At 38.9% G+C, this 108,810-nt stretch overlaps 7 protein-coding genes across 11 annotated transcripts; 4 read left to right on the forward strand and 3 right to left on the reverse strand.

Moving 5' to 3' along the window:
- Positions 1–2,494: 2,494 nt before the first annotated feature.
- On the forward strand, positions 2,495–20,219 carry acox3 (acyl-CoA oxidase 3, pristanoyl). 2 transcript variants are annotated; one of them, XM_058395760.1, is made up of 18 exons: positions 2,495–2,592; positions 6,206–6,342; positions 6,549–6,782; positions 6,982–7,056; positions 8,450–8,539; positions 9,283–9,426; positions 9,584–9,672; positions 9,882–9,978; positions 10,523–10,705; positions 12,221–12,343; positions 12,494–12,614; positions 12,848–12,970; positions 13,136–13,252; positions 14,683–14,798; positions 16,969–17,143; positions 17,227–17,294; positions 17,389–17,475; positions 19,693–20,219. In XM_058395760.1, exons 2-18 carry the CDS (start codon positions 6,217–6,219, stop codon positions 19,810–19,812), a joined length of 2,088 nt encoding a protein of 695 aa, XP_058251743.1. In that variant the 5' UTR covers positions 2,495–2,592; positions 6,206–6,216; the 3' UTR covers positions 19,813–20,219. The 2 variants fall into 2 exon arrangements, with proteins under 2 accessions (XP_058251743.1, XP_058251744.1); XM_058395761.1 differs by lacking the exon at positions 2,495–2,592 and adding an exon at positions 2,602–2,641.
- Positions 20,220–23,708: 3,489 nt separating this feature from the next.
- On the reverse strand, positions 23,709–33,576 carry htra3b (HtrA serine peptidase 3b). Its single transcript, XM_058394780.1, has 9 exons — positions 32,840–33,576; positions 28,545–28,644; positions 27,693–27,915; positions 26,248–26,442; positions 26,128–26,160; positions 25,885–25,999; positions 25,715–25,772; positions 24,996–25,091; positions 23,709–24,450 (listed from the first exon to the last, which is right to left on the reverse strand). The coding sequence occupies exons 1-9, from the start codon at positions 33,246–33,248 to the stop codon at positions 24,282–24,284; spliced, it is 1,398 nt and encodes a 465-aa protein (XP_058250763.1). The 5' UTR covers positions 33,249–33,576; the 3' UTR covers positions 23,709–24,281.
- A 249-nt stretch (positions 33,577–33,825) lies between these two features.
- Positions 33,826–49,874, reverse strand: LOC131356038 (SH3 domain and tetratricopeptide repeat-containing protein 1). The gene is made up of 18 exons (XM_058394779.1): positions 49,259–49,874; positions 48,987–49,058; positions 48,076–48,206; positions 47,048–47,153; positions 46,788–46,931; positions 46,458–46,656; positions 46,303–46,379; positions 46,002–46,197; positions 44,796–44,926; positions 41,258–41,284; positions 40,235–41,148; positions 39,395–40,154; positions 37,929–38,109; positions 37,657–37,807; positions 37,242–37,364; positions 36,853–37,003; positions 36,147–36,343; positions 33,826–35,530 (listed from the first exon to the last, which is right to left on the reverse strand). The coding sequence occupies exons 1-18, from the start codon at positions 49,407–49,409 to the stop codon at positions 35,264–35,266; spliced, it is 3,978 nt and encodes a 1,325-aa protein (XP_058250762.1). The 5' UTR covers positions 49,410–49,874; the 3' UTR covers positions 33,826–35,263.
- LOC131356040 (gametocyte-specific factor 1) lies at positions 41,980–44,798 on the forward strand. 2 transcript variants are annotated; one of them, XM_058394783.1, is made up of 7 exons: positions 41,980–42,070; positions 42,288–42,413; positions 42,551–42,654; positions 43,071–43,197; positions 43,273–43,356; positions 43,536–43,608; positions 44,273–44,798. In XM_058394783.1, the coding sequence occupies exons 2-7, from the start codon at positions 42,323–42,325 to the stop codon at positions 44,349–44,351; spliced, it is 558 nt and encodes a 185-aa protein (XP_058250766.1). In that variant the 5' UTR covers positions 41,980–42,070; positions 42,288–42,322; the 3' UTR covers positions 44,352–44,798. The 2 variants fall into 2 exon arrangements, with proteins under 2 accessions (XP_058250766.1, XP_058250765.1); XM_058394782.1 differs by having other exon boundaries at positions 43,071–43,356.
- Positions 49,875–52,717: 2,843 nt separating the features above from the next.
- On the forward strand, positions 52,718–67,499 carry tdrd7b (tudor domain containing 7 b). Of its 3 annotated transcripts, XM_058394482.1 has the most exons (17): positions 52,718–52,873; positions 55,526–55,729; positions 56,593–56,737; positions 58,093–58,258; positions 59,149–59,231; positions 59,774–59,994; positions 60,244–60,818; positions 60,924–61,113; positions 61,922–62,033; positions 62,149–62,351; positions 62,437–62,571; positions 63,217–63,300; positions 63,661–63,795; positions 63,945–64,055; positions 64,303–64,850; positions 65,487–65,647; positions 66,188–67,499. In XM_058394482.1, the coding sequence occupies exons 2-17, from the start codon at positions 55,526–55,528 to the stop codon at positions 66,406–66,408; spliced, it is 3,294 nt and encodes a 1,097-aa protein (XP_058250465.1). In that variant the 5' UTR covers positions 52,718–52,873; the 3' UTR covers positions 66,409–67,499. The 3 variants fall into 3 exon arrangements, with proteins under 3 accessions (XP_058250465.1, XP_058250466.1, XP_058250467.1); XM_058394483.1 differs by lacking the exons at positions 52,718–52,873; positions 55,526–55,729; positions 56,593–56,737 and adding an exon at positions 57,070–57,867; XM_058394484.1 differs by lacking the exons at positions 52,718–52,873; positions 55,526–55,729; positions 56,593–56,737 and adding an exon at positions 57,070–57,783.
- Positions 67,500–77,449, reverse strand: plaa (phospholipase A2-activating protein). Its single transcript, XM_058394485.1, has 14 exons — positions 77,202–77,449; positions 76,338–76,531; positions 74,121–74,221; positions 73,390–73,510; positions 71,928–72,095; positions 71,568–71,703; positions 71,241–71,410; positions 70,893–71,044; positions 70,247–70,466; positions 70,036–70,101; positions 69,637–69,708; positions 69,452–69,559; positions 69,186–69,353; positions 67,500–68,636 (listed from the first exon to the last, which is right to left on the reverse strand). Exons 1-14 carry the CDS (start codon positions 77,348–77,350, stop codon positions 68,065–68,067), a joined length of 2,397 nt encoding a protein of 798 aa, XP_058250468.1. The 5' UTR covers positions 77,351–77,449; the 3' UTR covers positions 67,500–68,064.
- A 594-nt stretch (positions 77,450–78,043) lies between these two features.
- On the forward strand, positions 78,044–78,923 carry smim20 (small integral membrane protein 20). The gene is made up of 3 exons (XM_058394486.1): positions 78,044–78,183; positions 78,422–78,478; positions 78,610–78,923. The coding sequence occupies exons 1-3, from the start codon at positions 78,075–78,077 to the stop codon at positions 78,648–78,650; spliced, it is 207 nt and encodes a 68-aa protein (XP_058250469.1). The 5' UTR covers positions 78,044–78,074; the 3' UTR covers positions 78,651–78,923.
- Positions 78,924–108,810: the final 29,887 nt, after the last annotated feature.

Genomic DNA, 108,810 nt, shown 5'->3' on the forward strand with positions numbered 1-108,810 from the left:
TTGAATGATCAAACTAGAAACAAAAAATAGTTTTGACTTACATTTTACTGCAATGCATAATGGTATGCTTGCATTTTATATTCTATAAAAAACACAGCAGCAAGAAAAATCAGGTACATACTCCTTGCTGTGAATACAATGTATATCCTGTATATTTTATTGTTAAAATGAAAATTGTTTTTTTTTGTTAAATTTAATTTATTAATCTTTTCCTGAAACCTTCTCCCTAAGAGGCTCCTGAAAGATTATTAACTGCTTAAAGACCCAAAAACTAAACTGAAGTCATAGATACTGATAGAATTTTACTTTTGGGTTCACTTTTTGTGAAGAAGTCTGGTTTGCGCTTTCTGCCACTCCAAGCTGAGATCACGGGGGGAAAAAATGCCAAAAGGAGCACAGAAAGTCAGAGTTCGAGTAGCAATGCTTATTTAGAGTTTATTGAGACAGACAGGGAGTATTTATACAACCCAAAGATGTGGTCTTTGTCATTATCTACTGTATGTGCAATGAAAGGCATTGTCCATGGGTAACAAAGGGAGTTCAACAACTGGCATGAAAGGTGTCAACAGAAATGGTTGTAGAGGTCACTCCAGGTGGCATAACAACAAAAGGCATTAACAATGGACATCGCAGGTGGCGGAGGACGGAGTGTCTGTGCTCGACACATTCTTTATTTAGTTGAAACAAAGAATTCCTTTGTCTTAAACAAAGGATATTGTGGTCATAAGAAAAGGTCCTATACAAAAGACATCACAAAATCAGCACAGAGGATGCCAAGCTATGTTCATAATATATCAGATACACTTTCTATTCTTTAATATATTATGTACATACAATATACAGTATAAACACATTAATAATGTACAGTTATATTAAAATAAATAAAAATTCAGATTTTTTTTCCTATATGCTGCTTAACCAAACATGATCTAAAAGTCATGAAAAAATCAGCCAGCAATAAATTTTCATATAATAATGTACTATATTATTTTCTTGTCATACAGCTGTTTATGGTACAGTGCACAAGGTTGCCAAATGTCAGTGAAGAATCTGGTATTGTAAAAGTAATAGTGTTATTCATAACAAATATTATTATTATATTATATATTAATATTACATATATTATTTGTAGGGTTTTGTATGCTGTAGAATTCGTGACTGATTGAAAAAGTCATACACTTTTTTCTGAAATATTTCATGTTAGACAGTAATACTGAGCATTACAGTGATTCTTAGCAAATAGTACATGCATCTGACTTTTATACTGTACTGTTGCCAACAAATACTTTAAATGAACTGTAAAATGCTTCTAATACGTATTTTGAAGTTACAATGTACACATATATAGCATATACCTTACTAATATCTTAATTTGTCTTGACATTTGTCATGCTTATTGTTAAGGTTACCATACATCAGTGCTCATGAAAAAAGGGATATTGAATACTAATGTTTCTAATCAACATCTGAAGGCTACATACTGCACATTGTACAGTGGTTTTAAAGCATAATGTGTTGAATTGTAAAACATTTAACACTAAATAATAATACAGTAAGTACTCTTACGTTTTGTAATGTTTTGTAAGGTTTTGTGATTCCTACTTAATTCTGACCAGACAGAAGAACTTGCAGGACAACATGCAGCCACAAGTAAACCTTCAGATTACATTACATTGAATGGTCTCCTGGCACCGTACCTGAGGGAACTTTTTAATGATCCAACCTGCCTACTTTGATCAAAAGGTGCAGGCTATTTGTTGGTACCTTAAGTAGTAAGGGCTACAACAGGGGGCAGATCTTTTTCTTACAATGCCCTATAGTTATGGAACAGCCTTCCAATTAGTGTTTGGGACTCGGATTAAGACTCACTGGTTAAATCTAATCCACAGAGACAGACTGAAGATACATGGGACAACTTAGAAAGCATAAAGATGGCTTTGGCCATTGCCATAATCAGTTCAGTCAAATCAGCCATAACATCAAAACCCCCCTAACTAATATTGTGTAGAGCCCCTTGTGACGCCAAAAAAAGCTGAGGCACGGACTCCACAAGACCTCTGAAGATAGTGTTTTTTAGGTTTCTGGCACCAAGACTTTAGCAACAGATCATTTAAGATTTGTAAGTTGAGGTAGAGCCTCATTGGATCATCATTAACTTTTTCAGCAATTTGTTTTACAGTAGCTTTTCTGTGCAATTAGTCCAGACAAGCTAGCCTTGGTTCTCTATGCATGTCTGTGAGACTTGGACAATCATTTGCCATTTTGGAGATGCTCTGACCCCCTGGTTTAGTCTTCACAATTTGGCCGCTGTTAAAGTCACTCCAATCCTTACACTTGCCCATTTTGAGAAATGACCGATCACTTTGCTCCCTGATATATCTCACCTCTTAACAGGTGCCATTATAACAAAGATATTCAATCTTATTCACTTCACCTGTAAATTATTCCTAACCCAGTGGACATTGAGTCTGTGTAACAGTCTGAGGTTTCAGTGATTTTTCCCATATACTGCCAGAAGGTGGCGGCCTGAAACATTTCTGTGAACACAATTGATATCTCTAAAGAAGAAGAAGCAGCTTTTCAACAACCCAGGTAAGTGGTCAGCTTGTTTCAGTCGTGCAACCAGGAAGATATTAATATGGTAATATACGTTTAATTGTTATTTTCATTTAAAGTACTTAAGCCTTTAGCTGAGCTATAAAGGATCATGTTGAAATGTTTTTGGTAAAGACATGCAAATAACCTACAAGAATAGGGCAAGGGCAATTGTGCATTATTATTTCAGTGTAGATTCAGATATAAATAAATGCAGTGGAGTTACTGGGTGTTTGTGTCTTCAGCATGGTGTAAATGAAGCAGTGTAAAGTGAACAGATCAGCTGAATGAAGCGGCTGTAATGTAGCTACGTGACAAGGGAAAGATGGTGAACTTTGTGTTACTGACTCTTGTTCCACTTCGCAGTCATCTATAGTTAAAGCAGGTTTTATACTATGTTTATTCAGGCTTTATAACTTTATTATAACTTATAGAATCTTATAAACTATGTAAATGTAATATTAACACAATATTTTATGTTACTACCGAAAAACGGTCCACTTTTACCATTTTGTGTTACATTTTACGTTTAGCATGTTACATTTTAACTGTTAATTAATATATAATTAATTAGGGTCCATAATTTTCTGTTACACGCAGTTAAGAACACACACACACACACACGTACTGAATATATATATATATATATATATATATATATATATATATATATATATATATATATATATATATTATAATTTTGTAATCTTACTTTCTTTTACTATTTGTTGTTTTGCTATTAGTTTATTATTATTTGTATTATGCAATTTTTTTTTAAAATTTATTTTCTTTTATAATTTTTACATAATTTCTTTATTATTATTTAATTTAGCATGTTACATTTTAACTGTTAATTAATATATAATTAATTAGGGTCCATAATTTTCTGTTACACGCAGTTAAGAACACACACACACACACGTACTGAATATATATATATATATATATATATATATATATATATATATTATAATTTTGTAATCTTACTTTCTTTTACTATTTGTTGTTTTGCTATTAGTTTATTATTATTTGTATTATACAATATTTTTTTTTTTTTTATTTTCTTTTATAATTTTTACATAATTTCTTTCCTTTTACTATTTGTCTTTTTAAATTTCTTTCTTTCTATCTTTAGGTTAAAAACCTGCACGTTAACTCTTTGTTGAACTGCTATGACAATTGAATTTCCCCACTGTGGGATCAATAAAGTTTTATCTTGTCTTATATGTGTGTATATATATATATATATATATATATATATATATATATATATATATATATTATAATTTTGTAATCTTACTTTCTTTTACTATTTGTTGTTTTGCTATTAGTTTATTATTATTTGTATTATGCAATTTTTTAAAAAAATTTATTTTCTTTTATAATTTTTACATAATTTCTTTATTATTATTTAATTTAGCATGTTACATTTTAACTGTTAATTAATATATAATTAATTAGGGTCCATAATTTTCTGTTACACGCAGTTAAGAACACACACACACACACACACGTACTGAATATATATATATATATATATATATATATATATATATATATATATATATATATATATATATATATATATAATAATTTTGTAATCTTACTTTCTTTTACTATTTGTTGTTTTGCTATTAGTTTATTATTATTTGTATTATACAATATTTTTTTTTAATTTATTTTCTTTTATAATTTTTACATAATTTCTTTCCTTTTACTATTTGTCTTTTTAAATTTCTTTCTTTCTATCTTTAGGTTAAAAACCTGCACGTTAACTCTTTGTTGAACTGCTATGACAATTGAATTTCCCCACTGTGGGATCAATAAAGTTATTGGATCAATAAAGTTTTATCTTGTCTTATATATATATATATATATATATATATATATATATATATATATATATATAGATATATAGATATATAGATATATATATATATATAAGACAAGATAAAACTTTATTGATCCCACAGTGGGATCTTGAGCTCTTAACTTGAGCTCTGAGTGTACATTTACATGTTTATTCTCATAGCGCTCAGCTACATGTAAATGTATAATTTGCTCTAAGGAACTCTCCATTTATTTGAATGTGGCATTTGATTTTGAGCTTTTGGTATTTCTGTAAACTATATTTCCATATTGAGTTTAATAACTCATACCTAAAAATCAGTTTTTCATACCTATGCTATTTATTGGATCATATTTTTTCACCATCACTGAATTAGTGAATATAAACCCCAATCAATAAAGACATCTATTTAATTGCATTTAATAGTTTTCAGTACATATTGTAATCCAGGTGAATGCTAGGTAAAGGAAGGTAATAATAAACCTCAGGTCCATCAGGTCCCACACTTTGGTTCCTCAGTTCTATGTGTGACCTTTCATTGTCCCTCAAAGTGATAAAATTTACAGCAACATTTATATGGAGAATTAACCAAATCTCAAACGATAGAATAATTCTTAAATACTTTGAGCTATGCACTGATCAGGCATAACTTTATGACCACCTGCCTAATATTGTGTTGGTCCCCCTTTTGCTGCCAAAACAGCCCTGACCCGACGAGGCATGGACTCCACTAGATCCCTGAAGGTGTGCTGTGGTATCTGCCACCAAGATGTTAGTAGCAGATCCTTGTAAGTCCTGTAAGTTACGAGGTGGGGCTTTCATGGATCAGACTTGTTTGTTCAGCACATCCCACAGATGCTCGATTAAATTGAGATCTGGGGAATTTGGAGGCCATGTCAACACCTCAAACTCATGTTTGCTTTTTGGCACAGAAAATTATCCTGCTAAAAGTGGCCACAGCCATCAGGGAATACTGTTTCCATGAAAGGGTGTACATGGCCTGCAACTATGCTGAAGTAGGTGGAACGTGTCAAAGTAACATCCACGTGGATGGCAGAACCCACCTTCTTCCATTGTTCCTTGGTCCAGTTCTGATGCTCATGTTGCCCGTTGTTGGCGACTTTGGTGGAGCACAGAGGTCAGCATGGGCACGCTGACTGGTCTGCAGCTATGCAGCCCCATACGCAACAAACTGCAATGCACTGTGTATTCTGGCACCTTTCTATCAAAACCATTAACTTCTTCAGTAATTTGAGCAACAGTAGCTTGTCTGTTGGATCAGATCACCCGGGCCAGCCTTCGCTCCCCATGTACATCAATGAGCCTTGGTCGCCCATGACCCTGTCGCTGGTTCACCACTGTTCCTTCCTTGTCCACTTTTGATAGACACTGACCACTGCAGACCAGGAACACTCCACAAGAGCTGCAGTTTTGGAGATGCTCTGATCCAGTCGTCTAGCCATCACAATCTGGTCCTTGTCAAACTCGCTCAAATCCTTACACTTGTCCATTTTTCCTGCTTCTAACACATCAACTTTGAGCAAAAAATGTTCACTTGCTGCCTAATATATCCCACCCACTAACAGGTGCCATGATGAAGTGAATAACACTGATGATCTCCTCACATCTCACTGCTCATAATGTTATGCCGGTGTATGTCAATTTAATATTCAATATCATGCTAGAACCGCTTTTGTCAAAGGGCTAATGAAGTGAAGAATATCACTTATATTGGTATTAATTCTTCATTTTATCCTTAAGGGCCCAAGAAAATGGATTTGTCTGCAAAATTCCCAGAACTTTCCAGTGGTCCTTTAGATGAATACAGAAAAAGGGCATCCTTCAACTGTAAGGAAATGCTGAGGCACATGGAGGGTGAGGAAATAATTGCTTTCAAGGTAACAGGATAGAATTTTTTTTATTGAATGAAGTTTGTGTGTGTTTGTGTGTGTGTGCATGCTATGTTTGAATAAGTGTAATAATGTGTAACACATACTGTATGTGACCTGTGATTTGTCTAATACAGTAATGTTATATTTAGTTAATTACTATGCATTCTTCCTCCTGAACCTTCATCTCCTCATGTCTCCAACTGCCTGAGCAGCAGCACATTTTCCAGACCCTAGAGAACGACCCGCTCTTTGCCAGGCAGCCAGGCGAGGATATGTCGCTGGAACGGAGGAGAGAGCTCACTTTTCGTCGCTGCAAACAGCTGTTTAGGTACAACTTCCTGGACCAGGATGAAATGATGCAGAATCCATGGAAGGTCACAGTCCTTAACGACTGCCTGGGCATGTACGACTGGTCCTTAGGGGCCAAGTTCTTCCTCAACAAAGGGGTGAGCTATTTAAAAAAGTTTCTTCTGATACATTATTTTTAGTCAGAGGTTTAAGGGGGCCATTTTTAATGACACTTTAAACTGTATTCAGTCTGCTTGGACATGATCTTACCCATATGTTATAATTATATTATTATAAATGTATATTGTAATAATATAATTGTTTATACTATATTATAATAAATTCTTGTTTCTTCAGATGTTTGCACGCACTGTGGGTAGCTCTGGATCTCAGAGGCACTTGAAATTTGTGCAGGATACTGATGATATGAAGGTAAAAGTTCTTTTCTCTCACTTGCTTTCTCACACTTGAATCTAAATCTGCACTAGTTTGGATTTTAAAGTTCAGAGTGCAGAGTTTATCTGCTGCCATAAATGTAGTCATGGCATGTAGTGTTATTATGTCTGAAAATTATTCTTGGCATTTTGGTGTACTCAATTTGTCCTCCCTGGAATACAGATGGGTGATAAATAAAAATGGCGGACTAAAAAGGTGACTAAAAAAGGTGACTAGTGACTCTAGCATGATTTCACCAATAGTTCCTCAATTGATGTGCTCAGAGCTCTGTCTATCACATTACTCAGAAATTTAGCATAGGTATTCGATAAGTGTGAGACCTGGTTTGTTGAATGTGAAGGCTGTAATATATTATTAGATCAAAACTTTCAGTGAGCCGTTCAGTGCATGGGGTGGAGTCATCTGGGAAGAACCCACTCCTATCAGGATAGAGAGGATAGACATGTTTCTTCATAGGGTAAAGGTCAGCAGGAAGAATAAAGTAATGATTTGCAGAGGTTCTTCACTTTAAGGGAACAAGGTTTATTCAAACCGTGTCGACAAAGTCCCTCCCACAAAGCCACCAGCATTTCAGTGGCAGTCATGGACGGCAAACATGAACTAACAATAGAGAATAGGCATTTGAAGAATGAAGGCATTTCCTGCAGAAAAATTGCCCAGAAATACCAGTGAGTACTGTAGCATACACCATTAAAGAGGTATGCAGAAATAGGGAAGAGTGCTGACCAAAAAAGAACTATATTATTGTTGGTATAAATCCATATCCAGTGATTGTAATGGTATTATGTTGTTTCTTGGAAATAAAACTGAAAAATGAAAATTTCAGTGTCCAAAAACCTTTGGCTGGTAGTGTGTGTACATTATCTTTTTAATGAAAAACTTTTGCATTAAAGAAAATACCTTTATATCTTTTTTTTTTATCAGATTAAAAAATATATTAAAATTATTAAAAAGTTTTATAAAAAAAAGTATATTAAAAATACTCTATGATGCTGAATAGGGGGTCTTTTGGGGATTTTGCCAAACACTGAAAAACAGTTCTGATTCTTTCAGCAAATCAAATGGAAGGAGTAAATTTTGAAAACAGTGCTAAACACTGGGACTAGTGCAAACATTGCTAAACATGCCTTTGCCAAACTGGATTTCTTATTTATTTTCGATACTTCGGTCCACTGATGAGTTTTGTTGTTGTTGTTGTTGTTGTTGTGTTTTTTAACCAATAACTGGTTCTTGAATTACGATTACGCTATCATAATTCAGGAAGGAAAAATGGAGGAATGAAAAAGTTGTTTAAAAAGTTGTTCTTTTAAGAAAAAAGAGGCAATCATCCATAACCCTGACCCTGCTGCATTTTTTACTCTATGTGTAGATCTATGGCTGTTTTGCACTGACAGAACTAAGCCATGGCAGCAACACAAGGCTCATAAGGACAACAGCTACATATGACCCTAGCAGCCAGGTACACTTTCATAATATGCCATGCAGTGACAACAAGACTGTGCAGAATATACATATACATATATACATGTATGAGTATAGATCAAATATATGCAATATTGAGGTAGTGGCTTTTAACACTTGTATGTTGTTTGTTAAAAATACATGTTTTTGTACAGTGAAAGTACATATTGAAGATTTTCTCCCCTCTTCCTCCCTCTATATTTGAGCCCAAACAAATACACTGTGTATTAAATTGTTTTTAAACTATATGACATTTCGAATTACTTTTTAAAACGAACCAGGTGCCATATTTAAGGCTTACTTGTTAAGAAATAAAGAGACAGAATTGCAATGTAGTATTGCTATTCTTTTTTTATATAGTGTGCTGGCTATTTAAAGAACTGTTTAGTGGCATTATTTCCATTTTCAATTGTTTGTTAAAGAAGGTTTTAGTTGCAGAGAATAAAGATTAAGTAAGTCAGTTCCCCTAGTCTTGATGTCATTCTGGTACCTGTGGCCTAGACTGTTTACATAACTGCAAACAAATGGCGGTACTGTCATTCTGACTGTGGTGTTGGAACTCTTTCTTTGTGTAACATGGCTATTAAAAATGACAGTACCAGTTTTTGACTGCGACAGTCATGAATGAAGACTGATTTGTAAGACGAACACCCCCCCCCCCAACCGCCCCCCCACCACACACACACACACACAGTCACTCTTTTTCTTTCTCTCTCACTTTGTCTGTATTTCCTCAAACAGGAGTTTGTGATAAACTCCCCAGACTTCGAGGCAGCAAAATTCTGGGTTGGAAACCTAGGGAAAACTGCCACCCATGCCGTTGTGTTTGCCCAGTTGTACACACCTGATGGAGTCTGTCACGGCCTGCACTCTTTTGTGGTTCAGGTACATTTTTTTCTGACGCAAACTAATTTGGTCTGTATTACCTAATACCATTTATTTAATGGAATTAATAAATGAGTGCTTTCAACAGTATGTGACTAAACTGTGGTCTGGATGTTGGCATGTTTTGATGTGCAATTATGTGGTATTAATATTTCAGGTTAGAGATCCCAAAACATTACTGGCAATGCCAGGGGTAATGGTTGGAGACATGGGAAAGAAATTGGGCCAAAATGGGCTGGACAACGGGTGAGTTTTGTTCTCAATGTGAGCATCCACATAACATTTAATATGAATTCTGTTGGGCTTGCTCGATTGACCTGTCACTAGATGGCAGTATGTATAAGGTGAAATGATCTGACATGCGCTTGAACGTTTGTACTCGTGTATGTTTTCAAGACGTATCAAAATATCTGTGTTTGTCTCTGCGTAATGTTTTGATTGGACGTGTATTACAGTTTTGCCGTTTTCCACAATGTGAGGATCCCTCGGGAAAATCTGCTCAACAAAACTGGAGATGTGACGCCAGACGGACAATATGTGACCCCTTTTAAGGTCAGCACAATGCTGTGTTCTATAAAAACTACCAGTATCACTGCGCCTGTTCAAACAAGACCACAATCAGAACAATTTCAATAGGTTCTCAGTGGGTTTTTTTTGCATGAAGTTATAACATATGTAAAATATACTAAGCATTAGTTCTGGTTTAACTTTCCTTCAAACCAAATCACTTACTACCTTGATAGTTTTATATGGAGTGTGTAACTTCCACACAGTATTGTGCTAGTAGTGGTGCGAGCTATTGGGAAGAATCCTTATGAGCCGGCAAAGGAAAATAACAGTCTGTGTTTCTAGTCGCCATGCTAGATGTGCATGAAAGAATCCCCATGTTTTCAATTTAAATAAACAGCGCTGGTGCTGCAAAGCTATTAGCCTTTTAGAATGCTGAAAATATATGAAGAGGAGTTTAGAAAAAACAAGCAGGATGTTTTAGCCCTGTTGCTGTAAAAGGATTGCTGCATGACTAGTTATTAAATGTGCTTGTTTGAAGAGTTACACAAGGCTCAAAAAGCTCCTTCCTTGCTTTTTTCTCTCTCAGGACCCTAATAAACGCTTTGGGGCATCACTAGGTGCATTGTCTGGTGGAAGAGTATCCATAACGAGAATGGCATTGGTCAATCTGAAGTTGGCCTTGACGATCGCTGTGCGGTTCTCAGCCACACGACGCCAGTTTGGGCCTAAAGATGATGAGGAGATCCCAGTATTGGAATATCAGCTACAGGTGCATTTCTGTAAAGCTATACATCCCACTGACCAACGCTTTACAAAAAACAAGACATAACAGACCATTACAGAAATTGCATTCACTATCACTGGTATTTCCAGCACTACCAGTGTACAGTCATTACACTGTTGGGATGTTTACTTATTCTTCACCATGGCATTATATTACAGAATTACTTTTGAAATAAAAAAGGACCCATATTGGTATATTTTATGCATAGTAGCTGTTAACAAAAAAAATGTTTTGCTGTGTAGCCAAGAAATTATTTTCATCATAATAGAATAGAATTCAGCACAAATTATGGAATTTTAAGTAAGTAATGTAAAAGAAAGAGCTTTTGCTTATATTAGGAAGCAGATTATGATAAAAAAAATCATTTTTTTTATCTATTTATTCTATTTATATATTGTAATCTACACCCACTCTCCACTTTAATAGGAACACATGTACACCTGATTATTCATGCGGTTATCTTATCAGCCAGTCATGTGGCAGCAGCACAATACATAAAAACATGCAAATCAGGTCATCAAACATCAGACTGGGGAAAATGTGATTTCTGTGACTATTGCATAATTGTTAGTGCCAGGTTGGCTGGTTTGAATTTATCAGGCCATTGCTGATCTTCTAGTATTTTTATATGCAGCAGTCTGTAGAGTTTATACAGAATGGTGTGAAAAACAGTTGATATTGTGTGAGTGACAGTTTAAAGAGTTATAACACTGATAAGAGAGCTCAGAGGTAATTTTTACAATTATGGTGAGCAAATACTTCAAAATGCACAGCACATCAAACATTGAGGTGTATTGGCTACAACAGCAAACCACATTGGTCTCCACTCCTGTCAGTCAAGAACAGGAATCTGAGGATATAAGAAAAAAAACTTGGTCTTTTTCCAGTCTTTCTTTTAATGTGGACTAGGAGTTTATTTTTCTTAAATTAAGGTATTCAGCCCTAATATGTTTAGAAAGGCTCAAGATTATCACAAAGTTCCAAAGAATGCGTTTGAGATGTTCAATGACCAAAAAAGTCCAAGAAGAAGAATCTGATCTCAGAAATGTATTTCTGTATTAATTTACCAGCCAACAAATCATTTTCTCCTAATTTAGTATTGTCCTATCCTATGATTGCTATAAATCAGAGAGGGGGCAAGCATCAAGACTTTTAATCTTTTTGAACCGCATTGAAAGCACTTCGAGGTGAACTGCCCTATTCCATGTACATGAGCTCAGACTAGTTCTGCCCTGATTGCCAGGGGACATGGTAATGTCATTCCTTCCATCTAGAGAGCAGAGCCAGTTACACTTTCTCAGACTCCCAGCCAAGTATGGCAATGGTATAGCAAATACACGATAACCCCTTCAGTGATTTGAATTCTTTTCTTTTCAGCAACTTGAGGCCTAATCGTCCTTTATTTATTTTTTTCTAGGTGAATGTTATGCATTACAAGAGAGAGGACCATGAGTGAACTGTTGATGATAACACTTTTTGGCTGTGTGTTCTGTGTTGCAGCAATGGCGACTTATACCATATTTAGCCGCAGTCTATGCACTGGACCTGTTCTCCAAATCATTTTACATGAACTTTGTGGAGTTTCAGATTGGTCTCTTGATGAAGGACAGCAGTGACCGACAGGTACACAAGTGTACAAATCGTACACAAGTTGCAGTCCCTATAGTTTAATACTTTGCTAAGCAGTCATGGGACATTGTTTTTTTTTTTCTTTTTAAATTTTCTGTCACAGATTTAGTATTGTGTGTGTGTGTGTGTACTCTGCTCTCTAAGGCTGAGCTGGGAAGAGAGATTCATGCCATGTCATGCTCAAGTAAGCCTCTAGGTTCTTGGACAGCTCAGCGAGGCATTCAGGAATGCCGTGAAGCCTGTGGAGGGCATGGATACCTGGCCAGTGAGTCTTAACCATGCTACCATGAGACACAAGAAACTCAATCCACATTCACGTTAACAAGCAACAAGTTACTTATATCAATCAGAGTTGGCCTGTGCATGTAGCAGTCTGAAATATTGAACTGTGGCCATACAAACTACAAATTTTTAGATGCACTGTTGGGGAAATTCAGATACTTTAGAAAGATTTCTGCTAGTAAAAGTCATAAATTCCTCTTTGGTTTTATTCCCTAGTGAACCGGCTCGGAGACATCCGTGATGACAATGACCCGAACTGCACATATGAGGGAGACAACAACGTTCTTCTGCAACAAACTAGCAATTACTTGCTTAGCCTGCTCCAGCACCAGCAGCAAGGTCTTTACCTCAATGTGCAGAACCTTTTAATGGGCAAATTAGAGTTTGCGTATGGATTTGTTAGCCAGAAAATGTTCAATATTTTGGTTACATCTTGACCTGCCCTGTTTTTTTTCTTTCTCTCTCTCTGTCCCCTTTTTCTCTTTTTGTGTCTAATTCAACTAGGTGAAGGAAGGATTGAGTCTCCCCTGGAGACAGTGAACTTCCTGGACAACTGGAAAAGAATTCTGGAAAGCAGCAGGTTCACAGCTGCCTCAGTAGAGGAGTGCATGGACTCAGCAGGTAGAGTGTGTAATAATGACACTGAGGCACTGGTTTCACAAATGACTTAACCTGGAAAGTATGAACTCTATCCTATAGGTTGACATTTTTGGACTGAGAGGACCGCAGTAAGGTAATCTACTCAAAAGAGAATGGGTGGGGTACCAAAACTTCTTGTCAACTAACAATCTGAGTGAAAGCTGTACAGACAAACCCATTTAAAAACACACCCAGTGTCATATTGCATATGTTTTAGCATAAGAAGACTGTTTCTCTGCTCTAGAGGCCTCTGTTGCACATCTGCCACACATCTGCACTTTTTTACTGACTTCATTCCTCTGCTCATGACTTGCCCGGCTGTTACCTGGCAACCGGGGTCAGAGGAGTAGGTTTTTGATTGGCTGTTTGGAATACTTACTGTGCAAAACACTCAGCCTGTCACATGAACTGGTGCTGAGGGGAAATTTTAAACTCAGTGAACAATTTAACAGTCCTACAACTTGGTAAGCAGTGCACCAGTATATTCTTGACATGTTACCCTGCTGGGAACTTAGTGCCAGAAAAACAACAGTGTAGATTAGGGTCCCGAGCCTGAAGCCTGGATATTTGTCCATATTCCATACATCTGTTTATCTGCTTGTTTTTGGTTTTCAAACACAATGTAGCTGTTATCTGCAAAAATGTTGCACTGGGAAAATTAAAACAAATCAAACCAACTATATGACTAGTGCTCTTATAGAAAAGCCGACCTGTCAAACCTGGAGGTCTCATTATCTTCCAAATGTCAAAACCAAACATGCCCATTTCCTTCCTAAGGGTTTTGTAGTGTGACATATGGTTATCTATTTCAAGCAACTTATATTGTAGCCTTATACTCAGTATGCACAACCTTTTTGGCCACTTAGAATGCAAATTTGCAGTGGTTTCCAAAAGTAGTTTATTATATGGTTACCTGTCAAGTTGAGCAGCAGAGGGAAACAGATGAATATATGGCAGGCTAGTTTGATCCTCCTCTTACCTCTAGGGATTTCCCTTTATCTCTATTCATCAGCGTTCACTCCTTCACACTCAATACTCAAGAAGATATAAGCTTATAATGTTGTCAGGGTTCCAAGACCCTAATGGGTGTATGTGAGTTTGTGCATGTAGGGAATTATATGCCAAATACCTGATCAAATCCAGAGCAGCTGTACAATCACCACCTGTTTCCAACATTATCATTACTATCTATCTCCTTCTTCAAGTTACAACGTATTTGGTTTTTCCTCATCGTTGCTTTTCTACATTATAAAAATCATATTATATCTGTCAGTATAAGAATCCTATTTATAATGCATAGACTTTTATTACAGCAGTCAGACCACATCAACTTATTACCCAAAATTCTTATTGTGTTTTAAGCAGAAGTTTATATTTAATGTTTTTTTGTGTTTTTTATTCATGTGGTCCAGTGCCTCTGGCAGCATATAAGTGGCTGGTGTGCTTTTTGCTGGGGGAGAGTCAGAGGAAGCTGAGAGAGCAGAAAGCTTTGGGGTTGGGAGACTTTGAGGCACGCAACAACAGCCAGGTACACTTTTAATCTGTCCCACATGTCCTAACAATACCCATGTGTGTGAGTGTATTCATATTGCTTACATAGGTGCAGATAATCCAGCAGTAGGTTATCACTGGGTTAGTAGGCTCTAGTAGGAAAACCTGCAAAATAACATTCTTGCATAATAAGCCACATAAACCAGCAGTCAGTAGCAAAACATTTAGCTCCAAACATCTGACTGTGTAAAAGATATAGAAAGATTTGACTGTAGCTGATTATGGAAAACAATAGCATCAGTGACCAGGACAAATAGATTTCATGTCCATTTCATTTTTAGTCCTAGTCGTGTATCAGACATGTAGAGCCATGTACAACCATGTTTGTCAATGCTGTAGCTATAGCACACAGTTCCGCATCACACCTGTTGCACTACACACATCAGCTTAATAATAATACTAATAAGAAGAAGAATAGCAAAGAAAGATGGAAATATTACTTCAGAGATATGGAATTGTTACAGGGTTGAAATTTTAAATAAATTAATTAAATAAACTAATTTATTTTAAAAAAAAAACTTTCTAAATAAATTGTCATTTAATTGCATTATGTAAGAGCAAAAATAAGTCATAATTGAGAATTGTGAATAAATGTTTTTGGGGGTTTTTTTTGGCCAATATCACCCAGCCCTAGGACTGAGTACCACATTTGGCTTTGTCAAGTCTAGTTAATTAATCAGCTAGCTTTCCAGACAAGCTAAACTGGACAATCTTACTCGGTGGGTGTTATAGCTAATGAATTTATGATTTGTCCATCCCTGCTGTTTTATTTTGAGTGTCTTAGGTTTTAATCAGCTTTTATTTAACTTTTACTTGTTCTGGAACCTCCCACTGAGAGTGTTTTTGCACTTTGCCTAAACCTTGGAAGCTGTAACCAAGATTGATTCTGGGCTTGTATGAGCGATGTTGTTGTCATTGCAAGTTTGTGCTCACATGTATAAATTCCTTTTCAGTTGCACAGATTCTGTGCATAATCGATGTGCATATTCCTTTTTTTTTATTTATGTAGTGTTTCTTCATTTGTATTTCTTGCTTTTAGCTCAGCCCTTGTCAACATTGTGGCTGAAGCCTTTTAGTTGAAGTGATTCACTTCTATACAAAAAATATTGACTTCATGTCAAGTAAGGTTCAATCCATCTTTTTTTTTTAGACTGGTTTTCTGGACCACACCAGGTTTTGGAAATAGATTCCACACTCAACCAAGTGAACTGAACTCTCAGGTCCTGTAAAACATGTGAAAAGATAATCCAGATCTGTCAGAGCATTATATCTATAAAACATCTAGCACAGTGTACACTGTTAGACAAAGGAGCTGAAAAGTTTTAGTTTCTTTTATGCTTTAAAACTGCAAATGGGTGCAACCTGGACATTTTAAAAGATTCAGTCCACACATTCATTTTCTATTATGAAGACATCCCACAGACCTTTTGAATATTTTTTTTTGTCTAGTGTTCTTTGTCACACAACGTTGCCACACACCGGCAACATAACCAGATCGTTTTAGAAAGTCTCAATGGGTTATGTAATGTGTTTGCACTTTTCTGAAAATAAAACAGTGGATATTTGTCACATTTGTGATGAATTCAACCCTCATGTTACCATAGCAACAACACATTTAGATATGAGGTGTGCTGTGGGCCCGGGTTTTAGACATGCATATGACATAATAGTCAATGTTTTAAATATCTGGAGGCTGTCCAGCTCCACCTAATGGGTGCCTAGTTCCACATGTTACTCCACACCCACCTTCTCCTGCTCCTTCTCATTTCTGGCAACCTTCAGTTTGTTTTCATGTGTCATACTGCCCGTCTACAAAGCAAAACTTTTTCTGCCAAATGACCTCAAATGGTGTTTTTCTAACCCCACCTCATCATCTCTTACAATGTAGAAGACTAATAAAATGTTAAATATGACTGTACCCCACCCACACCCAGTGTGTGACATTAGCAGCTGATCTTAACTTTCAGCTTGACAATGAGTCAGTGCTCTTTTCTCTTGTGTCTCACAGGGCTGACCCTCACTGCAATGTGTTACACATGTGTCTACAGATGGATCTGTAAATATCTACCCAAAGCAGTGGTTTTGAGGACTTGCAAAAGTTGTTCACTTAGTAATTTTGTATATCTCACTTTATTTCCTGTATATAGGTGTATTACTGTCGCTCACTGGCAATAGCCTATATTGAGCACACGGTTCTGCAGCGCTTCCATGACATGACTAGGGATGATGAAACTCCATCAAGTGTCAGATCAGTTCTGAAGAGGATGTGTGCTCTCTATGGGCTCTGGACTCTCACCAACCATATGGCCATCCTCTACCAAGGTACACCTTCAATCATGAAAAACATGGAAATCAGGAGGAATAATTTGACATTTTATTTTTCATTTTTTTAAATTATTTTTTAGGAGGCTATATGCGTGGAAAAGAGCCAGCTGACTTCATGCAGAATGCTATCCTCAGCCTCTGTAGTCAGGTCAGCTTCAAAACACATATATATGTGAAAGTGTAAACAGCAGGTGCATAATAGCTGCCATTATTATAAATGGATTGATCTTTATTCCTGCTAGCTCAAAGATGATGCTGTGGCTTTGGTTGATGTAATCGCTCCTCCTGACTTTATTCTGAACTCACCCATTGGCAACGCTGATGGTGAGGTAAGAGACTGGGTATTGCTCAACGCTCAGTTGGGAAAACACACACACACCACACATGCACCACACACACACACACTCTCACACTCCTGCTTTTCTGTGACTGGGGTTTTGGAAAAAAAAACTGTGAAATTTGTCAAATCTTTTTTTTTTTTTGTCTAATATTGATGTGTATACTGGTGCCACCAGTGCTGGTCATTTCTTTACCAAAGGCTGACAGCTGTTTGTTTTTATGGGCCATTTATTTTCTTCAAAGATTTTTTTTATATATTTGATAAAATAGAGAGAACAAAAAATGTCTCATTTAAAAGTAGGAGCCAAAATCATGCACTTCATTTGAGAAGACAACAGTCGATTTTCTTTAACAGTCAGATGCCATATATTAAATTTGTTCTAGTAGAAAATTGCACCAACTTTAAAAGGAAATGATTGTTCCGAGTAAAACTTTTCCTATTAATATCAGGGGACTGATTATTTGTTAGATTGTTTAAAGAACCATTAGTTTATTTACTTAAATTTCTGTTATGATAGCTACTAATTTGAATTAGCTTGCCAAAGCATTACACTGTTGTCTGTTCAAATTGTACATTAAATAAAATACTGGCCTGCTTTCCTTCCCTCTAAAAGTCTGAAGAGAGAGCCCCAGACGTTTAAAAAAACAGTGAAACACACACACTACACCAGCCCTATTCAGTAATTCCACTGGCCTCTCTCACACACTTTAACCTTGTTTATAGCTGAGTTGGTATTTACAGGAAAGTTACTCTTCATTCTGGCACTGGGCCGATTCTCTCGACTCGTCTCCTCCAGTTCCTGTAAAAGGGATTTCTAAAACCTAAAAAAAAAAACCATCATTGTTTGATTGAAGCCTGCTTGAAACATTGCTTATGTAAACTTTTTCGCCAGTAAGACCTCAACAGATATTTCAGTAAACATGCAGTGTAGATAAAAAGTCTGCTGTTAAAACTGCAGGATTTTATAATGCAAATAGATAGATCTGTTTCCTCCTTTAATTTGACCAACAAAATTAAAAATGTGGAAAAAACGTTTTATTTTAAGGAAATCTGGTTGTATAAGTATGCACACTCTTTTATATCGGGACATACGACTGTGCTCCAAATTAACCAACCACTATCTCCCTCATGTACAAAAGTAATTATTACACATCTGTCATCAATACAGCGATTCTAAGTAACTCCAAATAAAGATCAGTAGGATTTTCTTGACATATTCCATTTTCAAAAGGTATTAATCAGAAGAGGATTACATATTAATTTCCAAAACAGTACATGTACACAGTGTAGGCCATCTTCATGATGAAACTACTGCTCCCTCCCTGCATGTGATGTTTCATATTAAAACACCACAAGCCTGGGCTATGCGATACAATCGCTGGATGGAAAAAAAAATTACGCCTGCCTAAATTACCCCACGCCTTGTGCAGAAATGTGTAATGGTCTAATGAAACTAATATAGAACTATTTGGGCATAAATCTTAACAAAATAAGTGGTCTTATTATGGTGCCGATGATCCACATACCCATGGTGAAACATGGTGGTGGCAGTGACACGCTATTGGGCTGCTTCTCTTTAGCTGAGACTGGAACTCTTGTCATAACAGAGGAAATCATTCATATTGCCAAACACCAGGCTGTTTTGGCACAAAACCTGCTGGACTGTTAGACAGCTGAAAAACACTTTCACCTTCCAGTAAGGCCAAATCTAAATCAACAAAGAAATGGCTTCACAAGAAGGAATGGCTCAGTTAAAAATCCATATCTAAATCCTAATGAAAACATGTGGAGAGCTGTGCACAGGAGATTCCCTGTGAATGCTAATCTGATAGCCAAAGAGCATTTTTGTATGGAAGAGTGGAATAAAAGTGCCATATCAAGACATGCTAAGTAGGCAGACTCTAAACCAAAAACAATGAGTGCTGTGTTTCAGGCAGAAGGTGCTTTAACAAACTATTAGTTTGTTAGATTGCAGATTGCACACTTGTGGAAACAGGTTCTCTGCAATACATCTCTTAGAGACCCCCAACAACAACGTTCTACAGTATTTGTTATATCACATTAAAGGTGGAAAATGATCCAAGTTGATTTTTTTTTTCTTCTTCATAAAAACATGCAGTTTTATCAGGGGTGTGTTTTTAATGAGCACTTTATCGTCTACAGTTTGTGATTTGTTTTACCTTCATCATGTACTTTTGTACTTCAGCTCTACAAGAACCTGTGGGCCACTGTCATGCAGGGAAAGAACGTTCTGGAACGTCCATCTTGGTGGGCGGAATTCTGCTCGGACAAGCCGGTAGTGGGATCTCTCCGAGCCAAGCTCTAATGAGCAGGTCTGATGTGTGCTCCTAAAGGTTCTACCTTGGCCTAATATCTAAACACAGGGAAAAACTTACTTTAATCAAACTTATTGTTAAATTTTACTGACCATCAAAGAACAATGAGATTAGATCTGGATTAAAAGATGATAATGATAATAATAATAATTGTGCCTTTTAACAGCATTGGATTTTATCATGTTGGTAATTATATATTAAATGATATAATTTACCATATATATATATATTATATATTATATATATATATATATATATATATATAATATCTGATATGATCAGCAGTGCAATAGTGATAGCTATAAAAGAAACACATTTGTGTAGCATAATTGCTCTTATCTTAATATAACATCTGTAAATTGTTCTTAATTAACAGTGACACTAAAGAATCATTTGTTTTATTTTCACTGTTTCTGTAATTTGCTATAGAATGACATTTTGATATAAATAAAAAATAGTTTGTAAAATCTGTTTGATGTACAGTTTTGACTTTCTTGACATTATTAGACAAATATTACAAACCATATGGACATTTCCTAAGGAATGGTGTATTGTTTAGAGTATTATGTTTAGAGCATAACCTGTAAAATTACCTTTATGTCTTGAACAGGTAAAACTTGTAACAATACTCGAGTGAAAAGTAAAGTCACATCTGTGTTTCCCTTCTATGTCTAACTCGGATTATGGCAGACTGCAGCTCCATGGAGATTTATAAAGATTTATGTTTTTCCTTCTTCAGTTTCATGAAATCGTAGAGCTGGGGATGTGCATCAGATGTGTTAGATGAGGTAGAATACTAAACACTGCACTGCTCCATCATTCCTGAAGTCATATCCACACCCTGAATGAAAGTTTTCAAGTATTTTAGCAACCGACTCAACAGCAAAATTTTCTTTTCCATAGTTTAGGGCTTTTTTTAAATGTAGTGCAGGTGTTGCATTCCTGAGCCAACACCTGGCGGACAGTCAGCTCCAGAACCATGATGGATTTATAAAAGAAATGTGAGACAACAATTAATTTATAAGAAGAAGAAGAAAAAATAACTGTACTAAAGCAACCATGTTTTTTTATTTACCATGCCCAAATGTGTCATGTTTATTGCTGCCTATAGAAATCCTTAAGCTCAAAATGTAAGTGAAACATTTATTTTCTTCACATTACACCATGGCTGAGGTATAAAAATGTGACAAGAAGACTAATTCCCTCTGGCAGTCATCAATATCGAGAAGATAAGAGAATATACAAATGAAGTGAGAATGAAATGAAAAGTATGTTGAAAAATAACAACTGTAAAATAGTCACATGCTTGAAAATATCAACTCTCAGGTCAATAATTAAGTTTGAAATAACTGGAAATGTAATTAACCTGACTGGAAGAAGATAACTGTCTTTTTTTTCCCCCTACGCACAATGAGGAGGATGATTAGAGATGTCTCACATAGACATCAACACTATGATTAGACACCACCTCCATCCCAAAAGATATTAAAAAGGCATGTCAGGAAAAAAAAACCCTGCCAATGTAAGTTCCTAGAATGCTCATCCGGCCTTGATATTAGTCCGTCTCTGTCCAGTTCCATATAGCTTCTTCTCTGGTTTCATTTCTCCTTTCATTGTATTGTGCCGTCTCCCATGGCGTTTGTTTATGTATGTCTCTACATTCCACACATTCATGTGAAGGCTCTAGAGATGATCCTGGACAACCGAGTTCTCTTCATAGCCAAGTGTGTGTTTTTGTTTCAGGAGGAGATCAGCTTACTGAAGTAACACTCCTCCCCAAGTCCCCCCCCCCACACACACACTGCACTGAACTGTCCACAGCGATTTTACAGCAAGCTCGTTTGGAAAGCCCCATATGCTTTGTGATGGAGGTCAGCTCAGGATTTAAATCATAGTGGTAAACATTTGTGTATTTGCTTGTATGATGTGCTGTGTGAAAGGTGGTCTTGAGGAAGTTTCATTTAAATGCCAGACTACCATGTTTGTATACCAGTTCATCTTAAGTTTCCAATACACAGCCCAAAATACGTGTGTGTGTGTAAATATGTACTGGTTGTCCAGACTCTGACGTCTCTTGTGTAGTTATTCCAATTTTTCTTATGATAATGGACTCAGTGATGGAAAAGAGTTAGCTGAGATCCTCTTTGACCACATGTGGTCTCCACTTTAAATAAAAGCCAAGCGTGTAGATGGGGTTTTTTCACTGTTTGCACTTCTGTGCTTGTATACGAAGGTGATGAAATCATTACATACCACAGACAGCTTTTATCCTAACCAAGACCATGTCTCCTCTTTTAAAACTCTTTCCAACCACATCATTCCAAATGCATACACAAATTATAGCTTGGTCTTCAAATTGCAGTTATATAGATGACTCAAGCTCCTAGACTCTAAGCCAAGTTAGAGAGTATAGTAGAAGTAGAAGTTTTGTGTGTGTGTGTGTATCAGTATCTGTTGAGCTAATTATAGTTACATTTTGGAAAATATCCCTTACCCATGTTTAATCATAATCAGAGTTGATCACTTTACCGTGGTTACCACGGCAACATATTCAGCATGAAATTGTTGAAGATGATGTAGGTAAAAGCTGCAGAGTTTAATTTGGATACCTTATTTAAAGTCAGCGATCTTGAGCATTATGTATTTTTGGGATTGTCACTCATCAAAACCTGGAAATCTATTTCTTATGATTTTCTAGGAAAACACCTGGAAAAACAGTAAATGGAGCAAATGTTCTGGAAATATTAGTGAGCTCCTGGAAAAATGGAAGGCCTTTGAGACTGAGCATATTTTACCTTATTTTCTCTTCATCTGATATCACACATTCAAGAGACCTGAAAGTATTTTACTTTTATTTTAAAAGGAGAATCGCTTTGGTCAGGCTAACAATTATCAGACACTTAGGATTCAAATTGTTCTTGACATGAAAGGTGATTGTTGGTAATTATTTTCATACAATCTTTTAAATTCGACTTTATTCTGAACTAAAACTGTCATCTGGTGGAAGCCTTTATATTTCATCTCTACATTTTCAGCACAACCTGGTTAAGTAATGGTTTGTGATGGTTAGTGAGTGTCATGTTATTTATCAGTATTAGGGTGGGGGATATTAGGTGCTGTATTAGTCGATGTATTATTGATTTTAATGTTAAGGTTATCAGCAAATGTGAGACACTTTTCTCTTATTGAGAATATCCTGGAAAATAAGCCCTGATAAATTATTTGACTCGTCTTGTAGGACTTAAAGAAAGGCCAAGATGATTAACAGTGACGTGTACATGGCATAACACATTTACAGTTTAGTCATTCATCTTTATTAATTGTTTTATTCTGATCAAGGTCAAATTTCTTGTTTACATTTTGAGCAATAGATCCTGCTAAGTTCATTAGAAAATACTGTGGTCATGAACCAACAAAATATAATAATAGCATGAGTGTGTGGGTTTGGTCAGGGATTAAAAAATGGAATTCCATATAAACATTTACTGGAAATATTTTATGAGAATGTGTCTAAAAGATTGGAAAGACTAGAGAATAAAGAAGATATTCCCATTCACTTAAGAGTGTAAAATATGTCTGCATTTTATAAGGAATTGTGTTACAGCACTTTAATTTTAAAAAAGATTATTCCTCATTAAATACATTTCAAGGTCCACTTGCAAAGGCCAGATACCTCACTTGGATAATACAGACAAGGGGAATATAATATGGTATAAATTTGCACTTTGCATGTATGTAGGTGAAAGGTGAAGCTTGTGTACTGGTGTATCTGCTGTAACAGACTAAAACCTCACATTCTTTCATCCTAATGCTTCCATTATGACTATTAAATAAATAAAAGGAAAACCAAACTGGACTGTTCACAGCCAGACTGGGTGACATGATGTTCAGAAATTCTGCCTTTATTGGTATGAACCAGCAGACACAATTGTAAACATTTTGACTTAAACAAAGAAATTTGCTTACAGTTGTTACAAAAGTAGATATCAGTTATCAAAAGACAGTTATAAAGTGAACAGCAATAGGATGTCACATTTTATACAACAATTCACTAATGCATTCCATTTTTTTTTAAATTGTGATGTCTTGACACAAATTAAAATGCAAAGATGGCATACTGACCATCTACATCACTCACTCTGCTTCACCCTGGCCTGTGGAATGGTCTCAGGCACAAATCTAGCTGCTTTTCAATATCACCAGCATTGTCTTTAAAAAGCAGTACAGTACTATACATTTCCTTATTCACCAGAAACTAAATAATACAAGACGTTTCACCTCCATCCATATATGTACAGTATTTTGGCAAAAGTATTTTGGAAAACACACCAGGGAAAATGCTACTCAGTTGTGTTTTTGGGGTTCGTTGTGTTAAAAGCTCTGTGGCTGCTGGTGTGCCAGCCATGTTTTCCTGTTTGTTCCTGCATTACCAGAGCAAATGGTAAGGTGCATAATTGTGTCACTGCATGATAACATCAGGCTCGATGTTGAACAGCAAATCATCGTTGCCTCGTCGGACTTCCAGCAGCAGAGCTGTGTCCTCCATCAACGCTTCCTTCAGTTCACTGGTGCTGGTTAACGGCCGGCCGTTCAGCTTTACGATGATGTCGCCATCCTTGATTCCCCCTCTAGTGTTAAAGACACAGAGGATAATGCGACACTTCCGGTTTAACAAAGTAAATGTGTCCGGTGTTTAATAAGAGCTACCGCAATCTTTGAAGCTCTTGAGCCAATATGATATGATTGCATTGCATGTTATTTCCATTTATTTATGAAACAGCAACATCATACCTTACATTACATCAGTGTTAAAAAAATCCTATTAAAAATTAATTTGTGAGAATCATTTCATTTTTCTATTTTATTCCCCTATATTCTGTTTTTTTATGGTGCCCCATAAGTTCAAAATACACTAACAAATCAGAAAAATGTAACAGCAAATTCAGGAACATCAGTATTAGCTCAGAAAGCCATAACCATATATGCTTATTGCTGAATTGGCTACAGCATGCGTCTGTCCGAGAGATTATGGAAAATGGAGAGCTGGAGGATGATTACGATATAAATAAATATAAGCCTAAATGAATTCATTAGTGATTTTACTTATTTTTTTTTATTAAGGACATTTAAATCATGTTTTGAAATAAGCAGCTTGTGTTTAGTTGATCCTTACTTTTGAGCAGGAGAGTGAGGAACCACCTCATGGACGTAGATTCCACTGATAACATCAGGGAAGTCTGGGTTCTGCTGCTTCAGCTCCTCTACCAGACTACAAAAAAAACAAAAACACAAGGACACCTAATGCTGAACACAACAAAAACACTCAACAAAAATTAACATTATTGGTATGGGGAGTTTTTGGGCCATGCAAAACTCTTAATAGTGACTATAATACAAATACACTATGTGGGCAAAAGCATGTGGACACGTAATCATCAAAACCAGATGTTCTTACTGAACATTCCTTTTCAAAACCATGGGCTTGAATATGGAGTTGGTAATATGGAGTTAATATAGAGTTGGTGCCCTGTAGCCCTCCTTTGCTATTGGAATTTAAGTTCATTCAGCCACAAGAGCATTATTGAGATCAGGCACTGATGATGGACAAGGAGTCCTGGTGCTTCATCAAAAGTATTCAAAAGTCAGGGCTCTGTGCAGGTCATACCAACCTTGGTAAATGTCTTTATGGATCTTGTTTTGAGGGTCACTGTCATGCTAGGGCAGTTTTTAGTTCCAGTGAACTTAGTTCCATCTTTAATGCTACAGAATAAACAGTCCCAAGTGTGTGTTTTCAATTTTTTTTAGCGAACGCCCACATGTGGGTGTGACAGCCAGGTGTCCACATACTTATGGCCATATTTTGTGTAAATCAAAGATATGAAATCCACTCACGCTTCAGTTATAGTGAGCATGCGAATTCCAATGAAACGCTTCTTTACTGATCTCAATTCTGTAAGAATGAAGCACAAAAACAATGCAAAACATTAAGGATTATTTATTAACCATAAACCAGCACAAGCTATGAGCCGTAATATGTGGATACGCATTAAATGTTGATGTACCTTTGCTTTGCTTCCCCATGGAATCATTGAGGAAGAGGGTTATTCTGTCTGAAGGAATGGCGAAGGAGATCCCTGCTGCTACCTTGAGGGTGTTGATTCCGATCACCTCTCCATCCTAATAAAATTTAGATCAGTGTAAAGGTTAGAGTACAACACAGGTGAATTTCATAGTGTTTACAAATTAGTCTACTAAAAAAACTATAAAAAGTATTGAATGTGCTTGTGTGTATGTTGAATGCTTACCAGGTTGACAAGGGGGCCACCTGAATTCCCATACTAAAGAAAAAAACCCACAAAATTTCATTTTTGTTTAGTTTAGTTTAAATACCAGTATGATCAGATAGACAAATCCAGTTGTCTTACATTTATGATTGCATCAGTCTGGATGTAATCCATGTCTGAGTCCCGAATGCCCAGTTCTTTTCCATCTCTTTGAGCTGTGCTGACGATTCCTGTGGTCACTGTGTTTTGCAAAGCAAACGGACTCCCAATAGCAACCACAAACTCGCCAGGCCGCAGGTCTGCTGAGTGACCCAGCAACAGGAGTGACAGTTTTTTCTGAGCAGTGTCAAAGAAGAAAGAGAAAGAAGACAGAAAGAGAAATGTGGGTAAACTACGGTCATGTGGGTATTGTTGTGTTTAGTTCAATAGGATTTTCTCTTCTCTTTAAAACAAAAAATGAAGTGAACACAAACTTTCACTCAACACGTAGTCAATCTGCCAATGTTTGGTGTCAGAGGTTTGCTTGTTTAGTCTTGTACTGGAGCTATGAAGCTGATGTGCCAACAAGCAAGATAATAGTCTTCAGTGTTGAATGTCAGATGTGGTTTCTGACATTGTACATCATACTGTTATCTATAAATATAGACAAAAGTACACTAAATGGCTTAAAGCAGTGTTTAAGCAGCCAGCTTACAGTTTGGAATCACGCCACTCAAGCATCATACCCAGAAGCCTTAGATGTTGGTTAACACTGATTCCAATCATGATATTGTTTTAATTTGTATATTTATTTTAACTTGGACTCCAGGGCAGACCCATTGGAGAGATACATATCTCACAGTTGGCATGGGAAGGTCTGAGGATCTCCCAGAAAGAGCTGCAGTCTGAGGCTGTGGTTAGAGACATGTTCACTGCCACCAAAGCCAAAAGAGAAATAAATAACTAAATGATTGAAAGAATGACTTGTTCTGCTGTCTTATTGCAATGTTCATCTACAAATGGTGTTACTTATCCAACCAGTGTCTTAGGTATTCCCATATGCTTGGTGCTGAACTGAAGGCTATAAACTTCCTTCCCCTCCCTTACTTGTTAGCTACATTAACTTTAATTACACGAAGGAAACTTTACAGACACAAGATATCTTCATTAATCATCTACAGTTGGGGTGCAGGGCAAATTGTACCTCCAGTTTGGCCATTTGCCAACACCCAAGCACTAGGGTGAGCGCTAACATATACTTCATCCAAAACAGATGAACCCAGCCAACAGCATCTTTTCAAACTGCTTCTCATGCCGGAGAAAAGCACAATCTGCCCTTTTCCGAATACATGAGCTTACAGTCATCCTAGATTAGTGACAAAGTGATTGACAAGGGAGGGAGAGCATGGGCTAATTTGGCCCTCACAAATGGACATAAGATTGCTTGGATTCTACTATTGGTTATTGTTCCATAATTCTTGCAACATGACTGCATATGTGCTTATGTATAGGATAACTTGAATATTAAATATGACCTCTACCCAGAAGACAGATTAAAAGAAGATAAACCAATAACAATCTGCAATAAAGTGTCATACAGTATTCACCTGTGGGTTGATTTTGATGGTGGCAATGTCAGACTTTTTGTCAATGTCTTTAATTGTAGCCTCATATACATCCCCATCGTGCATCTGTACTTTAAGCTGTTGATGTCCTGACACAGGCGTGGTGGTAGACACGACATGAGCATTTGTTACAATCAGCCCAGTCTCTGAAATCACGAAGCCTGAGCCACTTGACAGTGGTACAGTCCGGCCAAACAGTGGGTGGCTATGGATTAATGGTCAACATTATTAGTTACATATAATATTGTTGTCACAGATTGCATTATTATACACATAACAGAGAAGATGGTGATACAATTTCCGTTTATCCAGGATGAAAAACTACAAAACTACACTGAAAAAAAATACAGGCGCAAACTCAGTGGAAAAACAATGATTCATGATGTTAATGATTCAGGATTTTGGTGAGTGGAAACTGTCTGTCTTTTGACTCCTTTGTGTCTCCTTAACATCTTTTTTCCCCCAACTGTCTATAACTGAGCAGACTTGGTGAGAAACAGCTATGCTCTTCCTGACTGGCTCAGGAAGGATAATAGCATAAGTGTTTGAACACCTTTAGCTCTGTCACATTTCCCACCCTTTTTATAAAAAATAAACACATTTAACAAAACAACAAATGACTAGTTTCTGCTGAGTGTCAATAAAGACTGCCGTGTCACAAATACGTCTACGGCTAGGAACAGAATAACTGCTTTATACTTTCATAGTGCTGTTTTTATTTATGTCTATAGCACTTAGCAAACAACACACACTGTTTAATTTCCACTGTTGTAATGTCTGCACGTTTATTCAGAATAAATCTGGCTCGTACAGTAAATCCCATGCCGAACATACCTTAGAAAGAGTTCCACATGAACCACAGCTGGAGCGATCTTTTCCACCACATCAGCAATGAAGTTGAATTTATACCTTGGGCTGTTGGGGTGTGTGGGACCTATACTAGCAGGAAGAATTTGTCATGTTAATAAGCACACACCACTGTGGCTTTTATAGGCAGCTGGAAGAAGTTCACTCACGCTGCTGACCTGAGAGCAGCTTTACTGTATATCTGAATAGGCAATGCTAGTCTGAAATCAACAGTTAGTGTAAACAGTTTTCCGGAAGATTTTATAACCCTTAATGAGTATGTTAATAAAACAGCAGTCATTAACTGAGCCTTTTAGTATTTATAGACAGAGGAGGTTATATTTACTACAGGACCAGAGGGCAAAGTTGTGGTAAAGTCTTTTTCAAACACAGGAACTGCTAGTCTGTAATTGCATCAAAACCTGCAAGTGGTTTTACTCCTGTTCAATGTGTGTGTGTGTGTGTGTGTGTGTTAAGTTAAAAAAAACTTAAACTTTTTTTTTAGTTAAAAAACTAAAGGAGCTGAGAATACTGAGGTTAGGAGTTAGATTTAAGTGTAGGGACAGCATTAATTAGCTTGGCATTAATAATGGCATTAATAATGCCAATTGAAGGTCCTCACATGGATAGTAAGACAAGCATGTATGTACGTATGTGTGTATGTGTGCATGCATCTGTGTCCTGGGTGTGTAAAAGTACAGTAATTACACAACATTATTTTCTGCAGACAGACTGCACCCAAACTGACCGCTGTTTCCTGTGACTGCCTTGGCACACACAATCTAGCTCAGGGGTCTAGCAGTACACTCATCTTTATAACCTCAAGACTAAACTTGTTTTCCAGGGCAATATGTCTAACAGTATAATGTTTACAGTACAAATTTACAACCACTTAATGCTGTCTAACTGTAACCTCTTACACCACTCCAGAGGTTTACATTTCATGGCTTGTGCTTTTTGCGTTGAGTGCAGCATATTTTGGGAACAGTGTCATTTCTATGCGGAATAAGAACAAGAAGTCTTCGAACTCTGGCCAAAGTATGAATTAGGGATTGCACATTAAAAATCATCATAATTGTGCAGTTAATCACATGCAGTTGTTTAACATTTATCACAACAAGCAACCTCCTTTAAGGCCACATTCCAGGATAACTATATCACTTAGCCTTAAGGGGGAACTGCAAAGTTAAGATCTTTCATGTCACAGTGGCCAAGTCAGCCAACCCTCTATTCCAATGGCAATGTGTATCCTCTTTGAGGTTGCTCTATTAGAGACTGTATAAGAAAAAGAAAACCCAAGTCAGCCATGCACTAGCGATTTAGTGAGGGTTAAATATTCCATAAGCTGTCCAAAATTATCTCCCCTGACTCTCCGGTCTGATTTTCCAGTCTGGTTGAGGGCAAAACCATACATTAGTGGTCCAGCTGATGGCACATGCTTGGCTATCATAATAGATGGAGTGCATGGGGTGCATGGGAGTGAGATATTTGATACACTAATGAAAAATTCAGTGTTTATCCTTGAAGTTTAGAGTATTAGTTGTACAGGAAATTATGTCTGATGAATTTTCTGGTATGTTTATAAGGAGATTAAACACAGAAACGGTTGTTGTGCATGCTCTTTGCAGCTGTTTAGCTTTGCCGTTAATCATGTCCCCCATTCCTGGAAGGACATATGAATGAATGATTTGTCCTTGACCTTTTCTTAGATCTTAATCTTAATTCTAAATGCACAAAGGCTCATCAGTAAATTTACTGTGAAGCTACTAAAAGATCGTTGCGGCATATGTGGCTGCCAGATTTTGTTATATTGTCTTTGTGTGCTATCCTCAAGCCAGAGTGAATGGAACATCTCATATATTTTGTACACTCTTAGCTAGCCACAAGCTTCAGAATATTAAGGGCTGCAATTTGATTGGCTCTCTACACATCCGTGTATACGCTCTTCTGTGCTCACTGGATTTCAGGGGGAAAATATTCAAACAGCATGACACAATGAACTTTATAGAGCAATATATATATATATATATATATATATATATATATATATATATAACAAGATTGGGAAAAAATTTTACTATAAGAAAGTTTTGTTTAAAACGGTAAGTGGTGAGTAAACATGGTTTGTCAGTCAGACAGCTCTTCCCAGGAAAGGCAGTTCTTGGCTACCTGAAAACCCCAGACAGCAGCAGCAGCAGCAGTCTGTCAGTCTGCCTCCAGAATAATATCCTCATGTGTATGACAAAATTAGACCGGCAGTCTGGAAGGATATGCCATACCTACTCAGACAGCAATCTTGTTATCTTTCTGTACTAATACGCAGTAATTGGATTGTTTAAAGTTAAGATTTGGTGTTAAGACTACTGCTGAGCCAGCTCTCACACATAATTATAGAGATTTCCATCTGTCAGTAATAATGAAAGTAATTCTGGTTAACAGCTAAGGCTGTTCTTTGTGGGTAAATTTTTCTTTGTGGGTAAAACAGTGGCACTAATTCCTAGTGGCTTACTTCCTGTCAGTCTGCAGTTTAATGGTTTTTCAGAAAATTGCTATGACTTTGATATGGAGCTGGACAGCAATCAGGCCAAAAGTTTACCTTGCATTCAGATTGACCTGGAAATTCACAACTAGTCTGGAGAGCACAATGATCGTCTGTATTCTGTATATGAACTGCCTCCTCATATGATGACTCTACAGCTGTAAGTCAGGGCTACTGTCTGGTTCCTTTACATGTCCTTGGAGGCTATTAATTTAAGTAGTATGCTTGAAGGTTTTGTGTAAGGTAGTCAGAACAGTCCCTTAAAGTAAGTAAAAAAATTAAAAAAAATAATCTAGCAACTAGACATAATAAGTACATTCATATTTGTGTCTTAATATATATATATATATATATATATATATATATATATATATATATATATATATATATATATATATATATATATATATATATATGAAAGTAATTCTGGTTAACAGCTAAGGATAACAGGTACCTTATATATATATATATAAGGTACTATATTGGTTTTAACTGTTAAGGTACTATATTGGCTTTAACTGTGATTTCTGGCATGTATTGTGGGATCTTTAAGATGTCTCCCTACAGGCTGTGAAGAACCAGACTGACTGGAGACACTGCTAAACCCCAAGTCATTTTTAAAAAGCCCACTGAAAGATAACCACTTACTGGCAAGAACATTTGTTAAGTAAAGTGTGTGTGTGTGTGTGAAAACCCACAAAGTACTGCTCTCTGCTGCCCATCTTGTGAGAATGCAAATATACTATAAATTTTTTGTTGTTGGTTATTGTCACAATAACGGCTTTTGTTATCCCAATAGAGTTATAACCAAATAGTCCACAAACCCACCAGTAATTATTTTATTGTGAGGATTTGAATCTTATCCTAATCATCCTTATCAATGTATCCTAATAATTCCACATCAGTGGTTCATTTGTGTTTTAATATGTTGCCTGTCATCACTTGAAATTCAATTTTATTTTGTCCTTAGATTACAGATTACGATCTTGCTGCTCTATTAGTCCTATTAGACTAAACCTGACCCTACTTATGAGATGCTACACAACCTGCAACAACAAACAGTTATCCTTACTGAAACAAGCTGAAGTATCTGTGCCCTGGACATTTGGTTCACTCTGCCCAAGTAGGAGGAGCTGGTTCAGGTCCAACACCACCCCCTGGACATTTGATGCTGAAGCAAGGTGGTATTTGTACAAGTTTGCTGTGAGGGCTCAGCCACATGGGTGGTGCAGGGTAACCTTCATAAAATGCTTACATGACCAATTGCCCCCCTGACTAGTTTAAGAGGTCTGTAACTGAAATGAAGTTCATGTGATCAAAACCTTGAGTGTTAGAAACAAAAGAAAGATAATGTTAATGACATGAATTGCTATTCACTTTCCAATAATGAACAAATTAGTATGATACGTTTATTGCTATGCAATTAAAGTAAGTGTATGGTAGTAGCTCAAGTGGTTAAGGCTCTGGGTTGTTCACCAGAAGATTGGGGTTCAAGCCCCAGCACTGTTGGGCCCTTGAGCAAGGCCCCCAACCCACCCTGCTCCAGGGGCGCTGCATCATGTCTGACCCTGCACTCTGACCCCAACCCCCAAGGATGGGATATGTGAAGAAAGAATTTCACTGTGCTGTAACGTATATGTGACAAATAAAGACAACTTAAAACTAACTTTGCTCTAAATACTAGTGATCACTTGGCTTCCTTTGCACACTGAGGCTGTAAAAGTGCGACAGAGTGATTGCTTACCTCGGCCACTCTCGCACGGGCCCTTGTGCACAGAGCTCAATCCCGGCAGGCCTTGCTGCAGTGCTTTGCGGCTCGCGGCTTTCAGCTGGCACACGTTGGAATATGTGTTACCGTCGCTGGCGCACACCTTGGCCGAGTAGCGGCACTGACACACGCCTTTAGAGAGCCGCTTCCCTGCGGGATGTTTGCACTCGAGCCCGTCTCCACAGGGCAGGTCGTGCGCGCGGCCGCACGATTCACCCTCGGCACGCGCGCACACGAGACAGCATCCGCAGCGGTCCGGCACGTAACCGCTCGGGCAACTCGGGCTCGGGCACGCGCTCACATCACAGCGTGCAGGGCAGGCTTTGGACTTGGGCTCGGCACGGACCATCAGCAAAATAACGGCAGATAAAACAATCACTCGCATTGTCAGATGTAATGAAGGAGGTAAGCACCGGTGAAAGAAAAGAACACAGAGAAAAACTACAGTAAAAAAATGTTTAGACTGAGATTCCTATAACAGCAGTCTCCATTAGTGTCCATATGTGTTTCTTGTCTCCACAAGTGCACAAAAATTAAATGCAAAAAAAAAAAAATGCAATAATGCGATGATAAGTGCAAACTTTACTTCATAGTAATTAAAGCTTGAAGAAAAAAAAGAAATTTGTCCAAATCCAAGTTCAGGATGTCTGATGGTCAGAGTAAACAGACGGTCCGGCCGGTCTGTCTGAAAGCAGTACTTAACCCAACTGCAGATGTTTTTAATAGAGGCGGGGAAAGCAGGGTTTCTGAGCGCTCTGCCCACTTTGCAACCATGCAAAGCTCCTGAGAGGGGTCGTGAAGTGCACACTTAACCACGAGTATGAGTGTGTTTGATGGCTGCAGTTTACAAAAACTAAAACTTTGAAGGTTGTCCAGATCCTTGCTTTTCTGCGAGTTATCACAAATTAAAAAACAAACCTCTCCATATTGTGGATTAGTTGAACATGATTTTTTAAAAATTATTTATAGTTTTCACTTGATCCTTGATGATGTTATAGCACAGTGTCACCTCCTTCATTAAAAAAAAATGTGTGATCATGAGGAGATCTTGCGGTGTTCTCACACGGCTGGCTCTGTTGTGAAGAGGGGTTTATGGTCCATCTGAAGAGCTCAGGCCAGACACCTATGTAACACATGTTGGTCATGTCGTGTTAACACATACACACTTGCAAGTGTCAGAGTTTTAGCTTTTGGTGTTTGTTTTGACAGAGAAGAGCAGTTCAGGTCGAGTTGTGGGCTCTCACCAGCCATGAAGATATTTATTTGAAACTGTAACATCAGTCATTTTCAGCACTTAGTGAAAACAGAGCATCTCTTTGTTTTCACTTGATTCCAGGAGTTAAACCGATTCGACATTACCCAGGCTTAAACTCACGTAATTCTGCAGGACAACTTAGAATACGTTAATAATTTAACAATATTTACAGCTGTGCATGATTTTATCTTACATTACACGAAGAACTGAATGTCCATTTCTGAATAATTTTTTTTTTTCTAATGTAATTTTAAAATTTAGTTAAAATTTAAGGTTTTACATTCGGTACTGTGACTGAAAGAAACAAAGTTGGGGATTGTTGTCATGTTTTTTTTGTGCAAGTACAAAAAAATGTTGGGCTGCTCTGAAGGGCCTAGGATTTGCTCCTGATGCTGGTCTTTCATTTGGGTTTTACATAAGTACCATCTGTAAAACATTGTTATCATTTAAAAGCCAGATCCAGATGTATGTTAACCAGAGCATATTACTCCAGTCATGTTTAGGTTACACTTACATTTAAAGCCTTGCCTTTAATTGTCTGGTTTCTATTAATATTCATTGGTTTATTCTTTCTCTCCGTCTGTTTGAGGATGTGGTATTTTGCAGTAATCAATTTATACCAGGATTGAGGTGAATCTGGAGTCCATCCCAGGAATACTGGACATGAAGCAGGAATACACCCTGGGTCCACTGAAGGGCAACACACACACACACACACACACACTCGCTTAGAAATGTATAACTTTAGCAATAGTAACTTTAGCTTGCCAAATGCCGAATGAAATAATGGCTGATTAGAGGCATGGACATGTACATAAAGATTCTGTATTTATTATTATAATTATTATTATTATTGTTATTATTATTATATTCATCTACTTAATGTGGATTGATTTTCTTCAGTCATATATTACATATACATACATTTTATCCTTTAGTGGACACTCTTTAAAATTGACTCCTGGAGCAACATAAGCAAATGTTAAATCAGTTAGGATTTCTGTCTTCAAATATCAGCAAGCCAGTCAACTCACATAAAAGTAAATGAACCAATACACAAAACATCTGGTCAGAAGACTGTAAACATTACAATGGTGTGCTTCAGTGCAGTTTAGGTTTCTGTTTTCTCAGTACTGTTTGATTGTCTAGCCTGTCTCCTGTGAGGCTGTGATCCTGTATTGGGATTTGGTGCAGAAACTCTGGTCTGGTGATAGGTTGATGCGGCGGATATTAAGATCAGCAGCAAAGACCCGGGCACGTTGGTAGAAGTGCAGGGAGAGCTCACGATCCATGAGGAAGTTGTGGTAGATAGTGGCTAGGCGAGTACACAGCTCAAGCTGAGACTTCTTATTGCCCAGGTCCATAGCAGCTGCCAGGGCGAGATGGTAATAACCTGCTGCATCAAATGGGTCCTGAGAGAGCAGAATGAGAAGATAAAAAATTCAGTATAGAGTTTTACTTATTCATACTCTATCATGTATGATTAAACAAATCAGCACTTGATGGATGTTATTGTGAAATCTCATAGAGACTTTATGTGGTAATAACTTCAAAATTATTTATACAGGTTCAGCATCTCTATTTAATTGCCAATCATTCACCATCCATCCATCCATCCATCCATTTATTTCATTCATCTATCTTCAGTAACCATTATATCAGGGTCATGGTGAATGCTGGGCATCATAAACACACATTTTCACATCCAGGGGCAATTTATCATAGGATGTTCAAGTGGCATCTTATGGGATGGTTGAAAGAACATGGAAAGCCAGAGAAAACCCACGGCTACAGGGCGAGAGCTTGCAGCACTCCACAAAGACCTGACCTAAGTAGCGAACCATGGTTCGCAAGTTGTGAGGTGGGAATGCTACAAATTGCACCTGAAACTTTTTAATAATACAAGTGTTAAATAATGCCATTACAGAGTGCACACTGTAGGGTGACTGGTTTCCAATTAAGTTGGCATGCCTATACTGCCCTCTTCTGGTAGGTCTTTGAGACATAAGCCATGTATGTGATTCTTACCTTCAGATCGTGGAAGATAATGTCACCCAGTGTTTGATAGACCTTGACATAGTACAGAGCTTCCTCATCAAACTGCAAGGGTGAGGGACAGAGTGAGAGCGCCTTGAGGAAGTAGTGTTCAGCCAGCTCAAACTGACTCAGGCAGTGGTAGAGCGTAGCCAGCCGATGAAACGCCACACGCTCATTCAAACGGTCAGCTACAAGCAGATAACAGTTCAAGAAAATGCAATGAGGTAATCGAGCTAATCTGATTAAATTAGATCTCTGTGCACAATTTAATGTAATTACAAAACCAATTGGGTATTGTCCAAAGAGTATCATTTAAAAAAAAAAAGGTTTCTCTTGAGGAATGGAAGACAATGTAAAGTTCACTGAGACAAAGAATTATGAGATTTGAGATGGGAAAGAGAAGAAGACATACATGCAGTACAAAAAAAAAAAAAAAGAGTCTATATTTAGTTGTGCGTGTGCAACACTGTATTTTACCAATACACTGATTCATGCATGATTCAGTTGTTACTGACTCCCTAACTTGTCATGTAATGATTGACCATGCACCAGTTTAATTCTTTTAATCTTAATCCTACTAACCGCTTAACTAAATCACTCTGTGTTATTTATTGAAACTTGGCCGATACAAAATGAACCAAGCGGTGTTTGGGAGTCGAGGAAGTTTGTGTGTTGTGTGTGTGTGTGTGTTACATACCCAGACTGACACTGATCTCTAATGCAGTCTGTGCAAACTCCAGAGCTTCTCTATGCTGTCCCAACTGGAGCAGCAACTCTGCTAGCTTATTGCACAATCTGAGCTGACAACGCACACTGCTTGTCTTCACTGCTATTGGAAGAGCTCGATCCTAAATAAAAAGAAATAAGAAAAAGCTAAGAGCTGTAGCAGTTTCAATTATCGCTGTAATTTCTTCATACAGTATGCTTCACATATAGCTGAACAGCATGTAGCAAATATAAAATGCTCTATGTTTGAAATAATTCTCAAAAGCTGTTCAACTGTTGATCTAAACCCCTATGAGTTTAGTTTTTACTAAACACATTTACACAGTTAGCTTATTATCCCCTTTGCTTCTGCAAACTAACCCTGTAGAAGCAGACAGCTTTCTCTCTGTCCTGTGTGCTGTTAAAGAACACGTCCCCTGCCACCTCCAACAGCTCCAGAATGAATAGTGTGTCTCCGGTGCTTAAAGCAATGTCCTGCGCTACCTGTCACTCAAAGAGAAACCAAATTAATGAGAGCATGTGATTTACAATAAGCATTGGTTAGTATACAACAGAGCTTTTGGATCTGATTGATTGACTGTTGATTAGAGAGAGAGAGAGAGAGAGAGAGAGAGAGAATCTCTAGAGAGTCTCTAGAGTCTGAGCTTTGTTACAGTCAAATTCAATATTTCAATTTCTCATGCAATTTACCAGGTCTATCATCAGGGCCTAAAGTTTTGCAAGAAAAGCACTATTTTCTTGTTGGCCCAATGTATGTTTTCCTATGTAATATTACCTGCACATAGAGATCCACCAGCTCAGTCTGTTTGAGGAGGTGGTAGATTTTTCCTGCCTGAAGCCACCCGTGAGCCTCTTTCCTCTTCGTTCCCATGTCGATGTAGATCCCTATACTTCTTTTGGTGTAGTCCAGAGCACATCTATTTGCTCTGAGATATAACAATACCAAAAAGCAGGTTTAGACTGTTGAACACACGACTTCTCACCTACATTCTGTCATGTACCTGTAACAGCTAACATTCAGATGAATTGTTCATCATACGAACTCACTTCTCTGTGCCCAGGCTGAGGTACAGCAGACTGATCTTCTCCAATATCTCTGCCTCCAGGGTTCTGTCTCCTGTCTGGTGCAGCAGGTTCAGCTGGTGTTCGTTGTAGATGATACACTGAGCTTCATCGGGACATGCTTCACTATAGAGCTGGCAAAGGTGATGCGTAGCTTGCAGCTGGCCTTATTACAGGGAAATAATTATGAGATTAAATTACATTTGGATATTTAATGCACACGCAATCAATAGATATCTCTTTTTCTTTACAGCTGTAACAAACAAAATGAAACTATAGGTTTTCTTGTTGTTTTTAAAAACTGATCATCACTTTGAATGTTGAAATGTCATTTACAGAGAAACACTGAACTAACATGTTAGAAATGTTGACCAGCTATTTCATTACACCACCCCAAGTTTTCACTATGTATTCACATATTAATGTGAAAACTCATTTTTTTTTCCATTTCTCATTTTTCTATTTATTGGTTAATCTTTACTCCATGTTTATATAAAATATTTTTCCTAATAACATTCTTCAGAGCAATGTTCTTTCTTTATACATGCTGCTGTTGTAAAGGGGAGCAGACATTACTATGACCTTCGTACCAAGAAGAAATTAAAAAAGGCAATTATTTACTGTGATGTAAAAACAACACTAACAAGAATGCTGAAATCAGGACTTCTCATATTCATTCTAAAATCAGAGACAATTTATCTAAAGTAGTTTTCCTGAAATAGAGTTCAGTTCATCACATGCTGGCTCTGTTTGTTTCCACCTGTATATTTTACTCTTAATGTGAGGGACACATGCACAAGAGGGACTTTTCTAGAACCACTTTTCATGTGGGTCAAAGCATCACTAAACCCGCATGCAGAAAGTGTGACTGATGGATGTAAATGATATGCTGGGCAGCTGTTATTAGAAACGTGTACTGTTCCAATGCACTATTCAAACTTTCGTTAATAAAATACTCAATGCACTTTTCCCAACCAATCAATATGTCTATATCTAAATTTTTGCCAAAAGAAACTTGTATAAACAAAATATCTTTTCTATCTTTATTTTTATTTACACTGTTAATCAATAAACAGTTAACTTCAATAACTCCAATAAAATAAGTTCAATAACAGAGCCGTCATGTTCTAATTGGTTATGCAATTCCATTTTTTTGACTATATAGTATAGTTAAAAAAGGGAAATTGTTTATAATCACATATATTATCTTGTGTTACAGAGGAGGGTGGGTTCCCTTCAAAGCCTGGTTCCTTTCAAGATTTCTTCCTAATATCTCATGGAGTTTTTCCTTTCCACTTTTGTCTCTGGCTTGCTCATTAGGGATACATTTAAATGTAAAATATCTTCATATCTTCATCAATATAGATGTCATCATCTATATCCTGAAAAGACATTCTGCTAAACGGCTATACAAATAAAATCAAACTGAATCAGAACTAACTGGTACTTACTCTCTGAGTTATCACTGAGGATGGAAATCAGCAGGGCCCACTCATAGCAGACCTTTCCTTTCTCACAAAAACCCTGCGTGATATAAAGCTTCCCAAGTGCTAGAAGTACAACAACAAAGTTCAGCTCATGGTCTTCATCCTCTAGCTCAGAGAATAGCTCTATTGCCTGGGTAAGCTGCTCTTCCGCTACCCTCTTTGCGTTGGCCTGCAGACTCAAGAAGCCAAAGTTAGCAAGTGCTATGGCCCAGTTGCGTCTGTCTTCAAACTCCTCACAGACATCGACTGCAGCATGGAAATTCTCTGCGGCTTGTTTGACATCACCGGCGTGTCTCAAAGTGATACCACGCATATTATAAATGACACCCTCCAGCTGGGTTGTGCAGTGCTCGGGGAGGGAGGACAGGACTGAGTCCAGAACATCCAGTGCACTGTGGTGCTGCAAGTCACAGATATACAACCACGCCAGCCAGATAAGTACAGCGCTGGCATCAGACTGGCTGAGAGTGGTAGCAGAGGAATGGTTAAGGAAGTCACACATGTAATGAACTGCCTTTTTAGGCATGCCATGCTTGTGGAAGAGCCAAGACAGACACAGGGCATAGGCATGTGAAAGACTGGGCTCCATGTCAGCAGATTCTAAAGCAGCAGCTCGAGTCAAACATGGAGCCACCTGTGCTGGGATGTCCACACCATACAGTTCACGAGCTATCTCTAACAGCAAAGAGATGCTGCAGAAACAGTCAGTGACAGACGAAGACACCTGTGTAGTTGCAAGAATGAAATGAACATTTATGAATACAATAACACACAGTTACCTCACATTTATAGTGTAAAACCTACCTGTTGACATGCTTGCTGCGCTGAGCTCTCAGCTAGGTAAAGAAGACCACAGTCACTATAAAGCTTTGCTAAAAGTAAAAAACTATGACTTCGCATCCTGTCACATGTTCCAGGCATCTCATCTGCCAAAATCTGTAGGCGCTCAATGAAAGGCACTGCACTCATCCCTTCTCCAAGCTTCAGATAAAACTTGGCTAGCAGGAAACAGACGCGGGCTTCTGCAGCTTTGTTATAGGAGAGAATTGCCTTTTTCAGCGCAAACTTCAACACCTCTGGGTCTTCTGTGCCAGATAAATAGTCACAGAATGCCATCAATAAAGCAGCAAAGCGTTCAGATAGAGCGAGATACTTCTCTGCATTTTTTTGTGTGAGATAGATGAGGGCCAGGTTAGAGTAGATGGCAGAGAGAAGGTACCTATCTGTGAAATAGTCTCTGGGTATGCTTAAGGCTTCCTCATAATACACGCGTGCCTGGGAGAACTTTGACCTTCCCGCACACAACTGTCCCAAGAGGAAACAGATTCTGCTCTGTGCCCATGACATCCGTTTTTTTCTTGCCATTTCCCGTGCAACACCTAAATATGCTACCAGCTCCTCCTCATCACTGTGGCCCTGGAAATGCAAAAGGAGGAATTCTGGGTAGGCAGCATAGAGAAGCTGAAACTCAGGCAGATGATCCCTGCTGCTTAGGAAGGACAGGAGGGAATAATATCTATCTGGACTGGATCCATCCTGTTCTGAACATACAGTAAAGTGAGGGATATCCTGGGGTGACTCTGTGGATCTGATGGGCTTATCTATTCGGAGCTTCTCGCTGTCTTGTGTCTGGTCATTTTGAAGATTTTCCTTTATTTCACTCAAAATATTGCTGATATTTCTGTTCATGCCTACACATTCACTGTCGCTGGGTCCATCTAAAGAAAGATAAGTGGCTGGAGTTTAGATTATGTTAGCTGTTATTTGGATTTTTTTTAGAAACAATTATAATTTATTAATTATGTATAACATGCAAATCATACCTACCTTCAACTGATCTTGAATTTGCTGAATCTGTCATAACAATATAAATCAGAAATAAACCTTTAGATAATTTGTTGCAGATTCTCTCTCTCTCTCTCTCTCTCTCTCTCTCTCTCTCTATATATATATATATATATATATATATATATATATATATTGGGGATGACCCCTTCCTGTTCCAACATGACTGTACACCAGTGCACAAAGCAAGGTCCATAAAGACATGGATGAGTGAGTTTGGTGTGGAGGAACTTAACTGGACTGAGTCCTGACCTCAAACCAATAGAACACCTTTGGGATGAATTAGAGTGGAGACTGTGAGCCATTTCAAAACTGGGATGTCTCCCTTTACATGCAGATGAATGTAATATGGAGTTGGCCACCCTTTGCAGCTATAACAGCTTCAACTCTTCTGGGAAGGCTTTCCACAACATATATACAAACATATATATATATTTGTTTTTTTGTTTTGTTTTTTTGCAAATTAGTGTAGGCTACAGAGTACAAATTATTCCAGATTGTTCCTGAATATAGAACAACATGCAGAAGAAAGAACCCAATTATTATTATCATTATTGTCATTGTTATTATTATTAAATAATTAATGTTTATGATAATTAAGTAACACGACTGAAACCGAACTAAACTGCCCGTATGTTAATCGTTTTCATTCTTAGCTAAATGTTTGAAAGCTTCGGATTAGCTAAGGCGTTGCACAGTGCGCATGCGCAGCAGATTCGTTTACCTGATTCGATCGAGTCGAGTTTGAAAATTATCCTCTGTCTTGCGTCGGTTTATAAATTTAATAGAGTTAATGTGAGTACCTTTTTATACATTTAACTTCGAGTTCAAAAAAATAAGCAAAAATAACGCAAACCACAAACATAGAGCTAAAAAAAATAAATAAATCGATTTAAATAACTTATCACACGTAATTTCCCAGTGTATGATTTCGAAGGCGTCATGATGCTAATGAACAGGCTAGTTTGCGGGCAAACGTTTATAACAGTCCTTTGTGTTTTTCCCCCACAAGTTTCAGGCCAACATCTTAAACGCATAAGACAGGAAATGGCAGGGATGTCATCGAAAAGGTCGAAGAACCGCAGGGATTCATCACCTGAACTTAAAGTCCCACTTCGTCGCTGGGAAGAGGAGCAAGGTAAATGTTCAACATGAAGAGATGATGAATGATTAGCACTGAGCATTTCATAAGACGTCAAATATCATCAAACTCTTTCTGACAGCCAGATTAACCTGACACACTTTTAATCTATTTATTTATTTATTTTTTGTCAGACGATGATTTATGTGACCCTGATAAATTGCTTCTGTGCCCTTATGACTCTAACCATAAAATCCGAGCATGTCGCTTTCCCTACCATCTCATCAAGTGCAGGAAGGTGAGTCTATTTTCCTGTATAAAGTTGATGATGAATCTAGGATAATGCATGAATCCTCAGCAAGCAATTTAAGCATGAAAACTCTGGGCATGTGGCAGGATTACATCCTGTATGCGCTGCCAATCTATTGCAGGTCACACACATTTACTGTACACACTCTTTCACAATTATGGCCAATTTCGAGCCACCACTTCAGCGACCGGTGAAGGTGAGAGGAAATCAGAGAACTAAAGGAGCCAAGCCCAAGCCCAACCCCTGAAAAACAACACCTGAATTCAGTGATTTGGAGGAGTGTCGCAAAACTTTTAGCAATATAGTGTATTCTATTGTTAAGTCTTTACTCATATTGATCGTTGAAGATAATGTATAATCAGTTGGTACATCAAAGATGAAATGTGTCCTAATATCATTTTCAGAACAATCCAAAGCTGGCCAGTCAACTCTGGACGTGCCCGTTTAATGCTCGTCACCTCATGCACAAACACGAGCTGTCCCATCACATGTCTACATGTGTGGATAGGTGCTCTGTTAATACTGACTATGGTAAGGATTTTTATGATTTTGTGACAGACAAAATGGTACACCGTTTATGTTTTACACCAGTACAATGTTTTTCAGTCGTAACTGATGAGACCCAGCGCAAATTTCAGGTTCCTGTTAGCACCTGGACTATTCCTGTGTGTGATGAAGACTGGGATCAAGGTCAGCTTCTGTCGCTCTCTATATATTACACTGTCCTTCTTCTCCTCATTTCCTAACCCTGTAGCTTATCACAAGCCTATAACTAACAAGGTTTGATGGTGGAAAATAGCAATAATTATTGGAAATTCCAGTAGGCTCACAGATACAGTTTCTGATTAATAAACACTTTTCCACTACAGAGGAGGAAGAGGCAGGAACACCACTAACACCATTTGTCTGGGGAATTTCAACCTCACAACTCAGCCAAGACTGGTGAGTGTGATAAAATTTCAGACTCTTAGGTGGTTTTCACACTGGTTACGTTAGCTGCGAGTTGAATCTGAGTGTGATTGTTCTCAGTGTCTCTGCATCATTGGTCTGGTTTGAGACCCACTTGATTCTGTCGAACCCTGGTGCAGCTGAGTTCATATAATGGCATCAAAAACATGCCTAGACAACACAAAACAACTGGGCATTTTTGTGCTATTATATGTCTGCAATCTTCTAACTGCTCCTGTGTGTTTTCTATTCGCGATATCCGAATAAGGCACCTCACCTCTTCTGTGACCTACATCATTAATCTTTTGTCATCAGCTAAAACACATGTAGGTTATTTTGCTTCCTGAACAAGTGCGGTCCCCGGTACGAGCTGCATTCACATTCATGAGAATCACGGCACAGTTACAGTGCAACTACGTGTAGTATCAGGTTCAGTACCTCGGCATGCTCTCTGATCGCGTTCAAGTTCCGAATTTTTCATCCAAGCCATGCTCCGTTACAGAGTAAACTGCCAGTGTGAAAGCCCCCGCAGTGGTCAAGCAGTGTAAGTCGCATACTGAGACTCCTACAGCTGTGCTACTCTTTAAATGTGAGTCAGTGAATAAAATTCTGGCTCCATCGAAAACTCTTTGGTGCTAGTGTTCATTTTTTTCCTCAGGGCTGAGCCAGCTATGACCCCCAGTTTGACCCCTGGTATCAGAGCACCAAGAGTTCTTCCCTGGAAGCTGGGTGTGTAAAGGCAGAGTTCTCTCTTGCAGTGTGCTACACTGATTTGCAGCTCCTCATTTAATATTACTGGTTTCAGGCAAGTTAATAGCCTGCTGTTTATCTGTGAATGAATAGCCTTTGATAAAGCATACTGATTTGGTTAATTACGATTACGATAATTACGATTTGGTTAATTACAAGAATTCCTAGGTTTAATTCTTGACTTAGTAGTGACTGGGAGGATTCAGGGAGGATTTGTCAGAACATCAGTCAAAGCTTTAGTATTTGCATATTCAATTATTATTAGTAATTTTCATTGTTAAAGTATTAATAATATTGCTTTTAGATTTAATTAATGCCTCCTATAACATTGCTTCCGTCAATGTGTTCGTGACTAAGTGGTTATTGATCTAGATATTGGTATCCTACAACAAATTACTTTAATATGACTAGGCCACAAAATAATAACTTACCAAGTTTGTAGACTGTAGTAAGATTGCCTTGGCAGGTTTTCTTTAAAAAAGCAATAGTTTCCTTTTTAATCGTCTCTTGTTCCAAGTTGAAAATGGTTCTGTCTTCTTGTTTCATAAATATTTCATCAGCTCTGTAGTTAAAATAGAGTATACTTAAGTGACATTATGTATATACATATATATACTAGTCACTTTATTAGGAACACCTGTACCTCTGCTCATTTATGCAAGTATTCAATCAACCAATCATGTTGTAGAAGAATAGTATCATTGGGCAAGGATCTAGACTGGACATTACACCAACTATTCTTGAACTGTCCAGTTTTCTATGAGCTCACTGTTCCCCCAGTTTCTTGTTCTTGGCTAACCGGAGTGAAACCCAGTGTTGTAGCCCAGGTTTCTGAGATTCTTTTCTGCTCACCACATTTGCAAAGAGTGGTTACTTGAGTTAGTTTTTTTTTGTCAGTCTGGTTATTCCCATCTAAATTCACCCATCAGCAAGCATTTACTGAATTTAACTGAATATTTGTTGTTTTTCATGCTGCTCTGTACAAACTTTGGAGACTGTTGTGCATGAAAATCCCAGATGAACTGTGGTTTCTTGCATACTCAGACTAGCCCATCTGGTACCAATAACCATGCCACAAAGTCACCAAGATCAGTTTTTCCCCCATTCTGATGTTTGACATTAACTGAAAATCTTGACTGCTGCAGCATAATTGGCTGATTTAGATAATTACATGAATGAAAAGGTGTTCCTAATAAAGTGGCTATTAATTATACATATAGATGCATAAATAATTATGTGCATAGAGCTCTTGTGGATCTTTTCTGATTGGTCAGAAAGAATAACTTAATTTTCTAATACAGCAGCTCAGACAGGTTTAAGGACAAATGTTCGTTCGTTCATTTCTAAAGTAATAACCTACATAAAGACATACATAAAGCATAAAAATCCATATCATATGTGTGTAGTCATGAGGGGTTGTTTAGTGTTTTTGGAAGAAGATTTCAGTGTCCACACTGTGTAACTATAAGTTCAGAGAATGTACCATTTTTGTTGAATGTACCTAACACATAAGTGAGCATTGTAATATAAGAGGAATAAAATGCTTGGGTGTGTGGTGTTATTGGAAATATATTGTGTGTTTATGATTGTGTTGAAGGCCAAATGCATGGAGCAAATGCAAAAATGCAGGCACTTACTCAGAAAGAGACTCGGTTGCTTTTACAAGGCTCGTTTTGACAAGTCCCATTTCACCAGTCCTCTCCAGCTTGCCCATGAACCACTCAAAACAGGTCACCAGTAGGCCTGTGATGATGATGCGATCACCAGCCTCAAAACTGAGCTCATCTGGTCCATTACCATCATACACCTCTGTAGCCTCACAGATACCTAAAGCTGACATATGTTTTATTACTCTTTTTGCTAGGTCACTGTGTCACGTTATATTATAACCTTTCAACACACTAAATGCTGAGCTTTCTGAAGTGGCTGTTTCCTTACCAATTTGAAATGGGAGATCAGAGCATGTTTTTCCACTGCCTACCAAAACCCATTCAGGACATGACTTCAGAAACCACCTAAAACAAAAGAGAGAAGAGAAATGAATAAATCTGCAATCTGTACATATTTACCATGTACCACTTTACTTCACTTACTCATGAAATGGAATAACAGGTTCCAGTGCTGGCCGAGCTTTAGTCCCTCTTGATCCATCTGCCAGTGATAGCACAGTCCACCCTGAACCCAGAAATGGAGGCTCAAACAGAGCAATATCACCCTTTTCAAGATAAAGATCACTGCCTGAGGTGGAGCTGTCAAACATCTGATTCACTGTGCAAGTCCCAAAAAAAGAGCCTGAAACAGAACCGCAAAATATTGTGCTGGTATCGGTCTAGCAAAGTGTTTTTTTTATTCTTGTTCTTGAAATAAAAATTATTGTTCTCTGACTAGAATTTACAGTAAGGAGCAAGTGTAGACCATGCTACCTTCTTGCATCAAAAAGCCTTTGTACATCTGATTTAGAGCCTCCTCATTAAACGAGACCTCAATTCCTGAGTCCTCCTGGTCTAAAGCGTTAAGCCAGAATTCTTGGTCCAAAAGAAGATTCCCCAAACACTGACGCAGGAAACCTGGAGAACATTCACAAGGCAGACAGTAAAGCTGAGGTATCTAAATGCTCACTAGAAGCTGTATAGGTTTTAGTATTTTTTTAAATCTTAATGCTAAGAGTTGAGAAAGTACAAACCCATTCTGTGGTATGTGGTGAACTTCCATATTTCCTCAAATGTTTTAAAAGTGATAAATATGGTCCTTTCCTCACTGTTGATGGACACCAGATGAGCAGAAAATTCCTTAAAGATGGAGAACATTTATTAGCATGTTATTTGTATGTGTTTTAGTTCTTTTTGTGATAATTCTGACAAATCTATAAATCAACTTGGTTTCCATGTTTATGGAATATATACACTATATTGCCAAATGTTTTGGGATACCCCTCTACTTAGTTCCAGTGAAACGAACCCTTAGTGCTTCAGCATACCAAGATATTTTGGACAATTTCATGCTCCCAACTTTGTGGGAACAGTTTGGGGATGAGCCCTTCTTGTTCCAACATGACTGCACACCAGTGCACAAAGCAAGACATGGATGAGTGAGTTTGGTGTGGAGGAAACACACCTTGGGGATGAATTAGAGTGGAGACTCTGAGCCATTTCAAAACTGGAACGTCTCCCTTTACATGCACATGAATTTAATATGGAGTTGGCCACCCTTTGCAGCTATAACAGCTTCAACTCTTCTGGGAAGGCTTTCCACAAGGTTTAGGAGTGTGTTTATGGGAATTTTTGACCATTCCTCTAGAAGTGCATTTGTGAGGTCAGACACTGATGTTGGACAAGAAGGTCTGGCTCACATTCTCCGCACTAATTCATCCCAATTCAACTCCCTCATTCATGTCTTTATGGACCTTGCTTTGTGCACTGGTGGGTGTGCAGTCATGTTGGAACAGGAAGGGGTCATCCCCAAACTGTTCCCAAAAGTTGGGAGCATGAAATTGTCCATTATAATATTATATTATAATGCTAAATAATTAAGAGTTCCTTTCACTATAACTAAGGGGCCAAGCAAAACCCTTGAAATGATTTGGAGGGGTGTCCCAAAACTTTTGGCAATATAGTGTGTGGGTGTTATATTGCCAAATATATTATTATACACTGTATTGCCAAAAGTTTTGAATTACTGTTCATTTGTGATTGATACAATGGGAAAGCGTACAGAGAGCAAGGATGTAATATTGCAGAGGTCAGCCTCCAGCACACGCAGCTTCCCACACAGAACTTCCTGTGTGTTCTTGTCAGCAGGAAGCCGGTCCGGACCTTCTGCTATAGCCAGCTGAAGCGGCAATACTGCAACAGGAAACGGCAGAAAGTTAACAAACTATGTTAATCTGTTTCTCAACGCAGCACTGACAATACTACCGTCATGCAGAGTACACATAATTTAAAATGTATTCTAATAAAACTGACATGCTTCACAATATATATACGTTTGCAAACTTGTATGCAACAAGTATATGTACTTGTTTTATCAACTCACTGTACTGGTATTTTTTAGGTTATTATGGGCTCAACTCTTTAATTCATGACTGATTGAGCTTGTAACATCATTCCAATCATGTGATGTTATAGTGTTGTACTGACAGCAGGGGTTAATCAGTGACAACAGATGAGATGTGCAGGGTTCAATGTGTAATTTCATTTAACCTGTGTTTGTGGGTTTTTTTCAAAGCAGTACTTATATTTGACCATTCATGTGATATAACAGGACACCACAGTGTATATGTCACTGACCTTTGGTGATTTTCATTGAAACTAATACTAACACCGAGTTCTGTGTGTTGATTGGGTCGGTGACTAAATAATAAATAAAACCCCAACTTTACTTGTGCCTATTTTGAATACAACTTCTTCTGACAATATGGTAAAGCGGAAAAAAGGGTACAATCATGATCCAATCTACTTCTTTCAAATATAGTATTTAGAAACGATGAATTTAGTTCTAATATTTAGGCAATGCCATGAACTCATACTCACATACAATCTACTCTTAACATGATTTTAGGAAACATCAGAAGTCTCCTGTATTAATCACCTGATCTCACATGTTCATAAAGTGGGTATAATTACCTGTGGGGATTTTGTCTTCAGAAATGATTGAGGTCCCTTTTACACTCCCTGTTGTTCTTAAAAGCTTATTTTCTGAAGAAGAAATATGAATGCGTTTATGAATGAATGAATTGTGAATATAAACAAAGTATATCTATCAAAAAAAGAAAAAACTCAGTACTTCTATAACCTAGGATTAGTATGATGCTATCTATATACAAATGCACATACATACAAATATTAACTCAAATATTCTCAAGTAATCTACTTATGATATAACCACTGTTACTTACCCATGTCCACGGTTTTAAACGTGTCCAGATCATTGCTGGTTTGCTCCACAGACAATTCATGTCGTAACTGTCCAGATCTTTGGCATCCCGAGTTCACCTTAAAACTCGCCATGCTTTGCTGATCCATGGTCAAAATCAAAGTAGCCTTCATCAAACATGCATGAGAGCCATGTGACTGTGGTTACGTCCAAACCATCATCCTACCTACCTTAGTATGTGGTAAATAGTATGAATACTAGGTGCTTTCGTAATGCCTCAAACCACATGCCGAAATAGTAGGTTACTGCCACCTGTATTTAGTGCGTAAGTGTGCTGTTTATGGGAAGGAGCCCAGGTCACGCGCACAGCAGCTGCAGGCTCCTCAGATAAAACGCAGCTGGAAACTAGAGGATACTTTACACTTTACTGTCCCGTTAAATTGTTGTTCTTGTGAAACAAACAAAAGGTGTTCTAAAGTATATAAAGCTCGCAAAGGAAAATGAATCCGTCCATTAGGTGAAGGTTTCTTGCATTCATAGCGTAAAGCTCCGTTTTGGAGAGAAATGACCTTGGTGTGGTTTTTGTTGCTAAGTTAATAATCACTAAGTGAACAAACAGGGATTTAAAGGCACAAAGCGCTCCTGCAAATAATCACTGTTTTAAAAGTGCCCTCTGCCATTTTTAACAGAGGAACAATGTCAGCATTTCCCTTTCCTTTCCTTTCCTTTCTGTTCCTTTCTCATCAATTTACAGCTGAAAGAATAAAAAAAGGGATAAAAAGGCTTATTTTGTAACAGGCAAAAATTACTTACTGGTCATACAAAATAATATAATTAAGCTTGTGGGGCTAAAAGCTTTTATGTCTACAGTACATGTCTTTCTGATGATATACACCGACCAGCCATAACATTATGACCACCTGACTATACAATGTTGCATTGGTCCCCGTTATGCTGCCAAAACAGCCCTGACCCATCATGCACTGTGTATTCTATCAGAAGCAGCATTCACTTCTTCAGCAATCTGAGTAACAGTAGCCCACCTGTTGGATCGGATCACATGAGCATCAATGAGAATTGGCTGTCCATGACCCTGTCGCCGGTTCACCACTGTTCCTTCTTTGGACCACTTTTGATAGATACTGACCACTGCAGACCGGGAACACCCCACAAGAGCTGCAGTTTTGGAGACATCTCCAACCAGCACAATTTAGCCTTTCGCTCAAATCTCTACACTTGGCCATTTTTCCTGCTTCTTACACGTCAACTTTGAGGACAAAATGTTCACTTGCTGCCTAATATATCCCACCCACTAACAGGTGCCATGATGAGGAGATAATCAGTGTTATTCACTTCACCTTTCACTGCTCATAATGTTATGGCTGATTGGTGTATACATTAAATTTTAAGCATTAAATAACTGAAACATATTCTACAATATTCTACAGTCTACAGTATATGGCCATGGACTACATAGACACCTGATCATCACATCCATATGTGCTTGTTGAATATTTCGTTCCACATTTAGTGCTGTTATAATAACCTGCACTCTTCTGGGAAGGCTTTCCACTAGATTTTGGAGCTTTGCTGTGGGGATTTTGCTCATTTTGCCACAATGACATTAATAATGTCAGGTACTTATGTTAGGTGAGGAAGCCTGGGGTGCGGTCAGTGTTCCTATTCATCCCAAAGGTGTTCAGTGCATTCATTTGAGTTTGAGTTTGAGAAGTTGTATTGCGACAGGATGTAATAATCCTGTACAACTGTGTGCTTCTAACTTTGCAGTAACAGTTTGAGAAAGGAACAAATCTATGTGTGATGGTCAGGTGTCCTTCTAATTGTATTGTATATATTGTTTTGTATCATGTTGAGTGCTGTTAACCTGTTTCTAAGATTTTCTGTAAATCAAAGATTACACATACACAAAAACATAATTATTTAATAATTAATATTAATTCATGCATTAAAAGAGAAGCATACCACACAAACACATACACAAAACAGTCAAGTAGGTTTTATTACTGTATTTATTGTAGCATGTTTCATACTGTCAAATACATGACAGTATGAAACATGCTTACAATATAAAATAAATACAAATGGTGTTCCTACTAATAAAAATGGATAGGGTATTTATCAGATTTTCGATGAGTTCTGAAGGAGAAGAGAAAAGACAACGTTCTAGGCCTCAGGAGTTGCAGTCACACGTTTCCACCAGAGGGAGGCAATAAGGGTTTGTGGAAACATGCAAGTGAACCTACCTAGACATTAAAAAGCACATACTGGGTGGTGTGTGCACATAACACATCTTTACTACCACTAGTAGGTAATTTACTGTTTTGACTTGGCTTGTACACAGAGGTAGTGTAAATAGGAAGAGACAGAGGATGACAAAGGGGAGCAAAAATTGTCCAGGAGAATTAATGTAATGTAGTTGTTAATATAAACGTCAGGGGCCTTCGTTTCCTGACTGTAGGATGAAATTTGCATAAGATGAAACTCAATACATTCGTTGTGTAAAAAAACAACACAAACACCTGAGAACTAGGTTCAGCAGGATAATGCGCCGTGCCACAAAGTAAAAATGGTTCAGGAATGGTTTGATGAGCACAACAATGAGTTTGAAGTGTTGGCTTGGCCTCCAAATTCCCCAGATCTCGATCCAATCGAGCATCTGTGGGATGTGCTGAACAAACAAGTCCGATCCATGGAGGCCCCACCTCCCAACTTAGAGGCCATAAAGGATCTGCTGCTAACATCTTGGTGCCAGATACCACAGCACACCTTCAGGGATCTAGTGGAATCTATGCCTCTATGGGTCAGGGCTGTTTTGGCAGCAAAAGGGGGACCAATACAATATTAGGCAGGTAGTCATAATGTTATGCCTGATTGGTGTGTGTGTGTGTGTGTATATATAATTTTATTTTCTATCTATCTATCTATCTATCTATCTATCTATCTATCTATCTATCTATCTATCTATCTATCTAATCACAATTGTACCACGTTTAATAAACTTTAATGTGTATTCAGCTGCAATTTCTAACATTAGATATATAACCAAACTGGATGTTAGGATGGTAAATGTATTGTGTTGTTTATGATGTGTGTGTTTTTAACTGTGTTGTTTGTGTTGAATTGACTTTGCTGTTTGTTGAATGCATCATGTTGTGACCATACACCAAGAAAAAAAATCCTTATACATGTAAATGTTTATTTGTAAATGTATAAAATTGTGATTCTGATTCTTAAACGTTCTTCAATGGCTCTTTAAGGGTTCAGTGGATAATTAACGGTTCTATGCTTAATAGTGCACTGCATAAAACATTCAAGGGTTCCAGAGAAACACATTTCGATGTTTTATATTTATAACCGCGTCTGAAGAGCATCACTGAGAAAAAAAAACATCCTTGTTGTTAATAATAAAAACAATTTAGAAGGGGAAAAAAAGGGAAACGAATTTTTGCGCGCATGCGCATTCACACTTAATTAACAAGCGACTATACCAGTTGTCCAATCGTGTCGCTGCATCCCAGCTGGGTGAGTGGCGTGTGACGGAGGGAACCGGCGCGCGCTGGACACGGTGCGCTCTGACAGCTTGAGCGGGTTATCACACTCACAACTTCTCAGCACGGTAAGCTCTTTAACACAACACAGGAATAATTAAACATTATTGGTATCGCAACCCTGACTCGACTGCGATATAGGACATGTGTCAGAATAAGCGACAAGTGGACGGAGCTCGGTTTTTATCATACGGGCGGATAACGAAAGTGATCTAGTCGTCAGAAACTTTCGGGAGAACTAGTTAACTACGTCATTACCACTTATACCATGTAACTTCTGCATGACAATTAACGCCGGCTTTAGTCTTTAACTCGGTATGTGTGTGTGAATGTGTGTGTGTGTGTGTGTGTGTGTGTGAGAGAGAGAGAGAGAGAGAGAGAGAGAGAGAGAGAGAGAGAAAGAGTGTGTGTGTGTGTGTGTTTGAGGGACGCTGACGTCACCACTTTTGGTGCCACATTCCTGCGCTCTTCTTCACAAACTTTATCAAGAGATAAATAAGATGGACGCTTTAAAAAGTTTTAGTGTAAAGTTTAAATGTAGTCCACTTTAGTGTTAAATGTGTAAAGTGTTGTGTGCAGAGTTTGGCGATAAATCAGCTTAACTGTTGTCTAGGGTGTGTCTGTCATTAGGCTGCAATGCCCAAGAGCTCACGACGCGTATATTCCTCCTGAGGCACTTTCACTTTCACACGACAATGAGGAACAGCTTATAGCAAGCTTTAACACTGGAGTCTGCGTTTCAGCACACACGCAGTCAATATTTCAGTCAGTTCTAACAATGAATATATTAACCGATCAGGCATAACATTATGACCACCTGCTTAACCTTTCTATCAGAACCAGCATTAACTCCTTCAGTAATGTGAACAACAGTAGCTCGTCTGTTGGATCGGATCACACGGGCCAGCCTTCACTCCCCACGTACATCAGTGAGCCTTGGCCATCAATGAACCTGTCGCCGGTTCACCACTGTTCCTTCCTTGGAGAACTTTTGATAGATACTGACAACTGCAGACCGGGAACACCCCACAAGAGCTGCAGATGCTCTGATCCAGTCGTCTAGCCATCACAGTTTAGCTCTTGTCAAACTCGCTCAAATCCTTACGCTTGCCCATTTTTCCTGCTTCTAACACATCAACTTTGAGGACAAAATGTTCACTTGCTGCCTAATATATCCCACCCACTAACAGGTACCATGATGAGGAAATAATCAGTGTTATTCACTTCCCCTGTCCCTGCTCATAATGTTATGCCTGATCGGTGTAGTTCAGACTACATTGAGCAATTCTAAGCTTATTATAGAAGATTGTGTGAAAAGCAATATGACTATTTTTAGTATGTATTTACAAATTTAGGTTCCTACATTATTTTTAATTCCTAGTGTAATTGTTATACAAAAGTTTATCACACCCGTGGGGGTTCTCGCATTTTGCAGGCAGGGATCCTTTATCTTCTAAGCAAATAACACAGACTTCAGTACAGATTTATTTTATGTACACAATCCAGCTATTCAAATATCAGGCTCATTATTTCAATGTCCCAAGTAATAGGTTGATTTATTTAGAGTCACAGAACATTTTATTCCTGAGCTTTTCACTGACAAATCACAAGTTAAGGTAGAGTTAATGTGGTTTGGATTAAACCCATTCAATTCAAATGACAAACAGACAATTAATAATAACTAAGAACTCAGTAATGAATATGATAGTAACCTCAGTCATTGCAGGTTATGATTTTTTTTACTGTAATAAAAAAGACCATTTCACAGACCCCATTTTGATAGTGAGCTAACCTATGTAGTCTGTGTTCAGATATATTTTATGAAATTTTATGTAGTTTGCTAATTTCCATATTTTTAAAAAGAGATTCATAACAACAGTCTCAGGAGTTTACACAAAGTGGTGCAAAAAATATGCTTTGATTGGAGGGTCTGCATGCTGAAACAGCTGAAACCTAAAGTAACTCAAATAAGTCTAAAGTAACTCAAATAAGACTCAAAACTGGACAGTAAAAGACTGGTCAAAGACTAAGTCCCTATTCTTGAGGTTTCCAGTTTCTATGAGTCTGAATTATCAGAGGTTCAGAAAGTTTTTTTTCTTGCTTACATTTATGGGATTTAGCTGACGCCCTTATCCAGAATGACTTGCAGAAGTCTCTATCAATGAAAACATCAATACAGGTTTACTAGGTCAAGGACTAAGATTACTATCAGTCTTAAAACTTTATTGGGGAAAATATAGCAAGAAGTGCAAAAGTTTTTTAAGCACTAAGGCCATACATGATCTCAAGATAACAAAAGTTGTTTTTGTCAGGACTTATTTTTTTTGTGATCTTGTGATAACAAAATATGTACTTTATTCATCCCAAAAAGGAAAATTGGGAAAAATATAGTCAGTATATAGTCAAATGCCACATAATTACCTGAGCTCCTGATAGAAATGAGTGCAGTAAGGCCATTACTGTAGCACTATACAAGTTAGTTTCTGTAAAGTGCTACCTGATGTATAGTACGTATGCCCAATAATGCATTCTGACACATAAGAAAAATAATTTGTGATCTTGAGAATCTTTAGAAATTAGAACATAATCCTACAATTACCTTATCCGTCTTTTAATAATTATTCCTAGGAACTTCTTTCATTTTTGTCACATTCTGTTTGGGGACTGTCAAACTGAAATCTATTATATTTAAGTATTCATATGCTGTTTGTTTTTCAAAGATGGTGGATGAGGAGGCAGTAAAGAAAATGCTGCGGGCTGTTCTGCAGTCCAGGTCTGCAATCTCCCTGTCTCGTCTGCAGGCTGAATACAAGGAACTGACAGGTGAAACCATACCACACAAACAGCTAGGTCATACCACAGTGGATGCCCTGCTGCACAGCATGCCGTCTGTGGTGCACCTGGACAGGGCTCGCTCTGGGGAGGTGAGCTGTGAGAATTTCATTTTCCTTTCACATATAAACAAACGAGTCATTTGAAGGTGCTGGAATATTGTATATATTTATGCTGTAGTGCAAGATGAGAGCTGAATCCTACCCTGTCCCAGATTTAGATGCTATCTCCTCCAGTCTTCTTAGTGTGAGAAAAAAAGCATTCTGTGGAGGTTACAGGGATGATATGATTAATTATTTAATTAATTAATGGCATCATATTTATGTATTTAATGTTGGCTTTGAATGGGTTTCTGAAGTTTATTTTTCAGCCTTAAACATACATTTCTGGAGGAAGTGTCAAGTTTACTGACACTAGTGCTTGGTTTTATAGTACTCCATGCTCAAGCCAATATCATGCAAAATAAATGAACTTAAGTTCAAGGTCAGAATTGCTGAGACACACAAATTCTACCATCTGTGCCCCCTCACTTGCAGCATATTAATTTCTCACTGCGTGCGCTCTTAATAGGACTCTGTATATTAGCCATAGAGGTTGTTTTGGGAGACTGTAAGTATGATTTTTCAGTTTGACATTAGATTGCATCTTGAGGATTTCTGAAATACCTGATGTGTATATATAACAATATTTGATTGAAGAATGAAAAATTAAATTCGCAAAGACATCTTCTAGATTATCTTTGTGCCATACTTATAGCACTTATGGCATTCTGGGCAGGTATGCGTCTTGTAGACCTCATCCTTGTGTGTCTACAGACTTGAGGTGCAGAATTTAAAAGCACATAAGATGGCAGAGACAGCTGGTATTTCTGTATGTGTCCCTGTTTAATCAACCTCCCCACAAGGTGCTTGTGGATGGGTGCTGTTTTTTCTTCTGACCTTTTCCTTTTTATTAGGTGATGTGTTATGCTACAGTGGGGAATGAAAAGGCAAACATCACCAAGCTAGTGGCTCGACAGCACGCAGCTAAGAAGACTGGCCGGCCTCAGGTGGTCAACTGCCAAATGAGAGTTAAACCTATTTCTCCTCTGGTGTTAAATGGTAGTATTATATTACATATAGTTTCTAAACTAAATTACATTGAAGAGTTTGCATTACATAAACCTGGCTGGCTTTGTTACAACATACATATTACTCTTGCGAGTAGCATTTTAATCTCTATCTATCTATCTATCTATCTATCTATCTATCTATCTATCTATCTATCTATCTATCTATCTATCTATCTATCTATCTATCTATCTATCTATCTATCTGCCTGCCTGTCTGTCTGTCTGTCTGTCTGTCTGTCTATCTATCTATTTCTCTCTCTCTCTCTCTCTCTCTCTCTCTCTCTCTATATATATATATATATATATATATATATATATAAATCAGTGCTGATTAATTTTCACTGCAGGTATTTATGGCCATTGCATTATGCAAACTTTACATATGTTGCTGATATTAATTTTAGTGTGGAACATGGACGAGTCTTGTTCCTCCTTATATGATGAAGCATCTTGTACACCCAGATATTTTCAGGGTGAGGCTTTAAGATGACTGTCCTAGTTTAACTCCTATGAGGATGTAAGTATGCTAAGAATAAAGCTCACTATGAGGCCAGTCAGCAGCCTGTACGTTGTACCGCTAACTTCCTGGACTTTCAGTGCTGAGACTGATCCTGAATCAGGATCTCAGTGCAGCAGCAGAGCTGTAGGATGATACAGCAGAAAAACAGCAGCCGTGTTCTCGCTCACATCAGAGATGCAGTGAGAGAGAGATGCAACAGAGAGAGAGAGAGAGAGAGAAAAGAAGGAGCTGAATGAAGACGCACATCACTGCCAGTGCTTTTGCTATTCGACTGTTGTTTATCTATTTCCTCCTTCTATTAATCAGTGAGTGCTCTTTCCTCTCCTCTCCTGTTTTCCGAAGCTTCCAATTTGCTGAGCGTTTAGAGTAAGAGCAGTCTGGGCGAAAATACATCATATATATCCCTGAAGCAAGATTGGAAAAAGGAATCATTCACATTATTGCTGCACTCTGCATCAGATTGCACTAATCTGTGCCGGATGTACAATGCCAACGTCTTTCAGTTTCACTCAGAGGTATGAATTTTACAGTGAGGAGGTTATGATTAGGGTGGCTGGGATTTGTTGAAGCATATGCTGCAACCAGGAATTGGTGTAAAGGTATGATGACATTGCATCTCTTTGTTTGATTGTGTGTGCTTTGGAGATTATAATATCATGTTTTTACACAAGACTGCTGAAACCATTTTATATGTATTCTAACAATCTACATGAACAAAATCACTTTTTTCTATATGCGTTTAACAGCCTGCTAAACTAGACTATATGCATTTACTCTTATACTGCCATGAGTTTGCTGTGTGTAATAGACTTATTTTTCCATAGCCAAACCCAGGACATCTCTGAGGCAACCTGAATACCGGGGTCGCCAGGGTCGAGGCAGTGGTCGCACAGGGAGCATGAGGGAGACACAGCCTGATGGGAGAGGCAGTAAATTACACAACACTCCACCAAATACGCCCAGCAGAAGGGGCAGCCTGCCTTCTGACAGGTATGAGAGAATAGAACGGTTAGCAGAAAGCAGACTGCTTCTGAAAGAGGCAGATTGTTGCTAGAATTGCTGTATTATCTTAAATAAAGCATTGCGAAAGACACATAAATTGTGAAAGAGCTTTCCTGAGACACACTTAGGAGTGGATGGAAAAACATTTCCTCTTCCCCCTTTTCCCCCCTGAGTTCTGTTCTGCTGTCTTCTCTCGCTGTGACTTGAATAAGAAATGCAGAGAGCTCAGCTGAATGTTCACTTAGGCTGGTGTGTGTTTAGCAGTGGAATGTGTGTGTGTGTGTCCATGTTTATGTAAAATCATTCCAGCCAACAGCCAGCCCTTTTCACAGTAAACAACTGACTTCACCCATTCAGCTGTTTTCTGTATCTCTAGCTGTGGCATACACACAATGCAGAGCACAGAGCTGGGGTGGCATAGCTAAATGACTGAGCCGGGGGTCGCTAATCCTCCTGCCATCCCAGATTAGCAATTCTAAATGAGTCTGCAATGAATCAGCACTTTTTCTTTTGGCAGAACTTTTGGTGGAAGCTCAGCCCATATGACATCTAGAATCAAATGAAATAAGAGACTCTGTGCTTTACCTTAATATCTGCAGAAGACGTGCACCTCTAAACAGTTACCTTACCTTAATAGCAGTTTACTGAATGAGACACATTGATGAGTAAACCTGTTGCAAAACATTATGTGTTCAGTTGGGGTTGAGGGACTACTGATGCAGGAATTGAACAGTGTGAATAAAATACAGATAATTAAATAACACTATAACATGTCTTCCATTGCTTTGTAGCTATCTTTCGTTAAATCTACTTCTATAAAGCATCATGCAAAACACTCTGAGGCTCCATTTCAAATTCCGACCATTACCCTTTTCCAGATCGGATAAAAGGATGACCGTGCCATCCAGATTCCAAAAGGAAGTGCACACCCACCTGTCTAGGAACCCTCAACAGAGCCCTGGTGAGTCTGCTTTCTTCTTCTTAAGTTCAGTGGAACAAAGCAGGAAACTGAGGCCCATCCAAATGAAACAAATCATTTTAACTATCCAGAAAGTCTAAGACAGGCTCTGGTCTCCATGGAGTGTCTTTAAAGGCTGCTGGTTGAGCTTTCATCATTTAGGGTCCTGTCACTGGAAAATTCTGTGAACAGTGTCCTCATTACAGCCTGAATACAGTGATCTTCATCCCCAGAAAGAATGACCCTGTTATTACACAGCAGGTTTTAAGACAGGCACACAAACAAGGTGAGGTTAATAGTCGGCTATGTGCTTATTCTCATCTTTTACAGTGCAAACATACAAGAAGTTCAAAGGATAGGAATATATTTATATCCACCTGCATTAAGGACTTGCCTTTTGATTCAAATTATTTGCTTAAATTTTATTGCCATATAAAGTTATGAATACCATCAAACACCCTCTAATTTGTTTCCACTGGTTTCATACTAGGTTGTTGCTATTAATTGCACAGTGTTTCTATTCTGACCTCCCTGAGCATTTCCAGCTCCTTCAAACCTAAATGAAAGCATCCCTCCATCAAAAACCCGGACACAGATAAGTCTCTACAGTCCCAAACTGGTGCAGTCCCGCCTCAAAGAGGTTCTAAGCAAGCACAGCAATGGCTTCTGGGTATCAAAACTTCCACAGTTATACCAAGAGCTATACAAGCAAGAGCTGCCCAGTGAAGCCTTGAAAGATCTGGAACAGTGGACCCATATTTGCACAGTGAGTTCAACTATAGCATGACCAAATCTACTTTCAATTAATTACACAGAGTAATCCACAGACATGGATTATGCATGTAGACTCCAGTTCTGTGATGTTTTTGCTGTTTGCTATATTAGCTGTTTATTCATTATTACTTTTGGTTGTGTATATTATAGAGAATATGTATGTGATAAACATTTGCCTTTTAAACTTACAGTTTTATAAATCATGACTTAAAAACTTAAGGGATTTTTCTCCAATGTGCAGGTTGAGAAATCATGCAGTAGCAAATCTCAGGAGCTGCTGTTGTACCCTGCCAAGGATGTTAGCCAAGCCACTAAGACACATTGCCTTGAAATGATGCGCACCTCAGAGAAACAGTTTCCATCACCTCCAAAGCCCCAGAAAGTGTCCAGAAAACCTAAGAATAACTCAGCAAGTCCACCTCTATCCCCCAAGGCTCTACCTGAGAACATCAAACAAAATCTAGCAGAGCTTCTTCTTAAGTACAGCAGTGGATTATGGGCTCATGCCCTCCCCAAACTCTACCAGGATACATACAAGACCAACCTGCCTGAGTGTGTACTTGACAACTTACCCTTGCTCTCAGATATATGCACCATTGACTACCCTGTGCCAGACAACCCCAAAAGGGCAATTTTGTACGTGAAGGAACTACAGGATGAAAACTGTAATCAGACAGACTTGGCAGACTTGAAGGCAAGAGAGGAGGCAGGGAGGCGTCTCAGTTCTCAATCTGTGCCTCCTCTGTTCATTCCCAAAGAGGAGTACCCCTCAGTACTGGTGGTTGAGGCAAGCAGCACTAACAATGTAGTTCTCAGGTAAAAGGAAGATCATGTCCACTCATCAATTTTGTAATATAATGTAATTTATTCAGAAACAAAAAGAAAAAAATGATTTTGGTATGTTTGCCTGTATGTGAACAGATACATAGGTGAGGGATATTCCAAGGCCCAGGAAAAGCTGGAGGATGATATGAAGGAATTCTATAGGCAGGATAACACCAGGAAGCCACTAATCTCACCAACATCAGGCCAGCTAACTGCAGTCATTGCTGAAGAAGAGGACGAGATCCTCCGGGCACAAATTTGTGAAATCAAGTCTGATAAAGTCAAGGTGTGTTCAAAAGAATTTTCACTGATATAGGGTTGGGGTACAGTCAGCATTCCAGTTCATTCCAAAGCTGTTCATTGGAGCTCAGGGCTCTGTGCAGGCCAATCACGTTTTTCTACAGCACTTATGGCAAATCATGTCTTTATGGACCTCACATTGTGCACATGGCTATTGGCATGCTGTAAAATATTGGGCCCCTTAGTTGCTATGAAGTGAAACTGTAAATCTACAGAATACAAATACTTTCTATACAATTGTGTGCTTCCAATTGTTGTGGCAACTGTTTGGGGAGGTACCACATATGGGTATGATGGTCAAGTCCACAAGCCAGTTTTACCAGATTTACTGTGTATATACAGTAATCTTTTAAGATTGTTAGTTGAGCACAAATTCTAGAAAGAATATAAAAATGTGTATAATATAAAATATGTGATGATGATCCTCTAATGGCAGACCTATGGCTAAAGAAAATGATTACATTCTGCCTATGTCAACAATCAGTGCATCCTGGGTTTGTGCAGAAAATGGGGTGACATGAACAGAAACACATCCTCAGTGTAATAGTTGTAAAAGCTGACAGAACTTTTGGTTCAATCAGCCTCTGGTGAGGACATCACATTATGTATTCTAAGACCACTTAATCTCAACTCACATCCAGAGTTGTGTGAAATTTATATCCACAACAGCAAAATCAGGCCTCAATTAATATACTGTTAAACCAGCTTAGTAAATTGCAGACGTTTTAAGACTGTGTACAATTCATAAAGTGATTAATTAAGTTAATAATTTCACCACTGTTGACTTGTTCCAGGTTTATTATGTGGACCATGGCTTTTCCGATGTTGTTAGTAAAAGCCAGCTGCTTGAGTTGCATGAGAAATTTTTCAAACTGCCTTTCCAAGCAACCAAATGTAAATTGGCTGGTGAGTTTCAGCAATGGTCTTCAAGATTGATTTGCATACTTTTTAGGACATTCCATTATTCATATTTACAAAGCAATGCATGTAGTATTGATGCTTGTCACTGGATGTGTGTTAGGCCTTGAAGCCTTTGCTCTGGATCCAGCAGTGCTGAAAAAATTTGACTCCATGGCAAGCGGTAAAATCCTACTGGCTGAGATCCTAGAGCGAGAAGACATTCCTTTGATGGTGTTATATGACACATCGCAGGAAGATGACATTAATGTCAATGCTTCCTGTCTGAAAGCCCTGCAAGAGAAGTCTTTTGAGAGCCCTCTGCAGGTACCCAACATAACCACAGGTTGATCTTTGCAAATTATTTGATGGTGCCATGGTTTGTAACATTACACTGATTTTCGTTCTGTAGATAAATAGTGCCTACATGAATGTGAGTGTGACCAGTGTTTGTTCAGATGGAACGTTCTACTGCCAGCTGCCCTCTCGTGGGTTGACCAAACTCAGCGAAATCCTGGAGAAGACAGAGAGCCATTTCCACAACCAGGTACAAAGGGCATAGTGGGTGTGTAAGCACTAGACAATGCAAAACTATGCATTTGAGGTCTAGGCCTTCAGTAAATTCTGTGCCAGGCAAACTGAATAGCTCACACTGTGGACATGACAACCCTTTTAAATAAAACAGGACTTTTTGGATTCAGTTATTATATGGTTATTGATAAATATTAGTTATTTAACACTACTATTGTGTTCCAGTTCTTGCAAAGATTAAGTAGGATTATTACAGAAACAGTAGCCTGTTAAATAAAAATTAACTACTGATCATACACATGTAATTTCGAGTTCACAGAAATCTGAAGGCTCTCTCAGTTGCTCATTGAAGAGGTGTGTGAGCCAACACGGTCACTGATTAAAGAACATAATGAGATTAGAAACCGTATCCGACATAATCTCTGGTAAACAGTGAGACATTGGTGTTAATTCTGTATGATGTACTTCAAATAGCACCTACATATTTATACATTCCAAAACCATTATACCAACTAAAATTAAGCCTATGTTTATACATTTGAATTAATACAGGACAGAAATACACAATTACTTAGTAATTCAGAGCAGCAATTTTGCCATGCCCCTTTTTGCAATTCCCATGTCATAAAATGACAACACTCTATTGTTTCTTGTCCACAAGGTCACATCAGAGTCGCTGGTGTCTAGACCTTTCTGCGGAAAAAGCTGTCTGGCTCGATACAAAGGCAAATGGTCTCGAGTTGAGGTAAGAGAGAGCAGGCTTGGTCATGTGGGATTTTCACTGTTTGAACAGGTTTTTAAAAAGCTTCTCTCACAAAAGCTGAATGAAATAGCACAAAAGGAAGTTACTGAACCAGACGCGTTTGGTTAAATCAAACTATGAAAATATACTGTATATTTCACAAGTAGTATATGATATATAGTGTGAGTATGTATTAACGTGCATGTAATTATGTATGTATGTAATAATGTATGTAATTAAAGTGCATTGGGGTTAAAAAAAGACTCCTGGAAAATGACTAGTGTGGCTAGTGTAAAAGTACTGTTATTACATTTCAATGGATCAACATGAAACTAAGCTCAACTCTCTCCTCCAAACATGCAGATAACGAACCTGCATGGTAGCCGGGTGTTGGACATCCTGTTTGTGGATATAGGGGTGCAGGCATCTGTCGAAGTCATTGAGCTGAGAGAAATCCCGCACCCTTTCTTACGTGACCTTATCACAATCCCACCCCAGGTCAGAGAGCAAGGATAAATGCAAAACAGAATTCATGTAAATGTTGCCTAAGTGTATGTTTGAAACACAACATAACTTGTCAGGCTCACTGTAAACACCAGAATATTATATGCATGTGTATAGGATCCTCTGTGTCTAATTCTACACAGGCAGTGAAGTGTTGTTTGGCAGACTTGCCTGTCAGTGTGGGCTGCTGGACTCCAGATGCAGTGCAGTGGCTAAAAGACACAGCTCTCCACTGCAATGACTGCAGCTTGAAGGCCAGTTCTTTATTTAAGCTTTATTTTATTACAAGCTTTACATGGGGAATCGTTTTAAAGATAATTTCTCTAATTTCTTTTGGTGATTAAGTATGTCAAATTTTCATATATACATGTCTCAACAATGCACCTACTGGTTATTCTGTTTGTAATTTCAGTTCTTGTTAATTAGTACAGGAGATTAGGTTCCATTTGAAATGAGCCTTAATGAGCCTTCATTTGAATCACCCTATTATTTTTTCTCCAGATTGTTAAAGTGGAAGAGAGCAAGCGTCTGGCCCATGTCTACCTGTTTACTAGTAAGAACTTCCACGACCCTAGCCACAGCCTGAACCGCCAGCTGGCCAACTCGGATCTCTGGAAGCACCAGGGCGATGTCTTCCTGAGCAGCCAGGGGTCCGTGAAGAGCCCTACTAGAACTACATCACCAGATACACCTCCCAAAGCCCCCACCACTACCCCTACACCATCTACTGGCACCTCCAGCCCAAGCACCAACAGAGCAGGCAAGGCTTCACACCCACCTAAGAGGCTGGCACCCCATTTAATTTCCTATAGCACCCTGTCTGGAAGTCAGACTCTGCCACCTGTTCTTGAGCTCCCTCAAACTGGACAGAACATGGACATTTATGTGTCAGTTGCATGCCATCCAGGCCACTTTGTGCTCCAGCCATGGCAGGATATGTACAAGCTGGTTATTTTGATGGAAGAGATGATTCTGTACTACAACAAGACAGACGAGAAGCCAGTCACAGTGGAAAAGAACCAGGTGTATGCAGCCAAAGTGGAGAACAAGTGGGTAGTTAGAAGTGTCACGCTTATTCATAGTGTAACAGAAGTAATGCATGTGCAGAACATTATCATTTTATTATACAGAATGTGTAATCATTCATGTCTACCAGTAGTTTCTTGCATCAAGTTCCTCATGTCCCCTAAGATCTCCTCTTTCATCTCTAGATCCACCTGCACCCTGACCAGGATAAAGCTCTTACTGAGGATAAATGAATTAATGAAATAATTCATGTCTAGCTCAAATTCATGGATTGGCCTGAATTATTTTAATATTTAAAAATATAATAACTTATATATTTAATAATTATATTTAATAATTTAATATTGTTGCAAAATAATTAATTCTAAATCAAATTAATTTCACTGTAGTCATTGTTATTATCATTATACATTTTTCTCACCTTGTTACTTCTGGGACATGTTTACACTCAGCACAATTACCATATTAACCAAATTTCAATTTGATTACAAATATTGGAATTCCTGAATTAATTGTGCACGGACTGCAGCAGTAGTGAGTTTAGCTTATTTAACCGTCTAACTGTAGATATTTGTCTCTGTTATTAATCTCATCTGAGCGTCATGTGCTGTATGGAGCTGTAATCCCACATGGAAACACCATGATCTTTTTCTCCGCAGTTGGCATCGTGTGCTTGTGAAAGGAGTTCTGAGCAACGGCCTGGTGTCCGTTTATGAGCTAGACTATGGTAAGCATGAGCTGGTTAGCTGCACCATGCTGAGGCCCCTCATCCAGGAGTTCAGACAGCTCCCATTCCAGGGCATCACCGCTCAGCTAGCAGGTAAAACAGCTCACTTGCTAAGATTGTTTCTCTGCTTCTGATCTTTTCCTTATGATTGTTTAGCCTGTAATTATAGAGGATTGTAAATAGAAATCTGGGACGTTGCTGGAGATCACATGATCATTAGAATTGTATGTAGTATATCCTTTAAGGGGTTTGTGCCGAATATGGGTTGTGTAGAAGGAGACAGCACAACTTTTTTTAAGACTTGTATTTATATATTATCTACTTATTTAATTTAGAATAAAATTTGCAGTCACTGTACAAATTTTAGTGGTGCACATTGCATAAAGAGAAAGAAACAAAACCTTTGGAGAAGAAAGCGACATCTGGTGGATGCTATGGGTTGTATGAAAATTTTCCCCACTTTTAAGTTGGGACGGTAATATTATGGAGATTTCACTCATATCCATAACTGCTAGAAGGAAATCCTGTTTTACATTAAATTCTTAAGTTGCTTGTTATACTCATTCTTTAATGTTTGCAAAGTGAGATGAAATATGATTCGTGTGAGATTTACAGGATATGATTCATTTACAGGAGTGAAGTCCAGGCAGTGGTCTGAAGAAGCTTCCATTGTGTTCAGGAACCATGTGGAGAAAAAGGCCATGGTGGCGCAGGTGGAATCAGTGCAGGTGGCAGAACAGCCATGGGACCGCAAGCTCACTGTCTACCTGGTGGACACATCTCAGGAGGACAGTGACATCTGGGTCCATGACCTTATGGCTGAGTTTACGGAGGAGCTCACCAAAGCAGCGTAACAGTTTGGGTTATATGTATGTGGTCTTGGAAGAATTTTGTGAGTGTGGATTCATGGGTTCTGTCTGGAAAATGCTGCTTGTATTTGACTTGAACCAGAAAGTGGAGGTACAATTAAGTTTTAGAGTTTATTCCGCTAAAATATTACTTGATTATGTCAAACATAGCTGCAAGGTGAATGACACAATGCATTGCGTTACCTGTAGAGCAGCTCTACTCTGGCTTTTAAGCTTTAATTATTGTGAAGATCCATGGAAGCTTTGGCGAATAGCGATCTACTGAAGAATCCAACAATGAAAATGCACATGCATCAGATTTAAGATGTGATATTTAAAGTGTATTTAAGGTACAATGAAAAGGTTTTCATTCATTCATCTTCGAAAACCGTTCAGTTATCCTGGTCAAGGTTAGGCTGCATTCTGGGAATGAATGGGATGGGACAGGATGTCACACACAATCAGAGCTAGGTAAAATTTAGACTCGTCAATCCACCTTGTGGCATGTTTTTGGGTGGTAGTAGGAAAGATTAAAAGATTATTTAATTTGACTAATGTCTATTTTGCCACAGGTTTAAAACCGCTCAACTTATTTTTATAATTGAAGTTGCCATTCAGAAACTAGAAGATTTTGCATGGTTAACTAGAGTCACACACGATTACTCAACGTTAACAAGAGAATTTACTTGGTAGTAATGAACGTATACCAAGTCGACCAAGCTCAATGGAGTACGCCAAAATTGTTTACAAAGCTAGTGAATCATTCCATTTCTTTCTTCAATGTGACCAGGTTTCACAGGCTTAACCAAGGCTTTGGCTTTTATTTATATTTAGAACTTTCTTTTCCTATTTAAAAAAAAGATTGCATGGAATCTCTGGGTTTCTGCAGAAATGTGACAGTCATGGTATAATTGACAACCTAAGGCTACTTCCATCGTATTAGTGTGGCTTTAATGGCTGAGTTTTATTTAGCTAAACATTCACTGTAGATTCTTTATGAACATTAAAATTTAATACTTCTTGACAAATAAGAACTGTATAACCTAGGGTTAACTGCACGTGAAAAGAGTTTGATAAATAAAGTTCGAGGTGAAGAATCATAGATGTGATGTTTTTTGTTTTTTTTTTTTATGATGAAGAAAGCCTTTTTTGTTCATCAGTGTGGTGGTCAATGGGAAAAGCCATCTGAAGTCACCGTGGTCGCAAACAGCTTGACTTTACAAAACCAAGAATGTGTGTAAAATGTCTAATAGTGTGATTTTCTAACACAGTGAATATCAAGCTTTGAGCATGTTGGTAGATAGATACATGTTACAATCACAAACTATATAGTAGAGAAGGTTTGAAGGGGTTTCCAGGCTGTCACACACACATAATACGCTCTGTATAAGGTTTAGTCATTATCATCCTACTAACCAGACATTTCTCCACCCCCCCCAACTCTGTCTCTTCTATATAATCCTGAAAGAGGGGATAACATGGTATCATGGCATTGCATTAGGAGAGATTACTATACATCAATATTTTATTTATATCATGCATTCATTCAGTCATTCATCACCAGGAAGCAGAAACAGTTTAAACAGAACCTAAGTGCTGAATTACTGCAACGTAAAAAGATTGTGTAAAACAGTTGCAGTCAGATATGTACTCCGTGTGTCATCACTGCAGTTCATCCAGCAGCAGTCGGCAGCACTCGCCCAGTTTAGCCGGGTCGGACACGCTGGCGTACTTTGTGATCTGCGATGCAACTCCTAGTGAGCGTGCCAGATCTTTGGCAGTGCTGTCTCCAGACACCGTAGTTCCAAGTGCTACTAATAGCCTAAACACAGCCTCTTTGTCCTGCACTACCTCCAGAGCACTGCTAGCAACTGATAAACACTGGGCTTTGGCCTCGATCTCAACATCTTGGCCGTGCAGCACACCTGCGTAGTTCAGCACCAGAGTGGCTAGAGCCACGTGGATGTTTTTATTACAGACAGTGCGGAGCTCGACGGCCCGGGAAAGCACCGCTTCCCTTTGGCTTAGGAGCAGAGAACGGCCACGGGATCCAGAGAAACAGTTACAGAAAGTACGCAAAGCCAGCATTTGATTGGCCGCCCGACCCTCTGGTGACATAAGGCCCAGCAGGTGGTTACAGAGACTTTCACCTTCTGTTCCTCCACACATCTGAGCATTGATCTCAGGGTGGCGCACAGCCATACGCAGAATGTCCAGTACGGGGAAGACGATATCTGTGAAGAGTTACAGAAACAATCAACATTACAGTATCGGGTAGAGTAGGATTACTTGTATCACTTAGAGCTACACTAAATATCCAGTTCAGAACGGATGTCTGCACTAAGGCATGTTCAGTCAGATGTTTTCCAGTGTACCACAGACTGACACTTAGTATCATACGGCATTAGCGCAAATGAGGAAGCCTGATTTGCATTTTTAACTATTATTTAACGCCTTTGTTGGCCATTTGGCACTAATTATATTTGTCTGAAAGTTATCAAGAACTCCAACAACCAAGTCTGTTTGACCCAGTAGTCAGGCATGCTAATGTAATGCAAGCAAACAGGAAATCATTTGATACCCATGAAAGCAACCTGCCACCCATTGATATACTACACCCCATGCCAAGAACAGATTAAAGAGGGGAACTGCTCATATTCTCTAATGATTCAACTGAGAGAACTACTTTTAATTCCATATTTCCATGCTCTCCCTTGATATATAATTGGCACAGTTAGAAAGGAAACAGTCATTTCTGCTAGTAACCCATGCGTGTGTATTACCTTCAGGCCAGTGGCTGGTCCTCCAGAGAATGCTGATTTGTTCTGCAGTAGGCTGATCTTGGTTCTTAGTGTCAGACACTGTGATCAGCAGTTTCTCCAGATTGCCCAACACGTCATCGCTCATCCTGTGGTCCTCTGGAGCGTTGCTGTTCAGCTCCCGCAGCTTAGCTAAAACATGCGTATTTGGGAAGTTCCTTTTATTTATAATCAGTACTTTAACAGTTTTTTTTATCTAAGAATCATATAGCTTTGAGCAGAAGACTTACCAAGGATCTGTGTGGCATTGGCCTGCTCAAACATAACTCCGTCTGTTTTGGGGAAATAAATATTCGTGACAGACTTCTGGAGAGCAGCAGAAGAGTAGGCACTGCCACCTGAGGGCACAAAAGAGACACGTTTGTATGTGTATAGAAAGGTGCATATGAGCATAAAGTGTGGGATGTTGTCCTACCTGTGAAGGGATCAGCCACACCTGAAGATGCTGTAGGTGCAGGTCCTGATCCAGGTATGTATCTCCCAGCACCTACAAGCGCATACACACACATTTATAGTATACTTAGAGGGAATTATTGCTATAAATACAGCTTTACTAATATACAGCTGAAATGAGCTGATCTGAAACTGATTTTAATGAACCGGATCTGTGAAAATTACTGCAACATCATTGGAAAATAATGAACTTCACCCCACACCATCATTATTCCTTATTTACTTCCCTGCTAACAATCATCAGTAAATCCCAGTTTAACTGACTGCTTAAATTTTAACCATAAATTAATGTATTTAAATAATAATAGTGTTATTATTTATCATAATCTTTGAGCTTGATATGACGTCCTATTATATCTACCTGTGAAGGGGTCTGTGCCAAAGCCTTGTCTCGGGTCTGCTGACCCTGGAATATAACGTCCTGCACCTAAAATAAAAACAGCAGCGTTACATGATGCAAATATCGCATTTAAAAAGCTTTTAGAATGGTTAAATGTTCTTAACTTCCTAAAGAGATTCTACTGGGAAGCAGTAACAATGTAAGAGAGGAACAATAGCAGTGGGCAGCTTGCCTGTAAATGGATCAACAGCGGCGGCTGGTGCTGGGCCGAGCGTGTGACCTTTAGTATTCTCGATAATGAAGTTAGCCACCTGATCCAGGAACATGGGGTTCAGGTCATTCTTCTGCAGAAAGTTGTGTGCTGCCAGCCACGGGTCATCGTTTACATTATAGGGCAACTTCATGGAGGGTCCACCCTCATTTACGTCGATGGTGAAAACAAAATCATACTCCTGAAAGAGGAGCAATAGGAATTAAACTGTTAATTCACATATAATTCAATAATACTGCATTCCACGGAATCAGACATGGAATGGAATCTCAGCTGCAAGCTTAATAACTAAATATGTATTTGGTGTAAAGCAGGCTGAACATATCTGATACTTCGCAATACATGCTTTCATAAGTGCTTCCTTCTTAATAAACGGTCAGCAGAGACTGTTAAGTGTTCTGGCAATAAAGCTACACTTTATTTCATTCTTGGTGGAAAATTTTCCTTCACTAATCCAATCTCTTAGATGCCTCAGGAAATGCCTTTGTGGAATTCAACCACCAAAAATGTTCCTATTAAAACTCTATGGGGAAAAACCCATATACTTTATTCCCATGATCCCATGATGTTTACACTGTGTTTATGATGCCATTGTATGGTTTCTTACCTTGCCTTCATACATTACGCTCTTGGAGTTCTGCTTGGAGGAGCCACCCACCACATCTCCAATCTTTACCCAGCGGCTGTCACTCATGCTCCACTGGTACGCTTCGACATTAGAGCCTTCCTTTATGAGCCGTGTCTGTCCATCTCGATTCCCTAACACACACACACACACACAGCTTTAATTCCAACTTCATTACATCAGCTTTGTTGTTGTTGTGTTTCAGGCACATGTGTCTATAGTAAGTACAGGGAAGCTGAATTGCCATGCTGCTGGAGTGCCTGCTACATCATCATCACTAATATTAATTACGATTTCTAAGACACCTCTCATCATCAACACTCTGCTCACCTGGCTCATTTAAATGCTCTTTGCCTGGTAACTCCTCTATCTTGATATCTCCCAGGTCTCCAGTCTTGGGGTCTATAGTGGCTTTGGAGAGCTCTTCCTCGAACGCTTGCAGATCCTCAGCACTGGCAACACGTTCCTCGCTGTCAGTAAACACTCGGATCACGCCGTCGCTGCGGAAAATACAGAGATGTTATTTACAGTTTCACTAATCTGCAAAACCACACATTCTTATTGTTAGTGTAGTCCTTTGAAATTAGTGTCATGTGTACAAGCACAATTTAGACACAAAAAGTGATTTAATCAGAGAGTGCGGATGATAGATGATACCTTGCTCCTATAACAATGTCTTTGTTGGGCAGCACACAGCAGCACCAGACTGACTGGGCAGGCAGACGGATGGTCTGAGCGCACTCGCCATTTTTCCAGATACGGACGGTCCTGTCTTCTCCTGTGCTTATGAAGTCTAAGACGGAAAGAAAGTAACTTGATTCATGTATAACATTAAAATAAATAAATAAACAAACTATTTATTAATTGTGGCTTGACAAAGTCATGGTAGGGCATCCAGGCCTCATGATGAAATCTCCCTCATTTCCCCCACACTAAAGCTCATATGGCTAGAGATTTCACCCCACATCCTTCCTTTCACATTTGTCACAGATTCATCTCCGTTAAAAAAAAATGCACCTTGTCCGTTGGGGAAGACGGCCAAACTGTAGATGTAGTTGGTGTGACTGTAATAGACTTGAACGCATTCTCCCGTCACCATCCAGCGTCTGATGCTGGCGTCATTGCTACAGGAGAAAAACTCCAGGCTGTTCAGCACAGCTAGTCCTCGGACACAGTCCTCATGACCTGCAACACAAAACGCGTATTTGACTTTACTGACCCCTACGTGTTAAAACATAAAATGGTCACTATGAACAAGTCCTGCGTTTCCAATCCAGTAGATTTTCAACTTATACCCAGTATACTGTATAAACATTCATGGGAACTAATAGAAGGTCAAAACAATATCAATTCTTCATGGCATGGATTCCACAAGATGTTACAAACTTTCCTTTGAGACTGTGCTCCATGTTGACATGACTGCATCACAAAATTCCTGAAGATGTTTTTCTTGCTGGGAATTCCCCATTGTACAACATCCCAAATGTGTTCTACTGAATTAATGGCCATATTCAGATTCAGCTTTCTTGCCGGACACCTCACGTGAGTCCATCCACCTCAAAGTTGGACAAAGTTAGTCATTGTGAGATGATTTTCGGCTCAGCACATTAATACAGAGTGGATATCTGAGTTAGTGTAGCCTGATCAAACCAGTCTGGCCATTCTCCATTGATCTCTCTCATCAGCAAGGTGTTTCCTTCTGCATGCTCACTGGAGCTTTTTTTCTTTATTGCACCAGTTGTGAGAGAAAATCCCAGGAGATCAACTGTTATAGAGATATTCAAACCACCCCTTTTGACACCAAAAAATCAACGAGATCACTTTTCCCCCATTCTGATGATTAACGTTAAGATTACCTGAAGCTGCTTCATGATCTGATACCTTACACTACTGCCACGTGATTGGCTGATTTAGGTAACTACATGAAAGAGTAGGTGTAGAGATGTTCCTCATAAAGTGCTCAGTGAGTCTAAAAGTTTAACTAATTCTGAAGCTGATCAGGTTTTAATTCAGTTGTATTTCTCCAAACAGTTCCTGCTCTGCTGACTTTGTTCAAATCAGCATTGGTAATGTAATAAACTCTGTAATAGATAAGCTCCAGTTTCCTATTAGTGTCACAACCATCATTCCATTTGAATGTATATGTAGGCTTCAGTTGTGTTAGTGCAGATCTCCCTGGGGTTATTTGGGCAAATTAGTCAGACACAAATTCAAAATGAGGGTGAGGGAAAGCCGTTACAGGAACTTGTCTCGCTGATGTTTCATAACATAACGTAGCTGGAAATGCTTTAAAACCATAGCGTGTTGGGGGGGAAAAAATGTAAAAATCAGAAAACTAACTTCAGGGTGATAAAAGTAACTCTGCATCACACCATCCCATTGCTGATGATTTCTCTCTCAGTCATGGTTTATTCCCTAACTATCAGTGAGGAAAACAAACACATTTAAAGAGCTGATCATGTACATGAACAAAACTCACCTGAGAATGTTCTCTCACAACGACCTGCTTTCCAGAGTTTAATTGTTTTGTCAGCAGATCCTGTGAGCATAAGACCCTGTTCTGGCAGAATGACCACCGCCCACACCGCTGCTGTGTGTCCCTACCATCAGGAAAGAGGGGGGGAGAAACAAACAAACATATGTGTTTGTACATATATGACCTTTTCATACTTGGAATCATGAAAATCCTGAGTTTCGTGTTTCACACTGCTCATACCTGCTGCTAACAATTCATCCTGGTTCTTCATGATCTGATGTTTCACACTGTACATTCCTAAACCCTGGCTTAACGCTATTATTTACATAATCACTGTCAATAACCATGACTGAATAAATACAGCACGTGACCAGTTTCAGTGACGATTGGTCTCACGCCTTCACATCACTAAGAAAAAATGTTCTTCCAGAGACACAAGGGGAAAAAAAACAAAAGAAAATAAACAAACCCCACAAACTACTGTTTACACAGCATATAGGGCTTCTGTGAACGTGAGCTGTTCAGTTTCTGATTGTCTGTTGCTAAGCATCCAGCTCAACATTAACATTCTAACACTGCCTCGTTTAACACCGTACACGTTCGTTAAAAGCTTCAGAGCAGAGTTACTAAATTATTAAAGTGTGAAACGTTCCTCTACGCTGGGTTAAAAGTGGGTTAAGTGCAGTGTGAAAAGCTCTCTACAGTATCGAGTCGAGTTCTCAACGTGACTTTACCTGTAAGGTCATCATACACTTGTCACTAAGCCAGACTTTGGCCGTTGTGTCCCATGATCCACTCAGCAACGTCCCGAACTTCCCAGCCGAGAGCGTGCACACTGCGAACAACACAACTGTTGTTACGGTCTGATGTTGGAACAATTTTAGATATTTTTGTTTCTCATTATCAGTCTGTCAAGGGAACTGGTCTTGGTGTCTCTTCTCTAAACAGACTGGCTACTTTATAATCTTTATTATAAATACTTTATAATGATTCCATGATAGTTACAATATACATTAAAATAATACCATGTGCAACATGTTCTAGTTCCCTAGCACATGTTCTAGTTCCCTAGTTTTTGTACTTTTGAATACATTATACATAGAATATTTCATTTATATTTTCAAATACATTTTGTACTTTTGAATACATTTGTATATATAGATTATTTCATTTATTTTTTCATTCATATTTATTTCTTGTACAGTAATCCCTTGTTTATAAACAAAAATCCACGATACACGGACGCCACCCCCAAATGCTTTTTTTTTTTTATTCTTTAAGCCGTAAATGACCCTCCCACACTCTTTAAACACAAACAGATAACATTTACAAGCATGTAGTGAGATGAATTTTGGGTAAATTCGTAGAAATATCCCATTTATAGTGAGTACTGTATGTATGTATGTATGTATGTATGTATGCATGTTCCTTGCCAGAAGCCTTAGAAGGTGCAGAGTGTTTGGGCGACATCATAGGGCTTGCAGAAAAAGCGTAAAAATACAGTGTACACAGAACAAAACAAACATTCAGGACAGTGACACGCAAAGAACTGGGATGCTGGAGAATTCTGCTTCCCTTTCCCAGCAGCCAATCACAACCGTGATTAAATGAATGGGGCATTCCGATTGGCCAGACTCGTTCCTCCAGCCGTACTGTATTTTAATTTTCAGCATCCCAGCACCGCGCTTTCCTAAACAACACTACGCTGTACAGTATTTGATATATTAACATTTTACTTTATTTTAATTAACGTTTATATTTTGTAATTAGTAATTATATTTTTTATCAATAAATTACCTTATTTCAACATAAAAACAATTCACTAAAAGGTTTGCGGATACCGCGATATACCGGGAAAATCCTCAAAAAAAAAAAAAAAAGAGTCATGTTCCAAATTAAAATCTGTGATATACCAGGATATATGAATTACGATATAGAGAGGGATTACTGTACTCTGAAGCAATCTCTGGCAAAAGAATGTTCTTCGGGATTGATCAAGTTCTATCTTATCATGTTTTGTGATGCCGTTCGTCTCATACAGGTTCATGGGAATGAGGATGATTCCTGAAAATTGCTAACAAATCTAAACTCAACTGTATGTAGTAGAAATGCTTGACTTTCCTGCAGGGTTTTTTTTTTTTCTTTTTAATTCAGAAAACTACTTGAACTGCAGAAATGACAAGCATTCTTCTATTAAACTACCAGTGAAGACACATATATTATTATTTTCTATGATAGTACTCATATTCAATGCATGTGAAGGGAAAAGGGCCTTGGCTGAAGGTGTCTTGTGGTGACGTCAGACATGTCTCGGGCCAAATCTGCAAAAAAATCTGTGGTGATTTTGAAAAACTCCTCAGAATTGTGTTGAGTTCATTTCTCTACGACCCTGGAGGGAGGCTGCAGAGGGCTTCTGCAAAGGGGTCTTGCAGTGTTTCATTTAAAATATAAATATAAAAAAGTAGGGAAACACAGCCCAAAATCATATAAGCTCCTCAAACTGATGAGGACAGTCTGTATTGTGATATGTGTAATAATGCTAGCTCACATTAGAAATATTAAAGATAATCTAATGATCTACCTATTGTACTATTTATCTCATTTATCATCAGGATCCAAACTCAATCAGTGGCCTGAGACACAGACTTCAGTTTCATTTCACTTTCTTGCTTCATTACATTCAAGTCTGTTTTAAAATTTTTTTTTTTTTACCAGTTTGTATCAAGCTTTAAAATATTGCATCTAATTCACACAGAGCTCTCACTACAGCTCTGGAGGATACTGAAAGCTGGTTATGATTATTTCCACACTCATGAACATCATAGACAGCATGCATGTTATGACTGTGTAAAAAGCTCTTCAAGGCAGATTTCCTCCCTCTGACACACACTTGCTGTAGATCAGGGGTATAAGAGCAGGGAAATGGCTGCAGTGAAATGTATCGGACACACCTGTGTTCTTATGTCCCTTTAGAATGAAGAGCGGATCGGGTCGATCCAGAGAGAAGACGCAGATGTTGTGGTCGTTGCCACCGGTGGCGATGAGGCCGCGGGGATACGTCTCATTGGGGGAGATGATGCACACGCTGGACACGAAGTTGGTGTGACCGTTCATGCAGTGCATCTCCGTGAAGCCTCTGTGCTCACTACAGAACCAGAAAAAACACAGAGAAACAGACAACATGGCTCGGCTTCAGTGCGGTTTCACCAGAGACGTTTTCTTCGCTGACCATCGATATCAGAGCTGATACGAGACTGAACATTCTGTTTCTATCATCCTGTCATTTTATTTTATTCACTGCACTTATCAATTACGTCAAACGGAATCTAATCTAACAAATTGCCATTCTATGGGTCCAGAAAAAATAGAAATCGTACCTCTTTAAACAATGTGACTAATGATTTGAATGGTTTGTTTGTTTGTTTTTAAATCATATTGAAAATGTAAAATCCAGCTCAGTTCATCAGGTATAATGGAAAGTGCGCAAACAAACAAACAAACAAACAAACAAACAAACAAAAACAAATAACAGTCCTTGGTGGCTTCTGAAAACAGAAGATTGTATTTCTTTGTCTATATAATATTTCCAGAGCCATTCTTCTATGGCTACCTTTAAATGCCCCAGTTTCCCTGAAGTAGCATGCTTTAGTTTCGATTAGCTCTCGGACAGCTAGCTCACTGTGTATCAGATCATTACGAACACATTATGACCCCTGATCATTTGTGAACATTAATAACTGAAGCTGTTTACAGTCTTAGACTCGTATCCACTCTCTACACTAGAAGAGCTGATGGATAGCTAGCGAGCCGGCTACCTTGAATCTGGCACCCAGACTTTGGCTGTTCTGTCTCTGGACACGGAAACAAAAGCTCCATCTGGGAAAAACGCCGTGGCGAGCCCTCTGACATCCATCTCATGAGCCGGAATGGAGCAACTCAGCCGATATGTGTTACGGGAAGCCATTGTGGCGCTTCACCCCCAGAAACGATCAGAGTTGACAGGCGCGCTAAATGAATGTGCTAAAAAAGTAAGCAATTGCAACCCGGAAGTGACACAGCAACAGCAGCGATTGTTTTTTTTTTTTCCCCACTCGTTTTCCGACAAAGGCGGATCCTGTGCTATGATTGGTTGGTTGGATCGGTCGTGCGCTTTGATTGGCTAGTAATTCGTTCTGGCGAGACTATTTCGGAATGTAGGCGGAGACAAAAAAAAAAAAACAACTGAAACGTTTCAATCTACAAGATAAAAGCCCCACTTTCCGCTTGATTTGTATTATTTCCGTGAGTTACTGAGCTTAAGAGTCCTCTTACCATAGCTTTAAGTGTGTATGAGTCGAGCTGTGCTGAATTTATTTAGTCATGCTTACATTTAAAAATGAATGCTTACGTTTAAAAAAAAAACCGAATTATTTATTCGGCTTTCGGAATTTATTATTATTTATTATTTTTATTTGAGGAACTTTACCCTGGAAGAATTTTTTATTTTTATTTTCACATGGTCTTAAAGAAAGATCTCAATCAATTCTACCAAAATGTACTAAAATAGCGTTATATGTATTTAATTAAAATGTTTCTATATATTTATTCTAATATTTTTGTCTTGATTTTGTTTTAAACTTCATGAACTTTACCCCCGGATGAAAATCGCACCTTCCAGCGCTGTCCTTCTCTGACAAGTGACAACAAACATGGCGAACAAACGATTAACTGTGTTCATATTCGGAGGCTTCATAACTGCGGTAGCAGCGGCTTTTTATCCTATATTTTTCCATCCTCTCATTCACACAGATGATTACAGTAAGTCTGCCTGAATGCAGGTATAATATTGTTTTTCAAAACACTTCCAAATCGCCATTTAACTGCAAAAGATGGCTGTGTTCTTTGCTTATTATTATTATTATTATTATTATTATTATCCACTAATGTAAAAGCTGCAAGTCATTTTTGTGATTAAACCGAATAATAGACTATTCTTAACAATCATCATCACTATAACCATCACCCACGTGTCTGATCTTGATATAAACCTCTACAGAGCAAATCCAGAAAATTAACCGAGCTGGAATCAATCAAGCAGATGTTCAGCCTCCTGGTGAGAATATTATTATCTCTCTGCTCCAGTTCCACTTCATTTCTACACATGAAGACACTCCTCTGTAAAAAAAAGAAAACTGACACAGCAGTTATCTGATCGTTTTTTTTCGTTTTTTTCTTTTTCTTTAGGTCTGAAGATCTGGTCAGATCCATTTAAACCCAAATCGTGACTGAACGCAGACATGAGAAGAGGTTCATGAGCATGTGTTTGGACAACATGGGTTAAAGACTCTCAACGGCTCCAGCCAAACACTTCTCCTCTGTGTGTGTGTGTGTGTGTGTGTGTGAGAGTGAGTGAGTGTGAGTACAAGAAATATTAACCTAGGCTTGATGGTTGGCCTTTAAGCTGAACAGGATTGTTAGAGCAGGGGAAACATGCTGTACAGATTGTTGCTACTTTGATACTTTATCTTATGAATAAAAGTTTATAAGGATGGATACAGCATGGTAGTATGCATCATTTATTTCACAAATTGCCTGATGTCAAGACTACATTTACATTGCTTATCCAGAGCAATGTAAAAATTTGCTTTAAAGTCTCTAACGATGAATGCATTCACACTGGTTCAGTAGGTCACAGACTTAGGATACCATTAGCATGTGTACATATAACAATGCATTGAAGAAAAAATAAGAGCTAGTTCAAGTGTTTCAGGAGGAGGTAGGTCTTCAGCTGTCAAGACTACAGCAGCTATGATATTGCCATTTATCAAATCACATACTACATATGTGATACATCCTGAATAATGAAAGATGTGTGAATGCTCAGAAAAATCCAGGTCCAATTGAATCTGTCAGTTGAAAAGTAAACTAAACCCAATGTAACCTCAATCAAAATTCTTGCTCTGAAAGCTATATAAAATACAGAAAAATTAACAACAGGGAATATGTTTTGTTGCTAAATAAATACCCACTGTGCATCAAAAACAAAAAAGCTTAGCACTTAAGAACTAAAATACCCTTGTATTGTGTTGTTTTCCGTCTATGTTTCTTGCCATTTTACCTCCTGACAGTTTTTAGACTGATGGTATTCTTAGTCTGTGACCTAGTGAACCAGTATCAGGATACATTTATTGATAACGCCTTCAAAGCACTTCTGTAAATCACTCTGGAGACAGGCGCTGGTCAAATAATGGAAATGGAAATGGATCTATTTGGCGAACTCTGGCTTCAGTTGTGTAGCCGACTGCATTACTGCCTGATTTCTCATAATACTATAAATAGAAGTGGGAAAAAAAAGCAACAAAAAAAGTTGAGAGTCAGCCCCGGTGCTGATAAGAGAGCAAATCAAGTCGTGTGGTTTGTGGCTGCAGCACAGCAGCATGTCGTGCAATGTCCTATTAACTGACTGACACAGCTTATTATCTATAGTTAAATTATTATTAATCAAAAGACCTTCTCTTAATAAGGATTTTGGATTAAACTTTCCAAAACAAAAGCAAGATGACTATGTGGACATCACAGCACCTACTGCAACAACTTAAAGGACATTTGTGGACACCTGACCATCACACTAATGTGTATGTTGAACATATCATTAGGTTTAATTGCCATTTGATGTAATAATTTCCATTATTCTGAGAATGCTTTCCAGTAGATTATGGAGTGTGGCTGTGGGGATTTGTATTCGTTCAGCCAAAACAGCATTAGAGAGGTCAGGCAGTGATGTTGGGCGAATAGGCCTAGTGCACAGTCAATGTTCAGTTCATCCCAAAGGTGTTCAGTGGGGTTGGGGTCAGGACTCTCGAGGTGTTCTACTCCAGCCTTGGCAAACTATGTCATCATAAAGCTAACTATGTGCATGGAAATTATCATTGTGAACAACTGTGTACACTATATTTCCAAACGTTTTGGGACACCCCTCAAAATATTTGAATTCAGGGGTTGGGCTTGGCCCCTTAGTTCCAGTGAAAGGAACTCTTAATGCTTCAGCATACCAAGACATTCTGGACAATTTCATGCTCCCAACTTTGTGGGAACAGTTTGGGGATGACCCCTTCCTGTTCCAACATGACTGTGCACCAGTGCACAAAGCAAGGTCCATAAAGACATGGATGAGAGAGTTTGGTGTGGAGGAACTTAACTGGCCTGCACAGAGTCCTGACCTCAACCCGATAGAACACCTTTGGGATGAATTAGAGCGGAGACTGCGAATTTTCCCATCCAACATCAGTGTCTGACCTCGCAAATGCGCTTCTAGAGGAATGGTCAAACATTCCCATAAAAACCTTGTGGAAAGACTTCCCAGAAGAGTTGAAGCTGTTATAGCTGCAAAGGGCGGCCAACTCCATATTACATTCATGTACATGTAAAGGCAGACATCCCAGTTTTTGCCTGGCTCGCAGTCTCCGCTCTAATTCATCATCAAATAGTGTATGTTTAACTTTTAATTACAGGTGTCAACAAATTTCTATCTATCTATCTATCTATCTATCTATCTATCTATCTATCTATCTATCTATCTATCTATCCATCCATCCATCCATCCATCCATCCATCCATCTACATAATCAACACTTTAAAAATTTGTCATTCTAAACATGCATTTTCTAAGAGTTCGTTGTGGTTGCAGTGTGTGTCATGAAGCAGGACAGACGGTAGGGGGAGCACTCGCACAACACGCCCAGAGCTCTTCTGCTTTGTTTGCATTAGATTCACAATATATAAGGATGCTTGACTTTAAGACTTTAATTGCATACATTTTAGAAACTTTCGTTTATTTTAACCAGTCATGAAAAAACTCATCCTTCCACTAGTCTCTTGTTTCGAAATGAAAGAGATATTTAAAGTATTGAAAGCTGCTTGCTGGTGGTGGCTTTAACTGAAGGGATGAAGCTGAAGTTGAAAGATTTGCTACTGTGTTAGTCTTGGGTTTAGTGTAGCTCATAGTGTAAACTGATCCCCCTAAGCTCATTGGAAACAGGTTTTTGTTTCGGATTAGCTGATCCACCACGTGCATTATGTTACAGTCTAAAAATGAGAATTTAAATGGCAACAGACGGAAACTTCGTTAAATGCAGTTTATAAACTTTCAGGTATTCGCTACAGCGTCCTCGCTGATGTTGTCATCGTTTCGGCTTTGTTTCTTTTTGCTTCTGATTTCACGCTGATTACACTGTTAATGCTGCACTTACACGGAACTGTCTTTTCCCGGGAACAAACACTGACTACATGAAATCCGAGAGAAGCGCACGAGCCAAGCAACTAAGCACTGCTCGAGGCAAGTCCTGTTGTCGTGGCAACAAGCCTGCGCCCACACCTGTATGACGTCCAGCCCAAAGCCCCGGTAGTGCACGCGCTCAGAAAAAAAACAGGGCGCGTCTCAATCCGCTCCAGAGCTCCCTAGGTGCTGAATCACCATATCATGTACATGAAGGTAAGGACTCTTGCTCAATAAACATTGCAACAGCGATGATTCCATTTCCGGCCACTTTCTAATCTCCTCATTTCATCATCAATCACTGTAAAAACCTAAACATAGCAAATATTTAAGTTTTATACATCATAATATTTGTTTGCTTAATCATACGTGTTTCTTTCATGATACGCCAAGCAAGGTCATAGGCCAGCTAGTGGATTTCTAAACCATTTAACATGTAAAACTTGTGAGTCTCTCTCTCTCTCTCTCTCTCTCTCTCTCTCTCTCTATATATATATATATATATATATATATATATATATATACACTATATTGCCAAAAGTATTCGCTCACCCATCCAAATAATCAGAATCAGGTGTTCCAATCACTTCCATGGCCACAGGTGTATAAAATCAAGCACCTAGGCATGCAGACTGTTTTTACAAACATTTGTGAAAGAATGGGTCGCTCTCAGGAGCTCAGTGAATTCCAGCGTGGAACTGTGATAGGATGCCACCTGTGCAACAAATCCAGTCGTGAAATTTCCTCACTCCTAAATATTCCACAGTCAACTGTCAGCTGTATTATAAGAACGTGGAAGTGTTTGGGAACGACAGCAACTCAGCCACGAAGTGGTAGGCCACGTAAACTGACGGAGTGGGGTCAGCGGATGCTGAGGCGCATAGTGCGAAGAGGTCGCCAACTTTCTGCAGAGTCAATCGCTACAGACCTCCAAACTTCATGTGGCCTTCAGATTAGCTCAAGAACAGTGCGCAGAGAGCTTCATGGAATGGGTTTCCATGGCCGAGCAGCTGCATCCAAGCCATACATCACCAAGTGCAATGCAAAGCGTCGGATGCAGTGGTGTAAAGCACGCCACCACTGGACTCTAGAGCAGTGGAGACGCGTTCTCTGGAGTGACGAATCGCGCTTCTCCATCTGGCAATCTGATGGACGAGTCTGGGTTTGGCGGTTGCCAGGAGAACAGTACTTGTCTGACTGCATTGTGCCAAGTGTAAAGTTTGGTGGAGGGGGGATTATGGTGTGGGGTTGTTTTTCAGGAGCTGGGCTTGGCCCCTTAGTTCCAGTGAAAGGAACTCTGAATGCTTCAGCATACCAAGACATTTTGGACAATTCCATGCTCCCAACTTTGTGGGAACAATTTGGAGCTAGTCCTCTTCCAACATGACTGTGCACCAGTGCACAAAGCAAGGTCCATAAATACATGGATGACAGAGTCTGGTGTGGATGAACTTGACTGGCCTGCACAGAGTCCTGACCTCAACCCAATAGAACACCTTTGGGATGAATTAGAGTGGAGACTGAGAGCCAGGCCTTCTCGTCCAACATCAGTGTGTGACCTCACAAACGCGCATCTGGAAGAATGGTCAAAAATTCCCATAAACACACTCCTAAACCTTGTGGACAGCCTTCCCAGAAGAGTTGAAGCTGTTATAGCTGCAAAGGGTTGACCGACGTCATATTGAACCCTATGGATTAGGAATGGGATGTCACTTAAGTTCATATGCGAGTCAAGGCAGGTGAGTGAATACTTTTGGCAATATAGTGTATATATGTGTGTATGTGTGTGTGTGTGTGTGTGTACTATTGTGTTGGTCCCCCTTTTGCTGCCAAAACAGCCCTGATCCGTCAAGGCACGGACTCCACTAGATCCTTGAAGGTGTGCTGTGGTATCTGGAACAAAGGTGTTAGCAGCAGATACTTTAAGTCCTCTAAGTTACGAGGTGGGACCTCCGTGGATCGGACTTGTTTGTCCAGCACATCACACAGATGCTCGATTGGATTGAGATCTGGGGAATTTGGAGGCCAAGTCAACACCTCAAACTCATTGTTGTGCTCATCAAACCATTCCTGAACCATCTTTGCTTTGTGGCAAGGAGCATTATTCTGCTGAAAGAGGCCACAGCCATCAGGGAATACTGTTTCTGTGAAAGGGTGTACATGGTCTGCAGCTATGCTTAGGTAGGTGGAACGTGTCAAAGTAACATCCACATGGATGGCAGGACCCAAGGTTTCCCAGCAGAACGTTGCCCAAAGCATGACACTGCCTCCGCTGGCTTGCCTTCTTCCCATGGTGCATCCTGGTGCCATGTGTTCCTCAGGTAAGAAACGCATCACTTTCCTTCCTTGGACCACTTTTGATAGATACTGACCACTGCAGACCGGGAACACCCCACAAGAGCTGCAGTTTTGGAGATGCTCTGATCCAGTTGTCTAGCCATCACAATTTGGTCCTTGTCAAACTAACTCAAATCCTTACACTTGCCTATTTTTCCTGCTTCTAACACATCAACTTTGAGGACAAAATAGTCACTTGCTACCTAATATATCCCACCCACTAACAGGTGCCATGATGAGGAGATACTCAGTCTTATTCACTTCCTCTGTCAAACTACTTTGATTTATAGAAGTTAGCTGAAATGTGACATCGTTTCCAGTAAGAGAACATAGTTAGCATTGATGCTGCCTGGTTTTTGCAGTGCATTCTGGGGTTTCTTTAGGCAGTGATGGATTTTGGGATTGAGACAAGTGGCCGATTTTCTGATCACTACCCTGACTACTGAGCTAGGGAACTGAATGAGCTGATCATAGTTGTATTCGGTATGTTTATCCAGTTCTTGAAATGATTAAACGAGACGCGTGAACTGCATTTCGCTCCATTAAGCTAGTAAGTGCAGCTTGTAGTATTTTGGAATTTTGTTCTCTCCTCTAGAAAAACTGCTTTTACTTCCAGAAGCTTATTTTGTAACATGGGTGGTGCTGCACTTTTCTCCACCACATGGATTCATCTCCTAGCTGTGAGTGCATGTATTTAGAAGAAGAAAAAAAAAGCTACATCCCAAACCACACAAAGTGCATTAAGTAGTATGAATAGCAATGACACAAAATTGACGTAACGACAAAAGTATTTGTGACTTGCATTTATTCACTATTACGTATTATAGTGTTGGGAGAAAAACAATGATTGTGTAAACCAGTGAAACTGAGGGAGTTCCTGAACGAACAAAATCTCTCATACATACATTGACTTGCAGCGAAAACGCAACCAGAGATCATTTGTTTTTAGTGAGAGCTGCTGACTTCTGGTGACATGAATGCCAGCAGCAGAGGTGGGAGTGTCCTATGATGCAGCAAAGTTTATAAAGTTGAACTTTATGCAAATACCCCTTTTGTAGCAACTACCAATGGGGGTGAAGACAGTAGAACACACACTGCTTCTACTTCATCTTGTATAGTATGATGGATATATACACAATTTTATATACAAACACAAAGTCTCTCTCTAGAATGTTTCATTTAAGTGGCAAAAAAACTGCTAGCTGCACCACCCACTGATGCACATTATTACTATGGCAACCAGAAGTAGGAACACCTACAGTACTGTCGACTGTATAGTACAGCCACTGTCACCTACAGAATAAACTAATCCCCTCTGCAAATCCCACAGGACACCCTGTGCATCAGACTGGGAGCTCATTGTAGGATCTTTTGCGGCAGCTTTGCGAATCTCCCAGGCTGTTAGATGCATCTATGCTACCATCCCGAGCTTGAGATCTAATCTTCGTATTTTGTTCACCAGCCTGTCAAGAAATGTTTGGGGGTAAAACAGATAGTGTTAGCATTCTATTCAAAGAATAATACTATGTATACACTCTCTGACATTCAAAATGTCTGAATCGCTGAGTTTCACTCTACTCGATATGAACCGCTTCTGATCAGTTGGTTTTTTTTTTGTAGTCAGAGAGTGCACACTTGTACCTGCAGAGATCTCCCTCTGAAGCCCAAATGCTATCATCCTAAAATCCTGCTTCTTTAAGAACATAAATGCGAGAGCTCTGACGGTCTCTACATTGCTTGCAAATAAGAAAAAAGAGAAATATGAAAAAAAAAATGGAAGAAATATTGACTGGGCAAATATATAATGAAAATAAACATAACTCTTACATATTTGGGTATAACTTGCCAAATAAGTGCTTAAAGAATCAATATTTTTGAACTTACCTTCCACATTTCCACACAAATAGATGGAAGATCAAGTGGATTCAGGGATCTGCTGCGCAGGACAGCAGATGAATATGATTGGTTCTTGGGCTGTTACTGGCCATGCGGGGATTATCACACGATGTAATTCATCACAGAGAAAATAAAACATACATGAAAATGAAGGAAACTCTGCAGTCGGTCCCAGAATGAGAAAATCGAGCGGCTGGATGGTGCACACTACACACCTGGTTGGTGCAGGTGTGTGCTTTAATAGTTAATGAATCATGGGGGGCAGGGGGCAGGGGTTGGGGTTAGTCATTCAGCCCCAAAATGAGTCAGCAGGCTAGAATCATATAACCTACCGATATGCCGAGGGCTTTCTTCACTCAATCTTTTCTAATAAAACTGATATGGAAATAAAAAATCTGAGAAACTCAACAATATCTTTTGAGCTTTGATCGTGAGTTTTGTAGCTTCTCAAGTGTTTAAAAGCTGCTTATTTAATTCTTTCCTATAAAATTACAGAACAAATAAAGGGCAAATCTGTTCAACTATTTGTGTATACTCTCACTTTCTTATTGTCTCCTGATTAGAAGCAGAAGCAGAACCTGATTTTTTTTACTTCAGGGTATAGTTACAGTGCACCTGAAATGTAAACGTAAACGCAAAATAGCAGAATAAATGATTCTTCTATTCTGCTGTAGTAGTATTTCTGAAGAACAGCTGCTATAAAAGTGTGTTTCATTTTTATAGCTTTTATGCCTGTGTCCTTCCAGCTCTGTATTCTGCAATCGCATGTGCTTTAAAGTCAGCATCAGTATTTTTGGATATTTTTCCTGTGTTCCATTTGAAGCGTTTCGGGGCGGATGAATGGTATTGTGTCTGCTAAAAGGATCTGACTGACAGAGAGAGGAAAAGTGAGAGGGCTTATGAGGGGAAGCAGGGTCCCGTCTCCCGCGAGAGCCGCCGCATAGCCAAGAACTGACATAATATCTCCTCACCGCCACAAAGAGCACATCGCTAACCCTCAGTGGAGAAGCTGCCAGCGCAGCAGCTGCCAAACGCAATAACACTCTCCCCCCATCTCCTCCTCCTCCTCGTTCTCCTCATCGCACACTCTCTCTCCCCGCTCCCTCGCTGATCAACAAACCCTATTGTTTATGGGATGCTGTTATCGTTGGTCGCTGTTCAAAAAAACAAAAGAAAAAAAAAACCTCCAGGGCCCCAGCCGTGCGAAGGACTATCAAAGCAAAGAGCGGAAAAAAGGGCAACTGAGAAGAGAGCAGAATTCCTTTCATTCCGAGAATGGTGTTTTCCAGATTCCTGAAGAGGTGACGGTCACAGTTCTACACGGAACGTTACATCAAAAAAGGGCATGTGGAGGAAAAGCTAGAAAGTTTGTTAGATAATAAGAACCTTCCACGCTGTCAAATGTAGCACTTTATTACTGCTTTCTCATCACGGGAATTTACAAAACTAAATCAAAGCCATCGGCCGGAGTCATTTTGGCGTGCGTCATAAGGGACATCAATCTTATATTAACATGTTGTTACATCTGCCGTACACACAGATGTTTATTTTTTTTTCTTGCTTGAAATTTTCAGAGGTTGTGTAAGCTGAGAGAGAGCATGGAATGGTGAACAAGCCAACGTGACTGAGGAACAACGGGAAAGATTTCCATTGGGGAATGAAGAAATAAATGCACAAGCAGCCTCCAGGCATGGCCAGCGTTGTCAGATTAGAAGAGAACAGGAAGAGCGAAAGCAGCTGATATGTGCTTTGGGACGTTTGTGAGAGAACAATAACAAGAGCACTGAGAAAACCAGGCTTTTGGAGAGATAACCTCTTTAATTAATAACAGTGAGAGTGACTTGGAGCGTACTTTCTGCTTTTGTGCTGCTCGTTCTTAAACAAAAGAAGCTGTTTGAAGGTCTGAGATAGATTGCTCCAGGTCTCTTTATTACAGTTTTGGGAAATGAAAGGAGGAATATTTTATGTACTTATAAACACACAAGCACCAGCAGACTCTCATGACACATTTACATGGTCAGCTATTGAGGTTCTTGTTCTCGGCACCGAATATTTCTTACCCTCAGAACAATGTAAGTGCAGTAAGGCTGCATTCTTGGGTTACCAGCCTGAGAGAGCAGATAGCATGAGTATTCAGCAATGTCTGGAAAAATGAGCTCCGGGAGGTAGGCCTCTTTGTCCCTACTGACATGGCCATGGGCCAGAAACAGAGAGAGAGGGAGAGAGAGAGAGAGAGAGAGAGAGAGAGAGAGAAAGCATCTTTAGAGACAGAGTCATGCACACACACACACACACACACACACAGTTCGTTGCTGCCTTTTCAGTGTGTGTGCATGAATGCAAAACTTCTTATGAACCACAAACCAAAGCTGTGGCTAGCAATGGGCTGCGTCTCTGTTTCTATCCCTATCCCATTGTTTATGTGTCTTTAATTGTCTGTGTATTTTTTTTTTAGATAACTAATCAATGTAGCATGTTAAGTCAGTAGATCTAATGTGCATAATGTAGACCTAATGTGGCGTTCAGCAGGCAGAGCTGGCTGGATGCGTCTGTTGAATTACATTTTTATGTCCTTTTCAGTAAAGAGAAAGCAGAAAAGGTCAAACATAGCGAAAGAGTAATCCCAGGAGAGCCAATGATTACACAATGATAACTGATGGGATGACAAATGAGAATAGTACAGAGCACAGGTAGAGATGCAGTTCTGAATTGCAAGCGGAACCTTACGCAGAAGTCGCAAGGTACAGTGGGACGACATTGGACTATTTATACACGCTGACGTAACAAAAAAAAAGACAGGTGCAACTGAGGAGTGTGAAGTGAAAGCAGGAGACAGCAGCACATCTATACAACTTCTCTAATAAAGCATAGAAATGGAATTTGGGAAAGTGTTAATATTGCAAAATGTCTGGCTGAGGTGGAAAAATGAAGGCATATTGATAAATAGCGTATGTGATAAAGGCGAAATGAATTCTTCTGGCTGAAGTGTATGCAACACAGGTGATGTCTATTTTTGCCATTTGGTTTCAATTCATTTCAGTAAATTCAGTTTTATTTGTATAGCACTTTTAACAATAGACTTTGTCACAAAGAAGCTTTATGGGAATTCTAGATATAAATTATACATTATAAATGTATTAATAGCAAGCCAGATGTGATGGTGGTGAGGCAAAAACTCCCTGAGATGATATTAGGAAGAAGCCTTGAGAGGAACTGGGCTCAGTATGGGAACTGATCCTCATCTGGGTGACACACAAAGGATCCACAAGCTAGTACAAAAGACACCATCATATGTATGTGGTTTACTTACTTTTCTAAATATGTATGTGGTACTTTGCAAACACACACGCACACAATTCCATAACCAATAAAAAGTATCAAAATTTTAAAAAATGAACTTAGAGCTGGAAACGATGCTGTCGCTTGCCGTTGAAATGATGTCAGTTATTGTAGGTTCTCTCAGCACTACTTTATAAGGAACTTGGCTAGAAAGTCATTCCAAGCATGTAGGAAAACTTTTCCTCTGCAGATCTTGGCTCTCATTTCCTTCTGTCTCAGCAGGTCACTCTCTTAATTATGTTATTCTCCAAAAGTGGTCAATTACTTAATGAGTTTCTTTCCTTAATGACAGACAAAATGCACAGTGCTGTAAGGGTAGTTGTGGGAAAAACAGGTCTATTTTTATACACTGGTTCAAGGTGCAACATGTACAATTTTGAAAAGGTAGCATACATTCGCTGAGTGCTTTATAAGGAACACATTCATGCAATCATTTAAATCAGTCAGTCAGTGCAATGGATCTGCGCTTCAGGTAACGTTTACATCAGCCATCATTATGGAGGTAAAATGTGATCTCTGTGATTTTGACCATGGCGTGATTGCTGGTGTCAGAAGGGCTGGTTCGAATATTTCCATACTTGATGATCTTCTGGGATTTTCACACACAACAGTTTCTACAGTTTACTCAGAATGGTGCAATACAGAAAAAACCTCCAGTGAGCATCGGTTCTGCAGACGAAATCATCTTGCTGATGAGAGAGATCAATGGAGAATGGCCAGACTGGTTTGATCAGACAGAAAGGCTACAGTAACAAATATAACCACTTTGTACAATTGTGATAAGCTGAAAAGCATCTCAGAATGTAAACCTTGAGGCAGATGATCTACAACAGCAGAAGACCAAGCCGGGTTCCACTTCTGTCAGCCAATAACAGAAACCTGAGACTCCAGTGGTCATTGGCTCACCAAAACTGGACTGGAAAAATGTAGCCTGGTCTGGATTTCTGCTGAGGCACACAGATGGTAGGATCACATTTTGGCTCCAACAGCATGAATCCATGGACCCATCCTGCCTTGTTTCAACAGTATGGGCTGGTGGAGGTGGTGTAATGGTGTGGGGAATGTTTTATTGGCGCACATTCACATTAACAATGGTGTGTTAATACCAATGAATCATCGCTTGAATGTCACAGACTATTTGAGTATTGTTGTTGATCATGTCCACAATTTACCTTCGAGCTACATGGCTACTTCCAGCATGATAATGCACTATGTCTCAAAGAAAAAATTGTCTCATAAACATGACAATGAGTTTAGTGTTCTTCAGTGGTCTTCCCAATCACCAGATCACCAGAATGAAAGTGTGTGAGACAATCATTTCAACATGGACCAGAATCTCTAATGTTTCCAACATCTTGTGGAATCCATGCCATGAAGAATTGAGGCTGTTTTGAGAGCGAAAGGAGCCCCTATCCTGTATAAGTATAGTGTTCCTAATAAAATGTTACATGAGTGTTTTTTTTTTATTACATGTTAGGACAATAATAATGTTTATTAGTGTGATACCTTCAATTCAAAGAACTCTTGACAGTTTTTTCCCACTAAGAGTTTGTAGGAAAATATTAAACACAGTAAGTAATAAGGGAATGATTAGCTTTCTGTTATAAAGAATATGTTTATTTTATATGGACCCTTCTAGTCTTTTGCCTTGGGTTACAATTCTTGTCAAACAGCTAGCGGTAACCACAGCATGATCATCCATCCTCACTGAAAACAGATTGGGGAAGATGTCTGCCATTAAACGCTGACAATTTCAGCCATCAAAATAGTTCCACTTCATATCACAGCAATCATCCACAGTAAATTCCACGGAAACCTCTTTAACCTTGTTATTTTATGAGTTCCACTGACTTTTATTCATATTTCCTGGCAAAGGCATGTAACTTTGACCTCAAGAAGAAAATAACAATAAATGGGGAAGCCTCCAGGCGACCAAGTGAGAAGTTTGTGGATGAAGAGGTGGTGTACAATGGCAGTGAGAGCCACTTGAATGCCAAGAGCCAAATATTTCTAGAAGAAAAAAGCTTGCAGTTAATCAAGATTTTATGGAGTCAAACAATGAATGGTAGACAAGGAAAAATGTTTCGATTTTATGAAATGCTTTTGGGGTTTCAGAGAATGCATTCAGTGAAATGGTGTGCTCTGGACATCAATTTGTTTTCAATAGACATTTGTTTAGGGCAAAATATATGTTTTCATTAGGAGGGATGTGTCTTTGACTTCCTGGACAAAAGGAAGCAATTCAGAATCATGCACCATGTTGCACACAATACAATGCATCTTGCATTCTCTGCCAACTGATTTGCTCATGATCTTCTTACATGTGCACACAGACCTACAAACACACACATAAACCATTCAGCCTTCGTCACCAGTAGTCCAACATTACAGCACAGTGGAGAAGAAAAGATTGTATTATCTGGACGAAGCTGAGGAAAGCTGTGGAATATTGGATCTATGAATGGAACATGGTGCTGTCCATAGCTGGCTTGAATGAAATCGTCCTGCAACGTGACTGACTCTGCTGGGCCGAGGAGAGTTAATAAGTTCATGCTTGAACAGACACACACACAAACACACACACAGCCTAAGACACACAATAAACCAGACTTGTAGATGTAAAGTTTGTTAGGGTTATGTTTTATTATGGATACTGTCGACAAGAATAATATTTTTGATATCTTTTAGCATTATTAATAGCCCATTAACTTTTATATCTATAGTTTTGCTATTTAAAGCTATAAGATGTAAGATTTTTGTATATTTATTTATTTATTTATTTATTCCAAGCTACTTGTGGAAGAACAATCAGTAACAGGGCTGTGCTGTAAGCTTCTTCTACTATGTGGATTAATCTTATAGCTGTTCACATTGTACACATTTGTAATAAAAAGTCCCAAACCATACTAAAAAGTATGTCTAAATCATAATAATGACTCCAATAACACTAGTAACATGCCATTTAGTATGGTACTAGGCAATTTGGGACGTGGTTCAAAAATGTGCAACACACAATTGCTCAGTATTTCAGAATTATTATGAGAAGAAAATAAGCTTATTGTGCACATCAGTGTGACTGTCAGAGTTACAAGGGTTTGTCTTCTAGCTTCCATTCATTCATTCATTCATTCATGCATTCTTTCATGCATTCATTTTTTCTGGAAGGGGTTGTGGACACAACAAACTTTTATGATCAGCCCAGACCTCTCTATCAGCTTCTTTTGAGGGATAACTGGAAGTTCCCAAGCCAACTGTAAAAAATTGTTTTTCATCACATCCTAGGCCTTCCCCATGGTTGGCACCAATAGGCTGTGACTGATGCAGCTCTAATGGGAGCTGATGAAAGGATCTTTGCTAGGTGCCCAAACCACCTCAACTGGTGATTAGAAGAAGTCTCTACTCAGGAACAGCCATACTCTGAGACTTTTCCAGATGCCAAGCCTCTCTCAGTAAGCCAGCAAGTCTATGGAAGAACCACATTTCTATTTGATACATACACAAACAATAGTCAGAGTTTTGCTCCTTGAGTCTTGAAACCTCTTGAAAGCAACCATCTTCTTCACCAGGAAAGACTCCAACTGTGAGGCCCTCAGCTGTGGACTGTTGAGTATTTCCACTCCTGTGGGAACTCCAGAGTAGCAAAGAGACCACCCTTGATTGAGAAGTTTGGTCCCAGAGCCTGTACTGTGTGTGGAATTATAGTTAACTATGTCTAATCCATACCTTTCTGTCTCATACACTGATTCAGGTTTTTTCCCTGCCAGTGAAATGATATCCCACATTTCCAAAAAGGTCCATTGCAAAAACCTTGTCTATCTAAAATGGACTTCCAGCAGCTCAGAAACAAAGTCTAATGATTTTGAGGTAACGCTAAATTAATTTTAAACAGATAATGCCTCTTGGGTGGATGATTCCAATGAGATTACAATGTGTATAAAATGTGTTAATAACTAATTCACACTTTCCATTTGAACCAAAGCAAAAAAAAAAAAATCAAATAAAAAGTTTATCTCAGTAAGTATAAGTGTAGTTTATAATGTCAGATTATTAAAATGGTATGAAACAACATGTTCAGGGTGCTTTAAGGAAACTAGCAGACTTTGTAGGGACTTGTAGTCAACACCTCTCAGAACCTAGTGTTGTTGCTTAACAAAATAACAGTAAAGTCTTCAGCTCATACGGATGACTCTGCTAAAAATGCTTACGTATTGTTTGGAGAAATCAGTCCAACAAAATCTATCCTATGAACGGCTACTAGAGATCCTTCAACATTATTCAGTTCAGAGTACTCTTTGCAAAATAAGGAGCTTCAAAGTCAGCAGCACTTTATATACAAAACAGCCCTTTTAACACAGTTGGTGTTTTCATGCATTAGGCAAAAAACTACACAAGCAGAAGACCAGATCCACCCAAGACTTGTGAAAAAAGCATGTGAAACCATCAATCCTTATGATGTCAATATGTGGGGGTCAAAAAACTATAATATGCAGAGATGGATGAATATAGTGTTTGCTTTAAAATATTATAAAGTGTGTAAGATGAGAAAAAATGTCACTGAATTTCAGAAGTTATGGTTTATGATTTCAGTATTTTACATTTTCATGCTGAGACCTGAATGGCCTTACTTGATGTTTTTTTTTTTTTTTTTTTTTTTAAAGTGGGTGGGTTGCCTAACACGGCTGTTTACCTGAAGAGAGATTAGGTAACAGGATCAGCTGTGAATGATGCATCGCTGTTAGATGAATGAGGCTTTAGAGGCTTCTCGCCGTCCCACCCACTAGCCTTCTTCCACAGAAACTGACCGTTCCATTGCTAACTCCATGTCTGTGGCCTAAACTCAGAGCACATGTTTTGCAAGGCTGGCAAAGGCCCAGACCAGAGCTTTATTCTGCCCCTGGCAGCACACAGATTAGGCCTGTAATTACAGGCCTGGGTTTGGACTGAGCTTTGTTTGAGAAAATGGAGAGAGGTGGTGGTGGTGGAGTGGGGTGGGGTTGGGGGGTGATGTCATCTATGGTTTGGAACGGCACTGCTCATGATCATAACACCGGTATTGGCTGACTCTGCTGAGTGCAGCACAGAGGAGCAGCGATGAATAATACGTTTCCGATACGGCACTTCTTGAAGGTTAATATGGTACGACCCGTATGAAGGAATAGATGCCAATGATCAGGCAGGCAGTCATATCAGCAGGCACTGTAAGTAATGATTGTACCTGACAGGCTGTCATGACGGCAGACTCTGATTCAATGCAGATAGATATCTGAGAACAATTTTTTCCTAAAGGCAGCTGACTGAAGTGTCAAAAACCCATCCACACCCCAGCCAGATTGAAAGTCCAGAAAAGGCTCAATTTTTTAATTTATTTATTTATTTTTTACAGCCTGTTGCTTTCAGTGTTTTATGAGGCATTGTTAAAAAATGTGGGCACCCAGAGAATTTATATAGCAATCCCACTTTATTTGTTATCCTTTCTTTCAACAATATTTGGATGAATCAAGTCCCAATTCAGAGCACTGTTAAAACAACAGAGATTAAGTGCACTTGAGTAATCTTTTCACATCTTGAGGGGGGAGACACACTCTGTTCATGTAAACGTGGAGCTGTGAGTTAAGGGGGGGGCAGTTGGACTAAAAGAAAGGCCAGGGAATGTAACATGAGCTGTGGTTGGGGAAAGAGTGCGGGGGAGCCTTCACAGCCCAGTTTTCCAATCTCTTCATCGGATGTAACACACAGACCTGATTTGCTGAAGAACATCAATGGATAGTGACAGAGTGAGGAAATGAACAATAGACCGGTAACGAGAGGCATGTCAGTAAACGTGCTACAGGATATGATATATTATATCTGATAGACCTTTTTTTTTTTTTCGTCTACTTTCTTGTGCTGTTTTCTATATGGTTCCACTGCACTACTTTCCTCCATTACGTCCTTCTTTATCTCACGTGTTCATATCGTTTTTATTATTCTTCCATCTCTGTTTCACTCAATTTTATCTGTGTCTTTTGTGCCTCTGTAGTAAAAAAGAAGGAAAGAATGAGTGGGTGGAAGAGCAGAAGAATGGAACTCTAGACCTTTGTAATGTGTGCAGTTGAGGAAGTAGTTGTGACCTTAAAAGGGTTCAGAGACCTTCTGGTCCAAGACTCCTCAACTTGTTCTCAACTGTCCACCTACTGACTCCTTCTTTCCTTATACCCCCCTGGCTTTGTCCTGAATTTGTCGTTTTGTCTCTCTCTGTGTGACGTTGTTTATATCAGCGTGTGTAATGTGTCAGTAGCATGGTGTCCAGACATTTCTTGAGGCACCCTGTTTGTTTTTTTCTTGGTCAGTATAAGTTGGCTCTTGGCCAACACTGAGCTTTATTTAACCATTAGTCAGTTGTGTGCAAGTGTGAGCGATTACAAGAAGTTTGTCATGAATCCACCCTCTCAGCATGCATTGCGGTTCCCAGCGTGAAGTATTTGTTGTTACTTTCATGTCATGTGTTTTGTTTAATACACCACTGTGCTCATGTTTTGGTTCTAGTCCTGTCTCTGCCCCTGTCCCTGTCTCTGCCCTGTCACTTGCTTTATGCATTGTGTGCATCTGTTTTGTGTTCATTCTTGATTAGTTTCCTTTATGTAACATTTGATTGTGCATTTCTGAACATTTCTTTTTCTTAGTCTCATGGTTTTGTTTGTAATCTGGTTTTGTGCCATTGTTGCCGATCATGGATTTACTTTGTGATCACCTTGCCTGCTTATGTCTTGATCCCTTTGATGGATTCTGACTAAAATTCTTGTCATTTTTTACCCCTGAAAAAGTTCACACGGATTTTACACACTTGCATCCAGCCTCCCACTTCTGCACATTACAAAATTTGATACATTAAAAGTGTCAGCAAGAAAAAGTATATCTGCGTGCATGTCTTTATGCAGTGTACTCTATGTGGTTTGCTAGAGGTGTTTATCCAGAAATATGATGCAATCTCGGATGTTTTCAGCTTCTAAAACTGATTACATCAAAAGCTTCCTTTTCAGAATGTATCTCAGTCAGATGAAGTGCGAGCCAAAGCAGGAATCCAGTGTTAAAATTCATTAAGTGGAAACAGAGAGAGAGAAAAAAACAGGCAAATGAAAACAATGGAAAACGCAGAGGGTCTATCAGAGCTTTGGCAGAGCCGACTGGGTCAATCTCACTCTTTCCATGTTATGGTTTCATGGCCAAGGAACCACGTCCGGTCCTGATTCTCTATCTCTTTTCCTAGCTCCTTCTCTCTCTCTCTCTCTCTCTCTCTCTCTCTCAAATCTTGCCTCTCTTGTATTTCAGAGGAAAAAGTAACCTAGAGGGAGGTGATGAGATTTGAAAAAAAAAAAAAGCCCAAAAAGGCAAATCCTGGAGAATGTAGTGAATGATTTCCTGTCTTTTTTTTTTTACGACCACAAACCCAAAATGTTCAGAATGTTCTGGGGTGACTGAATGCCATCTGCCTTTGGTTTTGATGCATGAGCTCACCGTTCAGGAAAGGAAGATCATTCCCACAACACAGCCACCGTGAGTCAAATGTCAGCCAAACTCTCTAATGCCAAAGCAGAGCCAAAAGGAAAGAGGCAGAGCAGAACATAGAGCAGAGGGAGAAGATGAGAGGGTTCAGAAGAGAGGAAATCCTTCTTAGAAAATGGAAAAACAGGTTATCTGGTGAACAGGACTTCAGGAACAGTGGTGTTTTATTACAAAAGACTGAAGAACGAAGAGGCTCTTCCAGTGTGCGTTCTTCTGATTCACTGGGGGTTTTGGTACAGGGAGATCTATTGTTTTAAGCCAACAGCCCACCTGCTTGCTACAATAGAGACACTGTATTTATGCAGTACAACAATTTCTTTCTCTCTGCCTCGCTCCCTGTTGCTTAGCTGACTCACCCGGCTGTTGTTTGTGACACCAGCTGTCTTTGACCTCTCGACCTTTCACCCTTCACCTCGCGATCTGCTCAGTGACACGCAAACACGGCCGAGATGACGAGCGCAAGAAAAAAACCAAAACACTTTTTTTCCTAAAACACATGTCCAACTGCTCCCTCACATAGTAAAAACCAAGACTTTTTTCCACAGTTTATATTAATTAAGTTCTAAGCACATGCCTTGCAAATGGTAGGAAATTTAAAATAACAGGAATAAGCCAGAGTTTTTCACATAACAGGAACCTAAGGGCAGACTGAAAATCCTGTAAGTACACGTGTACACTATATTTATATGTACTGTGACTGTTTACTATTAACAGTAAAAGGGCTTAGAATGAACTGTTCAGTTTATAAATACTTCCGTCCAAACAAATTCAATTAAAACAATCAGTAGGTCAATATCTAAATCAATAGATCTATGCAAAAACTCAGGGAAATGTGTCTTAATTATTATCCGTTGTTAATGCCATGAAGCGGAGCCAAAAGGCAAGACTCATATGTTTATATGACACATACAAATACAGCTAGAAATTCAGGTTAGAAAACATTGTACATCTTCTTAAAAGAAAAAAAAAAGAGCAAGGAGAATTGTTGTCATGTTAATGAGCTAAATGTATGATAAAAATGTCTTATTAAAATACTATCGCAAAATGATAGAGACACACAAAATATGGCATGTCTTGTTTTTAAATCATCTTAAGTAACCTTAAGGACTCGTGTTCTTTACCTAAGCAGTGTGTTTGAGCACTTGTGCTACTATTAACCATCAATTTGTGAAGATAGACACCCAAACACTATCATCAATCAATAGTGATTTTAAATGGAAGGAGGATAACAGATGATGCTCTCTTCACCCATCAGCTCCCCCTTCCCACCCACACACACGCCTTGCCACGCGAAAAGCTTTTTGTATGTGTCAAGGGGTGGGGTCGTGTAAGTCCATAACACCAAGCTCAAACGCAAAGGCAGTTAAGTAAGTGTGTGTGTGTGTGTGTGTGTGTGTGCTACACAAAGAGGCTGGGGAGTCTTTTGTAATGTATATCAACTTGCAATCACCTGACATTGTTCTCCAAGCCCCGCTAGCCACCCTTCCCTCTTTTTTTCCCCTCCTGTCCCTGCTTCCTCGTAGCAGGTTGGCTGCATTGTCTGAGAGCAGGCAGGCAGCGCAGGCTGGGTGTCTGTTGGAGAATGGGAGGGGGCTGAGGAGAGAGAAAGGGGGGGTGGTAGATCGGAGGGGGGCAGGGGAACAACGCCGACCTCAGTGAACAGCGGTGACCTAAGCAGATGGCGGGGCAGGCTCTCCACTCAGCCAGAATTAATAACGTGTGCCATGTCACATTGTCTGAGACGGGCCTGACGAATATAAAAGGAAGGGGGGGGGGATGCTTCTCTCTCTCTCTCTCCCTCTCTCTCTCTCTCTCTGTCCACTCCCCCATGCTGATTATTCTCTCTGTCTGTCTGAGTAGCCTTGGTCTTGGTCTTGGTCTTGGCGAAGGCAAGGATTATCAGTGGTGTGTCATTTATCTATAAACCACTAAATACTTCACTCTAAGTATAGCAACATTCCGCAGTGAAGATCTAGACACAAATGCAGAAATGCAGATTTACACACATATTTCAGACATTTCACATTCTTGCCCTTTCCCCCCTCACACACTGCTAGGGGTGTGATGTGTCGAGTGGTTGGGAGACATTTCCGGGGCCTCCTTAGGATCAGTTGAGCTGTTTGCCAAAAGCTGCAAGAGCAGGTCAGAGCCTGAGGCCTCCTCATAATCACCAGTGCTCTTCCTGTCCAAAAGTAAGGTCATGATCTCAACATTGTCAGAATAGTCTGTGTGTGAGCATGACTGTGTAGCAATGAATGACGAGTCAGACATGTCTCTGCAGTGGAGCCGAAAAAGTAGGACGTTTCTGATCCGTGCATGTGGGAATGTTAGTAAGAACATTTTTTACAACCTTAAAGTTCCCATACCGCATCCTGTATGAAGAAATTGCTGTTAATTGCCACATTTTCTGGGATTTGCAAGCAGAAATTAGCACCGTTTTGTCATTCCATGTATTCCTCTATATACCCGTGTATGAAAAGACATTTTTGAGAAACCAGGCAATAAAACTGTATTAAGGTGTGAAATCCAGCTGCTGATTACAAATTGTAGCTCGGTGGTTTGTTTTTAAGGCAAACCAATTTTTGTTTTATTTGAGATTAAATTGCAGTGCTTTGTGAATGCCTTTACAAACCGTTTCAAAGTGGCCCTTTCCATTGATGGAAAAGTCAGTCGGCTTTACGACAGAGAATAAAAAAAAAAATCGGATGGTGCATATTTTTAATGACGGCTCATAAAACTTCAGTCCCATCCCTTTTGCAGACTCTGTGATTATGCTGTCAGGGTGCTGTTAAAGCCAGCCGTGTGCTGCACAGCATGGTGCGACACTTAAATGGGCCTCACATCAAATTCCCCACACACTCAAAAGCAAACTAAATGGCAGGGAGTGGAGTGTGGTGCAATGCTCAAATACATCCTGCTGAAATGTTGCAGAAGGGTGAAGCGATAGGAGTAAACACTGACACAAATGCAGAACAAGAGCGTCCAGGATTGTGAACTCTTCTTTCATGGATCCTCCCACATTTCCACCCCATGGCATTTAAAAGCATTTCAGCAAAGCAGAAATGACTAGCATAACAACATGCTGTCAGCTTTTTCTGTCTGAAACACAGGGTTAGGTTACTCAGTATGGTAACAAACTAAACAGTTTTGCGAGGAGGAAAACACGACACACAGGACAGGACAAGACGTTATAGGAAAATAGGAAAAAATAGGTATTAGATATTTTCCTATCACAGCGCAGATGATGTCCACTTATACCAAAGTTATTTGCCAATGATTACAGTTGTACATTTCTGAATGAGCAACACACTGTAATCTTTTACTCTTTTAGTTATGTTTAATATAATGGAATATCCATTCATTTTCTGTACTAGGGCAGTGGTTTCTCTAGCAGTTAAGGCTCTGGGTGGTCGATCGGGGTTCAAGCCTCAGCACTGCCAAGCTGTTGGGCCCTTGAGGCCTTAACCCTCACTGCTCCAGGGGCACTGTATCATGGCTGACCCTGTGCTCTGACGCCAGCGTCTATAGTTGGGATATGTGAAGAAAGTGTGCTGTAATGTATATGTGACAAATGAAGGTTTTATCTATCTTATGCTACATAGGGTGGCAGAGAAAATAGAGACTATTCCAGGGGACTCAGCGCACAAGACAGGCGACACTCTGGACAGAGTTCCAATCACATACACACTCATACACTGTGCCAATGCCATTCAGCCCACAATGCATGTCTTTGGACTGGGGGAGAAAACCAAAGAACCCTGAGAAAACCCTTAAAGCACATGAAAACTCTGCACACATAGGAGGCGGAAACCAAACCCTCAGCGCTGGAGGTGTGAGGCAACTGTGTTAACCACTAAGCCACCATGCCCCTTATTATAGACCATCTGTGAGACAAGTTAGTTCCTGTAGTCACATATAGTAGCTATAAACAGTTGTTCTCTCCCCAGCCTCTCGTTTTTTCTCTCAGTTAATAAGAAGTCAATAAGACGAAATGAGACCAGAAAACTTACTAACTTTCTAACACCCGAGTCATTCCATATATATTAAATAAACATCTCACCAAAAGTGTAACCATATCAACCGTTATATATTTTCTTTGTTAAATAATAGCATCATTTTTTTCTTAGTCTTAGATTACGTGGAATGTCTGCCAGAGAAATAATAACATGTTAGATTGAGAGTTTTAATATAAGCCTGTGATATGAATTACAGCCAGCACTATTGTTAAAGTCGTGCGGTTATAGAAAGTTAATCAATACCGATCAGAGTAGAGAATTCAGCAGTGCTGCGGTATTATAATAATAAATATCTTTCAATGCTCTATGAAGAGTTGCATTTTCTGGGAAACAATTTGGCAATGCGTGTTGCTGTTCCCTTTGTATTTTTCAAGTAGCAGCTTTCCTCAAACATGTCCATACAAAGACATGAATGTGAGCTGCACTGACCACAATGCTGCTTGAGGTCTTGAAATCCGAATGCTGATGTTCCAACCGCATCCCAATGACAAACAAAATTAGGTTTAGTTTCAAGAAATAAAAACCCTATGATTGGAAGCGTTGGGGTATACTGAACTCCCTAAATACAAATGCATCAGGAACATGATGTTACAGAAGATGAGTCTGACCATTCAAGCTGCCACATGTAATTTGGTTCAATTCCCCTGCACTGTTTTAGGCCAAGAATCAACGTGTTTGCTAGAAACATTATAACTAAAAAGAGAAAAAAAATGCACTGACCAAAGAATGCTGTGGTTTGTGTGTGTGTGTGTATATACATATATATATATATATGTGTGTGTGTGTGTGTGTGTGTGTGTGTAATGATTCCTTTTGTCATTAATGTGCATGCATTGAACTGACCACTGACCACTGACCACTGACCACTTTCAGCTGTACTTTGGAACTATGTTATAGTACATCAGCTTTAAAAAAAAAAAAAAGCAAAAAAAGAGAGAAGATAATACAAAATGCCTACTTAGACAGAAAAGCATAGAAGATTGACTCTAATTTGTAATTCAGCTCCACATATCGAGCCACAAAATTCTCTGCAATGACTGGATTTGTTTTGTTTTTTTTTCTTTTCGGATAATTAACATTACTCTGACATGAGCTCAGAGTGAGCGAACATGCTGAATCGTGTGAGGAGAGACTCGGAAGAAAAATAAGTTACCTCTTGTACTTTTGGATTTATTAAGCAACAAATGACACTTGACACAGTGTCCTTTAAAACAGGAACTAGGCTGTGAGTGTGTGTGCGTGTGTGTGTTTAACAGTTCGACTCAGCAGTTTGTTCAAGTCTCAAAAATGTCCAAAAAATATATTTAGACATATATATCTACAGATCAAATTTCCCATTGTTTCCACTTTCTTTTTTATCCGCATCGTATCTGTACGTGATGTAACTCTTTACAAAAGTGTTGAAATTATACACACAGTCCCACATGGTGTATGCCCTAATAACATTAATACTAAATTTAATCACTAACTTGAAAATAAAAACCACCTTCCCCTCTTTGGTGAAAACAAATCTCTGTCCTGCTTTAATAGTCAGATTCTTAGCCTTCGTCTTATTTAAAATCACCCCAGTGTGTAGAAATTCTATCTACACACATCTAGTGTGAATGAAGGCAAACTTGTCACTATGAACTCTCCTGTAAATCACATGGTAGAGTTATTTAGACAGCTTTATTTCTCCGAAAGAAGAGAAAAAAAAAGACAGCGTTACTTAGCCTTAACATGTCGAGCTGCTGGGATGTTGACTCATGCGTTCGTAGTGTGCCTGAGGCTACTATAATACACTTTTCTTTTTATCAAGAAAGAAAATCAATCACCTTACAGCTGCTCATGGAAAATTCAGCAACAAGAACCAGAAACAGTGTGCTATCAATATCAGTTTTGGCACCGCTGCATGTCCTGTAATTTAAAGCTGATTTAAAAGTGAGTGCAAACTCAACTGTATAAACCTGCCAATAGAACAGAGAACAGATAGCAAGATGTAAATCATGGAATCATGACCCGATGAGGCTTCAGGTGCTAAATCCCATGCAGCTGGTTCTATCTGGTCCAGAAAACAAGTCAAATATTCTCTGTGTCTACGTGTTACTTCTAGTGTGTGCCTTTTTTTTTTTTTTCATATGGCAACCCCCCCCAAAAAAAACACGTCCAGACGTGACAAAGTGGTGTGATCCATTACCACCCCTAAAATTGCTTCTTTTCCAATAACTACATCTTCTGAATTGTTTTCTTCCTATTATAGCACAGCAATTTGCCCAAGATTGCAAATATTCATTTAGTAATGTTTTTTATCTATGTTTTTTATCCATTTATAGTTACCATTAATGTTGTAGAATGTCTAAGCAAGACCGTTCCTGTTATCACTTACATTATAGCAGCTAGAAACAGTTCACACTTTACTGTCTCTTGAAGTTTACACGACCGAAAAAGCTGTCAAGAAATCACACAGCTTGAAAACTCCCTCTGTCCTGAAATGTTTCCCATGGTAAAAAGTTTTTACCTCTGACCCCTTCCAGAAAGGTTTCATAAATATCTCTTTATTAAACTGGATGTTGAAAATCTGTTTATTATTAGGCTTAGGTAGACATTCCACCCTCCATGTCCCTGTGCATGTGCCGTCACTACAGGACAGGGTCATTAATATGATTTGAATTACAACCAGCAATAATGTCGGAGCTGCTGTTATACAAAATTAATCAACACCTTCAAACCAACCTGAATCACGATATACAACAGTGTGTCAGGTCAACTCCCTCAACTCCTTTTCTCTGAACCCACCTTGGCCTACAAACATGGCTGCCCCAGACATCAGTTCCCTAAACACCAGAACCCTGTCACATTCACAGTCTCTGAACATTTATTCTCACAATTCTGTTTCCTATTACAAAGTGTGTTTTGTATCTGACCTTACCAGCCTTTGGTTGTGTTGTCCTTGTTCTTTTTGCATTATTGATATGCTTGTATTGAGTCTATCACCTGATCTTTGCCTGTTTTGTGAATTATGACTTGCCTCACATTTTGAATTTGTTTGCTTGTGTTTATCACAATAAACTCTCACTGCATTTGCATCCATTTTCCACCAACCGTTTCTGACACAGTACTGGGGTAAAAGTAATATCAATGTTGTTTTAACAACTATAACTGTCTCACTCATCACTGCCTCCAGGAAACAACTGTTTTGATAATCACTTCTTATTCAATTTTACAACACAAGCCAAACACTATTATGATGTTAGCGTCATGATCATATACACCGATCAGGCATTACATTATGAGCAGTGAGAGGTGAAGTGAATAACACTGATGATCTCATCATGGCACCTGTTAGTGGACTTGAGCGATCCTGTAAGGATTTGAGCGAGTTTGACAAGGGCAAAAATTGTGATGGCTAGACGACTGGATCAGAACATCTCCAAAACTGCAGCTCTTGTGGGGTGTTCCCGGTCTGCAGTGGTCAGTATCTATCAAAAGTGGTCCAAGGAAGGAACAGTGGTGAACCGGTGACAGGGTCATGGGTGGCCAAGGCTCATTGATGTAAGTGGGGAGTGAAGGCTGGTCCGAGTGATCCGATCCAACAGACGAGCTGCTGGAGAAGTTAATGCTGAAAGGTGTCAGAATACACAGTGCATGATGGGTCAGGGCTGTTTTGGCAGCAAAAGGGAGACTAACACAAGATTAGGTCATAATGTTATGCCTGATCGGTGTACAAGCACAAAAATTGGATGTCTATTTGATATAATTTTATACAATTCTGACATTTTCAGATATAATCTTTTAAGCTTCCTTTATAAATAGATCTCACTGGATTCCTTCAGCAAAAAAAAATCTTCCTTGTTACTTTTTTTTCATAACCAAACACAGAATATTAGACTGCAAATCTTGTGCTTTGCCACATTATTTTTGGGCAACTCATGTCGAAGTGCTGCTTTTTGCATCAACATTAGCTGCCCAGGGCTGGGGCTGAACTGTCAGATGTGCTGCAGTTGAGAGAGAGAAAGAGAGAGAGAGGGGGAGAGAGAGAGAGGGAGAGAGAGGGAGAGAGAGCGAGAGAGAGCGAGAAAGAGAGAGAGAAAGAAGCCCAGACCACACTCATATTTTTATTCAACTGTTTTCCTCATAGAAAGCTGCAGACCACTGTCTCCAAAAGTAACTATGATTAAAACCTCTGCACATGAATTTGGTTTCATCCTCTCTAAGCAGGGGAAGGATGAGAAACCCACTACTTTGGACTGAAATGAGGAAAGATATTTTCACATGATTGATTCACTGGGTTATATGTACATGTTTATATTACATTCTGAGGCACTTTGTGCATATTTTCAACGAGTGCTGTTTTTATATGGCGTGTTAACGATGAAAACGGGATCCCGCAGACGGAACAGAACAGAATCCAGAAGTTGACATAGTTCCACTTTTACATATAATTACTAAAGACTCACAGATGGCGATGGGCTCAGATAGATTTGAATGTCTGTGAACATAGAGAGACATAATACCAGAGAAAAATCGAGCAGAAAATATCACTACTTAAGTGTCAGTCAGCAGTCACATCTAGCCTTTTAAAGTCGGATCATCCACAAAGCCATTTTTACAGCACTCATACTGTATCAAACCCCAATTCCACTGGAGTTCCCCCTAAAACAAAGGAAAATGCAAGAACACCTGCCCACACACACACACACACAAACACACACACACACACACTACTAACTTCATTCTGACGAAATGTCAGCGGCTTCTTGTGTTGCCAGGAGGCACTGATTCTCAGATAAAAGTGAAATCTGATAGTAGGGTTCGTGTTTGTACAGACAGTACAGTCATTCTATGAAAACTTTAGTTTGGTGTATTATATTTTGAAGCTTCATTCAGATCTGTCAACATGAATCAGTGGTTCGGAGTGGTTTTAGAGCTCCCTTAGCTTTTTAGGGACTGCTTTAACTGTAAAATAAATTCCACAGACTCCCTGAGTACAGTTTAATTTTACGAACTTAATCCAACTATACAAATATTAGGTTCATGCTTAAATGTGTACAGTAAAAAAAGATGGCTATTTATTGAACACTTTGGGTTTTAAATTCCACAGACCCTTTAAGCAAATATGTACTTCTTATTTAACCTATTATACTTGTTTTCTATTTATTAAAAGCTTTTTATTTCTTGGACTTTCCATCAACAAAACACGTTCAATCCCAGTGACTTTATTTACAGACCTCTGCTTGTTTTTAAGTTTGGCTTGGATTTGTTCATGTGACTTGTCAAATAGGCCAATGGCTATAAGAACTAATCAAATCTGTGATAAATCATTTTGGGATGTAAATTTCATTATTGTAAAAAATAGAATAAACAATAATAATAAAGCTATGCACTGTTTGGCATCCCTGGCTTCACTTTGAGAGCTGCTGACATTAGCAATAAACTTTGCGCAGGATGTAATCATATTTTCCATGAATTTTTTGTAATTATTATCTTTGCAGATAAAAATGACTAATATTGGAAGATTTTCCAGTACACAACCCTCAGTACCCTCAGTATGATAATATAAGTTCCAAGCTCCTTTCTGTGGTAAAGACAACGTTCTTAAAGGACTTTATTATTCTCTTTGGAACAGCTCATTTTTCTCACTTCACCATTTTCCCTATTCTAGAGGTCTGACTATCCAGAGGTCTGTGTACATTATGTTTAATATGTAATAAATGCATTGAGCAGCCTTAGTAAAACCTATGACAGGCAGCTAGCATATCAAAAGTGGCAAGCTATAGCTCAATGCCCACATTTAGGTGGGTCAGAGAGACAAAATCACATCTGGTTGGACGCTGTATCATAACCGGAAAATCAAAGCCAGTCTTTTCTTTGGCTGAGACACCTAAGGAGTAGACAGCGCTGGATTTACAGGCGGCACACTCAAGGGTTAGCCGTGATTGCTTGAATTGGCGTTGCACATTGCGTTTATGGAGCTCCTGAGATGGGTCTCTTCCATTAAAAACAGTTTTATACCAGAGAGAGGGACAAGTGTATATGGGAAAGAGGGAGAGAGACAGAAGATAAATATATGTTGCCAAATATGAAATACCCAGAGAATGGATTATTTAAAAAAAAAGACACTTTAAATAAAATATTTTAAAAATAAATATATTTTGGCATCACCTATAAGTGTTGTCCTTTAGATGGTGGTCTGGCTAAAGCAACACGTAATACACACAAATATCTCATGTTTCACTGTGCCTGAATACCAGATGTGCTCTCAAGGAAACTTTAAATTGTGTCTGTGAATATTCATAATAATTTTATTACTTTTTCAAAGACTAAATTCTGAACTGCACATATGCAAATGCTGTAGTATTTGAGCTTCCTTTTGGGGGCCTGAGTAGTAAATGCTCTCGAATGGTCTTTTACTGGTTTCATCTGTGGAAATTTTATGTTTCCTATAAAACTGCAAGAGACTGGAGGTCTTCCTCAGATTGTAATAAAACAGAGAGAGGGAAAAAAAGAGTGGAAAATTGTTTTAAGAGTTTGAGGTTCTCTTCTTCCAGACTTTGGGGTCTCACAATCTCTATCCAGTTTCAATTTCTCTGCACTCTCTATCATACTATCACCATTTCCTGTAGCACTCACTTTCACTCTCTGTCACTCCAACCTATATCTCTGTCAACTTCTCCTCCCCTCTCCCTCCATTCCTAGCTCTGGCAGACTTATAGCGCAGTAATAAAAAAATGAATAATGCAGCTTCAGATCAGAGACATGAGGATTTATGTCTGATGCGCCTGGTCGTGTCCCATCTGTATTGGACTCCTGTGGAGACCAGGAACAGCATTTTGAAATCAGCAGTCAGGCTGCCAGTAAATTTTCCAAAACTAGATCATAGCACCAAACAAACACAGCAGAGCTTAGCCGCAGTGACAGATGCATCATCTAGGGTGTTTGAAAAAGATTATGACATTTTACACGGCATTTTCAGAATTAATATATCATTTTAGATATGTGTCTCTGATATTTAGAGTTAAATGCAAAAAAATGACATAATGACTCTTGGTTGTTATGCAATAGGACAAAAACACCTCTTATTTCTCTAGAATACAGAACTTCATATTAATTGCTTGTAAATTGATTCATTATTTAAAGACATTCCTGACATACACATTTTATTTATATAATTTAATTTACATGTATTCATTACAGTTTACAGCCTTTTTTTATATAACACAGGGTCCCTGGTTTAATCCTGAGCTTGGTATGCTGTCTCTGTGGGGCTTGTTTTATTTAAATCAAATTTTACTGAATGATTTAAAACAATTCTCACCTTTTACAGCATAAATGCACCCACCCATATAGTACATTTCCATATACTTACACAATATTTATACACTGACAACAGACAAAAGAGAAAAACACAAAAGTAGACACTTATGCACACATACACTGATCAGGCATAACATTATGAGCAGTGAGAGGTGAAGTGAATAACACTGATGATCTCCTCATCATGGCACCTGTTAGTGTGTGGGATATATTAGGCAGCAAGTGAACATTTGTCCTCAAAGTTGATGTGTTAGAAGCAGGAAAAATGGACAAGTGTAAGGATTTTGACAAGGGCCAAATTGTGATGGCTAGAAGACTGGATCAGAGCGTCTCCAAAACTGCAGCTCTTGTGGGGTGCTCCCGGTCTGCAGTGGTCAGTATCTATTAAAAGTGGTCCAAGGAAGGAACAGTGATGAACCGGCGACAGGGTCATGGACGGCCAAGGCTCACTGATGCATCTGGAGAGCGAAGGCTAGCCCGTGTGGTCCGGTCCAACAGACGAGCTACTGTTGCTGAAATTGCTGAAGAAGCTAATGCTGGTTTTGATAGAAAGGTGACAGACTACACAGTAAATGCTGGGTCAGGGCAGTTTTGGCAGCGACCAACACAGTATTAGGCAGGTGGTCATAATGTTATGCCTGATCGGTGTATTACACATTTACACTTATTTACAAAATACTTACTCATTACCAAAAGTTATATTTTATATTTATTTAAGAATCCATAGATGTTTGCTTCTTTCCTTGT

Source organism: Hemibagrus wyckioides, linkage group LG07, assembly GCF_019097595.1.
Source record: "Hemibagrus wyckioides isolate EC202008001 linkage group LG07, SWU_Hwy_1.0, whole genome shotgun sequence".
NCBI lineage: Eukaryota > Metazoa > Chordata > Actinopteri > Siluriformes > Bagridae > Hemibagrus > Hemibagrus wyckioides.

Bases quoted from the DNA above. Each gene is read 5' to 3' on its own strand.
- LOC131356038 (XM_058394779.1), bottom strand. From the start codon at position 49,409: ATGAAGGCTACTTTGATTTTGACCATGGATCAGCAAAGCATGGCGAGT. The intron at 48,207-48,986 runs GTAATTATACCC...TTCCTGTTGCAG, and splicing joins TGAAGACAAAATCCCCACAG to TATTGCCGCTTCAGCTGGCT. The intron at 41,285-44,795 runs GTAAGTTATTAT...TTGTTATGACAG, and splicing joins TACTACAGTCTACAAACTTG to ATTCAGCAAATTCAAGATCA.
- acox3 (XM_058395760.1), top strand. From the start codon at position 6,217: ATGGATTTGTCTGCAAAATTCCCAGAACTTTCCAGTGGTCCTTTAGAT. The intron at 6,783-6,981 runs GTGAGCTATTTA...TTGTTTCTTCAG, and splicing joins AGTTCTTCCTCAACAAAGGG to ATGTTTGCACGCACTGTGGG. The intron at 9,427-9,583 runs GTACATTTTTTT...TTAATATTTCAG, and splicing joins TGCACTCTTTTGTGGTTCAG to GTTAGAGATCCCAAAACATT.
- tdrd7b (XM_058394482.1), top strand. From the start codon at position 55,526: ATGGTGGATGAGGAGGCAGTAAAGAAAATGCTGCGGGCTGTTCTGCAG. The intron at 59,232-59,773 runs GTGAGTCTGCTT...GAGCATTTCCAG, and splicing joins GAACCCTCAACAGAGCCCTG to CTCCTTCAAACCTAAATGAA. The intron at 62,352-62,436 runs GTACCCAACATA...TTCGTTCTGTAG, and splicing joins CTTTTGAGAGCCCTCTGCAG to ATAAATAGTGCCTACATGAA.
- htra3b (XM_058394780.1), bottom strand. From the start codon at position 33,248: ATGCGAGTGATTGTTTTATCTGCCGTTATTTTGCTGATGGTCCGTGCC. The intron at 27,916-28,544 runs GTATGTTCGGCA...ATTAATCCATAG, and splicing joins CATGTGGAACTCTTTCTAAG to CCACCCACTGTTTGGCCGGA. The intron at 24,451-24,995 runs GTAAGGATCAAC...CTTTAACACTAG, and splicing joins CCTCACTCTCCTGCTCAAAA to AGGGGGAATCAAGGATGGCG.
- smim20 (XM_058394486.1), top strand. From the start codon at position 78,075: ATGGCGAACAAACGATTAACTGTGTTCATATTCGGAGGCTTCATAACT. The intron at 78,184-78,421 runs GTAAGTCTGCCT...AAACCTCTACAG, and splicing joins CATTCACACAGATGATTACA to AGCAAATCCAGAAAATTAAC. The intron at 78,479-78,609 runs GTGAGAATATTA...CTTTTTCTTTAG, and splicing joins AGCAGATGTTCAGCCTCCTG to GTCTGAAGATCTGGTCAGAT.
- LOC131356040 (XM_058394782.1), top strand. From the start codon at position 42,323: ATGGCAGGGATGTCATCGAAAAGGTCGAAGAACCGCAGGGATTCATCA. The intron at 42,414-42,550 runs GTAAATGTTCAA...ATTTTTTGTCAG, and splicing joins TCGCTGGGAAGAGGAGCAAG to ACGATGATTTATGTGACCCT. The intron at 43,357-43,535 runs GTCAGCTTCTGT...TTTCCACTACAG, and splicing joins TGATGAAGACTGGGATCAAG to AGGAGGAAGAGGCAGGAACA.
- plaa (XM_058394485.1), bottom strand. From the start codon at position 77,350: ATGGCTTCCCGTAACACATATCGGCTGAGTTGCTCCATTCCGGCTCAT. The intron at 76,532-77,201 runs GTAGCCGGCTCG...CTGGTTCTGTAG, and splicing joins GTCTGGGTGCCAGATTCAAG to TGAGCACAGAGGCTTCACGG. The intron at 69,709-70,035 runs GTAGATATAATA...ATGCGCTTGTAG, and splicing joins TGGCACAGACCCCTTCACAG to GTGCTGGGAGATACATACCT.